This window comes from Paralichthys olivaceus, chromosome 9 (assembly GCF_024713975.1).
Source record: "Paralichthys olivaceus isolate ysfri-2021 chromosome 9, ASM2471397v2, whole genome shotgun sequence".
Taxonomy (NCBI): Eukaryota; Metazoa; Chordata; class Actinopteri; order Pleuronectiformes; family Paralichthyidae; genus Paralichthys; species Paralichthys olivaceus.
The window spans coordinates 23,683,860-23,804,185 of record NC_091101.1 but is presented as its reverse complement, the minus strand read 5'-3'; the positions used below and the strand labels follow the sequence as shown (position 1 = coordinate 23,804,185).

Genomic DNA, 120,326 nt, shown 5'->3' with positions numbered 1-120,326 from the left:
GGAACGTTTTCTTACGTAATTTTCATTTGTAGAAAAAACATTTTAATCAATCAATTCATTCATTATCTTATTTTTCCTTTTCAGGTCAAATCGGCAGCAGGCTCCAGTTTGTGAGCAGTGACGTGTTTTACAGGCTGCTTCCATCAGGAGGTGCAAAAACAGATTTGTGGAGTGTCTCATGCAGCAGGTCCAGGTTCCAGACTCAAACCCTGCGTAGATGAGGTCAACCGATGTTTTCTAGTCGACGTGTTCCACCTCGTTTGCTCTCCACACAGATTTATTGGTCCAAATAGAAACCAGAAGCTTCCAGACCCCGAACTCTTCCCTGTCACCTTCTGTATATATTCACCTGCAGGATCTGTTTCTCCAGATTAGCTCATTCCAGATAGAAACAAACCGACTCGCTGTTATTACACAAAACAGACGCGGTTTACGTTTCCACACTGGAATGTCACAGGATCACTGAGGTGTTCGAATGAGAAACAAAGGATAAAGGAATAACTCCACCTGATTCTATCTTTACTTTCATCTTAATCTGACTGTTTCTGTTCTTACGTCTTGAAACGGAACACGTTGAGTCACCTGTTCAAAGATCGTAGAGATAAAGTTCTCCTGTTAAACCATAAATCCCCCACACACACACACCTGACGTTTGTCAGATAAATGCCGACTGTTGTAACGATTTTGCAGCAAATGTAAGATCCTGACCGAGCTTGTTGAAGTTCTCATGGACAGAAACGTTAAATACAGGCCTGATAACGCTCCCGCACCCTCACACACAACACACAGCTCCTTCTGATGATATCTTTAGATTTCCATTAGACCCGTAATTATGTGGTTCTCTCAGTGAAAGCTCGACTCGAGCGACTGCAAAGCTTCCCGGCTGATTTCCTCCCGTCTGCCAAATAATATCACGCCTACGCAGATCCATGCAGAAACATCACCTGTCACACAGTGAAAGAAATTCTCTATACTCTCTATTTCACGTCTAATCTCGGGCTCTTCAGGTTTCAGGAAGCTTTCGCTCAGGCCTGAGGATTTTTATCTTCATTCCCGTTTGCCTGCGGATCCTATTCAAACGGTTCTGACACCAAATAACCAGTCGACAATGCCTGGAAATGTTAGACCGCTCTCAGCGGGATCGTGGAGGTGTTTGTTGTGAAAACGAAATCGGACACAACGCGGTGATATGTGAGAGGCAGAGGAGAACTGACGTGTGAAGTCATTTCATTGGCCTGGAGGTTGTTTACAGAGACATATGACGGCTGCTGGTACTAAAGTTTGAGCATTATTATAGGCGTGGATGGATTATGAGAGAAAAGGCACAGACAAGATGAAGTCATTATTTTTAAATCACAAATCAAATCAACCATTCTGAGCCTCGTTTTGCATCTTTGTAATCATTGTGAGCATGATTTTTACATCTTTTCTGGTCATTTATCACTTCTTTATGTTCATTTAGTTTCTCTTCCAGATCATTGTGCATCTTTTCTGGTGATTTGTCTTTTCCTTGTGTGTCAAGTCACTTTCTATCAGCTTTAAATCTCAATTAAGGTCTGTTTGAGTCTGTTATCCCTGTTAAGCGACACAGCACAGGGTGACTTGCTGCTGATAACAAGTTGTCAGTTAACGACGGATCAACATAATGTTCAGTTCTTGCATGTCGGCCGATTGGCTGCTGCAGATCCAGGTCGTAATTTCTGATAAGAAAGTTAATCATATCTGAATGTTCCAAAGTTCACTGAGAGCCCGACGGTTCTGCAGATGTTTCTGTATTGAACAGTTTTCTCTTTCACTGTTTGCACAAGTCACTAAACATGTCGTCTGTTGTTTGCAACAGATTTTAAAAAGCCAGTGAAGCGAATTCAAAAGAATCTAGTATTATTTTCACAAGCGACTTATTAAACCAACTCATTCAAACTACGACTGGAATTAACAACTTTAGAAAGATTTAAGTTTTGTCAAGAATAAAAACCTCACATAAACATCTGATTATCATGTTACATCAGTTCTTTCTGACTGAATTGAGAAAGTTTTTTTTTTTGTGGTTGAGTTTATTTTGGACATAAACGTTCAGCGTGTTGCATCTGAAAACTCTGAATCTTCTCCTCAATAAACACGGAGCTGTGCCGAGCTGCTGACGCAGGATGTTTGTCCACCTTCTACGTGTGGGACAGCCGGACGTGTTCTGTAGAAACACAACGATAACGGTGAGTGACTGTGAGTCCACAACAGATATGATGAGACCACTCAGACTAAATATATCACAGGTCGTGACTCGTTATTTCCAGGCAGCGCAGGAGATAGTGTGATGATGTGTGAGGCGTTATTTCTGTGTCCTGATGGAGGTCTGTTACAGGAACAAGCTGAGGATTAGTATTAAATATATACCAGAGATAAATGTTGATAATGTTTTTAACTTTCGAAACATTTACTTTTAGAAAACATTTATAGTAACTCAACATTTTGTTTATAAATTAAAAATTAAATTGGTAGAGTCACAAATAGTTGGTTGCTCGCTTGACGTGGTTTTAAAATATGGAAGAATTTAAGAGTTTTTTGTGTATTTTTTTGCGAGACAGGACGTTTTGAAAGATTTGACTTCTTCAGAGAATAATTCATGGATGTTGATCATTTAGTGCAATTTGGTGCAGATATAAACTCTGGATGAGGAGAATTTAAATGTGGTTTCATTGGGGACTGTTGGACGCTCTCTACGCTTTGATACGTAACTGTTCAACAGTTTTATCGGATTCACAACGTGTATTAATATCTCAGTAATATCTCAGTGATCTCTGCAGCAGCCTCATGTTCCCTCTGGATGGATTCAAACATCCCTGAGGTGAAGGTCCTCGTGACAGAGTCTGAGTCACTGTGAGACCCATGTGACGCTCCAGCAGCGAGACATGGGATCATCTCCTCGCCGTCTGGAGGTGAGACGGCGTGTTGCACCATCCAGTGCAGGCATGTTGCAAATTGTTGTTTTTCACATACATGAAACTACCGGAGCAATGACGTCCAGACACGAACGCTCATCACTGTTTACCATCAGAGTGAGTGACGTGTGACGTCAGAAGTCAGGACGAGCTCTGTCAAGAGTTTCACAAGACAAAGGCTGAAAACTGTAAAATGACAAATCATCTGACGACGGTTCACATCTAACAATGTTTGTTCATTATTCTTTTTATTTGCTTTTATGTCGTTTTCTTATTTCTATTGTTCTTTTGCTTTTATTTGTAATTACTGCTTTTTTACGTGACGCTGTCTTTTTCTTATTGCTTTTCCTTTTAAATTGAATTATAGTTAAATTCACGTTTGCTCCCCAGAAGTGAAGCCAAAGCGTCTCCGGCGACCCCTGGAGGCTGGCTGCAGTACAGGTCAGAGACCCCTCTCCAGGTTAGCAAATGGGACACGAGCCAAACTAAAACGTTCAGTTCAGGTGTTTCTGATAAGTTTGGTTTTAATTAGTTATGTGATGATATAAAAATGGGCTTAGACGTCATGATTGACAGCTGAGACAAACAAAATTAAAAAAAATTCTGGAAGAGGTTAAAGGTTACGGGTTTGCTTTTAAACTGGTTAAACCGGCGCTGAGGTGAACACACGGAACAGAAATGATAACTTCAGAGTGTTGAAGATACATTGCTCTCCTTGTTTAACCGGGGATCAAACCACCCTGAAGAAAAAGGGAAACAAGTCCAAGACAAACACAGAGTTTTGTGTTCAGAGCCGGAGCCTCATCCTCCTCACGAGAAAGTAAATCCATGGAGAATCAGATATGTGCAGGAGGTCGCTATTAATAAATCTCGGCCTCCTGCGGGAAACAGACCTCTGCTCGTCTCAGGAGCTCCTCATCGTTTAACCCTTACATTTCACAGAGCCTTGTTTTCATTAAAGAGCGGCTGCGAGTCGGGACCGATGCCTGGAAGAGAGAGTTCATTATTGGCTGAGAGTCGTGGTCGGCACATGGCCCGTCTCGAGTCTCGGCTCCGTCCACCCACACTCCCCCGCTCCCCATCTGGGAGAGAGACGAGGCTAAATCACATTGACCTGAGAGAGGCAGAAACATGGCTGCTGAGAGTTTACAACGAGACACAGATGGTTTGATGCTTTTTTTTCTGTTTGTTTTACTGTAAAATCACCTTATTGGAAAAATTCTTATCAGGATTTTTGGAAATAAACTGGTATTTGGTTGTAAATCAAAGTTTTGGATTTATCTTTGAAAGTAAAGCCAAATAATCTGGGATGGTCCCTGGTGGTCATAACTCCATCCTCCTCCATGTTAGTGGAGTCTGGATTGGATTGTTTCTGGTTTGTTGACCATTATTCTGATCAGAGCTCGTCTGCAGAAAACCTGCAGCTCCCTGACTTCAGATCAGCTCCGCTCTAAATGTCTGCACAACAAATCTAATCTGTTTTCACGTCCACATTGTTTTTTTTTACACTGTGTGTGTGTTTTCCACCTGGTTATCCTCTCTGGGATGAGAACCCAGAACCACGGTGCCTTGTTGAGCACATGCTGGACTATCGATGGTGATGCAGGATATTTTTCCGTTTGTTCTTCTTCGTGGAGGAAGTCCTGAAGACGTTTCAAACAGACAGAAAGGGGAAGCCAAGACTTGACAGCAGGAAGCAACTTCCTGAGTCGGTCCAACTGAAACAAAGGCAGCCGTTGGTTTTGAGGAGCTGAACTCTGAGCAGCATGATGGCCGGACCTCTTGCGTAACTGGGTGGATTCATACATTCCACGTGGAACACTGGGGGCCCTCAGTAGGTAACGACTCTCAGGGAGGGGTTGATTCTGAGACGCAACGGGTGCTGCCGGCCAAACACAACAGACTGAAGAACTAACTGCCACTTTTTACAAAGAGGGCCGACAGAGACTCTCTGTCCACGAGACCCTTAAAACAGCAGCTCACTCAACAATCTGTCCTCAAAGCAGCAGAAACTGAGCTCGACCAGAACAAACTCGAGAGTTGATCAAGCCTTAAATGAAAATGTCACAAGTGAGAGAGCATGTGACAATTCACAGCAAATAATCAATATGTGAGGATGAGAGAGAGGAGCCACACACATCAACAGAAACATGCATCAGGAAACTGCCTCCTACCCAGAGGCCACCGCTCGCCTGATCATTTCTGTGACGCTGTGAATGTTTCTCACCTGAACAACCTCCGCCCAGAATTCAACATGTGTGAAAATGCTTCACGTCTGCTCAGTGAGGGTCTGGGGCTGGTTTTCAAGTCGACAAAATGTATTCACGTCTGCCTCGTTTAATTACCAGATAACATTTTATCCAAGCAGGAGTTCAAACACCAAATGTCCTGAAGGGAAATTAGCAGTAACAGTTGGTTTGAAACCTTCAGCTGATGGTAACTGTGTTGATTTGAACACTGACCTTTAAATCTGGACATAAACTGGAGAGTTTTAAACTGGAGCTCAAGTTTAAACTCTGGTAGGATCGTTAAGATGTGATCTGGAGGACGGGAGAGTTATCACGATGTATGAAGCTCGTCTCATTATTTAAAGTTAAACTGGATGCAAGAAAAACTCCCTCTTCGCTCTCTCTGAAGTCGTGTGGTTTCAAGTTGAGGACTCGGGCCTGTCGGAGGATAAACTCAGCCTGGTTCCTCCCTTTCCGCCTCCTGACAGCTGAAGCGTCTGGTGGGGAGGCAGAGGGACGGTTATCTGGGACAGAGGGCTGGCGTGTTGTCGTGTGAAGCTGCAGGAAAGCTGAACAAACAACAGCGTTTGTTCATCACGCTGCGATAAAGAGACGCGATGAGAGCGGAGAACATCGATGCTGCCTTCGCAGACAGGTGTTACCAAACTGGGTTTTGTTTGTGGTCCTGGAAACGTCGAGTTCTGGGCTTCAGACACAAGTGATGAACTCGAATAAGGCAACAAACAAGCAACTGCATTTCTGATTCTTGGTGAACGAATCACAGGAATAAAAACAAGGCTCACGAGCTCCTTATCTGGACTCAGACGCACATACTTTCCCCCGCAGACTACAAAAAGAAGTCCTCTCTTTATTTTGACTGTGACTATCTGAAGCATATCTGGTGCAACAATAATCCAGTGTTTGCTTACAAGACAAACACAGAAGCTGCTTTTGAGCGAGGCCAAGACTTACAGTACACTCCCAGAGAAACTCCCACAGGCAGATAACATCGGAGCGATTTGATATCAGAGAGCGGGAGGGGGGGAGGAAGATGTGGAAGTAAAGGTGGGGGAGGGGGTTATTATCTTCTTACGGCTGGATGAAATACACACTTAACATTCTGCACACACACCCCCGCCCTGCTGCTGCTTCAACCATGGCCAAACTTTCTTTTCTGGCTGGAATATGAATCCGTTCTTTCTCCTGCTCACTGGTCAAGTGCTCGTCCACATCATGTAAATGACCCACTGATGGATTAGCAGTGATTACATCCAAACACGGTCCCCCAGTTTCTGGTGCTTTGCCCCGATGATTTGACTTTATCTAGATTTCATGCTAACCCTGCAAATGAAGTTTCTTTTATTTTTTTCCTATTTTCTGGCATTTAAATATGTAACACAGATTAACAGCACACATCCAGCAGGATTAACATTATACTCATAATTATCTCACACAATTTATTTGCTTATTTAAAGTTATCGAAAAACATCTCACGTTATCCTCGCAGTGATTTATGTTTCGACCAAAAACAATGTTTTATGTATTTATAAAGTGCTTTTCTAGTCTTGATGACCACTCGAAGCGCCTGACACTACAGTTTACACCTATTTTTGTTCTATGGGGCAATTCGGGAAGAATGGGGATTGAACTTCTGACCTTCTGGTTGGAGGACAAACACTCCACCCCTCAGCCTCAATGATAGTTTTCATTCAAGAAAACTTGTTGCAGCATCAAAATTTTTTTACATCCGTAAATGAAGGAATTCACCAGCAGAAGCTCCTGACGTCCATTAACAGTCCACTTTGTAAAGATCAGCGTCGAGGCGTCAGTACAAACCATCCAATCATTTATATTCACACATCGAATGTGGATATAAAAAGGAAAAATATCTCTTTGTTAATCTTGTTAATCTCTTAACGGTGGAAGTCGAGCTCAAGCACGCTCAACTGTAGCTATAGCTCGTCAACCGTGTAAGAGCTGAGGATTACCCACAATGCTCACAGGACACAAAATACTCTACTGCCTCGGCCGTAACAAACTGGAAACATCCACGAAAATCGCAGAAATTATTCTTCAAGCTATTTCAAGCGATGAAGGGTTAAAGGATCTATTGAGTTTGTTCATATCTTTAACTGGTGGAGCTTTATTTTTCCCCGTGTGTGGGAAACGCCACTATTGCAGAGTAAATGCTCAGTAACCAGCTGCGTGAGGAAACTGTGACTTCATGATCATAAATAAGTCAAAGAGGGTCTGTAGTAAGAAGGAAAGTTGGCCCAGAGTTCTGGCAGAGGGGGTTGGGTGGGTGATGGAGGCCGGGCCGTCTGTGGAGGGTTGGACCAGTTAAAACAGGAGTTTAAATATAACACAGCGCTCACTTGTTGTTTGTTAGGAGAGAAACTCAAATGTGAGCTGGTTAAACATGTCGAGCGTTAACGAAGTTGAAGCGCAAAGAAAATCTTTTCAGTTTGAATTTGTCACAGCCTCCGCAGCTCAAACATCTGGCATCAAAATAATCTTCTAAAATGTAAAATACTGCTGCTCTGAATCACATAAAATGACATCTTGCTTTGGATGTGGCCACTTCTTTCCCTCCAGAACGTTTATTCACTGAGCTCTTTTGTGAAATTTGAAAGCTGAGAAAGTAAGATGCCTTATTTCAGCTCGTTCCCCTCCGTCTGTCCGGCTCCTGAGAGCTTCACGCTGCAGCTTTCCATGAGAACAGCAGCAGTCGGAGCATATGGGATCCAGATCTGTTTGCCAGTGGAGCAGGGAACCGTTCACTTGCTGTTTGTGTGTTTACTACAGGCGATTAGCTTCCACGGTTTTTCACAGCTCCTTCTTAAGCAGCTTGACTCTGGTAAAGGCAACAAACCTAATTCTCCTCCGCAGGCCGGTGAAGCCTGAAAACTACCAGAGGGGTGAACTTTTATCATTTCCTGTTGATGAGAAGTTTAAGAATAAACACACCAAGTCTGGGAAAGCACCAGAAATACTGTATGTTAACAGCCATGTTCATCTAACACACGACTGTTTGCTGATAAGCATTAAAACACGGCTCGGCTTGAACGTCAAAGCGTAAACACTTATTCTAATCTGCTCCAAAATGTAACGTGTTATTTCTCAGGTCACACTTCCACAAAAGTTCATGGACATTTGGACAGAAGCTTTTGCAAAATGCAGCTAACTGACAAACAAAAAAGGCCCAAACCGCCGACAGTCTCCACATTTAAATTCATTAGTGCCATATTTGTTTGGGATCAGATCCAAATTAAACACACTCATCACACACTCAACGGTTTTTCATCAAGATCCAGGAATTTGTCTCAGAGAAACCAACTAAAATGTGAAAAAAATTTTTTTGCAATGGTTAAAAAAAAAAAATCGTTCCTGGATCTGCACCAGACTTTGGTCGGTTCTTCCCTGACTGGTATCGCATCCTTCCACCAAGTTTTGTAGAAATCCATCCAGTAGTTTTTTGCGTAATCCTCCTAACTATCAGTAAAGTTAAGACAAAACTTAATCTCCTCGGTGGAGGTAAAAGTTGTAAATCGTATAATGAAGTTGAAGCTATTAGAAAATATGTGTTCCAGCGGCGTCCAACAAGTTAAGTTTGTCAGAAGTGCACGTTGGATGGATGAGCAGCTTCTCAAGTTTCAATCCTTTCAGTTGTTTTTGCGTAAAAAAACAAAACGTGTCAGAGGTTTTCAAACTACAAACATCTGTTAACGACACAGTGATGTGAGAAAAAGCAGATCTCTGTTTTTGTTTTTTATTTAATAAGCTGGTTCATAAATTATCGCACATAAAAGATTCTTTTCAATAGTTACAAAGTGGAGGAGCAACTTGAGTTAGCGCCTGGAAAGAAAATAAAACAAATGAGAAGAAGATTGTAGACAGTGGGGCTTTTCTGAGGAGTGAGCTCGACACACTCGGTTCACACAGCGGAGCGGAGAAGAGGGAGGTTTTATTTAAAAATGTCCAACCACTGTTGAAGCACGCTCCCGGTTGTCTTCTATCCTCGGACTAGCAGCAAACAAAATGGTGACATGCGAATTTTTTCAGAGCACATGCCGACAAAAAAAACAAAAAACAGAGGGAATGTTTGTTTCTGTTCTCCAGTGTATTCAAAAACTAAACTAAAGGAGTAAAGAAGGGAATAAATTATAAAATAAAACAGCACTAGCTACATGTGCAGATCACAAAAACAAAACTTAAAACGTACTGAAGTGGCATCTTCTTGGCTCAACCATCTCCCCCCTCTTCTTTTCTCATGATCTGATGAGAGGCTGAACGGGGGTTTGTCAGTGATTAAGAGGCAGCGAGAAGACGCTAGAGGAGCGTTTTTAACAATTCATTTTGACGTGTAACAAATCCCCAGTTCCTTCATTGTAATTCATTCCTGTAATTCTGTATTCTTTGCCCCCCCCCCCCCGCACTCACGGCTGACCAATCCGCTTCGAGGGTTGCTTTGTTTATGAAGACTGTTAAAAAATGAAGGGGAGGTAAACCCACCTCCCTAAAACTGGTCTGAGGAGGCGATGGGCGTCAGTCACTTACTAAAGCTAGTTTTCACGCTACGAGGCTGAAGTCCTCCCTCGCACTGGCCTGAGGTCAGAGTTTCTCTGGGACTGACGGGAGCCTACTTGGATATTTGAAGCTGAACGTGCTGCAGAAACTCAGAGTAAGATGAAGCTGACTCCGACCGATCCTCCACCAGGTGCTGGAAGAAAGTAGCTTTAGCTGAAGCATCGTCTCTGCCGGAGAGAAAAAGAAAAACGAGCGTTAAAGTGATAGGAAAGGATTTTGGTTCTGATATCAAAACAACGACCAGACTCTCTTCTATTAGTGTCTTTCTAAAAAACCAAAATTTTACATTCAACAACAAAGGGAAAGTTCTAAGTGCCGCAGGTTAAAATAAGAAGCTGTACAAGGTTTGGCTTTAACTGTGATTTGAGATATTCCTTGATTTTCCAGATTTTCTTGTTTTGTGTGATCTCCAGTGATCCGACTCAACTTGTGAGAGTCTTGCAGGCGTCTGAAACATCTCTGCCGGGTGCGGTAACAGGTGCCACAGAAACCCTTCTGACCAACTACTCCCATCAGTGATGACGCATGTGAACTTTAGAGCCACAGCTCCTGCACATTTTTACATTTCCAACCATTTTATGAGCTGTGCTTCATCTTTCAGTTTTACTGTCGTTACAGATCAGAGAGTCCTGTACGTCACCCTGCAGCTAATCAAACACACTGTTTGTTCACTGTTACCACTCAGTCCATCTGTCCTGACATCAGCCCCGCTCCCCAAACAACACTGAAAAATGTGGTTGAGCAACAATGCCGTGCGGCAGAGAGGAGAGAGAGGAAGCAGAAACAATACGTTCCCTGTGGAAGCCTTTACCTCCTCTGTCAGATCAGTGACCTCACCGTTACTATGTGTTTACACTGGAAATTGTTTTCTGTCAACCTCGGGCCGATCACTGCGGAGAGACAGTTTCCACTTTGACATGAAACCGGTCACACCCTGTTTCTGCTCAGTGCTGGGTGACAGCGCTGTTGAACTGCTTTACCACAAATAATCTACGGGACGAGACGTAACATCGGATTGTTGTTGGTCTTATGGTTTAGATGCATATGATAAACGTGTATAACCTCATCTGCACCCTCACTGGTTCAATACGACCTGAGAACTCACTCATTAACAGAAACCACAAATCAGTTAGAACTTCTTCCCACTTCCACATTTGTGTCACACTTGAGTCAGATGTTCGTCCAGATGTGCAGCAGCGCTTACTTGACGACGTGTATGGTTGAGCTGAACGCTCTGTTGTCCTGCAGCCAGTCGAGGAACGCTCGCACTCTTTCAGACAGAGTCGTCTCCAGCTCAGGAATGTGACTCTAGGATTCACAGAGAACGAAGCGAGAGGCAGAAACATCAACAACATTGTTTTTTTCACTGCAGCGAGTTTCAGACAGGAAACAGCCAGTGTAGATTCACACAATCATCTAGAAACATGTCTGTGGTTTGAAATGTGGGGTTTGTAGGTGGATGCATTGGCCCCTTTGTAGAAAAATAAACAGTGCTGACAGTTGCTGTTTGTTCTGGGTGTTGCCATCGTGCCCACAGTGTGGTAATGACAGAGTTTTCTAGGTAGCTGCGTGGTTTTGTTTAAAAGGCAAAGACGAGCTACAACAGCACATTTGTTTTGCTGCACAAGTTATTTTCTGAACAAAACAAAAATGCAGGGCTCTGACTGTGACTCATTTTCTGTGGAACATGTACAATGCTGCATTGCATCATTGATGCAGAAACTGGGCGGTGGCGTTTATGTCAGATCAAGCTGAACAACATTATTTCAACTTTCCTGATCTGAGTCAGTTTCAGTCGCATCAATTTTGATTCATTTGTCATTCAGCTCATTTAGAGTTGGTGTCACTGACCATGTTGGGGGGTACGGAGGCGTAGTTGGGGCAGCCCAGAACATCTCGTATGAACATCTCGTTGCAGCATTTGCCGATCCACAGGTAAAACACCTGCAGACAGAAACAGAGCAGTGTCAGTTCAGAGCATCACGTTCAAAAGTCTTTAAATCGCTAAACCATAGACTCTAAATAAGGATATATGATGAAATATGAACAATTATAACACAACTAAATGTGCAACTCAGGTTACATCTTATTGTCTTAATTATTCTGCTGTTCAATAATAAAAGTTCAAAATAAAACTCAAAAACTTAAATCTCTTGTTTCGTCTGATTGAGTTATCAAAGATGTTCAGTTTACGACAGATGAGACAAAGAAAAGGTTCCATTCCTCACATTTGCTGGAACATCACTAAATCTTTTATTCGATGGATTAACTGACGAATAGTAGAAGCTCAATGTGTAACAATCAAAGTTTAAACCAACCTACATAATATTTTCCTTTACATGCACTTCTCATTGTAAGTTGATTAAGAAAATGGATTTCAATGAACTAATTAAATCTTTATTTTTCAGGATCTTTGAACTAAATTCTTTCACGTCAAAAACTGAAGTGATCTAATTTCCTATTTAATTATTGTCTGAGGTGGAAATTCCCCTTGAATTAAATTCAGTGACACTGAAACTGGGCTGGTAGTCCTGACGTTTGAGGGAAACAGTTCTCTGTGGATAATCAATAGTACAGGGAGCTTACGTTGCCACAGTCCATGAGGAAAGCTCCGTCTCTGCTCAGCCTCTCAGCGGCCAGGTGGAGCAGATGCGGTTGTGGAACCACTGTGTCGTTCAGATGGAGCGCCCCCTGTAGGAAACACAAGATCGGTGCAGCAGATTAGCTGGTGGAAGCACCGGGTTTGTTCCATATGCAGCAAAATCACCAGAATTATAAAGTGTGTATGAAGTAGGTGAAATGTGTGCAGTGAAGTGTTATTTACTGTTTTGTAGTACAGGAAACACGAGCTATATTTAGTCACCAGTACTTTATAGTTATCTGTATGTTTAACATCCTTATTTAAGATGATTATAATAATTAGTAAATAACACATATACCTTAAGTTCCCAAATATTTCGCAAAACAATGTGTTGTGACCACTGCGATGGAATGTAGGTTTTTGTAAAAGTATTTGTATTTTATGTGACTCTACTACACTTTGCTATATACAACTACAATCCAGAGACAGATTTTGAAATTATTTCCTAACAAAAGTTACCACAACATTTTTTTCTTTACTTATTCCACCACTGGTTATTATGACTGTTGACTTGAACAGATACAGATTATATGACTCGTCATTCAAATATCCTTTAGATTAGTGGTGTCCTACCTGGTCTGACATGTTGTCCAGCCTGTACAGGTCAGGATGAACCATTTGCATCATCTGCTGCAGCGGCTGCGTCTTGAACTCACACATGGCGAAGACCCGCTCGTCCAGCCGCGTGCTGGTGCCCGTCCGCAGCGCTTTCTGGAGACAATTACAAATGTTTTCAACAGCGTTTCATTTATTTTCTCATTCATTTGATGGCCTAATAATGAAGCTTTCTTAGGCTGATCTGAATGAAAATATTTTACACCATCTTCATATTTTATTCCAGCATTTTTGCGGCTCGACAGTGACATCACATCAAATGGGATTCTATCAGCCGAGGCGTTCTCCTTCTGACGGAGGTTTCATCTGAATTTTAGAACTCTTACAAACACCAATAAAATTATTCCTCGTGTTCTAAGAAATGTGGATTAAATGCTTAAAAAACAACAAAGGTCAATTCAAGCTCTAAGAAAATCTCAACTCCAAATCATCATCGTTGTCTTTAGACGCTGTCATTTAATTACATTGTTTCCAGATGCTTTATTTAATTCCTACTAATCATGAATAGTTCATTGCTCAATAATGTGACCTGTTTTTCAACATGGACACACCCTGCATGTATGAATGGACAAGTCCTGGGTGGATGAAAGGTCAGTGAACATGTATAAGAGTCTGTCTTTATTAGGGTGTGAGTGAGGGTGTGTGTGTGTGTGTGTGTAGGACATTGTGTACCTCAGGTACAGGGTGTGCAGTAATGACAGTGTATTTTATAATGTGTAATATAACTATTGAGTTGGATTACTGTGTGTTTTGTTCATACAGAACTTAAAATGTTTTCATACGTGAGCCTGTAATTAACCCATGTAATGAGTGACTGTGTGTGTCTCACCTGTTTGAGCAGAGCGAGGATGTAGAGAGGGAAGAGGCGCATGGAGGCGGGGACCACGAGCCCAGACTGCTGCAGGTTCGACACGTTGCTCTTGTAGGAGGTCACCAAGTCCACCACGGCGTTCACCAGAGCGTCTCGAGCATCTGACAGGCTGGACGATATCGACCGGTCGATGGCTGGAAAAGGAATATAGCACAGTTCATCGAAAAATGCCTTTTGCAATTTTGCTCTTCTTAATTAAACATCATTGTATACTTAATCATAAATTATTCATTTCTATCGATGACCATTTTCAAACCATGCTTAAGAGTTCCTGAACTTGGAATCAAATTTTCCGTTCAGCAGTTTTAATAATCTCTGTACATTCAGTTGCTTTGAGACTCATCACAGTTAATAGCATGTTTAAATACAGAGCTGTATAGAAATGTAAAGGCTATCTGGGAGCTGGGAAAGCCTGAAACATCATAGCAGCAGGCATCGAAAAAAATGCATTTATTTCTCAATGACCATGCTTCTACTGTGAAGTATCACAAGAACATTTTTGCAAATGTAAAATATTTTTATGTCAGTCACAATAAGGCACCAAGCAAATTGGAAAACAGATAATAGTTTTACAAGTGAAAGCGATGAACATGACATTGAAGTGTTTCTCTAAGAGACTCACCCATGTTGGCTAGCAGACAAGTGATAGCTTGGACATCAGCCCCAGCGTACACGTCACTCAGCTGGTTGACCACCGGCAGACACAGAGTGTGAACTCGAATACGCCTCTTTCCTGCAGAGACAGTCAGACACAGTCACACAGCTGCTCGTCTTTCTTATGTTTTAAAATGCCTGGAAATCTGAGAGAGAAATTAAGCAAGAAAGAAACAATCGACAGAATTCATACGTAAGATAAATGAACCATTGAACCTTTATTGGAGGTGTAGAGCAGAGCAGCCTGGAAGCAGGCCAGAGACGAGTCTGCCAGAGAGTCTTCGATTGACATCTGGACAGCGAAGGCAGAGTCTGGGTTTACATTTGCGAGGGACAGCAGGTCGGTGGAGCGCACAAAGAAGTTACCATGGAATGTGTGGATGGATAAACCTGAGAGTGAGCACAGAAGAGGGTAGTGACAGAAGTTATATTGGAATTCAGGTGGATCACATGCAGAAGACAAGCTCAAATACAACAGAACACCACAGTCAGGTAGACATATGCAAAGATGAACTCAGACGCTCAAACACAGGAGTGCAGCTGTGAGCATTTGCGTCACTCTTGTCAGGAAATCCAGTGTGAAAAAGAGCTGCCAATCAAATGTTATGTAATCTTTAGTGATACAGGAAACACAACTGTCATATGAGATAACAAATATCTGGAGGGAAAGCGTGCATGACCTCTAATCCAGTCACCTTTAGTGCATCGTATTCTCATAACCGCCTCAAAGCCGATCTTCCTGGTGAGGTAGCGCTCGAGATCCTTTTGGAACTTCTCCAGCTGTGCAGGGTTGTGGATGTAATGGAAGGAGGGGTAGTAAAAGATGCTGCCTGCTGAATATTTGGACATACAGGCTGGAGAATAGAAGCAGGGAGAGAGGAAAGGTTTTAATTTACAAAAGAAAAAAATACAAACTTAAATTGAAATGCATTTCATGGTAAGCATGAAGCTCCAGTGAAAATCTGGCCCACTGACATTCTGAGTCACAATACATAGCAAAAGGTAAAGAGAGATATTCGGTTAGGACGGAGGCATTATTACCTAGCGAGGCGAGGTCAGCGTACTGGGAGCTGAGCATGAAAAGATCCACCCCGATCTGTTGTCCTGAGCAGTCCAGAGCGAGTTTCTTATAAAAGTCTGTGGCGGGGCCGAGGTGCTGAACTCCCTGCAAAGAAACAGACGTATTACTTACTGTCTGAATCGTTTACAGGGTAGAAGAAATCAACAGCACGTTCAGGTTAGGGGCCTATTTTATTTTTATTGCTGGAAGTTTCCTTGTTTCTTTCGGCCTCTGAATCCTCCAGAAAGTTCAGAATCTAAAAAACTGAAAATCACCTTCCCTGACAAACAGAACACATCTGTTCTTTATTCATTATATTCATGATTTTTGCAGCAACTTCCTGGCAGATTTTTCACTCTGAAAAATAGAAAGCCAGATTCTGTGTCTGAACTGAAAAGTGAAATCTAGTTGTGATAGTGCGGCCGATGATTAGAACAAGATGTGTCAGGAATGGAAAACATCAAGACAATAAATATAAAAACACACAGAATATACACAGAGAGGAAGAGAAATCATCTTGTTGCATTTCGTCTCTCGAATGGTTTTACTTGAAGTCATAAATCTCAGCGAAATGGTCACCAAGCTCATTTAAGTTCCTTAATTCCATCTGAAAAAATGCAACTGGCTGGGAAAACCATAAAACAAACACTGCAGTTAAAATGTACCAGTCGACACCTTCAGAGGTAGAACACAAATCACTGCTGAAGAACAAAAACAGTGGCAACTACAAGAACTCAAACTTCCAAATATCCAGAAACAGTGAAGTGTCGCCCCTTTCTCTCTCCACACCTTATTACTCGAGCGCTGGTTGGGGTCTTCTCTTGATTGCAGCATACCAGGACCCAGTGTGGGCAGCTGCGTCTGGAATACCGTGATGCGGCCGCCCGTGGGAGACATGAGCTTGAAGGCGGCCTGCAACGCTGGGCCGAGGGCACTGTGGGTCTCCCTGGTCTGACTGAACATGGCCGGCAGCGAGGTGAGCAGGTCCTGCACGAGCTGGAGGAGAGAAGAGGGGGGGGGGGGGGGGTAGAAATTAACATCAGGGAAATGAAGATTGAGGGAACTGATGAAAAGGAAAAAGTGTCATTAAAGTTAAGACCTGAACACATTTTTAGCCTTATTGTACATTTTACAGTAACTCTATTTCAGTTATGTAATTCTGCAAAATGTGCTGCAGATGGTAACAAAGCATTTCTCTGCATTTTGTAAGATTGAGCACATTTACATTCAAATGTCAAGAGAAGAGAAGCAGAGAGAGATACAGATGAGACAAGAGCAGGTGCATGAGGAAGGTGAAGGGATTAGAGGAGAGAATAGATGGATGGAGAACAGAGGGAAGGAGGGAGCGACCAAAAGAGAGGGGAAGAGCAGGAGGAAGGAAGGAAGCAATAAAATAGAATAGAAACAGGAATGTAAGAAAGAAAAGGAAATGGAGACGAGAGAGGAACATTGAAAGTGATTTGTTTTCACAAAGCAGGACAGCTTACCTCTTTGCTCTCCTTCAGGTTCACCATCAGACTGTCATGAGATGGTATAAAGACATCTGCGAGAAGAAAAAGTGACACAGGCCAAAGGAGAAAAACATAAGAAAACCGAAAGAATACCAGAATAATGCAGGTTCTTTTCTTATTGTGCTTTGAAAACCGTCCACAAGTTAAAAAAAATTGTAGTTCCACATTATCTGTAGAATCTTATGTGTAGAAAAGATTTCTCGGAAAATGATCTTTATGTGCCAAAGAAGACCAGATCCTCCCGTATTTTCATTACCAGACAAATATCCTTTGTCCTAAACATTTTTATTTGCTACTTTTGTCACAGACAAACGTTAAATCTAAATCCTGATTCTCGTTACCAGACGTACCGTCTATGTCTGACACCACCAGCATCTGTGGCTGTGATAGTCCCTCCTGCAGGTTGTAGAAGTGGATGGTGCTGTCGAAGGTTAGGAAGCCCACCCTGGTGCGTGTATCCCCGGGCAACCTGAATAACATGGAGACAGCTGTTCATAACATCTGCTTCTTTACATCTTCTACTTCATCTTATTTATGAAGAAATCACACAGAAACAATATTTATTTATGTTTCTTCAGAAATGTGATGGTAATAGACTCATCCACATTAACGTAACATCATCGGTACTCACTTATCCAGGTTCTCAAGAAGTGATTCACAGAAGTACTTCAGGTAGCCGGCTTCCACAGCATTGTGACACACGTCGAGGACAAACAGGTAGACAGACGGCTGAGGAGGTCTCAGCTGAACACACAAAGGTTAGAACATTTATTGATTAGTGGGGATTTAATGAACCTGAGATGTGTTGAGATAAAACTAGGCAACTGAAAGTGAAAATGCTGATCCAGTTGAGTTTCATCACAAATCTATTTCCCCTCTTGACAGTTAATAAAACTTCATTTGCACTGAGACAAGACTGCTCTCTAGTGGACAAACAATCACACCACAGGACCAACTTAAATAAAAAAATAATAATAAAGAAGTTTGTGGACAGAAGAGCCAGTTTACCATGTAGTCTGAGGAGGCGATGAACTCCACAGTGGCGTTTTGAACCTCCGGTCTTTTATGGGGCTCACCGTACGACCTGGTGACTGGATTGTACATAAACTCATCTGGAACTTAACGAGGAAAAAATACAAGTGGTTAAAACATCTGCAGAATTAAGCAGAATATAAGGTGAGAAATATATGACTGGATGCATAAAACGAGGCAGAACAGTTGAAAACTAAAATAAAGAAATATTAGGAGTGAGAATAATAACTCCTACCGTCATTGACTCTGTAACAGAGGTTACACTTCCACCTGCGCTGGTCCAGGAAGGTGACAAAGGGATTGATGTAGGTACGACAGGAGCGACAGCGCACTATCGTGTTTGACGTGATCACCGGTAGCTGCTGCAGGAAGACAAAGGGTAAAACAAGTAGAGTCAGTATTGAGATAAAATACAAAACGTGTCTTGTGAGCTGAGCATTTTTAAATGTTAACGTTTCCGTCCGTGCTGCAGGCGTTGGCTCATACCTGCAAGTCTCTGAAGGGATGGAGGAGAAGGCCCAGAGGGAGCCTGGCCTTGTTGAGTAAAGCCTGTGTCTGGGGGATGCTCGTCAGTGTACACCTGAATGTCCTGATCAGCAGATGAACACAAGGAGAAGCGTGGCTTAGATAACACATCCACACATCAGATCATAACAGGGTTGTGAGACAAAGGTGTTATTTTAAATAACAGTGAGAAATTCAAAGAAAAACTGGACAAGAAAAACAAAAACCTAATTTTAAATAGATTTTTAGTTCTGTTATTTTACTGTATCATCATTGCCTACTTTTAATTTCCTATCTTCTTTGAAATATAATGTGCTGTTTTACCTACAACAAGATAAAACTTGGTAGTTAACAGTGACATTTCATGCTTTAACAGCAGTTGGATCCCGCACACTTTACTTACTGTGGACTGCAATTGACCTTCTTGAGATCAGCATTGAGGTTGGGTTCAGGGGCCTCCAAGGGCCTGGGGGGCAGCAGGTTCCTCTCCTGCAGCAGGTTAACCGGCCTCAGGGCATCCACCTCCAACTCTGGCACCCCGCTCAGGCCCCCCAGGGCCGCAGACAGCTGGGACAGGTTGGGAAATGGCTGAATAAGAGGGAGAGAGAAAAATACATTTTAAATCTGTAATCAATATGAACTGGTGCAGAAAGAACACAATCCGCAAGGGAGGATATGAAATTAAACTATCAATCTAACTTCTGTATCCTTGCTGGTTATATTAGTACTGAGAGTAAGGTCACACACACATGAATTTAAAGAGAAATATCACCGCTCAAACCAAAGTTTAACTACACGTGAAGCCAGACTGCCTCGTAAAATGAAACAAAAGGTTTTTATTCGCCACCAAGCTCTCACAGATTGGAAGAGAACGGGAAAAGAAGGACAAGCATTTCAACCATGCACTGAAATCTGAATAATCTCCTGAAATTTTGTGGCCGGACCAAACAATGTAGAGAAAGTGGCTATAAAGCTCTGTGAAGTTCCAGACATTGAGATGCAGTTGAATATCGCAGAAGCAGTGATTACAATTTAGAAAAAAGGAAGAATGGATAAGAACTCTGACCTAGGTCGTTAACATTTCCACCTGCTTGGCTCGGATATTTCTCCAGCAGCTGAAGCAGCCATTCAAAAAAGATAAAGCAGAGCTCTGAAATGCTTGCTGGCAAAGGTTCAGACTTTTGGATCCAGGCTTCATCATTTAAAGGTCCAGCTTGTAAGATTTAGGTGAAAGGGAACTATTGAATGTAGAATAATCCTCATGATGTTTTCACTAGTTTATTTCATCTAAATTGTATGAATTGTAGTTTTCTTTACCCCAGAAAAGGCCCTTTATATTTAAATACTTTATATTTACATCGAGGGGGTCCTCTCTACGGAGGCCGCCATGTTTTTTTACATTAGTCCAGACTGGACAAACTAAACACCTTTTGAGTTTTTATGACAATTAAAGGCTACCACAGGTTTTTTTTCATGTTTGGAAGGAGAGGGTGAGGTGAGGGGTGTTCAGCTGCAACATGCAATTTCAACACGAGATGTCACAAAATTCTACAGACTGTACCTTTAAAAAAATACACATCGGTTCACAATTTACAAAAACTGTGGTCTCACCTGGGAGTACTGCTGGTAGCTTGACTGGCCGTACAGGTCGTGAGCGGGAGAAGAGTCAGTGTGGGAGGCCGGCCCCTGCGGATAAGCTGGCTGGATGCTGGAGTAACCATAGCTACCATAGGGCTGAGCCTGGTTGGTCATATCATTAGAAGGTGGCATAGAATCTGGGGAAAACAGAAAGCATGTGAACTAGATTTCTACATATGAGACAGTGTGCAATGTAGTTTGATAATCAAGGTCATTGCCTGTGTGCAAAAGTCATATATTTGTGTGTTTATTTCATCAAGATCCAAAAATTATTCACTGAGAAATCAATGAAAACTTTGCATCTCTGCACGTTAAACAAAATAAAACTAAATTTGAGCAATTTCGCATCGTTCCAACAATTTTCGTTTGTGTAATGCTGCTAACTTACAGAAAAACAAAAGCCAATGAAAACCTGCTTAATCATCAACTCACAAACAAGACAGCAGACCTTGTGAAGCAGTTTTGTGTTGAGATCAGATGCACGTTTACATATTTTTCAGATACAAGCCTGGTAAAGACTAAGATATACCTGGATAGCTGCCCCCTTCAAGCGAATCATAGCTGTTGGGCACCGGAGAAGCACTGCCAGTGGTGGAGGAGGAAGTATCACCACCTGAGAGAGAAGAAGAGAGAAAGAGTGAAACACAAAAATAAAAAACAACGACCTGAGAGTAAAGAATTAATTTAATAGAATTAAACCAAATAAAAATTAATAAATATCAAGAGATGAACAAAGTACAACTAAGAAAAAAAACAGGAGTCATTAGGAGATGACATATCGCCCCTGGCACAAAAAAAACCTGAAAGAGCAGATCACCGGTGGAATCATGGTCACATGACGTCGTAATATTTCTCTAACAAAAACAAAGAACCAAAAAGAGTTGAGATAAAAAAGGAGCGAATGAAAAACTTACTTAAACTTAAATCAGAAAGATGGAAGGAACAAAAGAAAGAACAGGAGGAAGAGAGGGAAAGGACCAAAAGAGATTAAACATCAGAAGAATGAAGAGGAGTTTCTTTTATATTTGACAATGATGTGTGCTGTTCTTGGACTCCCTCTGGCCTCAGAGGAAATGAGAGGAATAAGAAGGCAGAGAGAACACAGAACAGAACGAAAAGGATGAAAGGACGCACTCAAGTTTTGAACAAGCTAGTGTTCACATGCTTGGTGGAGAGCTGCAGCCTCTGAGGACAGAAAATATGGAGTGAATGGTGATATAAGATGGAGGGTGGCTATGAGAAACAAGGAAATGATTCATCTCCCCATCGGATTCACAAAGTTTCCTGTGTCTTCCTTTTCTTTTGACATTTTCTAAATTCATGACGACAGCTAATTGAAGACACTTAAAACAAATGACTTTATCTTAGTGGGAGGGAAATGTGTTGAGAACGTTATTTGAGACCACAAAGATGTAAAATCCCTGTGACCATTTTTGGATTTATCTCTAATCTTTGGTTGTTTTTTTTCCTGTCATGTCATTTCATTAATATATATTTTTTTTCATAGAGGATTACAAGGGTAGAATATTTGAATGAACCATTTAATCTGTTCCGGCCAAAAGGAGGGATCAACAAACAGCAAACCAAGACACGACAGATCTCATTGGACAGGACAGGATCCAATTATCTCAGACTAAATCGGACCAGTAGTGTCCTGGATTATCTGCTCTGGAGGAGGAAGAAAACACCAGAACAGCGAGGCCCTCTTCCTCCTTCTCTTGTATGTTTTTCAAGTAAATCTGATAATTACGGTTTTTCACCAACTTTAACTTTTTCTCCGGAGTACAATCCCCTGGCCCCCTCTACCTGGCTTTTTTTATTCCCACAGGATGGCAATAACAATTGTTCTGGGCAGGCGGTGCATTTCTTATATTTGAAGTGACGTGCTAATGAATGCTAGCTGCGCTGAGAAAAACTTCGCCCATCCTCCCTTACGGGGAGCGAGCGAGTCAGTGAAAACATACACGGAGAGCCTGGACCTGGCAGCAGGGGATTGGCTATATTTAAAAAGCTGTTAACCTCTGGCTGATGACACGGGGCCTGAGGGACAATCATCTGCAGAACAACTCAGTTGTACATAACATAACACTAAGCTGTAAAAGCACAGCGCAGCGTTACATGAGCCTGATATTTAACAAGTAGAAGTTACATTTTTTTCCACAGAAAATAATTTAAAATCTGTAAATGTTGGATAACGTTTCTGTAATGTGACAGAATGTCTTCAAATGTAAATCCAAGCGAGGTTAATGCCACTGGTGACTTTTAACAGTTATCAATAAAACCCACTAACATATTACCTGATCTCATTGTTTGTGTTTTTGTTTGTGGGTTTTTAATAGCGCTGTATAAATAAAGTTATTATAAATATTATTTTTTAATTAATTCTATGTTAATAACAAACTGAATTATCATCTCAGCACCAAATATCTTCTAACATCTAATTTCATAAAACTGACTCAGCGTAATATCAAACAATCACATCTATTTCCACTCTTATCCGGCCAATGAGGTCGGCTACTGCTCTCTGAGCTCTACAGTTGTGATGCTCCATCAGCAACCAGCCCTATGATCATATCCCAGGGATTACCCAGTGACGGCAAGATATGCAACATGCCAGAATGACAGCTTCCACTGCACGACAACTAGCAAAGCAGAATGTGGCTGAAGGCGTACAGGAGAGACTGAAATGCTACTTACCCGTTTACCTTTCAAAGATAACATTTCATTTCAGTTTTAATTAGTGAAGATGAATTCGACAGTAGGTAAGAGCACTGATGACTGTGGGGGGGAAAAGATGGTGAGCAACAGGTGAACTGTGGAGGGCTGTTGCAAAGGAGGTGGCAGGAAGGTGAGGAAAAAAATCTGATTAGTCTTTTAGAAAGGGGAAGATAGAGATAATGAGTGGAAAACTGACTGAAGTGTTGGTAGGTAGAGCAGAGGTGACAATCGTCAGACACAGAACAGGAGGGTGGCGGCGATCAAAAGAGGTTTTTGTATGAGTGGGACACGAAAAGCGCACAAATGCTAAAAATGACGGGCAAAGTTATGTTTTTAAAGAAAGTTTTAGACAACGAGGAGAGGTTTAAGGGGATGGTTGAAGTGGCACAGGAGGGTTTATGGGGGAGGTAAAAGCTAAAGCAGACCTGCTTCCTCATCCTCCTCCTCATCATCATCATCCTCATCATCATCCTCAGAGCTGGATGACGAGGGGGCTGCTGCTGCTGGGCCTGAGGTGGTGGCAGAGGCAGAGCTAGCTCCACTATTAGCAACATATCCATACTGCATGCCTGTTGGAAGGGGGGAGTGGGAGAGGTAGATAAGAAAACTGTCAAGACCGGGTCGTCGAGATGAGATGGGACGGTGGCGATCATGCAGAAAACTTAATTCCAAGTGATTTGTGTATGTATGTGCGTGTGTGTGTGTGTTCCCATTCTCTGATCAAAGTGGCTGATGGGTTTCCCTTTTTGATGAACAAAATAACTGCACAGAGGATAATTTTTGTTTTCTGTACATAACCCTGAAACACAATTTTTAAAAAAGGTCAAAATATTAAAATAACCCAAACTCTAACTTGTTTTATTGAAGAGGCGTACTTCAACGTTAAATGTAAAACCAGTAAAATTCTGCCAAATAAGAAACACCAAAAAAAAACAACCAACCATGCACAAAAGTTGTATGTATTAGTTGTGTGTCTGCATCACATCTCTTGTTTTAAGCATTCTCAGGGTTTTCACTTCTTGTGGTTTCTCTCAGCATGTTTTTTTTTTACAAGTAGAGGTTTCTCTGATTGTTCAACTAGCTCTACAGTTTTACCCCCCACCAGTTTAAAAATGTCCTAATATTACTGAAATGTTTCACACTGTAAATTTAAATACTAATAAATTGCATCACAATAATTTGCAACAATCATCACTAATGCTGCTTTCAGTGATATGATACCAAAGCAGCAAAAACTCATTTTACTTCTTGTTGTGACACGAATTAACCACTTAAAATATGTATAACCACACATGCCTTTTAAAGTGTGTCTATTGCAGAGGTGTGTCCTTCTGTTGCTATTGTATTATGTGTTTTCTGTCCCCTGAGGCTATTATCGCACGCACGCGCACACGCACACACACACACACACTATTAGGATTACAAATAAACGATGCATCTAAATCTTTAAGATTTTGCACCACATAAGACAAAGGCGACTCAACAGAGCACAGAAAAAACAAAAGCTGATATTTTAACTATTATCAATCACTACATTTTCTCCACATGTTCTGAGATGTTGTTCATCAGTACCTAACGTTTGAATGTAGAGCAATGCCAACGCTGAAGCATTTTTCCTCAGTTACTGTGAAAACAAACCCGACGATAACACTTTGTCAACATCAAGAGTCTTATAAAATCTTGTTATTACCTTGGTGGTGGCCCGGCGAGGAATGGACTGAAGTGGATCTTGAGGGCACCCGGTCTGTGTCTGCACCCCCAGTGCTGTGAGCGACCCCACCATAGGAGTTATAACTCTGCAGCGCCTGGTGGCTTTGGTCATAGTGTTGGTGGACTGTTGTCTGGGCTGCAGCAAAAAAATGACAGAAAACAATGAGATAAATAAATAAGACATTTCCATCATGAATAAGCTCTAAAAAAAACTCAAAGTATTGTCTGTGAGACCGTGACAGACTAACTGTTCTCTTCAATGACAACATCATATTTAAGAAAAATGAAGAAACAAGGCAAGACAGCGGTGTTATTTTATTAACTAGCATGGAAAAAAAACTAAAATACTAAGTCCACGATCACAGAAGTGTTGGCAGCAAATTTTTGGACCAACACAAAACAGCCTTTTGAAGCTGATCTGAACCAGGACGGATGTTGGTAAATTTTTCAACACCACAAGCATCAAAACCATCGTGTTCTGGAGTGAACTTTTAGTTTTCAGGAATCTTTTGAGAGTTCAGTGGAACACAAATTTCTACATACCTGTGCTTCCTTGACCGTTGACCGTTGGCCCCTGACTGGGAGGACCCATGCCGTACCCAGGCTGCACTGGTGTTGCGGAGGCTGGCTGTGACGTGTTGTACTGATGAAGCGGGGCACCCATTTGGGTGGACAACACTCCAGGCGTGGGGGCGCTTTGCAATGAACTCAGCGTGCCGTACTGACTACTCCCTGGCCCTGATGGGTATGACACGATTGGGTAGAGGGGAGCTCCCGGGCAGGTAGCTGTTGCCGGAACCAAACTTGGTTGCTGTTGTTGCTGCTGCTGCTGCTGCTGCTGAAGGGGCTGAGCCGGGGGAGCGTGGTACGACTGCTGTCCATAGTAGGATCCTGGAGTGGCATAGGGTGGTGGCTGCTGCTGCTGCTGTAAAGGCCGTTGGTTGTACTGGGTGTTTGATGGTGGAGGTGCAGGAGAGGGGAGTGTGGCATATGGCTGAGGAGGAGGAGCAGAGCCTGGTGGAGCGCTGTAAGTGGAGGGTGCTACATGATGCTGGGGGAGATGCTGCTGCTGCTGCTGCTGATGGTTGTTCTGGTAGTAGTTAGCACTGTTCGTAATGGGCGCTTTGCCGGGGACAGGATTGGCAGGGATTGTGTGGTAGCTCTGTTGCTGAGGTTGGGCTCCATAGTATCCTGGAGGTGGGTACGTGGATGGGCACGCGTGAGCTGGACCTGGGAAGAGGAGGACATGTGCCATTAACGTTAATGTCAAGTCAATAACTTCATCTCAATCAGTTCAGTGGGGAGATAAATAAAAACAGGGCATAGCTTCATTAGCTGCTAACACTCAAGCTCAGCCCTGTTAGCCCTGCACTGAATAAACGACCATCACAGCATCAGCAAGCGAACATAAAGAATCAATTACTCCTGTGTAAACTTATTTCAGTGGCTTCGATATAATACAAGATAACGAAACGCTGGCGCGCTAGCTGTCACACAGCTAACGTGTTGCTAACACCCAGCGTACAGCAGCCGTTGTCCCCTTGGAGTCAGCTCTTAAGTTAGCTAGCTTTAGCATCTACCTAGCATGAGCCGAAACACTTTAATTCCAGATTTTATTCCGTCGACATGATTCACGCCGTTGAATAAAACGAATAAAACCAGAAAAGTCGTTTTTACGAAAATAAAATCCAAACCTCGGTGCCTGACAAACTAGCTGACATAGCATGCTAACGCTAGCGGGCTGGCTTATCGCATCGCCCGGCCTGTGTTACCGTTCTGACGGGGCGGCGCGGCTCCTCCGTTCGGCGTCGAGTTGTGGTTGTAGCCGCTGACGGAGCTGCTCGCGGAGCCCGGCGCCGCCATCGCTCGGTCCTCCCGTCCGGATTATATTCCCGCAGGTGCGCGGCCGGTTAGATGCACATGAGCGCCGCGGTCCCAAAGCCTCCGCGGAAGAACAGCGGGAGATCGGCGGTGGGGAGGCGGCTGATGCTGCTGCTGCTGCGGCTGGTCAGTGAGGACCCGGGCAGCCTGAGCAGGTCCGCTCGCCGGAGCTGAAGCTTCCAGTGTGGATGTGAAGCGGCTTCACTCCTCCTGGTGGATCTCTGCTGCAAGTGTGGGGCCGTGTTATATTATATTATTATTAAAATGAAAATATGACTTATTGCTAAAACTAAATAATTACTTAACATGTTTTTATATTATGCAGATAACACACACTTTATAATCTTTGCACTTCACTCTCTGGTTTTTTTGGTTTTAATGCCAGTTTTTGATTTTCATCTTTTATCCTTTTAGTGTTTTTAGGGCAAATCACTTTTATTCTGCGTTATTATTATTATTTTATCTTATTCTATTATAATGTTCTGCAGCTGCTGAAGCACTTTGACCCGAGATAAATTTCCCCACGGGGACAATAAAGTACATTTGATCTCTTAATATGGTGAATATCATCTCTTCTCATTCTGAGATGTTTGTGTGCATTGTCCTTGTTTAATAAATAATAAAGATAGATTGATTTGACTTCTGTATCTGCTTCATTATGTTGCTGCCTGTTTGCACAAATAATTGCACGGTACACATTATGCACATAATGGGATTGTAATTGTTGTGTAGGTTTTGAATTAAAGTCAAAAGTGACTTTTCTACACTTTTTCTCAAAATTACTGTTTTATGTTTTTGAATTTTTAAAGTTCAGGAAATATAAGTAAAATGTGCATTACTATACACCTGTTGCACACAATGTCTATGTAAAGAATCAAATTTATAAATTGTTTTGTTTATTCTTGCTTTTTTCATTTTCTCAATTAATTTTCTTAGTGGCACTTCATTCATTGCATTTGTTATATTTCTTAATATCTGTAAAGAATGGTTTAAGTAAATTTGTTTATGAGAACAACCGTATTAATAAAGGAAAGGAAAAACCCTTCTTATCAGAATTAAGTTTGGAATTGATTATAAAACTATAAACAAATAAAAGTATGTAATGAACAGAAATAATTGCCAACACACTGATTTTAAATGATAAAACACAAATAAGCACACACACACAAAATAAGATCAAAATCCCTTGGGGCATTATTTATTCATGATAAGGCTTTCCAGTTAAAAATCAGTGGATTCTGCAGGCGTATTATACACGTGTGTTTTCATTAAAATACGAATCAACTGTTTTATCATTTAACATCAGATTCACAGATTAGTTAAACCCCAAATTCATACAAAAAATGTATGACTTAAAATATTCTCATTAATTAATATATAATATTTACTGTCCCTGGAAATGCAGAATTTTTCATGTGACCATAAGAAATCATGTTCGATCACATCCACTGTAAAGTTACACATCCTGAGGGATTCTGGGACGCCCGTCTGTGCACTCGCACTCCTCTTTTTGATGTGGAGCGGCGGGGGATGCCTCGCTCTGAGCCCGTCCTTTGGTTTGGCAGGTGGGGCAGCAGGAGGTGTGTCCGTCCCGTCTGCAGCTGGGACATGACAGAACCAGCTGGCAGCAGAACTGGGTGGAGCAGAGCTTGTACTGGTCCCACGGACTGCCGCAGTACCTGCAGTCTGAACAGACACAGAATTATTTAAGTTTGAAAGGTTTTTAACTCAAAGATTGACAAAAAAACAACAAGGAAATACTTAAGATATTATTAAATTGTCTTTTCATTATTTCAAATTCTTACAGGAGCTTTATAACACAGAGAGTAAACACCAACCTGAGATGATGTCTCTGTTGGAGGAGATGGTGTAACGCTCATCAAACACAAAAAGTTTTCCGCGATAGAAACCTTCTGGGAAACGCTCCAGGTATTTGTGAATTCCACCTTTCAGCTGGTAAACCTCTTTACACACATCCTACAAGGAGGGCAGGACATGTTAGGGATTGAAGATAACACAAATCTAGCTTCTGTCTTAAGGAAGTGGAAGAAAATCCAGACAGGTCAACTTACTTTTGAGCGGAGGTAGGCAGAGCCTCGCTCACAGCGGATCCCTCCTGTGCAGTACATGAGGACCTTTTTATTTCTGAACAGTTCAAGGTTCTGGTCGATGTAGTCGGGGAAGTAGCTGAACTTACGGATGTTTGGGGCCAGACACTGAGTAAACTGCCCCTGGAGGAAAAAATAACAATCACAGTTTGTGACAAAAATTGCAGCCTGACTTAAAACTTCTTATTCAACGGCATTTGAATTAAAATATCAATGGAAACATTTGGTCAAATAATTTTGCCTTCAGATCCTGTGTAACTCAATATTATCTGCAGGGAATCTGATGAATTACTTACAATTTTACTCTCATAAAAGTTGCGGCAGTCGAGGAGAACTGTGTCAGTGCACAAATCCCCTTTGACCAAAAGAGCCTCCACCTCTTTGTGAAACTCCTCAGGCTCCAAATGAATTCCTGACAGGAAAAAATATGTATATATATTTTAACCGACACAAGCACCTTCACAAACCACACAAAACAAAAACTTAGAAAACCAGCTCTTGCAGAAGTTCAGCTCATTTACTAACACATAAATTCTTGGAACAATCACAATGTACCTGTGGGTGTTCACGTGAAATTAGTTGTTAGTTGTTACAACATATAAAATCCATTTCATAGTGTTGCAATAATAATAAAGTACCTGCTAATCGGTAGGAGATAACCTCGGGATCCACTCCCATGGGGACGATTTCTTTATAGACTCCAACCCTGAGGTCTGTGAAACACTCTGCACCACCATCACTGGTCTGCATGCACAAGCAGAGACAAACACTTTATATAAGAGATTATATAATAATACTTAAAGCAATAATATTACAATACAAATAACTTTATTTGTATAGCACTTTTCAGATGAAGCTACAAAGTGCTACTAAAGTTTTAAACAGGATAATGCTTGCAATAAGACTTCGTGCAAAATCAAAGACTTTCGTAAAATGAGGTTTGTTATTTATAAAATTGTGCATGAGAAGTAATTTAAAAGATGTCATTGATTTATCACAATAAAAATGACTTTTTAATATAACTAAAGTTGTGCTTAAAACTGGGGGTTGCTGCCTGGTTGATCTCAATGCAGACTTTATATCATGTTAGATATATGTGACATTAGAAAAGAGTGAGACACTGACCTTAAAATCCTCTCTCTCCATCCTGAAGACAGGATGCGAACACATTGCGTTAATGTAAATATCTGTTGCCACGTTGGTGCCACCGACTGTTCCATTAACGCCCTCGGACGCCACCCTCACCTGAAGAACATGATCATTTTAAAGGGAGAGAAAACATGAATGAAGTGATTCCTCCTTTTCAATTTATTCCAGCTGTAAATATGTATATGTAGGGTCACCTTGCCAGTTAGGTGGAGCTTTTCACACAAAGCTTTCTGCCAAGCACAGATGACCTGCGGATCCTCCACTTGACAGTAGTGATAAAAGAGGATAACCTTTCCTGGACCCCTGGCGGAAAACAAGGGAACAACCGGAGACATCAGTATTTCATGATTTGATCATTCACACACATGGATCTTCACTTTAAAATGGTACAAAGACATGAAGAGCATGACGACTAAATCCAACTCAGAGAATTAAAACTTACTTCTGAAGTTGCTCCTCAGAAATGTGGCTGGTGTCGGGTATCCATGCAGAAATATCCACCGCCTCGGCTTTGCGCTCGTTTGGTTGCTGTGTTTCAGGTTGTTCCTCCAGTTGGCTTAATAAACCCTCATATGTTTTCTGTGTCAGCTGCTTTATTTCCCCCTCATGAGTTCTGGCCACATGTTTGTGAATAGCCGAGTGTTCCCTGAAGGTCTGGCCGCAGCAGCACCAAGATGCACTTCCTTCCTCCTGACTGCCGTCGCTCTTGGACGTCACAAATGCAGCAAATGACTGTGGAGAAAGAAAAATGTATCTTTTTATTAAAAACTGAAATGTAAAATGTGGTAAACAGATGATATGTTGTAGATATTCAAAGACACCTAATAAATCAATGTGGATTTTTTTTGCATTTTTGATAAAGCTCCTTTCTGTTTTACTTTTAATAAACTGCGGACATATGTACAAATAACAGCCGATATATATTGATAGAGGTATGATTTATCAGTCCTATGATTTCTGCTACTGGGCTCCTACATCATTTAAGCACCTGCACCCCACAAGGTGTTAAATTTGTCCAGTCCGGGCTACTGTAAAAAAAAAAAAAACATGGCGGCCTCCATAGAGAGGAACTGCTCCTGATGTAAATATAAAGTATTTAAATATAAAGGGAACATTCTAGGGTGGTACAAATTAGATGAAACACCAGGATTGTTTTATATTCAGTTTCTGCCAATAGATCCCTTTCACTCAAGTCTTAAACACTGGACCTTTAATGACACTGAGTGTTTTGAGATTGTTGGATCCCAGCATGTGTGATTCCAGCTGTTGTGAACTCATGTGTGAGGAAGTGTCCATGTGTTTGTGAGTCTAGCTCCAGTGAAAGTCTCCAGCTGTGTTCTCTGAGCTTCCTCTTGTGATAACGAAGCCTTCACAGCCTCAGTGTTCAAATCAATGGCGTCTCTCACCTTCCTCCTGCAGAAGCTGTAGAATCTCCTCTGTGAAGCACACATCTGTTTCTCCTGCTTCACACCAGCACACGTGGACGAGTCCGGCTCCAAGTCTGAGAACTCCGAGCAGGGATCCTCTGCTGCCATGATGCTTCGAAATGTAAATACGAGGAAACAGTCCGAGGCGAAGCTGTAAGATTTAATTTACATTGAGCTTCCTCTGCTTTACGGCTTCTAATAAAAATAAAAAACAAATTGTATTCAGGTTGTTAAAAGTGTAAACGCGTGTTTTTTTAAAAAAGGTTTCATTTACACGCGCGAGAGGAACCGGGGCGTGAAAAGTTAAAAATCCTTCACGGGACGACGGATGAAAATAGACGCTGCAACTTCCGGTTCACCCCGGAAGTGCCTGAATTGAATCGGACCGCTTTTATTTTCCTGCTCCCGGTCGCGGCCAGGCTGAACCGTGAGAGACGCTCGTTTCACCGACGTGTTCGTCAGTTTCACACCCGTTCGTTTGCCCCCTCTCCTCGAATCCACTTTGCACTCGCACCGCGGCGGAGTGAAACATGTCCCGGAGACGACACAGCGACGAGAACGACGGTAAGCGGGGCGTTCGAGTGGGGTTCAGTCGCCAGGCTAACGGCTAGCTAACGTTAGCGTGTGTTTGCGGTAGCTTTAATCTGTGTCGTGGTTCGTTTCCCCGATGTTCCTGTTCACGATTATTTCCAAACAAAATAGTGATATCGGTTAATTTGATTTATCGAGGCGTCAAACCGGGGAATTAAACGGTCTCTGTAACGATTGGATTAACCGGAACGTTTCACCGTTAGCGGCTCATTTAACGCGTGTGGCAGAAAATGGGGGCGGTCACCAGCTTCTGTGAATCATGAATCTGTTTAGTTTCTGTATAAATGTTGTAAATGATCAGTTAAACTTTAAGAAAGATCAGATTTTACACTAAAACTAAATCTGTGCTGTGTTGCGAAATCACGTTTAAGGGATATTTCACCCAAAAAAATGAAAATTCACTCATTATCTACTCACCACTATTTCAAATGAAGAGTGGATGAAGAGTTAAGAGTCCACACAACACTTCTGGGGCCAAATCCAATGAAATTGAAGCAAATGGGGACAAATTCAATTCAAAACGACTTTATTCGTCCCCAGCGGTTTAATTGTAAGGCTTATAGAGAAAGTAAATCAAGAACGAAAACAAGGATGACAGCAGTCATAGTGTCCGTAAGCCCCGACATTTAAATTCTGTTCCAAACACGGTCTTTTACACCAGGTCAGGTCTTTAGGCCTAGTCCTTTGATCCTCTACATCACTCATTAGCATCAAACTTGTCTTCATGTGTAAAATGCACCTCTAAGGAGAAACCACAAATAAAGACAGAGCTGTGCTTGAGTGAAATCTCCTCACCAATGTTTCTCATTCATTATTGTGTTGCTCTTTTAACCTTCCAGGAGGTCAGGCCCATAAAAGGAGGAGAACCTCTGAGCCCATCGAGATCGAGGACCGTCTGGAGTCACTGATATGTCGCGTGGGGGAGAAGGTAAGGACTAAGTACAGGAAGGCACACTTACTGTTTCATGTTAGTGTGAGTGAAGTTTTGAATATCGATTGAACCCTCAGGAAAGATTGAGTCTAACATCACAGGTACAAGGGTTACTTCTGGTTTATGGTGGTGTTGAAATAAAATAAAGTGATATTCAGCAAAAACTAATGGAGAAAGTAGGATTGCACTGTGAGGAGCTTTATTTTAAATAATTTCTTCATATGTCTTTTCAGAGTACGTCGTCCCTGGAGAGCAACCTGGAGGGCCTCGCTGGCGTCTTAGAGGCCGACCTCCCAAACTACAAAAACAAAATCCTGCGCATTTTATGTGCTGTGTAAGTTTACACAAGTCATCAACCTTTCATTGGTGGTCTTATTATTAGGTGGTAGTGCTCATTGAATTGTGTTTTGTTGACAGCGCCCGCCTCCTACCTGAGAAGCTGACTGTCTATACAACTTTAGTCGGCCTCCTCAACGCCAGAAACTACAACTTCGGGGGCGAGTTTGTCGAGGCCATGATCAGACAACTCAAAGAAACGTTGAAGAACAACTTGTACAATGAAGCCGTTTACTTGGTAATCAGATGTATGGGTTTTAATTTAACGATCTGTGTATACCTACATGTTTGCATTTTTAAACAACCTCTTTCTTTGCAGGTGCGTTTTCTGTCTGACTTGGTCAACTGCCATGTGATTGCCGCTCCTTCGATGGTGGCCATGTTTGAAAATTTTATCAGTGTTACTCAAGAGGAGGATGTGCCACAGGTAGGTAAAACGTAGAGGTGCGATGAATATGTAAGGAGAGTTAAAGATCAATGGTTATATTGTTAAACCTTGACTTTTTATCTGCATCGTGGTTTTTGAGATTAACACAGATAAATTTTTTATTTTGCATCATGTTGAGTATGTAAGCTGTTGTGTTGGAACGATCTTATTTGTGTCCCCAGGTTCGGTCGGACTGGTTTGTGTATGTCGTTCTCTCCTGTCTGCCCTGGGTTGGTAAGGAGCTTTACGAGAAGAAGGACGTTGAGATGGACCGACTCCTCAGTCAGGTCGAGGGCTACCTCAAGTACGATTTTCCCTTTGGTTTCTTTTATTTTTTCATAATCAGCCACTGGTTCGATCACATCAGCTCACGTCAGCAGATTCTTGCATCACTAGATATTTCATGTTTTTCAGGAGGAGAGTAAAGACTCATGTCCCAATGCTGCAGGTGTGGACAGCGGAGAAGCCTCATCCTCAAGAGGAGGTGAGAGACACAGCAGTGCTACAGTTGCATCAGTTTTCCCAACATGTACTCAAAGATATAACACATTCCCATTGCACGACTAAAGTGGAACTTGGGACTTGTTTTCATTTCCAAGTGACGTTTCAGTTCCTTCCTGTAGGAAACAGGTTGTGTTTGACAGATCCAGAGTGCAGGTCACTGTTAAAATGTTACCTGTCTCTTTCTTTGCCCTCCTCAGTACCTGGACTGCCTCTGGGCTCAGATTCAGAAGCTAAAAAAAGACAGATGGCAGGAGCGCCACATCCTTCGCCCGTATATCGCCTTTGACAGCGTTCTGTGTGAGGCTCTGCAACACAACCTGCCACCCTTCACTCCACCGGGCCACATGCCCGACGCTCAGTATCCGATGCCCCAGGTCGTCTTCCGCATGTTTGACTACACTGACGCTCCTGAGGTTCGTACTCCTAATCACATTTTTGTTCGTCATAATAAATGTAATAAAGGATAAGAGAATGTAATTGGGTTCACAGTTCACACCTTTTCCTGCTCTTTTATCTTCAGGGTCCCGTGATGCCCGGCAGTCACTCTGTGGAGAGATTTGTCATCGAAGAAAACCTGCACTGTATCATCAAGACTCACTGGAGAGAGAGGAAAACATGGTGGGTGACGAGTTGGACCGTGTGTTAAGTTTGCAAACAGACACTGACACAAATATTTGAGCCCTTCTCATTTTCCTTTTATAACCTTTCAGTGCTGCTCAGTTACTCAGTTATCCAGGGAAAAACAAGATTCCGCTCAACTATCACATTGTGGAGGTGAAGAGTTTTTCTTTTTTTTTTAAACCTCACACTGAGATATTTAATAAAAATCAAAGACTGGCCTGGAAATATTTATCTGTTTCTCTTTCCAGGTGATCTTCGGGGAACTTTTCCAGCTGCCCACTCCGCCTCACATTGACGTCATGTACACCACACTGCTTATTGAACTCTGCAAACTGCAGCCGGGATCACTGCCACAAGTCGTATCCTTGATTGTTTGTGTCAATTACGCCAACGTTTTTTTCCCAACAGCCCTTTAAAATTTCTGAGCTTGTGTTTGGATGTAATTTTGACCGGAGAATCCTGTCGCTGTTAAAATCCCTTTAAACTGACCTGAAATAGATTTATTATACCGGACTTGTGTAGGTTAATAATTCTAAATAAACTTTATCTTAACACCCGCCTCTTAGTTGGCCCAAGCCACAGAGATGATGTACATGAGACTGGACACCATGAACACCTCCTGCATAGACAGGTAACCTGACTGCACATTGACACTTCCTGTAAGAGGGTGGAGCTTCCATCAAGTGTTTCCTGTCTGAAGTTACACCATCACTCATTCTCTCTACATCCTCTTTTTCTTCATCAGACTAATAAACTGGTTTTCTCATCATTTGAGCAACTTCCAGTTTCGATGGAGCTGGGACGACTGGTGAGGGAATCTATCACACACACACACACACACACACACACACACACACACACACACACACACACACACACACACACACACACACAGACACACAGTACAGTTAATAATGTGTGTCTCTCTGTAAAGGTCCGACTGCCTGGCTGTGGATCTAGAGAAACCCAAGCCCAAGTTCGTCAAAGAAGTTCTGGAGAAGTCTATGAGGTGTTAAATCATTATTTAACCTTTCTTAAAGTTGTGTAGAGTTTAGAATTATCATTTTATTTCTCTCTCATATGATAAAGTTAAGTAGATGTCATTGGTTTTCAGAAATGTAGGAATCCTTTTGTGAAACATCCTGTTAAACATCAAAATCCTGTATATGTTCTTTACAACATGAATTCATTTTGCTCTTTTTCCTTCCAGACTTTCGTATCATCAGCGAATGGTGGACATCGTCCCTCCGACCTTCTCAGCGCTCATCCCGGCTGAACCCATCTTCGTCTACAAATACCTTGATGAGAGCGCCTGTAAGAATTGATTCAGTGTTTGAAGCACATTTTAAAAAGACACATTTACTGTGACGAGCAGCAGCGTGATTATCACTAACAACAAACCTGCGTTCATCATAAACCTGCTCTGTGTTGAGTATATTCATTAAGATGCGAACTAATTGAAATGTGTCTCCTGTCTCACAGCGTCGTTACCAGGTTACCCAGTATCCATCACTGTGGGAAATGCCATCAAGAACCGGGCGTCCAATGAAGAGATCATGACCATCCTCAAAGAAGTGCCCAACCCCAACCAGGAAGACGACGATGGTACTATTTTATTTGAGTGGAAGGATACCTGCTGTGTAGAAATATGGTCACCAGCCTTTACAATAATAATAATAATAAACTAACTATATCATCATCGATAAATGTTGTCTCATCATCACTGATAAAACTTAAGTAAAAAAGAGTTCATCGTTTTGCAGTTTGTCTATAATTGTTGAATAATTTTAAATCATTAACATTCAACATCTCTGACTTTTTGTTTCGTCTCCTCAGATGAAGGCGAGAGTTTCAACCCTCTGAAGATTGACGTGTTCGTGCAGACTCTTCTCCACCTGGCAGCCAAATCCTTCAGCCACTCCTTCAGTGCCCTCGCCAAGTGAGTTCACCTGCCACAGAAACTTTTATCTTAATCTGCCTCATGACTTTATTAAACCAGTTTTCATGTCTCAAAAGAAACAAACTGAAATAGTCCAGAGCCGTTACATCACTATTTTCTAAAATATTTAATCACAGGACAACTGATAATGAGCTTTTACCAATTTTCTAAATATATAATTTCTTAACCTTACTAGTGAAACCTAATGAAAAATGTTTAAACTAGAGTTTAATCTCACGTGTGTAGTTGTAATAATAATAATAATAATCATCATCATCAGCTGTATGCTTATTTAGATTTAAACTAAATTAATAGATTAAAATATCCCCTGAAATAATGTATGAATTTACTGGGTGTTGTTGAATGAGTGAATCCAGACCTGTTGTCCTCAGCTGCATCTATTTCCTCCAGGTTTCATGAAATCCTGAAGGCGCTGACTGACAGTGACGAGGGGAAGCTGCACATGCTTAAAGTGGTTTATGAAGCGTGGAGGAACCACCCACAGGTAAACACAGAGCGGCTTCATACATGTAACTATACTTTTTTAATGACTTGTTCGTGAACAATGAAGAGTTTGGTGTTTTCCTCCTGCAGATGATTGCAGTGTTGGTGGACAAAATGATCCGGACACAGATTGTTGACTGTGCTGCCGTCGCCAACTGGCTCTTCTCTCAGGACATGGCTCACGAGTTCACCAGGTGAAGCAGAGAAAATTACACATCGCTGTACACGAGGGGTTAAAGTTTGAGAAAAATCTGGTGTCCCCCCAGTTGATCATACATTTCTCATTTGGAATTTCTCAAAAGGTTTTTCTCTAAAAAAAAAAAAACTCTGAATCTCTTCTAGACTTTTCACCTGGGAGATTTTGCATTCGACGATTCGAAAGATGAACAAACACGTCCAGAAGATCCAGAAGGAGCTGGAGGAGGCCAAGGACAAGCTGGAGAAACAGCAGCATAAGAGGGTAAATTCATCCTCGGTTACTCAGTTTTAAAATCAATGATTTCAATCTAAAGATCATTCAAATGAATTCAGTTGAGTAAAGTAAAGTTGGTGCTTGCACACTAGCAGAAGGACAGCGGTGACGAAGAGGACATGGAGAAGAACAGCGAGGATGAGGATGGTCAGCTGGAGGAGCAGATCGAGAGGCTACAGGAGAAGGTGGAGTCGGCTCAGAGCGAACAGAAGAACCTCTTCCTCGTCATCTTCCAGGTGATTTATTCTAACTCTTAGATCTGAACCCGACCAGGGAGATCTCAGAGGACGGGTGTTGCCGGTGGAAGAAAAAGTAAATTCACCGTATTAAATGTTGCTCTTCCTCCCTCAGCGTTTCATCATGTTGTTGACCGAGCACTTGGTTCGCTGTGAGACTGGAAGTGTGGACATCAGCACGCCCTGGTACAAGAGCTGCATCGAGCGACTGCAGCAGATCTTCCTCATGGTAAAACCTTCACGCTAGCATAGGCATGATGTTAAAGCTCGGGATATATGAAAATCTTCGCTAGCACTAATAATCCTGAGTGTACGTTCTCTCTCTCTCTCCGTGCAGCATCATGTGACCATCCACCAGTACATGGGAACCCTGGAGAACCTGCTGTTCACCGCGGAGCTCGACCCCCACATCCTGGCCGTCTACCAGCAGTTCTGTGCCCTGCAGCTCTAAGAACCACCAACATAAATGTGTACGTGTGTTCACACAGTACCTGTGCTAAACATACACATTAGAAACTACCAGCTCTTGCATCAAGAATCTCATTAGTTGTTTTTTAAATTTACTTTTTTTTTTTTTTTTGTGTGTTTAGTGTCATTCGACCTGTCAGTTACATGCAAGAGTCTATTTGACAAATTATGCCATTAATTTGCTGTAGTGATTTGTTTTTAATTGTATTTACTCTTTTTTCATTTCGTTCATTTTTACGTTCTGCTTGTTTTCTTGTGAATGGGGTCTTTTTAAAACTGTCTGAGTCCAGACAGCGCTGGAGAAGTAATCAGAGGAGGTTTCAGGTCGGCTCTGACTGATTCTGAATCGAGAGAGCGCTATACTTTTTTATATTTGTTTTTTTTTTGTGCAAGTGGGAAATAATTAAACTCTCCATAGTCTTTATCCTCCTGCTCGTTTCTGTCGTTTTCTGGACCTCAGTCACTGAACTCTGCTCAAACCTCTTCCTCTCTGGTTTCTCTTGTTCTGTTGGAGCAGATTATCTGTTTGACATGAATTGAGGAATTTACATAGATTAAACGTGTGGATGGTACCGTGAAGCATGTGTCTTCATAACTTGACACAAAATTTAAGTAATTTAATGAAACACACATCTTCTACAGTCAGTGATACAGATTTTACAACAGAAACATTTTAAGGCACTGAAATAGAAAAAAACATTGTTATTTATATTTTTAATCATTCTTGTAGTTTTGACCATCAGAGACTCTTGAATGTGAAAGAATTTTAAAAAGACGCTCGTTACAGCTGCAGAATGTTTATTACTGTCAGACACATTCTCCGTCTTCAATTCACATCAAGTCCTTCATATATAACCAAAAGATCTCAAATCAGCCCTTTGGAAAAAAAAAGAAAGTCTTAAGTCTTATTACTGTTAAAAATATTTACATGTTAAAAAGTATGAAGTTAATATCAAACACAGTAGTAATCAGCTGATTTGGCCTCATGATTAATTCTTACATTCAGTACAAAGTTTAAGTGGGATACAAAAGTGTCGTCTACCAAACACAGAACATTGAGTTTCCTTTATTGCACAAAACCCACAACTGTTCATTTAAAATAATTAGTATTTAAATGTCGTTATTAGGATTCCATATATCTCACGACACGATGACGCTCAAGACACAGAACAGGTTCAGTATTCAATGGGATACGTGCGTGGAAAGCTACGTGATATAGACCAGAATGCAGTGCAGCTTAATGCCCCTGCTGCGTTTGGTCATTTAAAAAAAAAAAAAAAAAAGGAATCCTGGAAAGTTGAACTAAACACTGACGGAGACAGTTTTCAAGTTAAAGCTCAGGTTGGTAATCCTGAAAAAAAACCTTCACTCAGGTTGACTGGGGAGTTTTTATTTTGCATGATCCATCATCTGCACGAGGTCGCTTCGCCCCCGGCTGACGTCGGGTGAGATTGATAACAGCTGCGGACGATTGAGTCCTCAGTTAATCTGACCTCACTCTGCATGTGTCCGGCCTGTGGGAGGAAACCGGAGGAAACCCACGCAGAAAAACTCCAGGAGAACGAGTAACTGGGAAACGTCTTGCTGTGAGACAGTGTGAACCGCTGCTCCACCGCGCCGCTCAATTACCTTTATCAAAGGTAAATCTCACTCAACATAAACCGAGAGAGCAAGAATGATTTAAATCCTCTGATCGGAAGAGGATGTTGTTTGTCATGTAGTATATGTATCATATATATTTTGTCAGGACATTGTTGCTCCTCTACAGAGACGAGATTCTCAATATTAAGAATCACTTGCTGTATCTACACGAGCTCGTTCTCACAACATAATTAATCTTTTACTCCGTAGATTTCCTCTTTACCAATAATCAATGGAATGATGAGAACAATCTGCTGAGTTCATTTCTTTAGATCAACAGTCGATTTACCGCTGAATAATATTTTGAGGATTACTTGTTAGTACCAGTGGTGTTGAAGTAAAATCTGTTATAGTACCTTTATGTACAAAAAAGTTTGGCCCTGATATTTTACAAAAGAATCAGTGTTTTTAAAATAGATCCATTCTACTGTGTTTCATGTGAAACAGTTTCTCTCTCATCACGAGTCCGTCAGCAGTTTCACGTCACCACACTCTGGAAGAGGTCACTGGGCGGTGCACTCTGGGCGGGGTCGCTGGTCGGCGCACTCTGGGCGGGATCACTGGTCGGCACACTCTGGGCGGGGTCGCTGGGCAGCGCACTCTGGGCGGGATCACTGGGCGGCGCACTCTGGGCGGGGTCGCTGGTCGCTGAGCTGCTGGTTAGTTTGGGGCCGTAGGTCGCTTCTGTTTCAGCCTCCAGTCGTCTGTATCTCGTGTGGAAGAAGATGACGAAGCAGCAGCTGAACAAACTGCACAGTCCTGCCATCACCAGCATCGGCACTGAGGGCGAGAGAAGAACCGGATTCGAGTCAGGACAACACCTCCGAAAAGATTGGTGACTTATTTCTATTTTTAAATTTGTGTTAGGGCTCCAGAAGCCATCGAGGTTCCATTAATATTTAATTTGTGATAGATTGTAAGTGAAATAAAAACAGGGGAAGACATTTTCAATATATTGACAACCAAAGTTTCCTTGTACATGTGAATATTCTGAACTTTAATAACTGAAGTCTCTCTCTGAAACTCAGGTTTGATTCCCAGCCTTGGTGTAAACGTACTCATGTGACCTACCTTTCCAGCTCAACACCCCATCCCCGCAGGTCGACAGAGGAGAGTCAGCGAGCCGTTTGGTCAGAGCCTGGAGGAGGACGATGTAGAGAACAGACTGAACCTGTCTGGAAAAATCATGCCGTCATCACCAGCATGAATTTACACACGTCCGGCAACTGATCAGAGTTTATTTTCAATATTAAAACATAAAAATAACCCGTAACAAATACAAATACTGTGAGCTGGACAAACAGAATGTACTCTACGCTACTTTGAGGGACCTGCGTCCCTCGTGTGTGGTTGCTCAGAGAGTGGTACCCCGATATGAAGATGAGCCCGGCTGACGTGGCCTCTCCGACCGGATACGAACACTCCACGGAAAGCTCCATGGCAACCGGGTAAATGGAGAAACCGAAAAAGCCAAAGAGGGAACAGACGGTGGCCACGGCGGCTTTCTGCTGCCGCATCAGAGACACCTGAGAGGAGGTGAGCAGACGAAGAGAAGGAACTTCAAATTGAGTTGATTTCATCAAAAGCACTTGACGACTACATTTTCAGTTTTTAACTAATGGTGCTTTCAAAGACTGTTTAGTTGCTTTTGCTTTAAACTAGTCCTGTGTCATGTTCTCACCACTGAGAAGGCGATGCACGCCAGAGCGCAGAGGCTCATGTTGATCTTTGTGGCTTCGATGAACTTCTTGGTCTTGTCCACATAGAGTCCCAGAACGCCGGCGCCGACGATGCCGAACACGATGAAGAGGGCGCCGCACAGGCCGGCGAAGTTCTGCAGGGGTCAGATGTTCTAAGTTCATGTATACACGAGTGTTTCTGAAACATTATGAACATCAATAACGTGAAAGACAAGATTTCAGTTTATTAAGAACGAATTAGAACCTCAGTCATTTCCATGGAGATCGTGTGGCGTACTTACGTTGGTGTATCCCTGCACACACAGGATCTGCTCCAGCAGCGTGGAGAAGCAGGTGAACACAGCGATGCCCGAGCCGAAGCAGAGCAGCAGGATGAGGTAGGATCTGTTCTTCATTAACTAAACAGGAAACAGAGCTGGCATCAAACATCTGCTGATGTTTAAAACACGTCTCTGACAAACTATACACAGTTATCAGTTCAGTCGGATAATCAACACAAAGTCTGATAATTAACTCTTTGTGCAGAAATCACTTTGTGGTGGAAATGTCACGGATACGTAGGAGCATCTTTGCTGACGGTAGAAATGTCATCACCTCCTCCTGACCCGTTTTAAATGTCAGTCGCTGCAGGTAGAAACCGCATCACTGCAGGTCCACGTGCTGCCGCAGCAGAGAGGCACTCGCAGCAGGTGGACATCAAAAAAAGTTGTGTGCAGAAATCAGAACCGAAACTTTTTTTTTTGTGCAAACCTTAATGCTGTTCATACTGCAGGTGCAAGTTTTTAATACATCATATTCAAATGTAATATTATTTGTTTTTAGCTAAATGTTTTTTATTAAGTCATGTATGTTTTGTTTATTATATATGAAAGTTTTCACCTTGTGATGCCGGATCAAAATGAGTTTGATAAAAGACAAAGTGTTTCTCACCACCCGGAGAATCCAAGTCTTTAAATATTCGCTCTCTTTCAGTTTTCGTTTTTTTAGTCTCTGCGAACTCCTGAGGGAAAGAATTACATTTATAGCAGCCAGATGTTAAACTCTCTTCACCAGCTGCTCTCGAACGTTGTTGTGGGTTCGTGTATATATATATATGTCCTCCAGAGAATGTCTGTAGCAACTGACTCAGACAGCATGAAATGGTCGAGGTATATCTGAATCCTATAAAACATCCTATAACAACAATTTTTGCAATCGTATGGTTAAAATGATGACATCACTATGAAGTTGGAGTCGGACATTTTCCCAAAGGACAAGTTCCTTAAAAAAAACTCCGGAGCATCTGATTAGTGTCGTCACAAACACCCGCTCGGAACGTTTCTGAAAGTTGAGGCGGAAACTCAAGCTGCTTCTGGCGATGAATCACAACGAGCTGACGTGTTGTCACCGTCCCCTCAGACAGAATCTGTAGAACAATAACACCAGTGTCATGCTCGTCTCTCCTGCCTCTGTGTGTTCTCACCAGTTTGATGCCCTGCACAAATGGCTCTGAGCCGGAGGACACGGCACTGGGCGACGGTGGCGTGGGGGGGGCGCTGTTCCGTAGCCCTACTGTTGCTAGGAGACAGATGAGGCATGCCGGCATCGCATAGACAAGCAACTGGAGGAGGGAAAGAGAAGAGACAGAAAACGTGATGGTTAGTTGATGTTAGCGTGTTAAATTAAGAAGCGATCCTTCGCTGAACAGCGATTCTGGCCAAGCTGCTGTTTTATTGTACATTCTGTTTTTAAAAAGCATATTATCAACTTTTAGTGTTGTTTTGTCCGGAGAGTTAAACACTTTCATATTTGCACATTCAGCAGAAGCAGATCGACAACAGCATCGTGTGGAGCCAAGTTTAGAACCAACTGTTACTCTGGTTTTTGCTCAGGTTTGGTCTCATGAGAGAAATATCTCCCCTCATTAATTCTCATATTCAGCCTTGAAAGCACAACACTCCCTCTGTTAACCCTGTTTCACTTCTTCTTGGTTTAACTCACCAGCTGTGGGATTTGTGCAGATGTTTGAGCGATCAGAGGAGAGGCGATGTTAGCGAGGAGGACGCCCAGGGGATTTGCTGAGGAGGGAAAGAGAAGTGAGTCCCGGGGGGTTTTTCTGCTCCTCATTTCAAAGTTCAGTCTTATTAAGCTTTTGTTTCTTTTTGTGTGTTAGCCACTCCACTTCTTCTCCTCAACCAAAATTCTTAAATTACCTTGAATTTAAATTTAAAAAAAGAAATAATATTTCAGTTACATTTCTTTTCGATTCTCTTAGATTTCCTTGCTGATCACTTTTAATTCACCCTACTTGGTTAAACATTAATATTATAATAATATTTACTCTGTTTATAGATAATAACAGAAATCCTCAGTAATGTTTTCACGTCTTGTTCTCCGGTGCTTCAGTGGTTAGATCATAAGAAAGTTAATTAAAGCTTAAAAAAAAAAATTATTTTCTCGCCTAGTGACAAGTGAATTTACAATAAGATCAAACTGACACAAATATGACCAAATTATAAAGTTATTTGATTTTGCATGTGTATGAGTAGTGACCACTGTGTGAACGCCACGCCCACTAAAATCACTCACACATGGAGGCGATCATGTTCGCGGTGGCCCGCTGGTGGTCAGGGAACCAGAGGGCTGCCAGCTTGGTGGGGGCGAAGATGACGAGGGGCTGAGCGATGGCACAGAGGGTCTGACCCCCCATCACGAGGGGGTACTGTTTTTTTTGTTCTTGGCCTGGTATCGTTCCCAAGAAGCGCAGAAGGGCTCCGAACATGTTCAGCCAGGAGCCCAGGATCAACTGCAAGGTGAAGATGGCAGCGACACGTCAAAACCACAGACTGTATCTGAAGATGGACGACATGACGGCTCCCTAAAAGTGAAGCCGAATCGTCTTGATTGCCCCCTGGTGCCTGGCTGCAGTATAGGTCATAAACCTGGGCTTCTCCATGTTAGTGAATGGGACATGTACCAAACTGAAAGGTCTCCATCCCCCGATCACTTCTGCGCTGACACCGAATGTGTAAGATGTTTGTATCCAGATTATATTATTGTATTTTGGATTAGTTTTTTTTTAATTTCTGGAAATAGTCAGTTTTGTCTCAGCTAACATCACTTGACTTTCAGTACACAAAGTACATCTTCAGACGATTAATATATTCTCTGTCTGTTTATATTCTTGAACATTTTGTTACCACTAACCTGCCGGGTAGTTAAAGCTTAATGTGAACTCCAGATTGTACAGACTCAAACTGAAGCAGGTGACTATGAAACACAGCTTCCAGTATAGAAAAGGACATTTCTCATCCCTGTACCTCGGATGTGCTGTATTAGAAGGAACATATGTAATCGTTCAAAAACACCTGATTAGCTCAGGGAGCAGTTTGTACCGTGATCCGCAGCCCGAGCGTGTCCAGCATCCATGTGGTGCCAAAGCTGAGCGGTATCGCCACCACCATGAAGACCAGCGACAACCAGTTGATATCTTCCAGAGTGACGCCCAGGTAATGGGCAGACTGGTTTGCTACTGGTGCAAAGGTCAGCCACATCTGTAAAGGCACATTCACAGTTTTATTCCATTGTCACATTAGTCTACTGGGGGGAAAAAGTACTAGATACTAATTTACAAAAAGTAAAACTAACTATGGAATACTGACAAAGTGGTTTATTTTAGTCTGGGGGAAGAAATCTGGATCGCTACTGACTATTTTTATTATTTTACAATATTTAAATCTTTTAATTTGCAGCATTTTTACTCTTAAATGTTCTGTGATCTTCAAATTGCTTCATTCATCTCATGCAAAGAACTTTGTAACTGGGTTTTGAAAGGTTATTAAAGATTTTAAAACTGCTTCTGAAGTCTTCTGGTCTCTGTTTAGATTAAATTTACTGTAACTGGTCAGTAAATGTTGATAAATCTGGAATAAATGGTTTCTGTTCAGCACCGTTTTATATCAGTTTCACTGACAATAAACCAGACAGGATAAAAGCCTTTTGTAAAATCTGGAGTGTGCGACGGAAACTTCAGCATTTACTTACATATTTTATCTGTTTAATAGTTTGTTTAAATATAATTGTCAGCTGTAAATCCATGAATCAGGTAAAGTAAAATGTGTTAATATTATCTTTAAGGTATCGTGAAGATAATGAATCAGTCTTTTGTTCATTCACACTTTCCGATCATCTGAATATTCCTCAGTCTTACTGTTATATTCTGTTATAATGTATACGAGCTGATCAAATATGGAATTTCTCTGATTCAGTCTCTGGATTCATGTTTCAGTTAACAACAGTCAAAACTTTCTCTGGTGTATTTTCTGTTTTTCGTTTCGACAAAACCGGCTTCACCGAGTGTTTCACATTTCTTAAATTATCTTGCCGTCATGTGACCTGCACATGTTTTAGAGAAAGAGGAAGTGCCAACACTTGCTCAGCTCATGTGAGGAACAGATTTCATTTAGCCCAGCTCGCTGTGCTCTCATATGACTCCACTTATCTCACAACCCGCAGATGTTTTCGTGCTGAAGGACAAACACACTGTCACGCAATGGATGAATGGAATGAGGCCTTTCACTGGGTTAACAGACTGAAAACGAGGGTGTCTAAATAATACATTTCAAGAAACATGTCTAAATAAATGTTTCTATGGGGGTGGTTCCATCTTTTTTTATCAACTCCTCCTCCTCAGTGTGTGTGGTGCAAACAAAGCAGCATGGCTTCTCGGCAGTGTCTCCCACAGATCGGGAATTGACTGGTGGTGGGGGCGCTGCATGTGACGGGTATGCACGCTCTTGCAGTTTAGAGGAGGAGAGCGTAGGATGGATCCTGTGGGTGTAAGCGCTGTCCTCCTCCTCCTCCTCTTCTTTTTCCAGCCTGTTATCATTTTCAAAATTCGCTTTGCTACAGGAAACACAGAGCAACTTCTAAGCTGCAACCGGTGCAATGGAGATGGAAGGTTTCGATCTGGATTACATGCTCAAGATACTGTTTTCTTTTTGTGAATTAGCTATTTTAATGACTGTTTATGAAAAAGGACGCCGGTTCTGGAGAGCAACGGCAATGCTGAAGTCCCTGACACCCGTTTTCTTTTAAATGGTCTGCAGAGGGCGACTCCACTGGTTTTTAAGACGTCAGTTTCTAAAGATGAAAATGACTCTTCTTCTACTTCTCACTTGATTTATGACATCAGTACACATTTTCTTAAGGACTCTATGGTCTTGATCTATAGTTTCAAGTCTTATTCAATACAGCATGACGTTCCTTTAGTAAATGATGGTTCCATTAAGTTGATGGTGGCGCTGGACAACAACTCGAGGCGTCTAAGCAGCAGCTCACAAACCGATGCTTGGATCCACCAACGCAAGTTTCCGCCCCCAACTTTATTTTGCAGGAGCACCGTCACCACATCACCACAGTCGATTGTGATTGATTAAACAACAAGGAAGATAATGAGAGCAGTGCAGAGCTGCCATTACCCAGTGCTGCTGACACAGCGCTGCACATGGGTCTGGTCATGTGAGACACGGGAGAGTGTAGCTGAGGTCCTTTTCTGCATAGCTGCACAGTTTAGCTCATTGCTGCCTCGCACAGTTACTTCATCTGTGAGGGCTCCACCTGTCAGCGTGGTTTAAACGTACAGTAGAGACACTCTGACTGAAAATGACTGGTTCTAACAGAATACGAGGGGGGACGTTGCATGCTGGGCTGATACACAAACACACAGACTGGACTGAATGAATCTGACACGTCATCCAAACTGAGATCACAGAGGCAGCACCAGTACGACTCTGTGTGGTGTGAAAAAACTCATTTATGCCGAACGGAGCTGGCGCGAGCTGGTCAGCTGATTCAGACGCACAATGCCAGTCCTGTCCCTCAGGAGGAGGGACATTACATTTCCACTCATTCGTCCTCCCTCTGTTGTTCCACAGACCTGTGCTGTTTGTCTGTGAGGAAGATCAGGTTGTCTGGCACAATATTATTTCATTACAATACCACCATGTGCCAAGTTTCCACCACTTGAGTTTTATATTGTGTTAAGACGACAAAGCTTCGAGCGAACATGGGCAGCTATAAACTACTAAAAGTGTCACTGCAGGAAATGTCACTTCAACTTCCAATAACTTTTTAGCACTATGCCTTACAGTCAGAAGGTTCCTGGTTCAAGCTGTTCCTTCTATATGTGAGGACATATTAGAGTTTGATTAATCGCCCTAATAGGAATGAAAGTTTTCTTTCTCCTGCGTCAGAGGTCTTTACACTTAGCCAAGAAAAACTGGGTGCAAACAAAGGAGGTAAACACCAACAGACAATGAAGCATGGTTCTCTAAATCAATTTACAAGACCAACAATCTATGGCCTGCCACGAACCATCCTGAGCCCTCGGAGGGGACATGAATGCCACACAGATTGATGTCTTGCTGGCTCATCAGCTGCTATTTGCCACATCATGAATCCCTCCGGCAGCTGAGCATCTTTTGTGAGTGGGAACACCAGCTCGGGGGAAACAATGGCCACCACAGAGAGGACGGGTCCTGGGGGAGCTGGAAATAGGTGAGGGAGGGGCTCAGTTTGTGAATGAGGCAGGCACGCTTGCCTCCAGACACACTCTGCCTGACAATGACAGCATCCCCCGGGGAATAGATATCAAGTTCCAGCAAAACCCAAGAGGGCACCACGTGTCATCTACCTGCTGTTCTCACAACCACATCTGCTGGTTAACGCCAGAAACAAAGGCCAGAGAACTTCAGAGGTGCACGACTCAGGCAACCAGCCGTCCGCTGAAGGAGGACGTGAAGAGTGAGCACTTCCTCGAGTGCAGAATGGGACAACATCTACATCGCCTTGAGGATAAAGACACGGCAGGTTCTTCAAGGGGCCCGATGTTTACAGATGTGGAATCAGTTCGGTGGATTGACTGCAACACCTCATGAAATGTTCACTAAAAGTTCATCTTTTCACCGATACAAGGCTCAATCCCCCATTTAAGCGGAGATACTGCAATTCTAAACTGTAAAGGATCCGCTGCTAGATTTGCAAGTTTTTTGTTATATGATGCTTCTGCAGCACGTGATGTGTTGCATACTTGCAACATGTTGTGTCTACTTGTAAGTTAAATCTCATCTGTGTCCTGTACATTTGGCAGAATTGACGACAAAGTTGAATTTGACGACAAATAAAATTTGATCGATTGATTTTCTAGCTTTTTATTTTTTGCTGAGCACTTTGTGATGGTTGTTTTTTTTTTAAGTTAAGTTACTATTAAATAAAATCAATAAAGGTTGACGTTACAAACTCACTGTCATTCGTAATGCTGCAAATATACATAAATAATAATACATTTTATCTACGTTGTGCTTTTGCCAACACATAAGGTTAAAATGGAAAATAACGATAAAATACAAATCATAATCAAACATTAAAAGTGCTTCTGGACACGTTGATTCATAATCTAATTGGGCGGTCATGATTTTTAATCATCAAATAAGTTTCACATTTTAAGTTTGCTTGTTTTTTTTATCCCATGTGACCTATGATTTTAAAACTGACTTGCTTACTTACTTATTTATTCATGAGTTTATGACATTAAAAGTGCAGAGTTTAAAAGTTATCTGAGTTATTTTGATGTCCCAGCTTCCATACTGACTCACTCCCTTCAGAAACACATTTAAAACATGGTTTTTAATCAATCAAGTGTGTTTCACAGTTGAAGTTTGATTAGTTGAACTGGTTTTAAAGTGGACCTGCTCTCTCCTCTGTGCTTCTCTGAGATGAATGCTTGTGCGTTGATTTGACAGTAGTTTACTCACAGTGGCGTTGGAGCAGTTTAACAGACACAGAACCAGCAGCACGAACCACCTCCTCTTGTACAGTTTGAAACACAGCAGCTTCCTCAGCTCGGAGTTTGGTTTGGTGGGAATCTCGCAGGAGGAGGAAGAGGAGGAAGAGGAGGCTCCGGCGCCATTAGCGCCCCCGCCGCGATCCTCCATGAGGTGAAGTTGCGTTGACGGTGCGGTTACACTCCGCGTGAGCTAACTCTCGGCTCTGCGGTGGAAACGAGCTCCCGACGAGAACCAGGTGAGCGCGGGGAAAACACAAAGCGAACATCCGGTGTTTCCCGCGGGAGGGAGGAAGAACATGTTCGGTCACAGGCGGTTCGATGTGGAGGAGGAAGGGAGTGAGACATCGTCCGGTTATTCAGGTACACCGCCGGGGAGTGTACTGTGCCGAAGATCCTAAACTGACTAGATGAGCCACTCCGTCCGGAAAACCACCGATGACTACAACAGTTTTATTAGAAATGTTCCAACTTCTTTATATTAAATCATCAGACAAGTTCCAACTTCTTTATATTAAATCATCAGACAAGTTCCAACTTCTTTATATTAAATCATCAGACAAGTTCCAACTTCTTTATATTAAATCATCAGACATGTTCCAACTTCTTTATATTAAATCATCAGACATGTTCCAACTTCTTTATATTAAATCATCAGACAAGTTCCAACTTCTTTATATTAAATTATCAGACATGTTCCAACTTCTTTATATTAAATTGTTGGAACATGTCTGATAATTTGATATAAAGAAGTTGGAACATGTCAGAATGACTAAGTTGATCACATTGACTGTATACAAAGTTTATGTATGGTCTATATAAGTTTATACATTATAAACTGTATACAAACGTTATATATAGCCTGTGGATTGTTATGAACTTGAATGTGTTGAGCAATGTGTCGTGCCCTTATAAACAAAAACCTGCCCACTATAATAAACATTTCTGAAGTGATTGAGGGGAAAAAATACTAAACACAAAAGCAAATACTTAAACTAAAAATGATATATCCATTTATTTTCATCCATTAATATTTTTTAATCTAAATGCCTACATTTCCCTCTGAATCTTTTTTGCCACTATGGAAGTTATAATTAAGCAAAGTTTAACTCAAAGCCAGTGGCCATGGTGCAGGTTCAAGCAACTTTACCAAACCAAACCATGACGCACATTATATCAAGGCACTTCACAGAGTAAGGCCAAGCCCTCACATCATTCTAGAGAAACTCTACAGTGTTTTCAATATTAAAAAGCACATGGCCACAGTGGAGAAGAATCCTGAAATAGAACCAGAGTCAGCGTAGATGGATGAATCCTCATCAATGTCACCAAGACTAATAGTTGTGTTAACTTGCAGCCCCGGTTCAGAGTGTATCAAAGATGAAGTCTCTCAAATATTAGTACGGTGCACGACGTCCAACTGACCCCAGTGTTGATGGACTTTGAATCTACATGCATATGTTTGTGTTTATATGGGACACAGGACATGAGGAAATTAATGATGGCTGAATTCAGTTAAATATGCATACACACCAAGTGCTTCTCCAGACACAGAACATGTTTACATGTGGAAACAACTGTGCATCATTCAGATCATTTGATCAGAACAGTGTCCTCCCACTGTTGATCTTTCTACCTTGTGCTTGGCCACAGAGTGAGAAGTCTTCTTGTTTTCAACAGCTCTGACTGGAAACCCTCCTCCCTTTCTTTAACCCTTTGTGTCTCTGTGCTTCAGTTTCAAGGTTTGACTTCTCAACAAAGCTCATTGAGAAGTGATTTGAAGTGAACTTGTCACCACTGGATAATGACTCCACTTTACCTGCAGGGTATTTATCAGCTATCATATCCATAATCTGATGTGCCCTGCAGAAATCCTCCTGTCAGCGTTGATATCAGATTATCAGACGTTCCTCAGCCCAGTTAGTCCTGATCAGCAGAGATGAAATTCTCACAGTAGAAATCGTATGTGCTGTAATTCATAACCAATCAATTATAAAACATGTTTTTTCGTAATACCCACACAACGTGATGTCACAGTTCTAGGTTGCATGTCTTTGTGTGTTCAATAACATCAGGTAACAGATTCAGCATCAATGCATTTCAATTCTCATAGTTTAATATGATTTTTCCTCCTGTAACCTACTCATCATTAATCGTTATTTATTATTCAATATAGTTCTTTATTATACTTTATTTACATATATGTAGCTTTGTAAATATATCGCAGGGCAACAAAACAAAACCAAGAAATACTCACACTACTAACAACTAACACATATTAAGAACAATAAACTGAAATATGTCAACAATATAGATACACACACACACACACACACACAGCGTAACTGAATACATATATATATATATATATATGTATATATATACTGATTACCGTTTGAACAGGATATAGAAAGTATCAATATGTAGTGTAAACAATAATATACACCCTGAAATGTCAATGTAAACAGAATATATACACATTATATACAGTGTATACAGATATATACACATTATATACAGTGTGTACAGATAAATACACATTATATACATTGTATACATATTATACACAGTGTAAACAGAATATATACAGTGTATACAGATATATACACATTATATACAGTGTATACAGATTAAATACAGTGTATACAGAATATATACAGTGTATACAGATACATACACATTATATACAGTGTATACATATTATACACAGTGTAAACAGAATATATACAGTGTATACAGATATATACACATTAAATACAGTGTATACACATTAAATACAGTGTATACAGATTAAATACAGTGTATACAGAATATATACAGTGTATACAGATATATACACATTAAATACAGTGTATGCAGAATATACACAGAGTAAACTTGATTGCACATATTATTGGTTAAACTTTAGAGTGTGTACCTTCAGTGTGAACGTGAGGGTACAGTGTATAGCTGTATGATAACACACACCGTCACAGGATCGATCCCCTCCTCTCGGATGGAGGATGATTGACACTCTCCGCGGACCAATGTGGAAAATCAGTTGCACCCGTTCACCCCGCCCCCTCCCTCCGGGCTCGCAGTGCGCACGCGCGGCTCAGCTGTTTCGGCCTGTTCCGCGGCCGCTCGGTCATCTTCGCCTCTTTGTTTTACCGATAGTGGATTTAACTCGGATCCAGCCCGACATCCAGCGGACCGTGCTGCTCCCGAACAGGTCAGTGGGCGAGGGTGGACCCGTCCCCCCGCGTGTGTCCCCCCCCTCGGCGGGTCGCTGGTCGGTTTACGGTCCCGGTTCGAGCCCCCTCCTCCTGGTTTTTTCCCCCTCTCTTTCCGCTGGGTGCTACGGGGCATGCTATACGTGTTGGTGTGTGTGTCTGGGAGCTGGTGTATGGCGGCGCCGGGCCCTGCAGTTGCACACCGTGGATGGGGGGTTGTTCCAAGAGAGGAGGGGGGGAAAGTGCACCGTTGGTCCGGAGCTAGCCGGGTTAGCCTCCGCCGGAGAGGAGGCTCCGGCTGCCGCCTCTGTTGTCTCGTCATGTTTGAATGCTGTTGTTCCACCGTGTCTTCTCTCCCCCATTGAGCTGGAATGCTCTTGAGGCTGGAGGGGGGTGGGGGGGGGAGAGAGAGAAGGGGACGCTCGTGGTCCTCCATTAGATTTGGGGCTGACCCTCCACCTCCTGCAGTGCAAAGTTTGTGCTCGGATCCACATGAGGTTTCCACAAAGTTGGTGCATTTTTGCTCCGGGTGGATGTCGTCCCTCGCCAGACTGCTGCTGCTGCTGCAGCAAGCTCTCTCTCTCTCTCTCTCTGTGTGTGTGACATTGTGGAGAAGGGGTGAGGGGGGGACATGCATGCAGAGAGCAGCCAACAAGTCTGTGCAGTTATTCAGGAGGAGGCTGCTGCTGAAATATCATCTGCACATGGAGCAACACGCTCCTGAGCGATGATGAAATTCACATTCAGGGCTTTCCTCAACTTTTTATTTACACCCCCACCCTCCCCTCCCCTCCAGTCCTCTCCAGGGACAGTGCAGCCTGCAGGGAGCATGGTGGAGGTGAGCTGCAGGTCAAAAGATGGAGGTGTCTAGAAGTAGCTCTGCTCAAGGTGGTTGAAAAGTGACTCTCTACCTCTTTTCGAGAGCCCCACTGCAAACATCTGTCTCTTGTTAAGTCACTTTTGGCTGTAATTGACTCCTCGAAGTCTCGCTCCAGTTGTAAAAAAAATGCACTTATTGTTACCTCACTTGCAGCTTGACGAAAAAGGCTGTTTTCACACTAATCTGCTGAGGAGGTAAAGTTTTCGTGAGTTCGTTCTGAATCTGTGCCTGCGTGGTTACGAGACGTTGCTTCGTTAGATGTTGGACAAAGTCTTGGTTCAACGTGAAGCTCTTAAAGTTGTGTGAAATCTGCAGCACACGTACAGAGAGTTGAACTTTTAGGTTAAGTAGGAGGTGAATGTGTGTGTCCTCAGAGGGTGTTTTTTTTTTTAAAATGTGGTAGATGTGGGTTTAAAGATGCATGTGTCTGTGTCTGCATGACACAAATAACACACAGCTTGACACAAAAACATCTTAAAATATCATAATTCAGTTAAAGTTTCTCCAAACAAATGTAAAAACTCTTAAACGTTCAGTTTAAGAGGACAAGGTGTTTAGGTCTTCATGAGATGGAGAGTTTCACTCTGTGGTTGAGTTTACATCATTAAAATGAAACGGACACATCACACATATTTGACTTTTCACCAACATGTAGGTCGGTTGAAACCTAGACGATCGGGCGTGTCTTGATCTGCAGATCATTAAACCTGTGTTTGTATACACTCTGCACCGCAGACATTTATACTTAGCTGTCTATTTGCTGCGTGGAAACCAAAGACTATGAATCATATTGGTATTGAATTCAAGCTATGGCGGTTACCGTACTGACATTAAAGTTGCCCTGGGCGTCTCCATCAAGTGCATGTCGGCAGTGGAAATCTGAACCTCTGTAACCTGCGTCCTTCTAATAAATAACTTTGTGATTTCGATGGTAAACACACACGCTGTGCAAGTGTTTCCTCTGCTTTTTTTCCAGCTTCAGTTGCCTCAAATCCTGTAACTGTGGACAGCGTGCTCGTGTTTTAGCACCCGAGTCGCCCTCTGATGCTTTTATGTATCAGAGAGGAATGAGATCTGACATCGACGAGTCCTGGATGCTTCTTTTCACTTAAACGTAATGATTTTTTCCTCTTCCTTTTTTTAAGAAAAGTGTATCAGCTGGAGACCAGAATCTAAATCTGTAGAGCCTCAGCCAGACGCCAGTGAAACCGTATTTTTTACGAAATGATGTCGGCTTCTGTTGCGGTAAACTGAACCTCATGTTTCTGGGTTCCACCGGAACACCTCACTGACCTGACTGACCGTTCCTGACCAGCTGAACTGTGCTGATGTCGCACTCCGGAGATCACATATGATATGACCGTTGCATAAGTGTCCACATACTCTCCAAGCATCAGCTTTCTTGTCAGGTATCTCCTTGCTTTGCAGGGCAAGCGCAAATTTACTGCAGCTGACCCTTGACCTGAGAATTAGCTTTTTTCTTTAACGTTATAGAAAGATTACTCTAACGAAAGGACATTTATTTCAATCCATTACCTCAATACATGTTGTCCTGCTTTGTTTAAACAATGTTGATGGTCTGATAAGTGTAAACAGAACAGGACAGACGAGCAGGATATGGCCTCCTAAGAACCTGCACTGCTTCATATTGAAAAAAAACTTGCTGCGAACTGAAGAGCCAGATGATCCAGATGATGCATTTCTCTCTCTTTTTTTTTTAGACAGGAAATTATCTTAGGCAACTTCCTATATGCGAGGAGGCTGAGAAACTGCCTATGATTCAAGCTGCAGCTCGGAGAAGCAGTGGTCTCACTTACTCCTCCTTATCACAGACTCTTAAAACATTTGATAAGATAAGATTCTGCAGAGATGAACGATCCCCACATTGGTACAGCTCAGCCAAAAGGATATAGAACAGGTCTGTGTGGATTCTCTCATGTTAGAACCAGATAGATGTTATTGATCTACAGGTTTGAGTGAGATGATGAGAAACACTGGTTCATCCAGTTTGAATTCAATCTCCATTGGTTCGTAGGTGTCTCACCTGTCACAACTCTACTCACAGATTTATTTTTTACAACTTTCAAGTCTTCACAGCAGTCGCTTTATTCTCAATCAAGTTTTACACAGTTGCTTGCTTGAAATGTCAATTTAAACTTTGCTCAAATTTGGTTTGCAAGTTTTACTTTTCGCCACTGCAGGAGAGTCGAATACCTAACGAGCTGCCGGTGGACTATAGGTTTACTAGTTAGGACAAGGATGAACAACCCTGAGAGCAAAATGCAAAGCAGATAAATGTCACAAAGACTTTTTCCAACTAAATGCGGCACAAATCTTAACAACATTTAACCACAAGTTAATAGAAAATGCACATTAATCAACGTTTCCATGTCGTATTTCAGATATTAGGTGTTGGTTTTGCTTTTCGGGCGCAAAAGACGAATGTTTAAATTTGTGCTTTGTTGCATTTTGCTTTTATCAAAACACCAACGTTTCCCTGTCAGCCGACCGTGAGAGTTTTTGTAATATTTCAAAGCTTTTCTGCTTAATTCAGAGAATTAGTCACAGAATTGTTCCCGCTCTCAAGCAGCATTTAGCTCAATGAGCAAAAAAACTATTAACTGAAGCAAGCAGTAATGGATCCTCCAATGAAGTCTTAATAGGTTAGAAGTACTAATCAAAGCAGTATTAAGACCACAGAACAAACAAGAACACTCTGTTGTGGAACCAAGTTTATTGCAACTCTCAGAAGCATCATTTAAAAGGTTTGGTGAACAAAATGGATTTATTTATCTGAGCTAGAATCTAGACTGTGGGACAGAAATACCCTTCACCGAAGAAGCGAAGGGTAACGAGGATGTATGAATTAGACTCTTCAGCAGTGCAGTGGAAACCCTCTTAAGCCTGAATGTAGATGTTCAATAAAGTAAAGTTTAAAACAGAGGACAAACAATTACACATGAAATAGTTGTCGATGAATGTCCCTGTGTCAGGTGGGGCTGCTCTGGCTGCTCTGGCTGCTCTGGTAAAATTCACGGCCTTGCCTCTGCTTTCGCCAATTGTGTCTGTTTTGTGTCAACATCTTGGAGGTTGTCAACAGGTTGTTTGAATTCAAACGGTTCCACCTGTCTTTGTGTCAACATTACAAACACCCACCGACGGAGGCTGAGCTGGATTCAGGTGGAGAAAACGCCAGAAAACAAGATGCATGGATTCTTTGTTTTCATTGAGTCTCGATGAGGCGTTTATCACTCATTTATCTGTGTTTAGCCACATGATTTGAGTCGCTCTTGTATTGTGAGGTTGTTTGTTGTGTTGTGCGTTGGAAGGTTCATGAATGAGCTGTGCATCTCCCAGGCTCACTTGTTAGTTGAGGCAATTAAATGAGGACAGGAAGACGGTGCACTTAAAGTGAACGGATGCTGAAAGCTGCTCCGGAGGGGGTTTCTCTTTTAGGGCTTTCATGTGATGTAACCTTTTTCCTGCCGACCGTGTCCGAGGTGTTCAGTTGCTGCTGATGTCTCTAAAACGGTGCCTTCGCTTTCTCCGCTGCGAGTTCCACACGTTGACGGCCTCATTTGTGACACAACGGATCACTGTCAGCCTTATCGCATGGAGAGCTGAAACAAGCAATCAAGCATTTCAGTTAGTTGACAGGAAATGAATGTGCTACAATTCTGATAGTAAATTGTTTAACAACGTTTTTCAAACTAATAGAGCGGAACATTCAAAGTTTTTAGTTTCTCAAATGCAAATATTGGGAGTTACTCCAGTTTTAAACATGCGTTAGTACTTCAAAAATAAAATATTGATGATTAGATCAATATTTTGTCTCTACAAGTGCTTTACAGTTGTATTTGTTGAGTCACTAAAGTTTCTGAGGTCACGCAAGTTTTTTAACGGATTTTTCTTTGTTTTACATCCTTAGTTAGTTCTGCCATCCCGGAGCAGAGTTAATTATAAGACCGTGCTTTTTGATATATTTTGTTTTAACAGTGTAGGAGCTTGCTGCCCACTCAGCTTTCAGTTGAATGATGGTCGCTGGCATGAAATAAGATTTGTGAGGGAGAACTCTAAGTGACTTTAAAGATTTCCTTTGTATTTCACCAACACGCCTCCGCTGTCATCTTGTGATTATTTGAAGTTTGTTGCCTCGTGCCAAACTGCACTATCAGTGGACGGCGCCTTGTGAAAGAACCAAACAGACAATATTACAGATCAGCTTTTATTTATTGGTCCGTCAGCTGATTGATAAAAAACGTGGTCAAGGTTCAGGAAAGGTCTTCGCTCTGTGTCACAGTCGTATCACAGCGATGCTCGGGTGACGGCACCATTTAGCTGCTCTGTCAGTTTAGCAAGCCCAGAAAGCCTTTGTAAATGAATGTCGCTGGGCCAAATGAGCAAATAATTACCTGCTCGCCTCGTTCTTCAGCCCGGCTCGTACTGTGAATGGGTAATAACTGTCATCTCTGGGTCCCACCCTGTCTCTGCCTGTGGCCTCGAGCCCAGAGTTTGTGGTTTTGAACTGGAAAAGCAAGACAGTACACTGCTCTGAGCCTGTTAACCAACAAACCCACGTAATGGCTCATTGCATCCTCCTAGTTGACGCTAGCCTCATCTCCACCGCAGGATGAACGGTGCATTTGAGTATTTTATTCGTATTTAGAGGTACACAAAGAGGAACTTTGTTTTAACTGTGTAACTCTTAATTCTTTCGCATTGTAATTGCATCGTGATGACCTATGCATCATTCTAGACAGCAGATGAGGATTTATCATCATTGGGCAGTTATCCAGTGAAGAGGGTTTAGTGTTAAGTTGATTAAGAGATTGGTTGATCAGTCAGAAAATGAGCTGACAACAGTTTTGTCATTTAAGCCACTGCTTAACTATATAACAAGGTTGGATGGGACATGGGCCAGTGATTTTAAAGCCTATATCCTGGGGAAGAATTCATGAAATAAAATAACATATATAGCTGATTTGAGCATGTTTTCATTCAGGGTTAGGATTTTTCCAGCAGCTGTACGGTATCAAATTGAGCTGCAAACCAGTAACTACCGCCGACATGTAGCTGAGACAATGAGGATTCAAAAGAGAATCAATAGTTTGTGTAATTTCAGTTTCAGAACTTTGTCGAAATCAATATGATAGATTTGATGTGTGTGGACCAGAGGAAGGAGCTCTAAGTTCCTTTCTAGTTCAGATATTTTATAGACTAAACAAATTATGAATCCAATCAGTTGTTACCTTGTTAATTTGCAGCTAAATAATAACCTGAATATCTCAAAACAAGCATATTGAAGATCAGTGCTGAAAATAGTGGCAGCCCTGGTTGCCACTGTGACCATTTAAAGTGAAGTGACCTCTGACGCCCTCTCTGACGGAGCTGATCTCACTGTATAAGCTTCCACCACCGACCCTAAACACCCCCCTGCCCCTCAGGGTCTCATGGCGTCATTAGCCCAGAGGTCAGGAGGTTAAGCGCCTAAGCGAAGAGGGCCACTTTGACCTGAGGGCTTTTCTCTGAGCGTGTGTGCTGTGCTTTTTATCAAAGTGACGTCAAGTGGTGCAAGTGACAATGAGTCAGTTGAGATGGATTATAAAACCTCTTTTTTTCATGAATACATTTAACTTATTGACAATTTGTTGACAGATAAAAGTCCTGAAATAAAGAACACAAGACGGAGAAATATCACAAACAGTTACACCTCATCCACAGAAATCATCAGTCAAGCAACGGAAAATCTTCAACTACTACAAGAAAAGTTAAAATCACTCTCTGGTTCCAGAGTCTCAAATATAATTATTGGCTTCTTTCATTTTACTATAGGCCGAAAATACCGTATGAAGGGGCGGCGACTAAAAGGGTCAAAGGTCACTCATTTGACAGCATGATTTTTACATTAAATTTCTTCTCTGGCAAAGAGAGAGAACCTCCCTGACCTGCTGCTGTTCATGCTTTAAATAAAACACAGCATTGAAGCTGCTAAGCTGCAAATAGTCAATGTTAAACCGTGAGTAACTAAGAATGTGGAGAGAGCAAACCCTCCCTGCATCAATACATGATTTAAATACCATATCACTGAGGTGTTGTCAGGACAAATGGCAGGTTCAGGATTCCTGTGACCTCTCAGCACTGAGTTTATGAAAGTGACGGCGTTTCTGACGAGGTCAGAGTAAGTTAAGACCATTTGACTCTGAAGAGAATGCATCCATTTATGAATGAGTGAATTCAAAAGTGTAGTTTATTTTTTATCGTAACATTTGAATTGATTTTAAAGTAAAACTCCAGAACAAAATAACCTAAAACTACTTTAGCTACAACTACTACTACTGCTTCAGCCGTAACTCCATCTTCAGCAACTATAACAACATCACACTTGGCTGTTTGACCTGTGACATTTCAAAATAGTTTCCAGCATTGAGTCATAAAGTTGAGGCCTCGGAAACTATAAAAGAATATAAAAGCGAATCTGTTGATCGTCTCCACCAGACGAATCTTTGCTTTGGTCCTCATCGTGTTTTTAAAGCAGATTCTTTTGAGCACGGTGAGAGTGAAGAGCTGTGAACATCAGAGCATTTGTCTCAGAGAGAGAACCGGTGGGAGAAGCAGTTAAAAGTCTCCCATTAAAGCTGCAGATTGTGTCTGGGTTTGGGAGGATAATAAACAGTTTGATTGTCAGTTTGACTGATTATCACTATCAGTGAAACGGTTTTAAATCTGGGTTAATGCGAGGGCTTCACAGTTTGTAAATAAAATGCATATTGCGGTTATTTAGGTTCTTTTGTGATTGCTATTTTTCAATCACAATCACATGCAACTCTCACATTTGTATCTGCTGTGAGGAGCTTCATTTAATGTCAACATCTTTAAAGCCGTCATCATTAACGATATATTTTTCTGGATCTAATGTGGTTTTAGAGTCTGACTCGTGAAGATCAGGGTCAGCTCGGCAAAAGAGATCCTGCAGCGTCCTCTGTGCCTCTGTTAAAGGCACTTACACTGGGAGGTTGTGTGCACTTAGAATTAATGGGCCATGTTTGTCAGCGTTCAGTCCCAGACCAGTGGGTGCACAAACTACTCAACTGATCTCAGACAGGGTTCCCTGACTGTGAGATTATATCAAATGTTATCTTTGCCCCTAAGTTTACCTGGTTCTTCCCGGACCTATAACACATCCTTCCACCAAGTTTCATTAAAAAATCCGTCCAGTTGTTTTTGTGGAATCTTGCAGGGGAGGTTATAAAAAGACGATACAACACACTAGAGGAAAGAAAAGGTGTTGCATGTCTCCTTTAAAAGCATTTATCCAAAACTATTACTTACATTTACCCTCATAATGCTTATACCAGTGCATTATATGAAATGTAACTTTGGTTGGAAATAATTTGTTCACCCTTTGATTGGCTGGAGCATCCTTGTTTTCATCTGCCAAAATATTTCACTAAACAAGAGGCTTTTTGGACGAGAAAACAGGCCAGTTGGTTTCACTCCAACGTGACAACAACTACTCTTGGTAAAACCCCAGCTGTAGTCAGAATAAAGCTCCATGTGGCCGGTTGCTGGTGGTCCAACCGATGATTATCTGGCGATGGAGAAGAGCTGCTTTGCATCTTGACGACACGCAGCCAAGATTACGCTGTTGTGCACCAAAGCCTGGCTCATAGCCGCGAGTCGAAAGTAGAACAGAGACATTTCTACGAGGAAACAACAGCCGCATTCAGCCTTTTATTTAATCCACTCATCACAAACAGCTGTGTGGAGGTCGATGATGTAGTTGACTCAGGTTCATTTGTTATTCAAGCCACTTTTTAGCTACTGCTTTCAGCTGCAGTCTGCCGTGCAATGCAGGGAATTAATATTTGTTCCCTGTACTGCATCATAATAATAATAACTTACAAAGTACAGTGTTATCTGCAAGGCTTAATATCAGTGACAGCGTGTTATCGTCTTGTGCTTTGTAGAACAACTGGCGGGTCAGAGAGCCTCATTCAATAATTTGATAGTTAAAGAACTTCAATGAATAATTTCAGCTTTGTACAGCTGCCTTGTTTGTTTGTTAGTTATCCACTCTGCGCTCCGGGAGCTGCAGTCAGCAGAGCTCGTTACATGTATTTAATGACTTAATTAAAGTTGACTGTTTATTGGTATCTGTTATCTGTTAAGTGGGTTGTGTGGATGCCAAATTGACCACTGAGTAATGATGATTCTTAAAGTCTGCTGGTGAAGTTCTCATGCGAGCCAGACAACACTTGTCCTCTCAGCAAAGGGTTCAAGGACTTGATGTTTTGTCTTCCTCACAGACGGACGGTGAGCGTGGAGCCTGTCAGAGGTGGATGTGAATCAGTCTTTAACCACTGCAGCTACACTCAGTGGAGTTCAGGAGATTTTTATCAGTGTTTGCAGTCAGGCATTGCTGCAGCTGAAAGGTGTGGTCGATCACGGGCCCCGCTGTTATTGTGAGTCAACCGAGCTGTGAAGTCAAATGATCAACACGTTGACCTTTTTTAAAAACTTCATACGAGGAATCCTTAATAATCCTCCGTGTGAGCAAATGTCTTAATTGGTTCTGTTTTCACCTTCTAGTGTTGATTCAGCCCGTAGCAGGATAAAAACAGCCTTTTAATTTGCTGTGAACTCCTCAAAAGGATATAATGCATTTAATGTTTCCACTGACAACACTTATTTGTTTGGGATAAACTGAAGAGGAGGAGTGTCGGCACAAGTACAAAGAATTCAAAGAAAACTTACCGGTGATATCTTAGCAGAAACATCTGACAGATTTGCATTAGTAAATCTTGTTTTTGGCTGCAAACACTTGTTTTGGTCTCCAGCAGCTCAGTGTCTGGCTCTTTAACATCTAAATGCTCAGCTGCATGCAGCAGCAGCCTGCCTCTGTCTGTCTGCCGTGTCTGTAGGCAGAGCAGGTACAGTGGCTTTTATTGGAATTGGCTGCCTGCAGCTGGAAAAGATGCTGTGAGTGAATGTAACTGGCTGCTCAACTGAGACGACGAGCCGAATGATGCAAAAGGGGAATCTGTATGCATTTGTCACGATGACGTTCAGACATACACCGAGCTCTGGATAATAAACAGAAATTATCCAGAGGGGTTGAATATGTGAATGCAAATATCGGAGACATTTTCTGGAGTTCCTGCTGCCAGCCCCCCCCGAGTAAAAACTTTGCATAATAGGAGTGAGTCTGTGTTAAAGTAGCCTTCAGCAGCAGAATATCTGGTGGATTCACCGCAAGCAAATTGGTGATGGAAAAAAACAAACATCTCAGAATGAAAGCGAGGAGCCGTACGCACAGTCAACACTGGCGAAGATGTCGACCTGGAAAGACACGATTACAGAGCTTTTGGTGAAACAGGCAAGAGTTGTGATCTCTGCAGCGCAATTGATACGTAACGTTTTTCCTCCTGTGTACTGCGACACCCCTCGTTTGAACAGTTTGACAACGACTTTACAACGACTGTGAAGTCACGTGACCTAAACCTAACATATGTTATAAATGGAAAAAGATTCAGTGATGAGGAGGTGAAGAGACACTGAAAAGGTGACCTCGTCTGTAAACAACAATTTTAATTGATTCAAGTTTCCTTAATTAAGCTGATTTATTTAATAAGCCAATATATTTTCCAGCAGAGGAAGATAGTTAGAGAGACCACAGAGCGTCTGAACCGACTTCTTCTTTGTCATCTTGAACATTCTCTTTTGTCTTTGTGCCGTCGGGGTGGCCACTGTGTCCAGATCCTCTTTGTTATCTTCTCCTTTAGTGAGGCTTTGTTTGTGTGTCTGTCTGCACAGTTGGACCACTGCACACTCCATCTTAGCGCCTGTGTTTGATAACTTAAAGGAGCCGGATAACAATCCCATTTGGCCGCGCTACGAGCATATATCACTTAGTGGAAACATTTACCCAAAGCTCCTTAAGAATTTCATGTGTTAGTGTGTGAGTTTTTGTATTAGTGGCTCCGATGGGAATCTCAGACTAATGGGAAACCACTAACTCATATAGTGTCAGTGCAGTAATCTACCCAGTTTCCCCTCCAGGATCAATTTGGCTCATTTCTTTCTTTTTTTTTTGGAGCCATGAGTGATTTCAACTGATGTCAGAGATAAAAACCACCAGCGTTTCACACAAATGGGTTTCATCCTACTTCGAGTGGCACAATAAAATGTTTAAACACTGAGATAAACGCTCTGAACAGGGGTTTTAAAAGGTTAGGGGTTTTTTGACCCTCTAATCTCCGGATGTATTAACTGATTTTTTTGGGGGTTTTCTTGTCAGATCCTAAAAGTAATTACCAGATTCTGTCCTTCCTAGATGAAAACATAGACAACATGCGTGTCTGCTGTGTGACCTTGAGTTCTTAACATGAACACGTGAGTCTGAGCCGTGAATCTTTTTTTCCACCTCTTTCTGTTTGGGTGACAAAAGAACACATTAAATAATGGGGTGGATCCAGATGTGACATTTCTTTGCACTTTCAACAATTTCCCATGGAATAATTCATGGATCTTCATTATAAAAAAACACATATATTTAGGGAATTGCAATGTATGAGTGTGTGCAAGTTGTTGCAGCCTGATTGAATTTAAGGGAACTTTTGCACCTTGGCGGAGGTATGTGCTCATAAATCAATGTAGGTGCGTCTGACAGGCACAAAATGAAGGACCCAGTAAACCTGGTTCAACACAAGTTCAGTCCAGTCTGGTTTCTATAAATCTGCTCCTGACTTGAGTTTAAAACTTTAACTCTGCTCACATCAAAGTGTCTCAACACTTTCAGATTGTGATCGAAAAGCAGAAAATGTGCGTGAGTGGTTCGTTTGTCTAATTTGATATTTAATTAATCGCATCTTCAAGTTTTCTGTCTTTAAAAATAAGAAAGGAAAGTGGAATTTACTGATCGACTGTTTGTCCCTGTGAAAGATTGTGCGTGTGTTCAGTAGTGAAGTGAGGAATGTCCAGTATGTCTCCTGCAGCAGAGAACAGAGTCTTTGCTGTAACAGTAGCACCAGTGAAAGCCATCGTAATCCAAAATACTGCACAGGCTCAGGGCACGTGAAATGAAGCGGACTTTGGACCAAGTTCTTTCTTGGCCGCACCAGAGTTGGGTTGAGTTTCCAGTCTACTAACTTTTCCCTGGCGAAGGGATGCAAACTTTATTTAAAGATAATCTAAATGCATACTGATTATTTTCTCTCTGTCCTTGTTCTTGGAGAGTCATCCACTGCGTCCTCAGTGTCCAACGACAAGTCCAGATTTGAAATTCAAACCTTGTGCATGGCTGGTAGAGTTCCAACTGTTGCCTCTGATTCTCAAGATCGATTTTCGGTACGTGGAGCCGTGACAAACGCAGGTGGACTAAGTGTTTGTCGAGTGTTGTCAGACGTGTTAATCTTGGCGTCTCTTTGCTTGCTGCCTCTGGGAGAAACTTACCAACACAGAGAAGAACTCTGTGTACTGTTTTCCATATCGTCCTCCTCCCTGCTCACTCTGATAGCTTGAAGTAAAAATAAAGAAAGAAAGAGCATAGTATCGTTGCTTTGCTACAAGTTCGGCTCACGATCACGTCAGGAAAGTATTTTATCATATCTGTTGTGTTGCTGTCGTTTCATCCTTGACCTCGTCTGATTTGTTCGTCTCTTACCACCCACACTCATCAACAGAATTTACGTTTGACACAAAAACCCTCCAGATCTTATCAGAACTGTCCTTTTTTCGGTTCTGTTCCCTCCGTGTATTGGATGACCTGCGAGCCGTATTACACATTAGCTTCAATAACTCAGCTGCTGGCCTTCACAACCTAAACGCAAAGCTCAATTATTCAAGTGTTGCTGCTTCTTGGCAGTGCACACGGCCTCCTGGCCCGCTGCAGCCTGCTTCTCTTTGGAGCGCGTCTATTGTCTGACTGATTTCCCCAGGCACCGAATCCTGGCAGCAGGATTGAAGGCCATCAAACAGAATTAAGAGGAGAGTGTGTGTGACTGTGTGTGTGTGTCTGTGTGTGTGACTGTGTGTGTGACTGTGTGTGTGACTGTGTGTGTGACTGTGTGTATGACTGTGTGTGTGACTGTGTTTGCGACTGTGTGTGTGTTTGAACAGCTATCTTTGTGAGGACCAGCTATAATGGAGTGTGGACATTTTTGTCAAAGTGAGGACATTTTGGCCGGTCCTCACTTTGTGACCCCCCTGTAATGGACTGTTTGGGGGTCAAGACTTGGTTTTAGGTTTAGATTAAGGGTGAGGCATTTAGTTTGGAGGGTAAGGGGCTGGGGAATGCATTATGCCAATGAGTGTCCTCACTAAGATAGCTGTACAAACTGTGTGTGTGTGTGATGGTGGTTGTGTGTAAACTTGGGCAAGAGTGCTTTTCCATCTTTGTGTATTTTGTGTGAATTTGACGTGTGTGTTGTGTGTTTGTTGTGTGTGTGTGTTGAAGTGAAGCCAAAGCTTCCACAACAAGCAGAGGCCTCCCCTCCTGGCTCCGTCCACTGGTGCAGGCCTTCAGTGTCCGTCGCTCCAGCTGGCAGCCGACTTCCACTGAGGCCAAACACTCCAATACCCACAGGCCGGCCAACAGGGAGCTCTTTGTGATGCCAGAGAGAGAGAGAGAGTGTGTGTGTCTCTTTGTGTGTGTACTTATCAGCTACTGAGACAGTTGTTCAGCTCGTGATTGACTGCAAACGTTGCTAATCTTCAGACTTGGCTGCGTCCTGAGTTTTGTGTGATTGTGGAAATGACCAGGCTGCTTTGAGCCGCTACTACATTGTAATTTATGCCTTAACCAAAGCAAATTGTGGAATCTGAATCAATGGTTTCATGGGTAATGTGGTTGGTTTGCATGAGGATCTTGATTTGTAATATTTGGCTCCATTGATTTTTTTTTTGGACAGTCAATGCACAAATGAATTGTTTCAGTGCAGTTTTTGCAGGATTCAACAACAGGTGTATATCAATCACACATCGAACATGCAGTGGTTCGCTCTGTTTTCTCATAAACCTGACATTTTATTAGGAGACTGCCAGGACTCTGGAGAATTTCAGGAACATGTCCGGCCATCAGTGCATGTCTGAAAGTAACTTAAGCTGCATGTCAGTTTGAACGCAGGCGTGAGCGGTTGTTTGTCTCTACAGCCTGACGTTAACTTTCGCCCCAATATACCTGATCACAAGTTGACAGCTCTAAGCACACCGGACATTAGAAAGGGTCTCCACCTGTGATTAGATCTCACTCCCCTGCTGCTCTATATGCAAATAAACACATCATGTCAAGGACCAGACGAGTCTGTTTTTACCCCGGCTGAGAATAAAGATGTGTCTTTAGTCGATGTGTTTGAGTGTCTTGAGTGAATCAATGGGTTCGCGTAGCTTCACAAAGAAAGAAGATGATACTGTAGCAGGTCAGGAGACGTCAGCCGAGTAGATAATGAGTTTGTGTTCACGCTGATAAAGGATGTGGTCCCACCTTTAAATTAGATTTAAGTGATAGCAACTCAAGATGCATTTAAAGATGCATTAGGGAGCATTTAAAACTGAACACAGAGCTGCCCACTTGTGATCGGACTTGTGATACCAAGTTTGAACGGTCCCCCTGCAACCATCTCAGGATAAACGATATACATTTATACCTTTTATGATTCTAAGCCTTTGATTTATATCTGATCTGTTATTTCTTAATGTGTAAGAATGAAGGTAACAAAGATTAGAAGATCAGAGTTGCTCTTTGCAAACAGCTTCTGTCGTTCTTGTTAAAGTCGACATTTACAACAACTAAAAGCTGATGCTGTGAAATCTTTCGCTGTGTTTACAGCTCTGGCAGGTAAACGACAATCGCTCTGACCTCTTGCACGGTCATAAAAGCCGATGTATTACGCCGGGCCGTCAGTCTGAGTATTTCCTCCTGTCTCTGTGTCTGTTACTGATCTCTTAAGTATTCTGAAGTTATATTTGTTGCAGTGAGCAGGATAAAGTCTGTCCAGCTCTGAGATGCTGCCAACCGTGTGAATTTGACATTTTAATCACATTTTTAAAATGAGATCTCAGATTCATTGACGACCTGTCATAGCACCGACTCTGAATTTTCCCCTCAATTTGCCATTTTGCACTAATTTATATAAAATTGTGCTTCGTGCTCGAAATTTAAAACCATCCAATTTCAACGTCCCTGATATTTCTGTTTTTCCAAGAAGCAGCTGGACTCCGCTGTGTTAAGAGAGCACTAAAGAATGAAATCAGTCCCTGTAATGTTTTTACATTGGAGACATTTAACTGATCCACTTACCCAGAGTGACAGTTTTATTTCATTAAGGTGTGGACTGGAGCCACGGGCTTGACTGTTTTTTGCCTTGACCTCAGAATAATGCTGTAAAAAGAGACGTCCAGCAATTAATTTAATTTTTAAGTGGATTTCAGAACTAATTTTCTGAACCGGTCATTTTACTGAATCACTCCCGGTGTTTGGACAGTATTGTCCCACTCAACTGCACCGGTGAGATCAGATATCCTCTTCATAACAGAAATACTGTCGAGGTCCGAAGAGACTTTGTTTTTAGCGAGAAACATTTGCTTGGATTTTATTATACTGTTGATCGCTCTGATGGTATTTAAAATCCTGTAATATCTTTATGTTGACGACTGCCAACTCTCACTCTCAACAGTCCAGTGTAACATCACCTCCCGTCAAATATTACCATGGCTGTCACATGACCGCCTCTCGGAGCGATGTCTGACTATTTATCTACTAATAAATTCCTCTCATTTCTACAGCAGATTTGTCTTATCTGAAGGAATTTCGCAGCCTGAAGAGGTGAAAGTATCTGGTACTTTACCCCATCAATCATCTGCTGACCCTTCTTACTCGATTTGTGACTTCTGGGGTCGGAGCATTGTTAACTACATGTTGGGAATCACTGCCTAACCCACAACCTCAGATATCAAGTCACCATGGCAACCCGACGAGCTCTATCAAGGCAGCGTCATGTGATGAAAAGCTTTAGCTGTCTGGATCATTTCCAAATGTACATTGACTTTTTTTGGGATCTATCAGTCAATATATTGATGATGATGCCTGTGAGTGTTTTGAGTTCTGAGGTTGTCAGAGAAAAATCTGCAGACTCTCAGTGGATTATGTTTCCAACTTTGTTTGTCTGATGGGATCATCCTTATCAAAAGGTCAGTTGATGCTGTTCCTCTGTTTACCTGAAGGTACATGAGGCCCAGTAAGCCGGCTTGGTAGTTCATAAACATGTGGCTTGAGAGTGATGAATATCGAAAGTCTTACAAACTTGGGACAATCTGGAGCAAAGTGTTGGAGCCTAACGGACTCGACACAAGGATATCCTTCGTTGGTTTGCATTTCCTTCACAAGTTTGGTCTTAAATTAAATTTCAAACACTGTTAGAAAGTCTTAAGTTGAACTGAACCCTGAAGCTAAGACTTTCTGAAAGCCCTTTCAGAGAACAACCATGATTGGGTTTTCTCCCCCTGCGGCTTGAAGGAGATTTGATTCATCGCGTTGTTTCTGTAAATCTTGACAGAATGAGAAGCTCCTCTACACTGGTCGATATTTGTGCCGTTAAATCCCACACGACATGAACCCTGTGCAGTTGTTTCTGTGGTTGTAGAACCTGACTGGGAACCAGAGTGACTGGTTTCTGAAGGTGTTGTGAGTGTGAATGAGTGTATCTGTGGGTTTGTGGGGTAAACACTTGCTGCTCGACAGGTTTCAGTAGGAGGATGATGATAATCTCTGTGGTCTCATGGTCGTGAATCACTACAGGATGACAAAAAGGCCAGCAGGGTGTGAACAGAACCACAAATGAGTTGCTAGTTTTAATTTCCTCTCATTTACTCACTAAATGTTGCCTTTTGGATCAGTTAATGTAATTCATATGTGCACAGGGATCTTTACATTGTTATCTCTCTTTAGTATTTTAAAGGGATAGTTCGCAGATTATCTACTCACCTCCACGTCGATGTAAGGGTGGGTGAAAAGTCCACAAAACACTTTTGGCGTGTCAGGGGTAAACAGAGTTGCAGCTAAATCCAATACTATTGAAGTTAATGGTGACTGAGTCTTCAAACATAGATTTTGAGTCTTCAGACAAAGAAAAACAACAGAAAAAAACCATACAATGCCTCCATAATGCTCCTGGTGGTGGTGTCATCAAATTGCCTGTAAGCTCAGACATTCAAAAAGTGGCTTGAGATGTCGTCATGAACACCATGTTTTTGGATTCTTCTTACAAACCTTAGTGAAGCTTTCCTAACAAGGCTTTTCAAACATGATGTTTTTCGGGGCAATGATAAGAAATAAAAAGCTGAAAAACAAACAGAATATCTTTCAGCTGAAACAACCTCATCTGACCTGATTCTATCTGAATGATCTTATCACCGGTAGCCTCAAGTGCCCCTGAATGCAGCAGCCTGAGAGCTGAGCTGGTTGATGTTTTATCACATATACAAATTCCCTGGAGTGATGTTCCTCTGTAGTTATTCAGTGAGAAAGAAAGACAGCAGGTGTCTTGTGATCATCATAGTTTGATATTTAGCTTATTGAGAGTTGTACTGTGCTCAAAAATGTACTAAATGACCAAAAGTGTTTTTCAATCTAAAGAAACAGCTTGAAAGCAGATCGCTTTTTAAAATAAACACTTAACATTGGAGAGTTTTATATTTTCAGCGTAGACGCTTTGTGTTCCCACACCTGTTTGAGGAACCCGAAAAAGAGAGAGCGCTCCGGACACATGCCACACATTCAAACATGTTTGCCATGAACGTGACCTCAGCTCAACCCTGCGGACGCACAAATGTAAACACTACATCGCCGAGGAGTTGCGGGGTCATGTGACGATAACATCTGTGTGAAGCTCATCGGTGCGTGTCATCTCTCTAATAGGCAGCGATACAGCGTGTGTCCTCAGCAGCCCCCCCGCCACATTTCATCTCTGTCGACTTACTGGGCTAATTTCACGGTCTGATGAGCAGACAGAGGCTGGTTGACTTTTAAAGACAGTGGGTTTTTTGTGTGTTTAGAAGGATGAGGCCGAGGAGGACGTTCACCTGGCATTCTCCCTCTCCCTCCATGACTTCATGAGTGGTCGGACTCATACAATTACGCAGTGACTCACACAAACTTATGGCACAACTGCTGCGTGGCTGGGAGACAGAAATACAGCATGTTGCTGTGTGTGAAGGACGACTATGACTTTCATGAACACTTGTGTGTTCGAGTTGTGACTCATGAGATGCTCGTCTGTGGTTTTCTTTTGGCCCGTCAAACAGTGTGGGTGAAACTGTGACTCTCTGTACCAAATCAAAGTCAAAGCTATTATTTAAACATTTTGGGAAGCATGATCATGCACCTTCTTGCCTTTCGTGGCTCGGGTCTTTTTTTTGGAGTTCTTTCTGTGTCTGCGTGAGTTTTTTTTCCAGGTACTTCCCACAGTCCAAAGACATGCAGATTGAGTTTAGGTTAATTAGAGACTCTAAATCGTTCATAAGTGTGAATGTGAATGGTTGTTTATCTCTGTGGTCCTCTGCAGACCTGTTATAAACATCCGCCCTGAGAGATCTGTGTTCAGCTCTCAGTAGGTCTGTTCACACCTGGAATTAAAATGTGTCCTGAATGTGTCCCTTGAGATCAGATCTCACTTCAAGGGGCAGAATGACTCTCGTGCAGCTCAGCCATTGTCGCCTGGTTTGTGACCTCACTGCAAAATCAACAGATTTCTTACTTTCTTTCTCTGTCTTCTTCAGGCTCCAATGAGAGGCTCTCCATGATGAGGAGCTAACACTGTCGGCCGTACAACCGCAGGAAGAGACGTGGCTGCTGCACCATCCACAGTCGACGCATGGCGGTATTAGGGGTGAGAATCACGCTGTTCGGTTACCTCTTGTTTCTCTCTCTGCACAGGAAAATCACAGAGCTTATTTTTTAGTCCCTTCAACCCTATAGTCGCCTTGTGCTCCACCTAGAAAATCTCATTTAAAAATCATAACACTCCTGTAGTCTGAGCCGAGCTAAAGGGAATATTCTAACTATGGCTGTCCACTCTTTTCACAATTTGTTTTTTGACCTAATAAAAAAAATGAAAAATCAGCACTGTCTGATTTAAGCTCAAGGCAACATTTTCAAATGGCTTTTTTGTCGGATCATCCTCACAATTGCAAAGCTGTTTTGCCTAAAAATTGCTTCACTGATTATAAAAGACCGATCTTATTAGCTCCATCCGGAACATTGTAGATTGTTTAAAATTCAAAATCAAACCAAACTTTTCGTTACTCTTCTCAATCTGCACAGATAAAAGATTACGACCCCTACATTCATCTGGGGTCTGTACATCTTCTTCCTCGTGTCTAAGTCAGTGTGCAGATGCTCGTGCAGTCAGTCAGAGAAGATCTCAAACAGGTTGGAGCCTCTAAATGATGGATGTGAGCTGTCTCAGCGCCTTAATCACTGGACACAACCATCCATTATCTGTAATGTAGCTGGGTATAATTTCACATCTGATCATTTGCCTGCAACTGTCTGCTGCTGTGGTCTGTTGATTAGTCACTGTGTCACACACTCGAGACAGTGAGCTGGTCAGTCACTTATTTAAAAGTAATGTCTCTGTGGGAAACACAAATATAATAGTAATTAAACATTAATTGCACTGGATAAATTAAATTAACCGCTGGTTCTTTCGTGTCAACGCTGATCTGAAACCCTGAGAAAACTAACCGGTTTGTTGATTTGATGGAGACAGAAGTAATGTGATACAGAGAAGGAAGACAAAATAAAATATGCACTTATAAAATGAATGATCGCCTCGACACACGGATAATGTAAAACTCCAGGAGTCAGACCACGACTGGAGCCAAGCAGCCGAGCCGTCTCCTCTGGGTATCAACCACACTTTCATAGAAAGAAAACATCTTTCAAACTTGAAGCTCAGGCTCACTCTAAGTTTTTCCTGCTAGAGAGGAAAAGAAAACCTCAAATCTTTAGGTCTTAAGTGTCTTAATATTCATTGATTTCATTCAGTGACCTGAGATCAATAGTGTTTTTTATATTGTTCAGTAGAAGGAGCAGCGTGTGTTTTTGTTCCGTGATAACTGACTCTAACCTTTAAATCCATTAGAACCTCCACTGACTCGAACCCTTTCTTCTAAATCTTTTTCTTGTCTTCTACAAAGACGTTGTAGTAAACATTAAAAATCACCATTTTACAAAATGTGCTGATGTTGATCTGTCTCTCCACAGCAACTCACATCACTGACAGGGATCTATAATGCATGAATGTTGTCACTAGTGAACCAGATCTTCAGATTTGAATAATAAAATCAAGATGGATAGAGTGACAGCCATGAAGACAACTGATAAAACTGTATATAAAAATTCAAGACAGCTCCCAAAAGTGACTCCAAAGTATCTAGACCCCTTCCCCCCTGGTGGCTGGCTCAAAATTGTTCATAGACCCTGCCTCCTCGGTGTTAGTATACGGGACATGGACCTCACCAAAGAAATCGGAAGTATGTAATGAGAAGGAAACCAGATTGTGAGACTTCGGCAAAGATATGAGAGCATCAGCAAGCGGCAGAAGCTGAGGAAGCACAGGAAGTGACACACTACCAAAAACAAAAGGGAATCACCCCTGAAAAACAACGCCACACAAACACACACACATTGTTGAACTGTCTGTGTGTACTTGTGTTTGCAAACTAACTTGTCCTCCGAGGGACAAATAAAGTATTTTGAATTGAATTGATAGACTTCTGGGCTCGTGCTTCCACCCAGGGGCTGCTCTGCTGCAGGATTGTGTAACTGACAGCAAATCCAAACATCATCGAAACAATTAGCTGGAGCGAAGCAATCACTTTTAATAAAGAAGGATTTTTACAGTTGAAAGCTCATTATTGTGTTTTTGAACAGCGGATTTTTATTATTTTAAGCTGCTGCATGTGTCATCATTGTTCCAGTTGGTGCTAATAGGGACGCTGGAAGCTGTCTGGTGGGAAAAGTCTTATTTTCACCAAACATCCTGCACTAATTTGTCAAATAATTGTGCTTTAACTAGCGACGCTATAGGGAGGAGAAAATGAGCTGTGGCTCCTGTTGACTGCCCCCCCCCCCCTTTCCTGCAGTTTTCATTAAGTGACATGCCTGCGTGTGGAGCAATTAAATGCTCAACAGAAAATCAACTCTTTAAAAAAAACAATTAATCGCCATTTTCAAGCATAAATACAAAACGTTCTCTGGGTACAGCTTCTTAAATGACATCATCAGTTCCCCAGCCTCTGAGAAACTGTGAGAATCTTTTCTTCATGGACTTTGATAGACTTAATAATTAACTGAGAAAATGCATGTGTATCACAGAACGCCATCTGGTGTTAATTATGAGAGCAACAGTTAAATAACGTTTGTTATAGTTAAACAAACCGACTGCAGTGAGAGAAACATGGACACCTCAGGGCTCCTGAGGCTCTGGGGTAAGATTGGTGTCAAATGTCAGTTTTTAGTGTTTCCTCTCTTGCTCATTTGGATTTTCAGTCACTATATGATAAATCAATTTTACCAAATAGTTGATAAAATACAGGAAAAGCAACAATCGCTGCTTACAACATCATGTGCATCTATGAACCTGCAGCCCAGCTCGCTTGTTGCAGCCCGTTGGCCTCAGATTGTCATGGAGCAGAAACGTGTTGACTCTGTGTGCTGCAGCTCACAGTCTCCACCTGTGGTTTAACGCTGGCAGCGATTCGTCACTGCCACCTGCCTTATTATTAGTGATTCAATTTTGGAAGAGTCGGAATAAAGATGGAAGCATCATCGAACAGCCAGTGCAGCTGCAGACTCTTAAAAAGTTTGGTTCGAAGAGGCTCAGATCCACAGGAGACGCATGTTGGCTGAAAAGCAGGAACGATGGTTAAGTAGCTCCCTGGGTGTGATGAGGACAGACTTAAAAACAATAAAGCCGTGAAATGCTGCAGCAATATTCAACATAATGTCCTTTGATGTGATTGTGGGTATTTTACTGCTGCTGGCAGTGTTGAACTTGCCGTGGTTTGTGTTTTTTGATATTGCTTGTGGTCGACAATATGTTTTTTAGAGGTGACATCCTCTCTGGAATTCGCTCATTATGTACTCGATGTTATCGTAGTAAGTATTGTTTTAAGTGTGTACGATTAACCTTCATATATTTGAAGACATAGATTTTGTGCTTGCGTTTTTGAAAAGTAGTTCTGTCTTTGTTTGTAACAGGCGTTAGTTGTAAATTCTGCACAATGAAAGGAGGTAAAATTGTGTTAATCTGCAGTTTAATCTGTCGTTTAATCCACTAGTCATTCAGAAAGTCTTCTGAGGACAAAATGTCAATCGCAGTTTCTGTTGTACTAACAGTCCAAACCAAAAAGATCTGGTTCTCATGACATAAAACTGAGAGAAGCAGGAACAAGAGAATATTTAACCTTTCTATTTGACTAATACATCGTTTATAGATACTGGTGGATTTCAGCGACAGTTAAAAACCACTGAGGACGTCTCATGTTTTGTTTATTTCTCCTGCGCATATGTAACAATGTTGTTTTTACAGACGTGGTTTTAACTTCCTTCATTTGCACGTCTGAGATGTTATTTACAATGAAGTCTTGTAGCTGTGGAGTCACAGTTTAGGAGGTTGGACCCTGCGATCTTCTGGGGTTTACTCAGAAAAACAATGTCAGAGAAGAAAAATGCACACTGACAATTATTTATTAAGAAATGAGTTACTGGGGGACTTTTGTACTTTATGCAAATATATGATGGCAAATAACTAAATGTGTATTATCTTTGAAGTATTCTTCTATCCCTTGTAGATAATGTTGAAAAAATGTTTTAAACTTCAACCACTTCAATAAATACAGAGTAAAGTTCTGCAGAAGCTTTTGAAATGAGAAAGTTTTCTGTGTGTTTGTTAGTTAGCGAGAACTACAGGTTTCCACGAAACTTGGTGGTGGAAGAATGTTTTATTTAAATGTGGTTTCATAGGCGTGTTGGTATTTTTCAACCTCTGTGTGGGTATGTGTTTTTTTTTCTCGAGAAGTTGTACCTTCATCTAGTTTTCACTAAAATATATCAATAGAAGAAGGAAGGAATGAAGTATTACCAACACAATTTAATTTCCAGGACGTCCTCAAGTTGTTTTGACAGGAGATGAATACTGCTCTGCGGTGGCTGCAGTGTTTGTGTCAGTTGGATGTTTTCGGTTTTACTCTCAGGGAAAAAACACTTTTGGCTTCAAGCCTTAATGTTTGTTTCTGTTCTTCTTCCCCAGAACCCCGACATGCTGACGAGGAAGATAAAGCTGTGTCACATCAACGCCCACATCACATGTCGTCTGTGTGAGGGCTACCTGATCGACGCCACCACCGTCACCGAGTGCTTACACACATGTAGGTCCCCCCCCCCCCCTTACGCACCAGCTCTTCCTCTCTTATTCTCTCTCCGTGTCGCTCTTCATCTCCTTGTTTTGTTCCCGTCTTTCTGTTTCCTGTCAGTTTTCTCCTTGTTTCTGTCGCGTCACTTTCTTGTTTACACTCGGCCGTGTTTCTCTCCCAGGGTTTTTTTTTTTTGGCTCAGGTTTTACCTCCAGGATTTACCTGCGATGGGAAGAATCCTGGAGGCGAGTCGATGCCTCTGTGATCCGCGCAGCTTTTGTTCTATCTGCTCTTTGACTCACAGCTCTGCCTTCAAGTCTGTATCATGTGTTTCATCACCGGCTGTGAAGTCCCTGCTGTCTGTAGGTCAGACCAGCTGTTCTCTGGAGTTGCATAGTGTTAAGATTTTAGATGCACTGCTCCAGACTTCTGTTTTCTCAAAATAGAACTTCCCTTCGTTCCTATTTATGTATAGCTTCTTTATGATTTAAAAAAAATAGCCTCTCAGGTGAACAAGCAATCAGACTCGCTCTATCCCAGAAAATGGGATTCTTGTCACTGCGATGAAATCTGCACATTTATTACCCGGCAGATGAAGGAGAGAAGATGTCGCCTCTTATTCGAACGGTGGCACATCATTAGCTGGGTGTTTTGAGTAAAGTGGGATAATACAGTCCTGTCTGTGTCTGCTGTTAGTCATTATTCTGTCTGTCTTTTTTATACCTGAGAATATCTGCTTTAACATACAAGCTGACTGTGTGAATCATCTTTAGAGTTTTCTCAAAAACACACAACTTTAAGTTAAAGAAATATACTTGTTGCACAAAGTCCACGTCCTCAAACGTTTTTGAGTTAATATCGCTGGCTTTTCATTCTTGAGATTTCAAAACTCACAGACAAAGGCCCCGGGTCAAAGCCAAATCGACATTGAATCGAACTCGTGATTCGAAGACGTGATTCGAGAGGCTCTTCGACACATCTCCTCCAACTAGATTTCTATAGAAGGCAGAATATCTAAACAAACTCTGCAACAACTCCTGTGGCTCAGGAGGAGATAGAGCGGACCGTCCAAGGTTTAGACGACTTTAAATGTCATGTAGTCTGAAGTAGGGATTACACGTCTCATCACTCTTGCGACAAGTTTTAGGGGAGAGCTTCCTCATTCAGCCAGATGTTTCCTGCGTAACCACAAGGCCTTGCATGTCCTGCTACCCCAGTGTCTCTGAGAGCATCGTGTTCAGCATCAGGCCGTGCTGGAGCGTACTGCCTCTACAGACAAAACCCTGTGCGTTACATGTTGGTGTCTGTTTTTGATGCCTGCTGAAGTGAAACGGAAGTGGTGCGGCCGTGAGTTACCTGTTTTGTGACGCCTCAGGGAGTCTCTGATCCTGATTACCTCACCTGCGACCTGAAGTCACCTGAAACACTCACATGAGATCAGATTTAACTGTTCGCTGACATGAAGGCAGACTCTGGTGGTTTGTGAGAAATCATTATAGTCTGCTGCAGCAGAGTAATGAAGGAAGTCTGTGGTTTTTATCTGACCGACCTGCAGCAAGACGTCTCCTTTGTAAAGATGGGTATCAATATCACGAAGGTCAAACCAGTTGACTCATTCAGCTCCAGGCCATTGTGACATGAACCTATTCAAGGTAGTTCCTCGCATGTCCACTTGATGGCGCTCCTCTACCACAGATGAGGGTCTCATTGTGCACATGAAGTGTTTCATTGGTGAGAAATCTATTATCTGAAGTATAAACTATTTTACAGGAGCATCTCATCCATCAGACTTCTCACACATGAGCTTTTACTGTTTCACTTCAACCTCAGTTATTCTGGGATTTAAACAGATGTCAGACAAAAACTATTTGCAGATATTGATTTCTGCTTTTCAGATGTTGTGAAGGGAATTTAATAGACTCAGCTCTTGATTAATATAACAGTATATTTGATTATTGTTAGTTGCAGCCCTAATTGTGCATCTGTTTGGAAGGAAATGAATAAAAATATTCAGCTAAACATGAATAAGTATCTTCAGCTGTATTTGACAAAGTGAGATGTGTGAATTCATCCTCAAGTTGTCAGTTGTGATTTCCATCAAGATCAGTAAACAGGAGATTATCAGCTTTATATTATACTTTAGTCACAGTTGTGCAGTTTTATATTTCACATCATTTGTCCTTTGAATACAACTGTCTAAATAAACAATATTAATGTTGGCTATAGCTTGATTTAAACATGTAGTAACCACATGTCCTGTGTGTGTCTCCAGTTTGTAGAAGTTGCCTAGTGAAGTATCTGGAGGAAAACAACACGTGCCCCACGTGTAGGATCGTTATTCATCAGAGCCATCCACTGCAGTACATCGGGTAAGTGAGGGAACCGCCCAACACACACACCCATGCGTGCACACCAACACACACTGACATGTTGACTGTGCTCCATCGGTGTGCCTCTGGGGGCATCAGCAGTTCCCTGGCAGGAAACCACCACGCAGCACAGTGCTCATGGTCACTACCCCTTTTCCCTCTTGACAGGAAACTGAGACCCTGAGCCTGTGTGGTCACTGTGCTCAGGCTGGTTTCTATAGAGGACATTTATAACCCAGTAGTAGTATATGCAGGTTATACTAGTGCCAACAATAAGAAAACAATACTACATACGGTACTCTATCGCAGGTTTGCTTACCATATTATGTTTTCTGCCTTTTTATTAACGTCAATGAATTATAAATGAAGAAAACAATCTGTTATTTGCAGCCTATGAAATAATAATAAAATGTATTCTCACATTCAAAGCATTCTAACGCAGACAACCTTACATTTTGGTCATCCGTGTTAACAACACAGTCTCCACTAGGTGGGGGTGAGTTCAACTTTAGCCATTCACAGACATGAACTCCGGAGAATGTCTGTGTAATTGGGTCTGGGCAGGGACGCAGCAGGGGATTCTCCCCTCAGACACATTCACGACATCAGAGACATCTTCTTGTTATCCAGCTGAAGTTAACCAGTACTGACAACATCAATCCGGCCCTGTGAAAAAGTATTTTACGCATTTTAAGTTTACGTTAAGGTTCTATATTTAAGCATGGAAGTGAATGGACTGCAGGTTATCAGCTGTGGAGCGTATCCAGAACTTTTTACATCAACACTGAGTAACTCTTCAGGTTAAAGTGAAGAAGTTTTGGAAGACGAGTCATTTCATTGTTGTTTTTTGGGAGTTGGCTCTGACAGATGAAATCCTGCCGCGTGAGGGATCGTGCTGTTCGTACCTCCTCTTGAGCGCTCACCCATCAACGTCTGATTAATACGACACACAAAGCTAATCTGCACCAGCAATTAAGTCATTAGCTCCTAAACTGTGCTGTCTGCAGACTCATTGTTTTCCTGGAAATGCTCCATTTCCAAACACATTAGCTCTTTGCACAGCTGATTTTTTTTGCCCCCTCGAGCTGATGAAAAACATCACAAGAGATTTGAGGACAAAACACAAAACAGGGGACTGAAGCAGATCATTATTCTCATCTGCTCATCAGGAAGATTGTCAAAGTTGGTGTTTGAGATTGAACTCAAAGTCAAACTCACGACTTGTTATGACAATAACGTCATCATAGAAGTGTAAATGTGTTTGTGGATGCAGATAAAGAGGCAGATGCACAGATTTATTTATTTATTTTCCACTGTGTTCCTGTGTTCCTCTTCTCAGTGCCGTTCTGCTTATATTGAATGTTTTAACAGTGCACAGGGTTTTTCCTGCAGTGATGCACCCACACTAATGAAAACCTGCAGAAACCTTTTTGAGAACCTTTTGTGTTGAAGTCGTTTTGTTCAACACATTACATTATTTATTTAATTTGCTAAAAGTCTTCACGTGATTAAAATCTGTTTCCTGGAGAGACACCCAATCTGTAATTGGAGCCTGAAAGTGTTAAAGGAAGTTAAGGTAGCTTCAGCTTTTGGTTCAGCTTTAGAAAACGTGTGGCACGTTTAACTCTGTGTTGTAGATGTTCTTCACCAGGGGGCAGTGGTTCGCTGTATATTTGGAGCGAGCATCATCATCGTGCAGCCGCAGATACAATCTCACTCCCAACGAACAGCAGGGGAAATGAACTTGTCACATGTTTTCCTCCATAGAACCGTAGCAAACTCAGCGTGGCCATGTCCTTGTGTGTCAGAGCCCACACTGTGCACCTGCGTCACCTGCGTCGCCAAACAGGGAAAAACTATCAAACACTGACTGACGGAGCATATGCTGCACGGTGGCCTCCGAGAGCAAGTGTCATCTGAAATTTCTACATAAATGACACCTTCAGGAAAAGCTTTCACCGCTTGGAAAGTTGTGCTACATCAGTGTATTGGTGCTTCTAAAGTTTTTAAGGCTCCTTGTCAAGTGCAGCCTATTCATTTTAGCCAAAGAGGAATTATTTCTCCTCAGGTTGCATTAAGAGGCAGAAATAAACTGTGGTCCTCCATTTACAAGCAAAAAGAAACCAAAAAGTAAAATCTGAAAAAACGTAATGCAGCAATTCAGATTTAGTCTTTTTCTGTCTTCACCCTTTTGATCAACTCACAACCCCTCCAGCCAATCTCTGGAAACTATTTTATATATATATATATATATGTATATATTTCAGATATGTGGTTCATATATTTGGAAAATTCAAATTCTGTCGGCCAATTATGTCGGTTCTCACTAATGAGGATGGTAACTCAGATATGTATGAATATAGATTATAAATGATTATATTATCTAACGATTTCCTTGTTCTCTTCAGTCATGACAGAACAATGCAAGACATTGTCTACAAGTTGGTACCGGGACTTCAAGAGGGTAAGTGTGTGTTTCTTTATAATCCAACACAGAGTGGGTCCATCTAATAACCTTAAAATGTTAGTTTTGGCTCATGTGCGATTATCACTATCTGCATGCGTTGTCATCTTTGCATCACTGAAAATTGCATATATAACTTATAGTAAAATATTCTTTCAAAGCATCCATAACACACACACACACACACACACACACACACACACACTCCATTGAACCTTAAAAGCCTGGAGACAGCGGTGACATTGAGAAACAGACGTCGCCTCGTCTTATTTTCTTCTGTTTCTTCTCCTGTTTTGCAGCGGAGATAAAGAAGCAGAGAGATTTCTATCAGAAGTTGGGGATGGAGGTGCCTGGAGACATTAAAGGGGAACTTTGCAACATGAAGACTCATCTAGATCAGCGCAATGGTACGATCGGCACTGCACATTACTGTCAGGGAGGAGCTCTCATCAAGGGGCAAAGACAATGATCAGTTACTGTAAATCAACTGGAATTGTTTTCCAGACCAGGTTCACTGTGGCCTTCACCTCCGCAATGCAGGTGTCTTGCTCATCTCCTTGTGCTCCATGAGGAATGAAGCTGTGAAATCTTAATAAGTAACATTAGAGGCATGACCAGGAGTAACAGTGGAACGCATTACTTAGTAGAGATGAAGGCAATTTAACCAGTCAGAATGAGCCCCTGTGCTGCTTGTTGTGCACAACGGCTTTTCCAAACCAGTTTGCTTCCGAGGGCTGGTGTGAATGTGTGCCCAGAGGGCCGTCGTGCTGGCAGGCCTAATCGCTCGCTTAATCCCCTTCTCTGATTTTGGTAATTAAGGCTCAAATGGAAGTGGAAATGCTCTCCAGCTTCCTGAGCCTCATCACTCGAAGTAAAGTTTAAAGACACACGCACACACACACTCACATATGCTCAAACACACATTCATGTTCGGACACAAACACATTTCACAGATCGTTTGATGCCAACAGAGGTAGAAACCCAGGAACTGTGGAATATTATATCACCAACGTTTTAGAGCGGAATTGTTTTTTGACTTTTTATAAAAGAAAAACTGATGTGAATCTAACGTGGTTCCATGTCATTCTGAGGCTCATTGACCAGCATGTTTTTTATTATTATGTTGGTGCTGGTCAGATGGAGAATGCAAGATACTATTTCAATTACTTTCATTTTGAATCTGTGGAAAAGCAGCATAGGCCTGCCATAGGAGTGGTTCAAAAAGTTTCTATTGAGTCTATGATACGACCGGAGAGCAAAGTGTAAACTCAAGAGACAAAAACACACGGCGTTGTATGCACTGCAGACCCACCACTCAACCAATGATAGCACGTTGACGTTAATGGAAGAGATTGTATTATAAATCTGAGCTCCATTCACTTCTTCTTTAAGTTCAGACACAGTTTTCCTATCAGAATCGTTCGTCACCAGCGAAACAAAAACTTCCGTCAGCACACAAGACTCATTTTCTCTAAATTGCTTGTTTTCACGAGCACTTATTGCAAGAAGATGGAGGAACACGAGGCCATGACGGGTCTGCTGAGAGCACTTTTCTCTTTCGCGACAATATAAACTCCCACACACAAATGGATGCTTTACTCCCAGAGACGCCTCCCTCGAAATTGTTATTGTACTTCCCTTTGCGATTTGATTGTATATGAGATCCCATCAATCACAAACCCGCCCGACAGTCGACTGTTTTATACCCAAACTTGATTGTTGAACTGAATGAAACAAAAAGAAGAAGAGAAATCCCTGGACTCAAGCGACATCATTACCTGATGCCGCCACCACCGTCGTCTTGTCTATTTAGAGTCTGTGAGATACTCTGGGGTTGTTTGAAGGTGAGACACAACAATAAGAGCAAGGCCCCCTCCCCCCCCGATAAGCAATCAGAGAAGCTGACTCTGGAGACAATCACTGCAGAGACACAGAAGCAAGCTCAGGCCTCTCCCGGTAATACCCTGTAGAATTGGTGACAGTTAGCCCAAATGGAAAATGGTCACAGAGGGTTGAGCACAATCACATCTACAGTCTGAGCAGTAAACTGTCCGTTATTACACACACACACACACACACACACAGAATCCACAGAGAAGAAGCTGAATTTCTCTGTTTGTAAAGGTAACAGAAAAGCAATACATGTCTGTGCAGCTAACTGCGTCTTATATGAAACAATTCAATACTGCAATATCACAGCCAACAAGAGAATCCATAAGGAAATATAGAACCACAGCTGCTCGGGACGATTTAGCAGCAGCTTTTTTTACGGGGTATTTTAAAAGATGTTTAGGCGACTGTCCGCAGAGTTCATGTGCACATACGAGAAAGAAGTTTCATATCTTCGTGCCATTGTTTACACTCGCTCTTGTTAGTTTTGGGTTCACATTGTAATTTAGGAAACGCACTGAAGAGTTTTGACATCCATACGTACTTTACTTACTTAATAACCTTTAGTAGCCCGGAGTGTCTGTCTCCATTTTCCTGAGAAATGTGTGTTTAAACCAGAGGAGCTCGGTTCAGGCAGCGCTGATGATGCCCCACAGGCTAATCAATGTGGAGAATGACTGAAGGTTTTTTTCTTGATTAGAAGTCGCTGTGATTCTAGAAACGTACCCAGACAGCAGCTAATTCATTTAATGGCTGTTTTGACACCCTCAGACATGCGATTGTCTTATAAATAGACCTCTGTGGCTTTTTTACACTCCGACAGGCACAGGCTGTTTAAAAACTGCAGAGAGACAAACGTGTCTGTTTCCCTGTCGTCCAACAAGTCTTGATTTCAACAGAGCCACCGTGGACGTCAATTAGGCTCAAGCCTCTTGACTTCAGTTAATGAGCATGAGGAGAGAAACATGCTGCTGGACTGAGGACAAACATAAACAGTTTGAGACAAATTGTCCAAGAAACATCCACCGATGAAATGCTCGTCATCAGTTTTTGACTTTGACACGTTCACAGTTCACAGTTGCTCTCCTCTTCTCTGGGGAGCAGATGTTTATTGTTATTCAGAACCGAGAACATGGCGCTCAATGCTTCCTCTCCTTCTGAACAGGTGATGCAAAATCAGAGGACACCACCCATAAGGAGGCAGGAGAGGAGAAACCAGAAGAGGACAACGACTATCACCGTAGCGACGAGCAGGTGAGTCCTCATGTTAGTGATGGACAGCAAAGATGAATATGTTGAATATGTTGTGTAGGTGAACTGGTGCTTTAGTGTTACAGCTCAGGTTTGTAAAAAGAGTTTGTCTTCTGAAACAGCTTAGAAGAAGCAAACACTTAGAAATAATTATGGGTTGCAGAGCAATCTGTCAGGAACAAAAGCACAACTGAATAAAATACTGTTGGTGATAATTGTTGGGACAATTACCTTTTTTTAAAAGCCTGCATTTCAATAATTGCTTTTATAAAAGTGGCCTCCATGTGATTCGCCAGCTTTACAATTACCGGCTTCTTTTGTCTTTGGTTTCTGCGGCTCTTCAATTTGAATTTATTCATTTAGTGACGGGCACCACCGTCCACTGCAGGCATTCAAAATGGATATTTCCTGATTTCATTTGTATTCTGGCACAATCTCAAGAACTGCAAAAATGATATCAATAATGCAGAGGGACCAGACTGATTGTTGTGCAGGACAGACGGCACCAGGAAGACAAATCGTCTTCCCCTAATGTTGCACAGGAATAAAGAAAAAGTGTCCTTGTGCCATTTTTAGCTGCTGTTTTTAGGCGTAAGAACGATCCAGTCGTGACGGATCGAGCAGCTCGTCTCTGCCATGTGGTGAAGACAGGCTGCCCCTGGTGAGGGTGAAGATCTTGCCCTTTGGAAATTCAGTCGACGGTGCAGAATGCACTCTGAATATCTTATACGGCCGCCTGTGTGAGCTGAATACAGCCGTGTCGAATATCGAGGAGGGAGAGAGCTCAGGCACCCAAGATACCTGATTTACTGGATAAAGTCCGTCTCGAGGGAACCTTATGTGTTTGACTGTTTGTACACCGCACAGAGTAGCTATAGATTGTTTTTTCTTTCAACTGCAGAGGTTCTATATTTAGTGTTAAATTCCCAAACTAACGCTGAAGGTTATCTTCATCAGAGTAATCCTGAGATACCGTGTTTACAAGAAAGTGACAAACCAACGTACGCACGGACCTAAACACATGATGTCTTCTGACTTCTATGTCTAATGACAGTTGGCTGGAGGACGACGAGTCCATAGCTGTTGAACAGTAAAGAGACAACTGAGGACAGGCGAAAGGCAAAGTGTTGAAAAAGCAGAGGAAGCTTCAGGGAAAGGGATCAAGGGATTTAAAGTGGAAACATACATTTGAGCAGAGGTGAAGAAAAGACAAAGAAATCAAAGTTCAGAGGAGCACGAGGACAAAATTGCCACAGACAGTATTCCCCCCTCCTCCTCCGCCACCACCACTGCCATCACGGTGTCACGGTGTCACTGAAGACTTAACAAGCGCCAGGCCAACCGCCACGCGTGACCGATTTCCAGAACACTCTCCTTTTTTTGGGGTGGGGGGGTAACCTTGGGGTGTGCAGCACAGAGAGCTATTGAAAGCAGTGACACACCGTGAACGAAGAGCGAACAGAAGTACAACAAATGCCACAATCAATCAGAGATATTTACATCATCAGCAAAGCATGAAATAGCTGAGTTTCAGAAGGGATCGTTTTGGGACGGAGTTCTGAATTCGGAGGGCGGGGTCACATTTAGGCTCTCATCTAATTTTCATGAGATGTTCTCTGTGTGTAAATTTGATAAACCACGGCTATTTTTGGTCCTAAAGAGGAGAAATTGGAGAACACGGCTCCGCTCTGAATTATTAATCACATTTCGAAATGTTCAAAGCCTCATTTATCAAACTCAACACTCACATGGAGAGAGTGGAGCTGTTGCTGCTCACAGAAAACTAACACAAAAGTAACACAATAAGAAGACGTCCGCGAGCGTCCACGACTCGGTAATGAGCCTGTGTATAATGTCACATATATATGTTGTCTTTATACGCCTCTCTCTTGCATCAGTCACATCTGTAAGTGTGTGTATCTCTAGCAGGACTCCTGGGCTACATAAAGAGGTCGTTAATGTTCAGTATTGTGAGGAAGCTGCCTCTCAGACTGCTGCGGAGTCCGGATCACCGTTGAGACTTTTATTCCACATTATGAGCCTCCCTGATCGCCGGCACTGGTGGAAAAACAGACACGTTACAGCGTTGCCAGTTTTAATCAAAGACCAGTGCAATGTTGGCACTTCCTGTTTGAAAAGAGTGCGGCAGAGGCTCGGTGGTAGTGATGCATTCTGACTCCTGCAGCCACCGGCGGCCAAAACCACCTACCGTGTCACCACGGGGGGGAAAAAACAAGTGCACGGGCCAGTGGCGGTGACACTCGGTCACATGAAAGAAGCCAAAGACAAACAGCCAATTCTGGATCAGTGAGATGAGCAGCACCAGTGTCAGGCTGAATTGACCCACCGCCATTTTTCTGTCTATTCTTAACATGTTTTGGGGGCGTGGCTTCGAGGAGAGGGCGGGTACTTTCCGTCTGATAAGTTTTGTTTCATCGTTTGCTCCACGTTTGTGTTTTCCTCTCGACAGGTCAGCATCTGCTTGGAGTGCAACAGCAGCAAGCTACGAGGTCTGAAGCGCAAGTGGATCCGCTGTTCGGCACAAGCCACGGTCCTGCACCTCAAGAAGTTCATCGCCAAAAAGCTTAACCTGACATCGTTTAATGAGGTACAGACAGAAAGTCGAGCGCTGAGAGGGAAACCACAGCTTTGCCTGTCGCACGCTGAACGTTCGCCACGTTACTCAAAGCTGCATTTGCATTTTTAAACTCTGACAAAGAACTGTACGAGATACAAACGCGTAGAAATAATCCACAAAATCAGCTTCCTGTGCCAGAGGTTCACTCCTGTCATTCATCTTAATTCCCGGGCCTAACGAGTAATGTAGACACAGTGATCCGTGCTCGTTGAAGAAAAGAGAAAGTGCTTTGTTCCCCAAAGTGGATTTGTAGCAATTTGGAACAAATCTCTTAATTCTTTGGCATTTGTTTTTTAACTCATATAAAAGCACCAGCTGGCCCCTTGTTTACCAGAAAGTTTTATTTAATCACAAGAGACTACACAATGGTCAGCGTATATACTTTTCGCCTTTGTGTTAGTTATAATTTGCAGATATCACGTCTTTGTGATATTTAGATGTGACAATTTTTCTATTTATTGCCTCTTTGCGCTGTGTTCAGAGCAACAGGGGGGGATGGTGGGCGATAATTTGACAGATGGATTTTTCTAAGATTCTGTGAATATTCATCACAGCCGCCTTCTTTCCTCCTATTTTTCTATTTTTCGCGTCTCTTGTGTTTTTTGTTGTCGTTTCACTGGCTGTCACAGAGATGAGTGGGTAGGCTCCATTATATCGTCGGCCTCCGTCGCACGACTTTGGCGAGTCGGCCGCTCTCCCCGCCAGCCATTGTTGAGCTATCTATTGACAATCGAAAGTTGTTGTTCAAATCCATTCTGCTCCGAGCTTTACAATAAGTGGCTTTGTCAAAGAACGGTTGCGCCATTTACTCGTTTCCTGTGTCTGTGAACCCGTCGTTGTGATCCTGTCACACATCTAAACGTTCCAGCAGGAAGTGAACGCATTCATAAATACATGAGTGAATGTTAGAAACGCCCCAAACTACCAAAATAACATCTTCTAATGTAGCTCAACGGAATCTTCCCGAGTGACTGACGATGGTCAAATCAACTTTGGTCTCTTAACTTTCTGTGATCCTGTGATCTTTTTTTTTTTAGCTTTGTCTCAGATTGTAAATTGTTACAGTGACGTGAAACCATTAATGATGTGTTTTCAGATTATAGAAGCCACATTACTTTTTGCCATTTCACTGTTTGTCGACGTTTTTTTTCTTCTTTTATTTGGACTCAAACACTCTCTGTGACTTTCAGGATTAAATCCCCCCCCCCCCCCCCCCCGGATTGTTTACGTATCTTTCTAATCACAAAGCGGCTGTTTCAGTGCTGATAAAGGGTGACATGTCCTTCATGTGACAGCCAGTAGGTGATGCTGTGGCAGTGTTTGTCTCAGGCCTTCACCCCCCCCTGCCTGTCTCACCGTATTGATCGGCAGACGCAGAAGCCAGGCGCTGCTCAGCAGAATATCAATGTTGACTTCACAGGAGGAGAGGTAGATTTGCCGAGCCGGCCCCCGTGTTCGGTATTGAACTTCTGTGTTCGCCTGAGAAGCCCCACTGCTGCTCGGGGGCCAGGGGCTACTCCACGTCAAAATCAGCTCTCGTCGGCTTCCCCTCCCTCAGCGATGTTATAACTCAGGCTGAAAGGCGGGAGCAGAGGAGCAGAGGACAGGAGCTGGAAGTTTAGATCAGATGCAGCCTGGAAACGTGACTTTAACAGACGTTGAGATGCTTCAGTCACAGCACGAGTCTCGTTTCTCTGCTGTGAAAACTTCAGACCCTGATGTTCAGAAATGTTTCAGTCATTTGCTCTTTTGTTTTTGTTTTTTACAGCTGGACATTTTATGCAATGAGGAAATCTTGGGGAAGGACCACACTTTGAAATTTGTCGTCGTGACAAGATGGAGATTTAAGGTAACTTTCCAGAACGACAAAGTTTGTGTCATCACGTGTTCACAGTTTTGCCGTCTGGGCTTTCGCAACAGCTGCTCTTGCTGAGGTTGTGTTTTTGTTTTTACAGAAATCCCCCCTCCTGCTCCATTACAGACCCAAGATGGATCTGCTGTAGCGAAAACGGACACAACGGTTGTTTCTTTCCTTTTTTAAAAATTTTTTTTTAATTTCAGGTCCGGTGGCTGCAGACTGTGCCGAAACTTTTTTTTTTTTTATTTATGCAAAGACGATCAACCAACACCAAGCAAATGCCCGACAGTAAAAACAAAATCAGCATAAACCAGCAAATGGGGAGCTAACGTTGGGGAACAAACACAACACAAAACTGGAAACCTCCAGCACAGATTCTGCAACACACGTGTTTTTAGGAACTACAACAACCATTTTTTTTGTCCGCTACATCCTAGATATGTGAACAAAATGAAAAAAGAAAAAAAAAATGAGAGAAAGCATATATTTATACTTTTGTACAGAAGAGACACATTGAACCAAGACACTACTGGTGCTCTGTTTACACGCAAACAAGATGTCTGGAATCCCGTGACCGTGTTTTTTGAGCTTCGTGCAAATTTCATCCTCCCGAGACAAAGACTGAGAGGAGAGGAGGACGTTTTTTTTATATAAAAAAAGTTTCTTTTTTTTTTAATTTCCTGTCACAATACACTTGACTCGTCTTGGGAGCACAGAAAGTATATGGAAGATATATAACAGGCATCGATTTCAAGTAAAATTGTCTCCGAATCTTTTTTTTTTTATTCCATTTCATTTTGTTGGCTTTGTCTAATTTGCTAATGGGTTCTTGATGATTGTCAATTGTGAATAGGCTAAAAATTTTTGTTGTGTAGTAATTTATGTTCTATATACCAATATTGTACATAAAATGTCATTACAGAGAGAGAGAGAGAGAGAGATTGAAGAGCGTAAGAGAGACTTTAGACTGTTAAAAAGAAAAGAGTGGATCCCAGAAGTGCTATCTATATGTTGGGCAAATAAAAAGAAAAGTGTCCAGAGGTTTAAAAATGAGGAATTTAAAGACAGACTCACTATCAGTATCAAAATATATAAATGCATCTTTATGTTGTCTGACACAGACACAAAACAAATATCAAATCCCTTGCAGTGTGGGTGCGTGCGTGTGTGTGTATGCTTGCGTGTGTGTGTGTGTGTGTGTGTCATGGGGGTCTAAGTGTGTTACAGTGCTCTCATAGATTTACGAGACTTTAGGGCGAATCAGCAGAAAGCTTGAGATCCACTCCCCCCGTGCTCCTCATCTCACCGGCCTCCTGTAGAGTTATTGTTTGTTTAATTTGTTCGTCATCAACAAATTCTTTCTCACCGATAACTACACACTGGTGTCTGTAAGTGTCCGGCAGAGACACAGTTCCTTTTCCTGTTTTTTTTCCTCTAGATCTTATTTGGTTTTTGCAGCACGCAGACCTGAGTATCCGTCCTCGTGTTTCTACTCTTTCAGCGAACACTCATTCAGCCACATGTTGTTGTTCTTGTTGTTGGCAGCGTGCACACTCGTACCATGCACTTCCTTCTGCAGCGTTTGTTTGAAATTCACCACTACTTTAAAGCAACACTATGAGACTTTCACTGAGCAACAGCGCCCCCTGCATTCGCACCTAGAGAAATAAACAGTCTATCAAGCTGAACTGTGGATATTACCCATGATCCTCTGCTTCCTGGATCAGGAGAGCTGCTGCTCTGTTGAGAATTCTTCATGTTTTTAAAGTTTCCTGCTGAACATTGGAGATAAACTCTGCTTTTTTAATGACTTCTGAGTCTTTTGAACTGATCTACAGTTTAACTTTGCTCTTCAACTTGCTCGACCTGATTAATATTAGAATTAATAATTGAAGTTGCGACTAATATACGTCTTTGACACCAAAATTACAGCCGGACGAGATAAAAAAAAACCTACTGAGTCATTTGACCCGGGATTAAATGCAGATTATATTCATTCCTCCTGAAGACAAATGTCAGAGGGTGTTCATGGTTTTTTGACCAATGGGAAAGTGGCTTCGGTTTTTTGCACACAGGAAATCGCACCCACTCACTAAAGTTACTTAAAACAGACGTTCAGGGTGAATGAAAGAGGAAACATTCTCCAAACTCATTTTGATGCTGCTGCTGTTCTTCAGTTAAAAGTTGCATAGTGTTGCATGTCACCTTTTTAAACCCTGATAAAAAGTTTCGACATTTTCTAGCCCACAGGAAGTGAACTGACATAAGAGTGAAATATAGACGACTCGATAAAAGCACCTCAGACCAGCTTGATGAAGATGAGAGCAGATTACTGACGACGCCGCTGCAGTTTTTTGGGTATATTTCAGTTTCTCCTCACTGCCAGTTGCAAATGTTCAAAGTTACACAGTGTTAAAGAGCATTTTTTTTTTGAAAGTTGCGTGATAATGAATCAATATAAAACTTGGAATTTTTTGCAGAATAGCCAGTGTTCAATAATAACGTCGACTTCACAGGACAAATCTTTTGAGAAGCTACTTGCAAATTCAGGTTTCGCACAGGGACGGAGGTTTTTCTGAACATTTTGATATTGAAATTCTGAATAAAAATGACCACAGTTTGGTCATTTGGTGCTGATACATGTCTGTTTCTAGTCTTAAGGTTGTTCTTTCTACTGTGTCCGACTGCAAACCAATGTTCTGTCAAATGAGAAAATGTCTTAATCTCACAGTGTTCAAAGCGAACTGCTCAACTGTCTTCAACGTTAAACACAACTGGATCCTTAAAACGCCATGTCTGACCTCAAGTATGATTACCTCACCTGGCTGACCCGTGTGGTCAGTGATGTAATAACGATTATTTACCCTCTGCATTGTGTCTGCCCACAACAAGCTGTTTTCTATATGTTCACACGCAGGGTTCCTCCTCAGCCACACGTTCCAACAGCCCTGAAGAATAGGGTTCATTATAAAACTGTCAGAAGTTATAGATTGGAAAACAACTCTTCAGTATTTACCTGCAATATTTTAATTATATATTTTTTGCAGGAAGAGTAAATTATGTCGTCCGCCTATTGTGTTAAAATCCACTTATTGGATTTGGAAATGGAATAAGATGTGTAGGAACCCTGCTGCATCAGGACCTATGACTTGTGTATAAAATCAGCGTTTTTATAGCCGACAGGTCGGTACCAAACCAGCTCTACCAAAACCCTCCAGTCTGCGTGTTTCACTTCACTTCTGATGGGAACCTAAATATTTCAATGCTCTTAATCCAGTTAAATACGTCAACTGTTCATTGTTTTTGGTTTTAAAAAAAGAGGTGCAATAAAAACAGCCTCCTGTGGAAATCTGAAATACTGAATAATTTGCTGCAGAAAACAACGTTACCCAACAAATCTGAAGCTTAGAAACAAGTGAAATCTCTTAAGATTCCTGATGAAACCAAAAACAATGAGCCTGACGTGTTTGGTCAGATCATGGACGTGTGTTGTGTTAAATCCCAGCACACGTAATGTAACCCCCTGTTTGAAATGAGGCCAGTGTGGAGTTCATTTCCGTCAAAGGCACTGAGGTTCATGAGGAGGTGATGTGTTATCATATCCGTCGTGTTAGTGTCATTCCTCCAGTCAGACTCATCCTGCAGCTTCTGTAAACGCTCGGTCTGTTCAAGTCAAAATCTCTCGACCCTTCATCGACATTTTCCTCACTTGATTGAGCTGTAAAGAAAAACAACAACAACACGGTGCTACTTTAAAAAAAAACGACTACACACAAAACGTCTCTGTGATGCAGAACACGGCACAGACGGCACATCTTTTATTCCTCTCTGCTTCACATGGTGACTTTCACACTGCACCGGTGTTCACGTTTTATTGTGTTTGTTGTTATTTGGAAAAAGGTGAATTTACTCGTGGGAACCATCGAAATTTGTTGCAACAGTTTCGAAAGTGAAGAGAAAAGAAAGAAAAGTGAATAATGAGCGACTGGTGCTTCTCTGAGATTCTCATCTGAGATGGTTTCTACACAAACGGCTGCAGTGTGAACGAAAAAACTTTCACCATTGTTTCTGAGTTTTGTTCCGAGAACCCTGTGATGCATGTGACAGGTGCGGGGGTGGGGAGGGGGCGCTCTCTGTCTCTGGTGCTTTCCCTGGTGCTAACAACCTCTCGTCTCTGACGACCTTCAGAGAGAGGTTCGGGCGGAGCAGTGTGCTGCTGCTCTCCTGTCACCTCGGGTGTCTCCTCCTCTCAGAGCTGCCTCGCTGGGAGCTGCTGGCTTTTACTTTTTTTGTTATATCTCTTTATCTTTTCATTGATTTGTTGGTTTTGTTTTCCCCTCTTGTCTGGACTTGCTCCAGCAAACTTTAGGTCCTAGACTGTGACGGGTCTGATGCTGTGAAAATAAAACTGGTGAGAAATTGGATGTGCGAGCTGCAACTCACACTTATTAGAGGCTCCTCTGGTGACGTCACGGCGCCTCGGAGTCAGATTGAGATTTGCTTCAATCTCTAATTGGACCTGCGAGTCTCAAACGTCCCAAACTATAATATCATGTGTAGATTCTACCCTCTGACCGTCCAACCACCAGCGTGTGAATATTACTGGCTGCATCTTCCAATTTCACTTTCACCTTCACCTTCCTTTTCCTTCTCTGAAATTGGCACCAGAATTGAGTCGTCACTGCCTCTACGCTTGACAGCCGAGCTCAGAGGCTTACAGGAGGCTCAGCTCTGCCTCACTGCAGATTCACGTCGGTGTCAGCCTCCGAAAGGTCTGCGGCACGAAGCCAGGCCCGGAGCTGTCAAGAGCTCCAGCTCTCGTGCTCGTCTCCTCCGCTTCGACCTTGAGCGCCCGTCAGCCTGTTTGTTATCTCCTGCTGGGAGAAGCCACGTGAGCTTTCTGTCGGCACCAGCAGATTGTGGTTCATGCCGAGTAAACAAGTCCCACGTGGCTCCTGACCTCGGACACATCTCAGAGGCCGGCCCTCTGACGGCAGCAGTGTTCATTTCAAGTTTGCTGGAGCAGAATCACTCCTGGCAGCTTAAAATGGCTCCTCTGTGTTTACTCCGCTGCAGAGAGCGTGATGGCGTCTTTGTTGCCCGGCTCCTTCCTTCTCCCTTATTTCCGAGTAAAGCTCATTAATCTCACAGGCTGTGTGTGTGCGACGGAGGCCGAGGGTCACTCAGACACCGACACGAACAAAGTTTGATTGTCTTGCCGGGTTGGCGCCGAGCTGCTCCACTCTGAGAAGCACCGCGCTCAAGTGCACTGAATCGCGCCGCCATGGGTGCTGCGATGCGACGAGCACATTGACTTGACATTCGTGTAAACGTGCTGGACCGAGACTTCGGGCCGCAGAGATTCCCCAAATAAAATTGGGAAATTGGTCATTAGCCACCAAAGCTCACAGTGACACGCCCCCATGAGCCATATGTCATAAATAAATCTGTCCAGTTTTGTATTATTGTTATTTATTTATGCTGAATAAGTGACTTCTGCAGTAGTTTCTTGGTTAATTCAATTTTTTTGGAAAGAGATTTGCTCAAATTGTAAAAATTTTTTTTTTTTTTTTGTGAAACCGATACTGGCATAAAATAGCTTAAATTATGATTTTGCAATTGAATTCCTTTTTCTGTTTGTGTTCTCCGTGTGTCCACGCGATGCTCTGTCGATGTACAACAAACACATCGTTGTGTTCTTTTCTAGGTCAAGTGCAAAAAAAGGTTAAAAAAACAAACAAACTAAACAGTGTGAATCTGGCAGTGTGGTTATTGTATTTGCAAGGAAAATGTGCAATATACGGTTCTCAGATGGTTCCAGGTTTCAGCGTCGAACTCCAATATTTCTGTTTTTGTTTTGCTATTTTTCTTTTTTCCAGTCAGTTCCTCAGGTCACTAAATGCCTTCTGGTCCTGAGGGTGACCAGGAAATCTCAGAACATACACTAATGCACCCGAAATACAAAACGACTGGGTTTTACTTTAGTCTTGTCGCTCTCTGATTTCTTTTCTCCGCTCCTTCGTTTTTGTTTCTTTGACCATTTTCACAGACTTTTGTTTTTTCTTTTTGATTTTCAGGTTAAACAGGCACTTATTCAGGTGTCCTTCTCCTCGCCTCATTTTGTATTATTGTTATTTATTGCACATGTAATGAACTGGTTTCCATTGCCACATTTAATTCAAGGAGTTTTGGGGTCTAGAATGGGGCTGGAATTTCTTACATACAAAAACTACAGAAGCTTTTGTCAAAACTTAAGTGTGTATTTCATCAATAAATGCCTTTAAAAGTGTTGCTATACTGACTTGTGTTTCCCTCTGAAGGTAGAACATGTGTGACAACATCTGATTTTCTTTCTGCCCTTGAAGGCGAGAATAATATTCATAATTTTAGAGTCCGTGGAATTAAATGAGGACTTAAGTCTCGTTAAATCTGCGTCAAAAACATTTTAAGAATAGAAAAAGACCCCAAAAAGCCTCAGTTGGATTTTATAATAAAGAATAGTTCCTGTCCTCTGAGACCAAGATTAACGTGACACAGTAAATGAAAATATACAAAATGTGTCTCGATATCTTCCAAACCTACGAGACGTATTCAAACAGCGTTTGCACTGAAAATGAAGCCGAAGTCAAACAGACCTGTGTTTATGAAAGGTCTGTTTGTCAGCAGCAGCTGCCTGAGAGCGTTGCTGGGGCAGATGTTGGCAGATGTTGAGCGTCAGACTGGCAGCGGCCTCAGGTTTTCATCTGATCATCCTGCAGCTGCAGAGACACTCGGCTGGGGGACGATCCGCTGCCACATCCTGTTGGAATCAGCCTCAAAGTGACGGATTTCATTTTTCGTAAATGATTCTCACGGCTTCAGTTCTCTAATAAGTCCATTTAGTCGGGGATGGCTGGTGAAGGTTTATTATTAAATACTTATCATCCACCAAAGATTAGAGAAAAGTCTGAAAAGCCTGTTTCCATTTACCTCAAGAACTTTTGTTTCCTCGTCTTTCTTCTCTCCTCGTCTCTCGACCCCTCGGATCTTCGCCTGATCGTATTTTCACTCTAACTGGCGTCGATCCACAAATTCAGACCAACAAACCCTGAATCTTCACAGGAAACAGCGAAGCAGACGTCACTGTGATCACGCACACGGACATTAAACCCAAATGGCCGCCTTTAAAACTCTTTCTCTGTGCAGCTGATTCTTTATCACTCGTCTGAAATGATAAATATGCCTTTGCTGCCTCGATGACCTCCGGTGTGGTGCAGGAGGAGAGCGGAGGTTTTATTAGCAGTTTGCAGTCGGAGGAGAACCAGAAGACGACAGGATGTGTTGTTTGTCTTCTCAGGACCATTAGACGGCAGCTATTTCAGTCTGCGTGTGGGCGGAGAGCTCACACGTGTGAAATGAGAGGAGGAAAACCTCATTATTGACTCATTAACCGAGCCCGTGGTGTGGAGACTGGATTTCCTACGTTTCCCCATCGCAGACGTTTTACCACATGGTGCCGTCGCTACAACGACAGAGAAGAAGTCCATGATGTGAGGCTGTGAGGGTTTCAAACCTCTGTCGCTCATGGCTTCATACAAATGTCTGCTCGTTAGAGGCTCAGAGACGTCACATGATTCAATATTTCAAGAAACAATTTTTAACGACAACTTAAAATGACAGTTAAATACGGCTGAGCTTTAAAAAGTAGCAGTTCTCTTGAGTTTTTATTTTCTCAGGGTTTTGATTGTCCTGAAGTTGTTTTTCTTCTTTTATTTCGTTTTCTTTAATGAACTCCCTCTAATAGGTTTAGTTTTTCTTGTTTCTTGTCTGTTTGTTTGCAAGAAGACACAAAAATAATCGTGTCTCACAAAATAAAATATGAATACCTCTTTAGCTCTACTTCTCTCTCTCTCTCTCTCTCTCTCTGGACTTTGGAAACCTGATTAAAACCGTCAGCTGTGAAAGTCCACAGATTTAAAGTGATCTCAAGTCTCCTCCACGCTGACGGCTCTGGGGTTACAGCAGATCAGGGGAGACCGAGTCAGAAGAACGAGATCTCTCTTGTAGCCTGGACGACCCAGCCGATGCGGTTCGATGCCGGCAGGAGGGATCGGCGAGTGTCATGGCTTCTTTTTTTTTTTTACTCAGAGCTCCAGCGCCTTATTTCTCTTGATATGTCTCGACAGCCACGAGTGCAATGATGAGGCCGGCCCCGTGCTGCATGACGTCCTCTGTTCTGGTGTCCTGTCGACTGAAAAACTCAACCGCTGCTCCAACATGGCGGCTTTGACCTCGTCCATGCGTCCGCTCTATGAGACAGGATCTCAGAAGTTTGGTCGTTACCATTAAATCCCGATTGAACTTTATATTGAATATCAAAAGACAAAGGTTCAACAGAAGTTATCTCGGCTACGAAATCCAAAGTTTGGTGTTTGAGGAAATGAAAAAACTTTGCAGGCTCACATGAATTTTATCTTCCTGGCTTTTAAAGGCTAAATTCATTTTGATTCCTTTCATTTACTCTCAATTCTCCCTCTTTATTTGTTTGGCAATATTGTTTCTTCAGGTTATTACTGCTCTGTGTGGGAGGGCGGAGAAGGGAAAGGTCAATAATTCATCAAAAAGACACAAAGGTGCCACACGCACACACACACGCACGCACACACACACACACACACACACACGTGACGTGGACGTACAAGGAGCAGCACTGTTCTTATTTTGCAGGTTAGCTCGTCAGCTTTAGGTTTATAGACGGTGAAATATTAAAAAATGTATTCAAAATAAAGAATATGTATATAATATACATATTTCACTATAGAAATATTGTTTGTATAGAAATGTAAAAGGCACAGGATGTAAAACTGCACAAGGAGACGTTTAGAGAGACGTGTAGACATATATGTGCAGATTTGACCATTTATACGTATAAAGGTAGATATGGAACAGAAAAACAACATGAGGATAAACATTATATACTTTGAAGAATGTCAAAGGCAAAATTTCTGCTTCACTATGTTTCACAAAACAGTAAAATGAACGAGGAATAAATGGGTTTTATCTGGACGACATGTTACTGACAGACGAATGTGACCCGTGTTAATGTTGAGCCGGATGAAGGAGCGTCTGTTTCACAGGTTGTGATCTGAAGAGAAATGAATCTACACAAACTTCCCTCGAGCAAATTCAAAACTATTCAGCCTGTAAATCTGTTTTTTCTTCTTGTTCCAGACTTGTAGATGACAGTTTTATTAAATCTGCAGAGGTTATGTTATTGTCTGCGTTTGTCTGTGTTAGTCAGCAAAAAAACTACTGGAGGGATTTCGATGAAACTTTACGAGACAGTGAAGAATCCATTAAGTTCTCTGGTAATAATTCATGGATCTGGATGATGACTGATATTAACAAGTCTGTGTAATTTGGTGCATGACCCAAGAGAAAATCCAGATCCAGTGAATCTAATGAGCTCTGCTGACAGTACGTCCTTATCAGATAACACTTCATGCCTGCTCTCATGATTAGAGACGTTATAAAAGTAAAGAGATGAAGTTTTCCACAAACCAGGACTCAGACTGGTAAACAAGCACGGAGCCAAAAGTTTCAGACTGTGATTCTCATCGGCTGAATTTAAGTCTGCAGATGGTGTCAACACTCGTGAACTGGGAATAATGACACTCAGAGGAGCATCTCCCAAAGCCTGGGTATTAACTGTCCCCATGGTAACAGCTGTCAAACCCCCGCCCTTCACACAAACACACACACACACACACACACACACAAGAGGCTATACATCCATTGTTGCACCAATTAGCAGCATCACAGAGTCGTTCGCAGGAGGTAAACTGTGAACCTGTGTAAACATGAATTCATCTCAGGGGAAACTGAAGACGACACGTTTACGTGGAGGCTTCGACTCGATGGTGGAGCGATGTTTACTGCTCCTCTAATCTGATGTGTTTCCCTGCAGGCGACTTACTGACCAATCAGTGACCAGCATTTTCCATAAAAAAACAAGACGCACTTTCTGTTTCCCACCGAACAACACAGCCACTTCCTGTCTTTTAACTATGGAAACAACCGTATTAGATTTATCTTATATTTGAGAGTCTGGGACCAACTGAATGTTTCAGTCAGAAGTTCATTTAGAAGAGTTTAGAAATTGTTAGTTGTATTTTCTTTTATAAAAATGAAGACGAAGTTGTTTCTGTAGTTCAGGAGTGTTGGGGACGTCCGATGTCAGATGGTAGTGATGATGCTGATGCTGCCTCGACACTGCAGATTTTAGCCAAAGCAACTTATTCAAACAAATCCGAACTTTAGAAAAGACTAACTCTTCCCTTGTATTGATCTTGGCAGCGATTCCATCCTTTTTAAGAAGACAGAAAAACTGAAGGTACTCAGTAAAATTTCCTGAATGTGTTTTTCACCTTAAATTGTCAATGAATGATCATTTAAGAAAAACAATAATTTGAAACTGCACATGCAAAACATTCAGAAACGGGGCCAGATACAATGTTTGCTGCATTATTTGAGAATAAGACCACTCAGTGTTTATTTATGACATTTGGAGTCTTTAGAAAACACTGAACCCTCCGCTACTAACCTACAATTCTGAGTTTTAATTTTAAAACTAAAAATTATCAAATACTCAAACCCTCCTGCTCGCTGATACATGATGTAGTTTTACTGGAAAATGTAGGAGTAATGTTGCTTCACAAATCTAAAATACAGAACATGATATGATTGAATCCTTGTGGGATCGGGTTTCCTCAGCTTCCTCTCTCTGTTGTGTCACATCGGGTCAAACCGTTTCATTATAAAAGCAGGAGCAGGAGTGATTTCCTTCACGCTGCAATTTAGAGGGACCTTAAGACCTCGTCTTCGCTGTGGTTTCGAACACGCTCGCTGAAATATCCCCTTCTCTTCAGCGGCCACCGGACGAGAGCCCGTAATAGGCAGGAGCATTTATTTAGTTTCCCGCTCGACTCTGCATCTTGCATCACCTGAGGCTCCGTTAAGCTGCTGTTTCATCACCAAGCAGAGAAAAGTGAAGCGGCCGCCTGGAGAGATTTGAGAAAAACAAAAAGAGGAGAAGTCGGAGCACGTCAGAGGCTGAATGTTTGAAGACACCAGAGAGGTTCGGAGGATTCCTCTGCCGGTGGCTCTGCCCCATTGTACAAATACCCCCGCTAATAAACGTTTCATTTGAGTATTATTGTGTTTATTCTACTTATGAGGACAATAACTGGGTAATTAAATCAACAAACACACAAGTCGTCGGTTCAATCTCCTCCTCAGAAGCAGAGCGGGACATTAGTAACAGTGATTTTCCATTTGTTCGTGTTAAACACTGCGGCCACACTCGACCGGATCACAGTTATAAAACAAAGAAAACTACACAACAAATGGTGATGAGAGTAAAATTATAATTTACAAATATTAAAAATTCATTAACTGACTTTTCAACATATTATATAGAATATGTAAAGTTTTTTAGTCACTCCACATTAAAAGTAAACACACAGGAAGTAGATAGAAGTAACTGAAAAGTGTTTTTCATTCTCAGACCCAGAGGAAACAACACTTTTAAATATCTCATACTCAAATATAACGAGCAGTTTATTGAACTAACTTCCTCAGAGTCTTTATCTGGTGGAATCTGATGTTATAAATATCACTCCAGTATAAAGCAGTAAATCAGAAACTTGCGACTGTTGTTGTGTAACAGTTTCATCAGAGCGAGAACCAGATGCAGAGCGGCTCAGTGCAGAGATGGATGTTCCGCAGCTTCCCAGCTTTATTCTCACACGGAGGCGTTTTAGCACAACTGAGCTCTGGAGGGAAACTTTAAAAACACTGTGCTGCAGAGACGCTGAATCAAAGAAAACCATCAGGAAAATACCGAGAGTCACAGTGAACAAGTTCAGACTGTGAGACTCATCGACGCAGGTGAAGCTGATGAACACAGAGTCCAACCATCGAGTCTTTGACTCAATGAATCTGTGATCGAGTACAAAACTGGTTAAAGTCACATTTTCTCTTTTTAGATTTGTTTTTCTGCAAATGGCTGATGGATGATTATCCCAACTGACCGCACAGATTTAATCCACTGTGTGTGTGTGTGTGTGTGTGTGTGTGTGTGTGTGCATCTGACAACAGACTGATTCCTCCACAGGGAGCTTCACTGGTTTCTTGTATTTTCCTCCAGACTTTCTCATTTTTTGCATCATTTTCTCTGAATATAATGAAACTGAGTCACAACCACAATATTTCCCTCAGGTTAAACCAGATTTCATCCATTACATCGTTTAGTAGCGCACACGCTGCCTCCGTCTGGATTCTTCTTCATGTTATTTTGGTTATTTCTGATGCAGATAAATGGTTTTCTCATGCATTTCATCAGGGACAATTATCTCTCCACGTATCTTCAGATATCGTATGATCCAGACTTGCTTCTATATAAACATGGATGGATTATACGACACGCTGTGTTGAAAATAAATGGTCATATACAAATAAGAATGTGGTATAATAATACAACATACTCATTCACTGTATTTACTTCAAACATAACTGTAACATGAATCTCAGACATCCCTGCCTCCTGTCTTTGATTGTCCTGCTCCTGTGATTGTCTGCAGCTGATCCTCACACAGCTTCACCTGTGTTCAATCATCCGGCAGCTTCTCTTGTGTGTTTAGTCTCTGTCCGTCAGTCGGTCCGTTAACACGTTGACCTGTTGTTGTGTTTCACTGAATTCACTGGGTCCTGTGATGCAAGAAGAAAACAAATAGCTGTGACTCTTTACTTTCTTTTATCACTTCCAACCTGCGTGAGCCGGGAGGTGAATTAAACATGTGCTGCCTGTGGAGAGGCAAACTGCAGCGCGACTTCAGGGTTCAACGAAAGTCCACATCACAGATGATCAACAAGGTTCACATGGTGCAAGAAAACTAACAGAGAGTAAAACAGCTCAAACCATGGGGGGGTGAAGATAATTGGATATTTATTATAAAAGGTTTATTAGGCTTCTATGTTTTTCAGGCTCAGTCATTCTCCCCTGCAGGACTCACTGACCTGACGCACGCATTGAATTCTGTCAAATATTTCCTGAAAGGGAAATCTCTACAAGAGTAATCTGTCAGTTCTTCAATTTCATTTATCTGGATGTTCTGTTGCCAGAAAGCGAGTTGGGAACTTTTCCATTACGATAGAAGCAAAAATCAAAGGGTACAAACGTCTCAGGATGAAAACGAGGAGCAATCCATGAAACCTGGAAAGAGCCAGAGTCGATGTGCTGTAAACAAAATCATGTTCATCGTCATCTCTTTCCAGAGAAACTCCTGCTGCGTTGTTCATATGTGAAAGACAAACTCAGGTCCAGGTCCAGTTGTGCAGATACTTTCAGAGTTCATGTCTGAAAACATCTTACGCCTTTTTCTTAAATGAGAATTTTATGATCATTTCTTTGAATTGTGATAAAAAAACTGTAACACAGAAGAGTAATCACTTAAAGACTATAATGAATCTGAGGCATCTACACCTGTGACGGCCTCCGTCTGCACAGAGCTGAAGGAGGTCTGCAGTAATTTGTCTCTCAGTGCTCTGATGAACTGACTTCGAAAGGACACCGAGCTTTAAGCAATTAGCTGAATTGTCACTGAAGCTCTCACCACATTACGCAGGTCGTTTTTTTTCAGACCAGGCAGGAGATAAACACGGGAAGCTGCAGCAGAGGATCGAGCAGGAAACAGATTGTAACTGGAGAATACACAGAATCACTGTCGTTACCAGATGAGTTTCATTCGCACCTGTGAGCGTTCATAACCCCCGAAATGGAGGATAAATACAGGAAGTGTACGCACAGGCTGAGCGCGCTGATCGATTGTGATGCACAGTTGGATGGAATTAGATTATTTATGTGTTCACGCTGGGGCTTCATGTCTCAAGGTCTTTCATGATGCCGTGAGATTATGATCAAGGACTTGTTAAGTTTAATTTAAGTTTAAATTTAGATTCCATGTCTACTCGTGTGTAGTCGAACCAATCACCACAACATTAAAATCCATAAGATGGGTCTTGGCCAGCCAACAGGGGGCGATCATGATGTTTTGGCTTAGCTACGAGGGCTTCCTCCAGAATATTATTTAAATTGTAAGGTGCCAATAAATAAAATGTATTAACATTATTCATCCATTGTTGTTTTGAGTGAGCAAAGCATCCTCATCATCATCATCATCATCATCATCATCATCATCTCCTTTGTGCTGCCAGCTGTTTCCTATTTAAAATCAGACATGCATTTTATTCTTAAAGCAAATTATCTCGACTTTTAACGACGGGCACAATTTATTTTGAATCTATCATAAAGTCAAAGTTCACCGAGTCTTCATCACGTTTTCAATTTACACAATTATCACGAGGACATTTGAAGTAAAAAAAAAAAGAAAAGAAAAAAGGCTGTGCTCCTTTGACCTCCATCTTTTATTCATCCGAACAATAGAAACGGTGTGAATGGAGAATCTGCTTCAAAGGAAACACAGCAGCTCTATTGTTTAACACTGTGAGGCGTTCACTGACCCCTGTATTCATGAGTCTTATTAAACTGACACATGATGAGTTTTTGATGCGTCTCTTTCCTCGAGTGTGATTTTTTTATTTTACACACACACACACATTTGTAGTTACGCTTTAGAGTTGTACTTTTTTGTGTAGAGTTTTGACCGTTGCCGGCTGATGGCTTATGATCAACTTGAAGGTTACGATGGATGAGCGTTTTGAGAAAATACCATTAAAACGTCCACTTTGATTTATTTGAAAGATAGAAATACGCCTCCACTCAGACTCTTGATGTCATAAGTGTTCGACGCTGATGCGAATGTCGTCTTTTATTGTGCGAGCATCACTCTGAAGTGTAACTTTGATGATTATAAATGTTGGTTATAAATTCAGGAGTTTAAAACTTCTCCTGATGTGTTCACGTCGAGTTTCCAGCGAAACAAACAGGAGACGACACGACACATCTGAAGCTGAACTGAATGAATCTCAGCTGCTTTTTGGTTCTGCTTGTCATTTCAGAGTTATCATCGCAAATACAGAATAAAGCCTGTTTACTTTGGGGCTTCATGCAACCGATCCTGTAGTTGCATAGCAACCGGTTGGAAAGGAATGGAAAATGAGTTGACCTGTGCATCGTGAGCCGGCAACAACTCCCACAATTCCATCGGTGATGTGCAGTACGGCCAGTTAGGAAAAACGGTGGGATGCTACAGGTCGTGTAATTATTGGAGATAATGAAAGTAATGAAAAATATGATGGATTTTTATCGATCATTGTGGTTAAAGGTCAATTCAGATGTAAAAGTGAGGACATGCACAGGATTTAAAAAAGCTTGATAATAGAAATGAAACATTGACATACTGCGATAATTTAAATGTTCAGGATTCTGAAAACTGAAATAATAGATTTAGATTTTCAATACAACCCAAATGATTTAGATTATCCAATAAAACCAACACATTCAGGAAACTGTTTACTACACATAGTGCACCACTGCTCGGTTAGTGTGGTATTAAAGAAGTTCCTGAGTGTGAGAGTGGATTTGAGCCTCGAAGGCAAAACCCGACTCACAAGCTGCGAGTAAATTCTGCCTCTTCCTCTTCAGCCGTGACTCTATAATCCTGAAGCTAATAATCTGCACCCTGAAGACTTTGATTGGTTTAATGCTGTTGAGGGAAACACTCCTGGGAGAGTAGATTCCACCGGGAACAAGTGGTTGTAGCATCACAGCTGAGGTCGCAAACAAAGATGGAGACGAGCGGCAAAGGAGCCGATTAAGAAACGAGGATCCAATCAAAAACCTGTCCTGAATAATATCAGGATGACAGGTGCTTTGTTTTCGTAATAACCACTGCGGTCGTGTTAATGTGAACGTGTCCCGCTTACAGGGACGATAATATTATCATCAAAACACTTTCGTCTCGACTGAATGAGTTTGACCTGCTGAGGTGATGAGGAAGATAAAAAAAAAAAACAAACCCAGGATTTTCCATCGGACTGATTGGATGTAATGTGTTTGATTATCTCATCCTTGACAGATTCACTGCTCTGAATCATCTAATGCGACACTCGGGGACCAGGGACAAAAACAAACCGCTCTGGTTTTTTTAGCTGCAACGTTTCTGACATGAGACAGTTTTTTTTTATATCTCAGTGCAGACGACAGCCAGCGGCCGGAGTCCGTCTGTCCGTTACATTGTGAACACGATATCTCAGGAACACCATGAGGGAACGTCTTAACATTTCATACAAACTTTTACTTGGACTTGAAGATGAACTGATTTGATTTTAGTGGTCAAAGGTGAAAGTCATGACCTCATGTCCTCATATCTATCAGAAAGTGAACAAACACTCACTTGGACTCAAGGACAACCCAATCTTTATTTGCCTTGTGAACGTGTTTACATTTACAACCCATCAAGAGAATCCTTTCAAATTTGGCAAATATGTTCACTTGGACTCACAGATCAACTGATGAGATTTGAGAGGTTAAAGGTCGAAGAATAAAACATCTGACCGGCTAATCGACCAGCAGTCGGTTGAAAGTTATAACTGTGAATAGCAATCCAGATACTATGCCAATGAAATATCCTCCGAGAATAAAATGAGGTAAACAATTTGGATTATTTAAGTAAACAAGTCAACAAAATAGTAGATCTACTTGGTGTTTGAGATTTGAGTGAAATAAATGAAATAAAAAAAAGTATGAGAGAGAAAAAACGACAGAAGAATACAAGAAGGAAATGTGGTCGTATAGCTTTCAAAAGATAAAACCGTCCCTTTATGACTCACTTGCTCCTGAATTGCTAGCCGCAGTAGAGCGTATATTATAAAACACTTTAGATCCGTCCTGTTTATCCACAGTGGGAAGTGCAATATTTCACAATGATGAGCAGATGACAGCCGGCTTGGGGAACAATGATTTCAGGGGAGCCTCTTCACATGTGCTGTGCTTCAATAAGTCATTATCATTGCATCACTTCCCTCAAGTGCTCAACGTGGCGTGAAAACCGTCTCCTCAACAGTCAGTGTTTGATCAAAGCAGCTACCGACTTTTCAAATAAACCAGGTCACTCTTCATTTTATCCGTAATGTTCAATTAGTTTTTAATGAAATGTTCCGATTTTTTTTTTCCGCTACCTCCCAGAAAACCGGGCTGCTCCATCCCAACAGTTACATAATCCTGCTCACACGTCTTCTCCTGTGCATTCTTTGATTTTTTTTTCTCCGTGTGTGTCTCGTTGTTTTGGAAATGTAAAACCCTGCGTGATGATTTGCATAAGATGTGGAGTCGGCATGCTAAGCCTTTCATGTGCGGCCCGTCCCCTCCCACAGTGGAGCTCTGCCTCCATGATAATTATGTGTGCTCACATGTGATGTGATTTCAACACAGCTTGAAATAAAAGACGTTTCTCACATATGGATCTGAATGTTTTCTGTAACATTATACATGCTGGTGGAGACTTTTCAGTTATAAAAGAAATGGCCTTAATATAGATACACATTCAGATTCACAATTTGACTATGTTAGGTAAATACAGTACTGTGTCGCCAAAGCTGCTTTCAAACATTCACTTAACTCTGTATAATCTCCTGAAATGTTCTGGAGGAAGCTGTGTGTAATGACACAGTTGCCGCTGACGTGAAAACATCATGTGATGTAGCAGGAGATTCTCCAGAGGATTCACCACGAGCACGTGGGCGCGTTGACGAGGTTTCTAACAAACCACAAATGCAAAATAAAAAAACAAACATGGAAAACAAATATCTCATGATGTAGCAGACCACCACGAGGAAAGATAATGAAATTGTTCTGGTGATGTGCTGAGAACAATAACGTGTGATCTCTGCAGTGGAACTTATATGTTGCATCCTGCTGATGTAAAGTACATTTATTTATTTATTCATATAATTTACTTCCTCTTGATGAATTCTTCATGCACCAGTGTCCAAATCACATTTCTCCTTGAGGACAACAACGTTAGCATCGGTATCGTTGATATTATCTGAGGATGATGATGATGATGGCGTGGACTCACGACTCTCTGGGTCCTAGTGTTCCCGGCAGGACACGTTGTCCACAGACGTCTCTTGGAATTCAACTTCAAAACGATTATGTGTCTAAATGATCATAAAAATGTCTGGTTTACTCTGAAGAGGTTTAATTTCCATTTGCATTTAGAAATGAATGTGTATGTGGCTAAAAAAGAGTAAATGACAGAGAGCACACATTGTGTGTCGTGGAGGAGCGGACTCTCTGCGGATGTCATTTTGATTGAGTGGCAGAGATTTGCCTTCATCACCTGTCAGACGGATGATTTGGGGCAGAAACTATATTTAGCTGAAAGGCGACAGTCCAGAGTCAATGAGTCGTGGAAATGGATTTTCACTGTCTGACAGGTTTTACATTAAAAATGGACATTTCACACAATCTGTCCTGTTGTTTAATATGTATGAGGACAGACGTGGACTATTACAAAGACCGGGTCTGAGAGACTGTGTCCACATCAGAGAACTCTGGTTATGGACATAACCTCTGTTGCGATGACCCTGAATATTGAAACACATGTCGCCTTTAAAAGTTTGATGTTTAATCTGTTTGATCACATCCTTTATCTAAGTCCTTTGCGGAGGCTGGAGCCGATCCCAGCTGACTTTAGCTGAAACGTTGTACAATCTGGAAAGGTCAATACAGGAAATGGTAATAATAATAATAAATACATAAAGTTCACAAAGTTCACAAAGCCCATATACTCCTCTATATTCATTTCAATGAGAGGCCTCATGCCTCTTTCTAATTCTGTGGGAAATTATTGCAATTTCTAAAACTGCATTTTCTGTTAACTCTCCACTTTTTAAATTAGAATTTTAAGAGTTTCTATCCGACTCTTCATTTCAAAGGGTAATTCAACAGCTTCTGTACATATTCAGTTAATAAACCATGTGCGATACAATGACGACCGAAAATAGAGCATTAAAATAAAGCAGCTCTTGAAATATGATATAAACACCAACAGCCGTGAAATCAAATATGTAAGAGAAACGTCCATAATTCACCTGTTCAGTAATGATGAGAGAGATGAGATGAGATGCAGATTAAGACCAGTGTCTTCTCTCACAGTGTCCCAGAAACAAAGACGAAGCCCACATGGTCTCACGGAGGAGACGAGCCAGTGAAGACAAGCAGCTCTGGATTTATTGGTGATGGCGTCCGATTGATCGTGAATGAGGCTGAGTAATTGCACTTTCCTTTCATTTTGGATCAGTTTGGACTCTGAGACTGAGGAGGATTACTGCGCCCACAGCAGACGCCCACGCTCGCTGTGCTGGAAAAAAAAAAAAATCCTCCACTGCATCAAACGCTCTGGTTACTTGGCTCCAGAGAATAAATGCAATGCCAGTGAAGGTGGGAGGATTTACGACTCACTTGCTGCTAATATAGATGCTTAGAGCTTTGAGTTCTCGGTAAAAGTTTACGACTTTTGTCGGGTAATAAAAACTGTCGTGCAGTAAAAGTATTTCACTTCACATGGTTAATTTTTACTGTTTTGGCACGACAAATCTCCACTTATTAAAAAGTTGGTGAGACAGAGGAGAATAAGCCCAGAGCCCCTGAGCAGGGATGTTGAGAGGAAACACACAAAAAGTTTACTTTGCTTAATTGTTCAAAGTCGCTATGATTTAAAAGTAAAAATAAATCTCTTATTCATTCTTCTGAGAAAAGAGACTGAAGCTGCAACTGTGAGCTGAAAAGGTCAAATGTCCCTTTTCTTTGAAAAGTGCATCATGGTCCTTTTTAAAGCTGCAGAGGACTCGGGTGAATCGCTTTGACTTAAACTGTCCGAGACAAGATCTCGGAGGGTAAAACAGCAACAGGTATCGAGAAGGTTTCAGCTCGTAGATCGATAATCGTCAGTAAACTGCAGGAGCCACGGCCACAGTGTGAACAACTTCACGATAAAACCTACAGCATGTGTTTCTCTGTAGATGAGTCTGTCCCGCTGCTGCCGAGGAAAATCCATATCACGCTGATATCACTGCTGGAGCAGGAGATCGGAATTATTATCGTTTGATCACCAACTTGTCTTAAATATCTTTACAGCTTGAGATCTTAGTGTCGGCACAGGGATTTGTTTTTTGTGCTTAGCAACAATATGATCTGATTTCAATTCTCATTTCTATGATTTCTCCAGTTGAATTCCTGGTTTCACTGAAGACGAGCTGCAGTTTTCTGTCATGGATCCACATCTGAACAGCAGCTGCCGTCCTGTGCCATCGTCTCACTTCTCTCGAGTCCTTGCAGATCAGTCAAGTGTCTCTTCAAGAAGCAGGAGGCTGCTGCAGGAGACCAGATGGTGCCATCAGCTGCTCTCCTCCTCGCTCGGCAGGAACGTGGCTCGTCCTCGCTCGGATCCTCTTTGTCGTGTAACGCCCGCTTGGACGCCAGTCAACCTGTGCCAGGACGGCCTCTTCAAAGAGAATATCCACAGGGTGCCCCCGTCTTTGAAAAGAGTCGACTTCTCATTTCAACTGCAGGAAAAGCTGGAGGCTCTAACCTGCCGCTGCGCCCGGTTGATATTCAAAATGGAGGAGCGTGGTGCACGGAGCCTTGATCTCTGCATTGTTTCTGACTTTGCTCTGGCGTTGGCTGATTAGCAGCTTGTGAAGTGTCGCTTTGCGTCCAGGCCCCTGGTGAGAGCCGATAGCAGCGAGTTTTTCACCCCCTCACATTATAAATAGGTTATTGAGCTCCTTAGCGATGTCTCTTGATATGTGGGCCCCCGTGGCTTCTCCCAGGTTGTTGATATGAAAGATCTGTTCGAGAGCGGCGCTGTCAAAACAACGCCACAGACTTCTTAAAGGCTCGGATGACAGCAGTCACTTGATATAGACTCTCGCTGTATCGCACACTTTTAATTCTTAGGTTTTTCTTTTTGTAAGACACCTATTCGCAAAACTTATTTAATGAACTGTCTTTGCCATTTGCTCTTCTATACCAAGTTAATGTGAGTCACTGAGTTTAAACAATCATTTATGAAGACCAACAAATCCATTGTATGAACAGACATCATTGTATTTCTCTGTATGTAAGTTTGCAGCCCTGAAACTTTAACTCCACTGAACTTTATTTGAATTGCTGTTTACCTTTAACCACCTAGTTTTAAAGATGAGGACGGAGACATATATCTGGTGTTATTGACCTATAATCCCATAATAACCTCTCAGAGAGAAAACTACACTTCTTCCTCTTCCTCTTGTTTCCGGCCATGGGGAAATGTGTGAGCTGTCCTGTGATTGGTCAAAGTCTCCTGTCACGGAGCAGAGAGGACTCTCCTCCTGACTCTTCTACTCAAAACTGAGTCCAAAATATTTTTTATCTTAAAACGTTAGGATTTAATGTCTCAACCATCAATTATCTTTCTTGTGATCTCACCTACTGCAGCTTCAACCTGTCACTGCAACACCTCTCATCACACACTGGCTTCTTTTACTAGTGTGTGTGTGTGTGTGTGTGTGTGTGTGTGTGTGTGTGTGTGTGTGTTCACACTAGGCCACGTCCTGTGTCCCCAGGAATAAATCCTCCTCCGTCGCCTCCAGCAAGTAACACGTGTGAAGCGGCTTCACGAAAAAACATCACTGCGACATCAAGGACAGGAAAATATTCAGTGATGAGGATGTTCTCCATTTAGATATTCAGGCTTAAATATGCAAAGATATGCACAGGCGTAATTCTCACCTGCAGGTTGAGTGTTGAGCTCTGAGTAATCACTGGAACGGAAACTAATCTCACGACAAAAGAGGAAGAGATTCCCTCCGAGAGTCCAGAGCATCGATGTTTAATACACCGACCGTGCTGCTGTCAGTGGAGACGACCCGAGAGTCTGATGAGACCTTTAGAACATCTCGCTCATGATCTGGTTTATTGTTGTTCTTCATTAATTTAAATGAATTTAAAAGACTAAATAAGAGGAGTAAGTACAAGGGAGCGGATTTAATTTTATGTGTATATGGGAATATATATATATATATATAATATATTTTCTGCAGCACTGCACCCAAAACTCATTAAATTTAATCAGTTTAAATGATACAATACATGTAATGCAGTACAGCAACAACACAGCCAGGGTTTGAGCTCTGAAGGGAAGCAGAGATATGTTCAAGAAAACACAAATATTCACCTATAACATCACAAGAGACAGAAACAAAGAGTTTGAGAGAAAATTATATTCATTTTTATTACATTTATTTTTGCACTTTCTATGCTGTGGAGCCAAAGATAATTTGGAGCATTTGTGATTATGCATCTTTATCATTCAGCATGTCTGAACTGGTTTCAGTGTTGTAGTCGTTTAACGCAATAATGAATAATAAACTTTCATCTGTCCGAACATTTCTCAAATGAAAAGATCCAGTTTAAACATTTTGTCAAATAAAAGGTGCAGATTTCTGAATGACAAACCCAGTACTCGCTCTACGTGTCTCTGTTGATTGTTAAATCACTTTTAGAGCCTGATTAAAGTATTAATAAATGTTATGTATGTTGATCTTGTATCATTTCTCATATCTGCTGCTGTCACGATACCAGCTGAGCTGCCTCTCTCATAAACGCCTCTGCAGAGCCAATCTTCGGTTTGTCCTCTCTGGGCTACTGTGGAAACGTGGCAGTGAAACACTCATTCTTAACCCATTACAACACAACCATCCTTAGTTTCAGAAAGAAATCTTGATGATGAATATTATAATATTCCATTTGTGCCAACAGATCCCTTTTAATCTCAGACACTGGACCTTTAAACCCGTCGGCCTGTGTGTGATCAAAGACATCTCACCTCAGGAGTCAAAATTCAAACGGCAAACTTCTCACTCTCAGTAAATAATCTTTTATTTAAACTCCCTGCCTCAATCAAGAACACATCCTCCCTGGTCCCTCATCCTTCAGACTGTGCCGGCCCCGATAATGACTTTTGTGAAATGATTGAAATGACAGCGCGCTCTTTCTTCCACCGTACCTGTGGAGGACACGAGTCCTGTCATAGCTCATGTCCTGGAGCGCAGCCCGGGCTGTAATGAGTGCCGGGCCTTGGTGACGATGTTATCATCGGGATCCAAGAGCGGTGGCGGAGTAATCTAGGTCTTTGCTCCCTCTGCCCTCTTTCATCCTCACTGATGACTAATTAGGCCCCTCAGGTGAGGGAATTAGCCGGTTTCTTAGCAGGAGGCAGCCAGTGGTGGAAAGTGCGAGGATATCAATCTTGCCGTTGCTCCTTTTTGACCCGTGCCAGTTGTTCGGAGTTACATCCAGGAAGCTGATTTGACGGTAAATGAGAGAGTCGTGTGTTTTCCACATGTGTTGTTCCTCCCTCTCATTATCTCTGCTCTTGCAAACTCTAATTAGCTTGCAGAAGGTCAGCTCACCTCTGTGGTGTGAAACAATGCTGGGATACACTTCACTGGTTCTGCTTTCACACACCCACACATACTTTTACATACAGTGTTACTACAGAGTATACACACTGTACATATACACACACACACTGAGGAGCTGCGAGACAACACACACAAAGTAAACAGTCCTGCTCCTAGATGATACAAGTACATGAAACCTAAATATTATTTCATGTTGATCCTGTTCTATTTCTGGCAAAAAGGTTATAAGCAATAAGACAAAAACTACTTGATGACTTTATTGACTTAATATCGTTTTTATGATGAAGCTTGTTAAACAATTTCTTGAAACAAACTTTAAATCTGGTTAAATATATTTTAAAACATGCAAAACTAGAATTTTCAGTCAACAAACATTTCTGTATATCACTCGTACCTCCACCGAGTCTTGTGGTGGTCCGTCAAGTTGTTTTTGTGTAATCTGACTTACCTTATATTTGGTTTCATCCCTTTGCTCCTTGAACAATCTAATCTAATGGTCACACTCGTTCATTTTAATACTGAATGTATCTTCTGATCCACCTCTGATCTAATAGTTCAGCAGAGAGAAATTACTTTGACAAATCTGCTGCTTGGGCTCAGCTCCTCCGTTTTCTGACGGAAATTCATTAATGCAACATCCCGACTGCTGTTTCTGTGTCTGTCCCACAGGTGAACCGTTGTCAGAAGCACAGACGTTAACCAGAGTGGATCAGACACACTCCCCCGTCCCTCAGGACCGTCTTTACTTTCTCAGAGAACCTCTTAATTGTAGAAGGATTTCTGCATCGCGGGGAGACACTTTGGACAGAAACACTGGGAACACTTTGGTTACAACACAGCTGTGACATCCTAATGATATTTTAATGAAGTTATGCCACGATCGAAGGAACGCCTGGAGACGTCTGTGAAATTTGAATATGTGGCATAATGAAATAGAGTTTTAGAGTCTGATACCTCATGCGAGACAGTCTGATAGATGCTCTCCTGTGCATCCGTCTCATGTGGGACAGTGGGATTTATGGCGGCAGAACCACACTCCTTGTTAAAAGCTTTTCTTTTATTTCTCCCCACCGGTGAGCGGTGAGAGGAGGTGAGACACAAAGTAAAGTGCAAATCCTCCTCTGTTTGTAAAGACGAGAGAAACGCGTGGTTTATAAAATATTTCTTATGTCTTCAGACCTGAAATTGTGTTTCTAAGGAAATGCATTTTTAAAGAGATAAAATAATGACGTTTATTTTGATGAATGTTGCTGCAAAGTCACTGAATATTCATCTTGTAGGGAATCTGCAGAATCTCAACCTGTGTGTGTGTGTGTGTGTGTGTGTGTGTGTGTGTGTGTGTGTGGGCGTGTGGGCGTGGCTTCCCCTGCAGGCTCCGGAGCACACCTGTCCCTCATCCTCTCATCAGCAGCAGCTGTATATAAACCCTGGTTCTCCCTCCTCTCGCCACATCGTTCAGTCTATGGTTGTATCTGTTCTGCTCTTGTGATTTTGTTTTGATCCCACTTGTTTGTCTCTTGAGTCCAAATGAAACAACATGCATCTTCCACATTAAATGTCCTCTGAGAGTAGGTGGCGGAAGGTCACATGATGCAGATAAATAATGAAATGAAGAAGTATTTTCATTTAAATCAGGAGGAAATAATGAGAGAGTAAAATACAATGAAGAATCATTTATTGTGAATGTTTGCCATAAAATATTCTTTGGCGTTTAGACCCTGACAGATTCCTCTGGATGATGCTTTGATGAGCAGGTATCCAGAATGGAGGTGGCGGAGGTGGGTTGCTCAGTATCACTGTGCTGAACCAATTATCTGACTGACGAGAGGTCAAACATTTTAAACTCACCTGAATGTTATGAGAAGATTTGAAATATCCTGGAGACAAAGTTACACAAAATTTGTGCAACTTTAAAAACTGCAGCAGCAACTGTCTCCAAAGTCCACAGGCACGAATAATAACCACAGGCTAATGCACACTGATTAGTATGTGACTTGAATTAATGTGTAACCTGAAGCTACAAAGCAGCGTCTTCAGCATCCTGTGGTGCAGAGGCTGCCGCTTGGCATGATGGGAAAGTGCAGAGTACGTTCGAGCAGCAAGCGCACGCAGCTACAGGTGAACCAGGAGAGGTCAGGCACTAATCACACTGCTTTTAGAAGAAGGATCAGCCTTCAGTACTGAAGTGAGTCCAGAATAATCTCATTTGAAAACACCTTGATGGTAAAAAAAACAAACAAACTCTGATGAATAATTCAGAAAAATGAATAAATGAATAAATATTTTCAAAATCAAGCAATAAAATGTTTTTTATTTGCTTCTGTATTAAACCATTAAATGCAGAAGATGTCTGCAGGTCACAGAATAATCACAATCTCACAGTGGACAAAACAAATGATGAGCAGAGAGATGTAACAATGAGTGAACCTATTTTTCTGGAGGCTTTTAAAATGCACTGAGTCCGAGGGCGACTCGGCAGAATAGGTCGACGGCTTCATGACAACATGTGGCCGCGAGGGGAAATATGTAATAAAATATAATGCAGAGCATTTACCTGCCACAAAGAGTCATTCAGAACATACAGTCTGAACCACGTATGAAACAAAGCACATGTAACCGTGGTGCTTCAGCAAATAGTGATCAGCTCGGCATGTCTCATTTGTGTAATGTCAGCATCCCACATGGAAATCCTCAGGGAGCGGGAAGAAGCAAATTAATGGTGTTTTCCTCCGATAGGGACCCGCATGTGGTGCATCGCCTTTCCAGGCAATTATGACAAAACATGATTTATTTCCCCCAGCTTTAAAATATGTAAAGGACTGGTGTCACCGCATGTACGGAATATAATCCCTGAATCCTCTTAATGTTTTCTCTTTGACAGGAAACATAACAAGGCGAGCGGTTCTGCACTCGGAGTCTTTTTCCCCTGCAATGAATTCTTCATATGTAACCATTAGGTACAGCAAAGCTCTGAGACTGTGAGACACATGGGGATTTTTATATCCGTTTACTCGGGATCTGCGGGCTCGGGAATAAATCACCAGGATCTCATCTCTTTCTCTGCCTGGATTTTATGCCCGTTATTCTGAAGAGCAGTGATTAATATTCTCCAGTATTTACTGACTAGATTCTCATCTTGTAAGATAATGTACGACACGAGTTAAACATCAATAAAAATCATTCTGAGGCAGAATAAATCCTTCAGACTTTGGTGATTGCCATGAAAATGTTGCAGCTTTTAATTATTTTCTGGTTATTTTGGTTAAAATAAACCACTTGCAGTTAAAAGTATTGAGTGCAACATCTCAATTTCTACAACAGGAACGTTTATATAGTTTCAACCATCATTCATGGTCCTGTGATGATAAATCCTGTATTGTCCATCGGGTTCATCTCTGACTTGGACCAAAATTCAGTTTGATCAAAGTTCCCGAGGCTTTTCTCTCCAGAGTCACACTTTTCATTTTGTCATGAGCTGCGTTAGATTTTCAATTAAAAGTCAGATAAACCAGAGGAAGAACCAGAACACTCAGATTTACACTTTCTAATCAGCAGCTTCTAAAAACTGACAAGGTTTTTGTACATGCTTATTAAATTCTGCATATGCTTTCTCAATGGTCCGATGTTACAGAGAGTAATTATTACATCTTCACTTTATGCCAAGGCGGCGATTACAGCACAGAAAAGGTGGAGAAGGAACAAGTGCAATTATGCTTTGCTACTTCAGTGTTTGTCAGGTCACTGAACGTAGCAGTCGCACATCACGTCCACAGCTGCAGCAGCAGATCAGCCCTGGTGTTGTGTTGAAATAAACGGTATTGAAATGATGAAGAAAATCACAGACCTCTGGAGATGGTGGGAGCGACACGTGACCTTTGGCTCCATCACGCCAAGCGCCTGCATGAGCTGAATCTGTGATCCAGTCTTCAGCTCTGCAGGAGGAGACGAGTCTGAGTTACTGAAGTTATCACAGCTCCTGTTAAAGCTCCGATCTTTGCAATTACACCTGCACCTAGTTTGGACTTATCTCAGGTAGAATATGATTTAATCACTGTATGAGCGTGAGTCTCTTACTGATCTAAAAACTCAGATCCTCCAGGTGAAGGTGAAACTCTCTTTTTCCATTTAATGATGAAGCTTCTTCCAGTAAACGACTGTTCATCAACTTTATCGCTGTTGTCTCAACATGTTTGTTGCAGCAGCAGAACGTAGTTGGAGTTTGGCGTCTTGGCTCCAACTCCAAATCTTTGACCTCCTGTAGAAGCCTGGTGGTGGAGGGGCTGAATCCACAGGCAATGATACTGACGCAACACTGCAGAGACGCTGACGAGCAAACGGGGTGGACGGAAATCTTTGCTGCTTTAATATAACGCCATATTATTAGGGTGTTTATTGTGTAACTAAGATTGCTGCCAGAACGAACCATTGTAAAGTATCGAGCAGTTTATAAAGAGAAGCTCGTCCAGTTTGAACCTGGGAGACGTCACTTTGTGTCACAGATCAACTCTCAACACAACCACATGAGGAGTTTGTCATGTTGTTAAAACGAAAGATCATCTATTACAAACTGTGTCATTATCAGTATCAACACATGTTATGAGCCGTTACGTAATTTCATTAAAGAAATGTTATAAAGAACAGGATGACAGCTCACACACGTTTCCTGTGATTTTCAAATTAAAATGAAGAATAGAAGTGTCATTGTTCAACGACTGTGTTCATTTGTGATGAATCTTTCACCGATTCACAGATCTGTTAAAACTGTCGGTGGTTTGAACCCTGCCTCCATTCCTAAGTGTCCTTGAGCAAATTGCTCCTACTCTTAAAACCCTGATTCTCTTTACTGCTTTTCTTTGAAAGTAAACGTGAACAAAACAAAATGTGTCAAAATAATCTTCTATCAAATAAAACTAGAGAACGATCACCACTCAGGCCCGGTTGCATCAGTTCTGACCTGCTTCTGCATTCAGCGTTGTTACTGTGCAGCTTCCGCTGTGACGCGTAAAAGTAACAATGGAACAAATGGTGTTGCACGAAATTATACTTCATCAAGCAGCTGCGTGTTCAGAAAACGCTCTTTGTTGCAGACAATATGGTTTGATGAGTGAGACGGCGGCTTGGGCGCAGACAAATCACTCTGCAATAAAGAGCGTAATCAAGTTCGGGGGAACTTTGCGGTGGATTTGGCAGGTTTGACTCTGCAGGAGGAGGCAACGCAACACCTGGTCCGATCCATCTGTCTCTGGAGCGGGTCGTCCAAGAAAATCTGAGGGAAAGATGGAGGACGAGCCGACAGGAGAGGAGGCACCGGGGCCTCTGCTCGCTGCCAACTTGGCGATAAACAGCAGCACTGCAGTGAAACACATCTGTGCGTCCATGTGGTCATTTTCACTCCTTTAACTGACGCAGCGAGAGGAGGACGAGCAACAGAATTCACAAATTACATCACCGGAGCGGACTGGTGGAAACATCCTGTGTTGTTGAGCTGCATCAGGAATTAATGAAGCATTTTGAGGATTAAATATAGATTAGATGATTAATGCATGTGGCTGCTGCTTCCGAGCGAAGACCATTAATTAACTGCCACGCCGGTTACCAAGTGCATTGGCTGCTGGTGGGTGTGGAGCTGTGGAGCCTTCGGGAGCCCGATGTGAGATATTCGGAGCTGCTGCGTCTGCGGGAGATTCCAAGGTCTTTGTGAAAGCTGTGCGTTTTCACAGGAAACAAATAAACGGGTGATAAATGCAAAGTGAGGCTCAAACTTTCTACAGAAACGGATCATTTTGTTTTGCAGAGTAAAGCAAGAATCTTTTTTCTAATGAGGCTGAAACTGTCCAGATGGCTGTGAAACTCATGGCTCTCCAGGGAGTCTGTGAACAGAAACACTGATGTAATGTTTGAGGGCCAGTTCTGGAGTCAGTGTGGGACGAGCAAATGTTCGAGATGCTTTAAAAGAAGCACTGAAAAGATGTGGTGCAGAGTTTTTACATTCACCCATCTTACAGTTTCTTTTCGAAGACTTTGCCGTGACTCAAAACGAAAATGATCCGTGAACAGGAGCCAATCATAATCAATAATAATCCAGTCTAACACATGTCACATGACCATTTAAACTTACTGGACATGTGCGTGAACAGGGAACAGATTGTCTACTCAGCTGGAGAACGTTCTCAGACGGTCAAAGACTCTGCGGCTGTTCTGCAAAGACAAAGTGCACAAGTGGTGTGGTTGTATCTTTCTCTGCAGCTGCGTCCCAATAACCAATCCATCGTAACCACGGCTTCGAGCGGTTCAGATCTCTGCGGTGTCGATGCATTTGGAAACTAAAAGTTCGTAGTAGTGTGGTTGGAGCCTCAGATCAACTCGTCACTACACAAATTCCTTTTGTCAGGGAGCAGCTCATTTATCCAACCATTACCTTTTGTTGTGTGCACAGAGCCAACCTCTGTTGTTGTGTTCCTTTAGTCAGGAGCCAGATCCTCAGTGTGTGTGAATCACAGGCTGGGTGGTCGGGCGGGGGGGGGACAAAACAAATGAAGGGAAGCATCTCCCAGCGTTGCGTTGCCGGGCAGAATGCAATTAGAGAGAAGGTGCTGAACATAATTGGGTGTGACACATGTTAATAGCGTTTCATTTAAACAGATTTGGATGTACAGCGTACAGCTGGGCGAGAGGGCCGGAATCGGAGTGGATGCTCCTGGAAAACAACAAGTCGTTAATGTTGCTGAGCTGCAGCCAAACGTGTGTGAAGTCACAAGCAAAACGAGTCGGCAGCCCGAAATACAAACCAGATCTCTATTATTGCACCTGCATCTCAGGGAAACACATTGATGAATCCCTGCTTTTTCTGTGTCGCTGTAAAAGTTGGATGTTGGATGAAAATGGAGCTTTTATAGGATAAACGCCAGCTGCGTTCAGTGAGTCAACAGCAAATGAAGTCAGACGAGGAGAAGCGCTGCAGCGAACATGAAGGACAGAGAGAGCAGATACTTTCAAAGGGCAGGAGAGCTTTCACCCGGGAGCAGGGGGAGCTGAGGCGGCAAAACAACATGTGTAATGAATACAAAGATAAAATATTTCAGCCGGCTCCTCTTTGACAACACATCTGAGGAGGAAAAACCACTGATATCAGCAGAAAACCAGGAGAGAGCACGGAGCTGAGAGAGCGCGGCCGACTTTAAGATTCACGATGCAGCTTCGGTTTTATCTCCGTTCATGCTGAGCTGGAAAATGATGTGTCTGACCCAGTGAGCCTCCCAGTATGAGGAGCAACAATAGAACCAGTGGTCTCTCTCTCCGCTCAGTGTGTGTAAAGATCAATGTCCCCTCTGTGGTCAAAGATCCTCCCCCCCGATCTCATCTGGAAGGTATTAAAGCTTGTTGCAGAGAAAACGTCATTTCAGCCTCACTTTGGATTCGACAGGTGTGAAGATGCTCGGACGAGACAACAGGAGACTTTGTTCATCACCAAGGTCAAAGTGGACAGACTGAAATAAATCGATGAAACATGTGTTGACGGATTCATTCACTTTGCGGCTTTTGGTCGTAATCAAGTTCCCAGTTTATGATTCAGGGACAGAGGCCTGATTGTGTTTTTTATATCCCTGCACATCAGTGTGTGTGTTTTAAACAACAGCAACATACCAGCTCTGTAAAATAAAACACTATATTAATATGAATCTGCACACGAGAACAGTTTGGATCAAAAACATATATACATATATATTTTTATGTATTCGACAGCAATTAAAACTTCTCCTATGAAGACTGAGTTAATATTTTACTAAATATTCATCCTTAATAACTCCTTAATGATGCGTATAAATGTCTAAAACGATTATTTATTAAATGTGTAACAGCTGCTAAAGATGAGCAGCCAATCAAAACAAAGATGGCAGCACAGAAACAGCAAAAATTCAAAATTCACCGGTTTTCGTTTCTTATGTAATGTAACATACACATGTGATACACACGACAGAAATGAAAATCATTTCTACTTTGTCTCTTTCATTTTAATAGACTAAATATACAAACGCTTCAAAATTAATTAGGAAGAAGAAAACACCACAGACGTGACTCATCCTTCTTTTTAAAAGATTCTCAGTTTCCCATGAAACGATAAAACATCAACACATGAGACAAAACACGACTTTAAAAAAAAAAAAAAAAACCCATTTGCTTTCAGCTTCATTTTAAAGCCTGTGTTTCTCACAATGTAGAGAAACCCAGCCAGGCCATGAAGTGCTTTATGAACAACAAACAGTGGGAACAGAACAGTTCACAGTAAACTGCCTCCTTCACCGACCATGAAAACAATAACAGAACATTGTCCTCGTGTTTCCAGTCGTCAACACAGAAATATTTCCTCAGGACTAAATGTTTCTGCTCTAATTAGCTGTGGGTCGTCCTTCCTGCTCTGT

At 42.0% G+C, this 120,326-nt stretch overlaps 5 protein-coding genes across 7 annotated transcripts; 2 read left to right on the top strand and 3 right to left on the bottom strand.

Annotated features, from left to right (window-relative positions):
• Window positions 1-8,919: 8,919 nt before the first annotated feature.
• Window positions 8,920-26,772, bottom strand: sec24b (SEC24 homolog B, COPII coat complex component). 2 transcript variants are annotated; one of them, XM_020103790.2, is made up of 24 exons: window positions 26,478-26,772; window positions 25,249-25,935; window positions 24,686-24,841; window positions 23,421-23,564; window positions 20,807-20,890; window positions 20,251-20,414; window positions 19,043-19,227; window positions 18,622-18,724; window positions 18,371-18,497; window positions 18,112-18,221; window positions 17,735-17,847; window positions 17,454-17,572; window positions 17,080-17,135; window positions 16,382-16,588; window positions 15,574-15,697; window positions 15,228-15,386; window positions 14,749-14,922; window positions 14,501-14,611; window positions 13,837-14,012; window positions 12,966-13,103; window positions 12,338-12,442; window positions 11,603-11,695; window positions 10,956-11,059; window positions 8,920-9,918 (listed from the first exon to the last, which is right to left on the bottom strand). In XM_020103790.2, the coding sequence occupies exons 1-24, from the start codon at window positions 26,566-26,568 to the stop codon at window positions 9,804-9,806; spliced, it is 3,645 nt and encodes a 1,214-aa protein (XP_019959349.2). In that variant the 5' UTR covers window positions 26,569-26,772; the 3' UTR covers window positions 8,920-9,803. The 2 variants fall into 2 exon arrangements, with proteins under 2 accessions (XP_019959349.2, XP_019959350.2); XM_020103791.2 differs by lacking the exon at window positions 23,421-23,564 and having other exon boundaries at window positions 26,478-26,706.
• A 985-nt stretch (window positions 26,773-27,757) lies between these two features.
• LOC109640017 (thiosulfate sulfurtransferase/rhodanese-like domain-containing protein 2) lies at window positions 27,758-31,612 on the bottom strand. The gene is made up of 9 exons (XM_020103795.2): window positions 31,250-31,612; window positions 30,286-30,575; window positions 30,038-30,146; window positions 29,820-29,939; window positions 29,333-29,438; window positions 28,991-29,106; window positions 28,659-28,817; window positions 28,425-28,563; window positions 27,758-28,272 (listed from the first exon to the last, which is right to left on the bottom strand). Exons 1-9 carry the CDS (start codon window positions 31,376-31,378, stop codon window positions 28,043-28,045), a joined length of 1,398 nt encoding a protein of 465 aa, XP_019959354.2. The 5' UTR covers window positions 31,379-31,612; the 3' UTR covers window positions 27,758-28,042.
• An 11-nt stretch (window positions 31,613-31,623) lies between these two features.
• On the top strand, window positions 31,624-38,723 carry LOC109640016 (nuclear cap-binding protein subunit 1). 2 transcript variants are annotated; one of them, XM_020103793.2, is made up of 23 exons: window positions 31,624-31,834; window positions 32,701-32,789; window positions 33,026-33,126; window positions 33,210-33,366; window positions 33,448-33,555; window positions 33,738-33,859; window positions 33,970-34,039; window positions 34,257-34,472; window positions 34,580-34,677; window positions 34,770-34,833; window positions 34,929-35,039; window positions 35,247-35,311; window positions 35,426-35,488; window positions 35,615-35,689; window positions 35,891-35,994; window positions 36,163-36,285; window positions 36,517-36,619; window positions 37,031-37,124; window positions 37,214-37,317; window positions 37,466-37,583; window positions 37,691-37,831; window positions 37,947-38,060; window positions 38,169-38,723. In XM_020103793.2, exons 1-23 carry the CDS (start codon window positions 31,801-31,803, stop codon window positions 38,280-38,282), a joined length of 2,388 nt encoding a protein of 795 aa, XP_019959352.1. In that variant the 5' UTR covers window positions 31,624-31,800; the 3' UTR covers window positions 38,283-38,723. The 2 variants fall into 2 exon arrangements, with proteins under 2 accessions (XP_019959352.1, XP_019959351.1); XM_020103792.2 differs by having other exon boundaries at window positions 37,688-37,831.
• A 357-nt stretch (window positions 38,724-39,080) lies between these two features.
• On the bottom strand, window positions 39,081-49,847 carry slc49a3 (solute carrier family 49 member 3). The gene is made up of 10 exons (XM_069531401.1): window positions 49,434-49,847; window positions 45,015-45,173; window positions 44,209-44,425; window positions 43,621-43,697; window positions 43,103-43,240; window positions 41,922-42,038; window positions 41,622-41,774; window positions 41,309-41,466; window positions 41,012-41,115; window positions 39,081-40,720 (listed from the first exon to the last, which is right to left on the bottom strand). Exons 1-10 carry the CDS (start codon window positions 49,611-49,613, stop codon window positions 40,419-40,421), a joined length of 1,605 nt encoding a protein of 534 aa, XP_069387502.1. The 5' UTR covers window positions 49,614-49,847; the 3' UTR covers window positions 39,081-40,418.
• A 2,668-nt stretch (window positions 49,848-52,515) lies between these two features.
• LOC109640019 (polycomb group RING finger protein 3) lies at window positions 52,516-89,468 on the top strand. Its single transcript, XM_069531566.1, has 10 exons — window positions 52,516-52,673; window positions 71,327-71,436; window positions 75,865-75,982; window positions 78,240-78,336; window positions 80,745-80,800; window positions 81,100-81,207; window positions 83,856-83,944; window positions 86,412-86,549; window positions 88,348-88,428; window positions 88,535-89,468. Exons 2-10 carry the CDS (start codon window positions 71,422-71,424, stop codon window positions 88,580-88,582), a joined length of 750 nt encoding a protein of 249 aa, XP_069387667.1. The 5' UTR covers window positions 52,516-52,673; window positions 71,327-71,421; the 3' UTR covers window positions 88,583-89,468.
• Window positions 89,469-120,326: the final 30,858 nt, after the last annotated feature.

Excerpts from the sequence above, each read along its gene's own strand:
- sec24b (XM_020103790.2), bottom strand. The coding sequence starts at position 26,568 with ATGGCGGCGCCGGGCTCCGCGAGCAGCTCCGTCAGCGGCTACAACCAC. Across the intron at positions 16,589-17,079 it reads ACCTGAAGGAGAGCAAAGAG|CTCGTGCAGGACCTGCTCAC; the intron begins GTAAGCTGTCCT and ends TCTCTCCTCCAG. Across the intron at positions 11,060-11,602 it reads CCTCCGTACCCCCCAACATG|AGTCACATTCCTGAGCTGGA; the intron begins GTCAGTGACACC and ends TGTGAATCCTAG.
- LOC109640017 (XM_020103795.2), bottom strand. The coding sequence starts at position 31,378 with ATGGCAGCAGAGGATCCCTGCTCGGAGTTCTCAGACTTGGAGCCGGAC. Across the intron at positions 29,439-29,819 it reads TGGAGAGAGAGGATTTTAAG|ACCAGTGATGGTGGTGCAGA; the intron begins GTCAGTGTCTCA and ends TTGTGCATGCAG. Across the intron at positions 28,818-28,990 it reads ACTTTTATGAGAGTAAAATT|GGGCAGTTTACTCAGTGTCT; the intron begins GTAAGTAATTCA and ends TTTTTCCTCCAG.
- LOC109640016 (XM_020103792.2), top strand. The coding sequence starts at position 31,801 with ATGTCCCGGAGACGACACAGCGACGAGAACGACG. Across the intron at positions 33,127-33,209 it reads CTGCGCATTTTATGTGCTGT|CGCCCGCCTCCTACCTGAGA; the intron begins GTAAGTTTACAC and ends TTTTGTTGACAG. Across the intron at positions 33,367-33,447 it reads ACAATGAAGCCGTTTACTTG|GTGCGTTTTCTGTCTGACTT; the intron begins GTAATCAGATGT and ends CTTTCTTTGCAG.
- slc49a3 (XM_069531401.1), bottom strand. The coding sequence starts at position 49,613 with ATGGAGGATCGCGGCGGGGGCGCTAATGGCGCCGGAGCCTCCTCTTCC. Across the intron at positions 44,426-45,014 it reads CGCTCGGGCTGCGGATCACG|TTGATCCTGGGCTCCTGGCT; the intron begins GTACAAACTGCT and ends TTCACCTTGCAG. Across the intron at positions 42,039-43,102 it reads TTGTGCAGGGCATCAAACTG|TTAATGAAGAACAGATCCTA; the intron begins GTGAGAACACAC and ends TTTCCTGTTTAG.
- LOC109640019 (XM_069531566.1), top strand. Across the intron at positions 75,983-78,239 it reads CACCGAGTGCTTACACACAT|TTTGTAGAAGTTGCCTAGTG; the intron begins GTAGGTCCCCCC and ends GTGTGTCTCCAG. Across the intron at positions 86,550-88,347 it reads ACCTGACATCGTTTAATGAG|CTGGACATTTTATGCAATGA; the intron begins GTACAGACAGAA and ends TGTTTTTTACAG.